Genomic DNA, 124639 nt, shown 5'->3' on the forward strand with positions numbered 1-124639 from the left:
TTTCACAGTAACCCTATATCTTACAAGATGGATAATTGTAATGGTTTCTTTTAAGCATCACCATTATATGTTTTAGAAGAACAACACCAGGCATAATGTCCAGCATCATCTCTACGGCCAGTGCAGACTGGTGATTGATCAATGATATCACTTTCATCCCATTCTCCACACCCCATGATTTTTCTCATTAGCTCCTATAATCTTGATTTCATTTAAGTGCTGGGTTTTCTATGTCTAAATCATATCTCATTCAGCGGGTGTCTTAAACTTTTGTCACAAAAATTGATACCTATTTCCTCCTTTGTGCTGCTAGCTGACTGGGAACAACCAACTTCTTTAGCCACACTCTGGGGGAGATTTATCGAAGGGTGTAAAATTTAGACTGGTGCAAACTACCCACAGCAACCAATCACAGCTCAGCTTTAGGCAGTGCTGAAAGGAAAGCTAAGATGTGATTGGTTGCTGTGGGCAGTTTGCACCAGTCTAAATTTTACACCCTTCGATAAATCCCCCCCTCTGTGTCTTATGTGTCAATATATCTTATGTGTCTATATTTTTTTATGATCTGTGTCTTATGTCTATGTTTCTTGACGATGTGATGAACTTACCCATCTTATCACATTTTCTCTCAGTTATCCAAAATCCACGGCTCAATGATCTGTAAGCATTTTCCATGTACCTGCAGACTTAAGGGAGGGGAGATGCTGAAAATAATATTAGTATACAGTGTGATTGTAATCTCTTTATCTTGTTTATTTCATATCTGCTGTTAATGGATTATTCTACAGATAAGCGGCTCCAGTGTTTGCTGTAATAAGAACACATATATAAGGTGAAGTAGATGTAGGACAAAAATATCAAAGTTACATTCGCACTCCTGACTGTGACTTATCCCCAAGCTGGTGTAGCAGCCATGGCAAACCTAGCATTGTGCTTTCTGGTCGCTTTTGCAGCGGTCGGACAAGCTGTAAGGATGCCATGGAGATTGGCAACGGTAAGAACAATTAGGGGGGGTCAGTATTGCACATATTACTTATGTCTATTATTGAATATGAGGACAGTAGAGGGTGGTCCTTCTCAATAGGCCAGAGAGGATGGCGCCCACTGTCGTATATCAAGTATACATGTTTATTACAGGGATTTCTATGAGTGAAATGAGTATGGGAATAAGCTTGTTCAGATGCCAGACGACTGGATGACGGATCTCTTTTTGCTTAATATCTGCTGAAAGACGCTACATAATTTAAACACTTCTTCGTCCGTGTTAAAAATTGAACATTCTCTTCTTCGTTTACACAGGAAGAGTGCCATACACACAGATGTGGCTGTGCCTGGTACTGCATGTCAATCCCAGGTCAGTCAGTCAATTGAATGGGACTGAGCTGCAGTAACAGGCACAGCTGCCCATATGGACAAGCCAGTTGCTTCGGGTCTGATCAACATTGAAGTCTACTGTACAAGTGCACCTATGTATTTCCCCCTTGTCTCACCTGCTGTTATTATGAAGATGTTTAATTTCTTCTGCAATCTTGTTAAATTTTTTTGTTGTTTTTCAGTTGGATATTGTGTCATATAAACAGGCAGTGTAGTGTATAACAGAGGAATACACATTAAGGCTATGTTCCCACACAGTATTTTTGGTCAGTATTTTGCAACCAAAATCAGGAGTGGACTGAAAACACAGAAAGGCTATGGTCACACACTTTTGAAATTGAGTGGATGGCCGTCAATTACCATTATTTTCAAACAACGGCCATTATTTGCCATTAAATGACGGGCATCCACTCAATTTCAACAGTGTGTGAACATAGCCTTTCTGTCTTCTCAATCCACTCCTGGTTTTGGTTGTAAAATACTGACCAAAATACTGAGTGACATCATAGTCATCACTTTCTTAAAAAAAAAAAAAAAAAGCGCCACCTCTGTCCTCAGCTTGTGTTTGGTATTGCAGCTGAGTTCCAGAGAAGTGAATGGAAGAGAGTTGTAATACCACAAACAACCCGAGGACAGGGTAGGTGCTATTTTTTTAAAAGAAAGCAGCCATGTTTTTTCTAATGTTCCAACTACTGGAACCCCCTGCAATCTTAAGAATGGGTTTTACACCCCCTACTGACGAGGGGAATGGCAACGCCCATTTGTCAACTGTTTTCATACATCACCAGAGGGAATAACAGAGGAATACAAGAATTTGCTAAAACTGCAACGCTGGAGGGTCTTGTATACTGTTACAGTACTAATAATTATACTATTAACCACTAGAGGGCAGTGTGCTCTTCCAAATGTAAATGCATTGCTTAGTGAAATGCAAGATAAATCTGGTAAAGGTGACATTTCTGGCTAGTCTTCGTGAAGAGGACGAGATGCTGACACCATACGATTGCACAATAGGGTTTTTTTCCCCTTTAGTTTCTATTGATTTGCCATCTGCCTTTATTGGTTGTATGTGATGCTGTGCAGCTGCAGTGTTTGCTGTACTGAGCCTTAGAGGGTTATAGGGAGAAGCAGATGTAGGATCTGACTGCAGAGCAGGTTCTAGCTGCATTTCTCTCATAGCCACCTCAGCGTATATCAGCTATGGCAAAGCTTGTATCCTGCGTCCTGGTTACCTTGGCAGCTTTAGGGCATCTATCCGAAGCCATCATAATAATTCCATGGTGGAAACTCGCTACGGTAAGATCTATTACTGAGGGTACAATTTCATTATTGCTTCCCCACTGACCATTCTCTTTTGTCCTATTGTCATTTATTTTACAACCAGATGTAGCAGAGTTAGATTTGTCTTGCGCTGATCTGTTTATACATAATGAGTGAAGATAATGCAGTAGGCTTATTTGCAGTCCTATGTAAGCTGGTCATTGATATAACATTTTGCTTATGTATACCAGAACATTTTGATGAATTCCTCTAAAAATCATAGGATGACTGAGATCCCACGATCTCAGCGCTATGAAATGCACTTGATAGTTCTTCTATGACTCGGTCCACATAATCATAATTTATAATGTTTAGTCTATTGTCGTACTGTGGTGTACATTGCATTACAATTTTTTGCTGGTATCCCATTGCATGCCAACCACAAAACTCAATGTGAATCGGCACATTTTATAAAAACTTAAAAATTAGATGTGACTTTAAGGCCTCCTGAACACGTACGTATTGGTTTTGCAGTCATCTGTAGTCAAAACAAATAACCGTTTACCTTCAGCTGTGCTCGACAAATGGGGGAGATTAAGGGTGCGTTTACACAGAAAAATTTATCTGACAGATTTTGGAAGCCAAAGCCAGGAATGGATTTGAAAAGAGGATAGATCCCAGTCTTTCCTTTATGACCTGATCCCTGTTTATAGGCTGTTCCTGGTTTTGGCTTCAAAGATCTGTCAGATAAATCTGTCTGTGTAAACGCACCATAAGGGCCCTATTTCACCGGACGATTATCGTTTGCATAATCGTTAACGATTAACGATCTCAAACGACCGCTATTGCGAAAGACCTGAAAACGTTCACTCATTTCCATGGAACGATAATCGTTACTTATGATCGTATTTGCGATCGTTTTTTCTTCGCTATTTCTTCGCTATTGCGTTCGTATCTACTGCGAACGACCGAACGACATGTTATTCAATGCGAACGATTTGTGAACGTTTTGCGAATGAGCAACGATAAAAATAGGTCCAGGTCTTATAAAGCAATCAATGATTTCTCGTTCGGTAGTTAATCGTTAACTGCATTTCAACCGAATGATTATTGTTTGGATTCGGACGATTCAACGATAATCTGAACAATAATCGTCCGGTGAAATAGGGCCCTAAGGCTGGGTTGACACTACGTATATTTCAGTCAGTATTGTGGTCCTCATTTTGCAACCAAAACCAGGAGTGGATTAAAAACACAGAAAGGCTCTGTTCACACAATGGTGAAATTGAGTGGATGGCCGCCATATAACAGTAAATAACGGCCATTATTTCAATATAACAGCCGTTGTTCTAAAATAACAGCAAATATTTGCCGTTAAATAGCGGCCATCCACTCAATTTCAACATTGTATGAACAGAGCCTTTCTGTGTTTTCAATCCACTCCTGGTTTTGGTTGCAATATAAGGACCACAATACTGACTGAAATATACGTAGTGTGAACCCAGCCTAAGATACCAAGAGGTGATGGTGCAGAAAGACAGTAATCATCCCAGAGTGTGACACCTAACACAGTTACCTACAGACAGGTGGTATAATACTTAGTGGCACACCCGTATCAGGACACTACATGCTCCCCCACTTAAAATAAGCCGTCCATGGTGTAACAAACGAGGAAATGATGCAGGCAATAGAAGTATAATAGGGGCCCTGGGAAAATGCATGGTGGGCAGCATGTGGACCGCTCTTCTGTCTTTAGGGATACTATTATTATCTATGCACCAGACAGTTCATACAGAATCCTTGTAATGATATAGTGAACTCTGAAAAGTAATTGTCATTTTTTTGTGTTTCTTACAGGAACTGAAGAGTATTACATGGGAAAACTGTGATTCAGGAGATCTGCCTGGAACAATCAAGAGTCTTTCTATTACCCCCGACCCTGTCACTATGCCTGGAGATGTGACCGTCTCCCTGGTCCTGAACACTGATGTGCCCTTAACTTCTCCCCTCCAGGTAAGTGTCCTGAACATTTCACTTCAAGTCCCCCACATTCCCAATTATCCTTTTTTCCTGAAAAGAATCAGGGCACCCTACACAAAGCCTGTCCAATTAGCTTTTTACAGTTGTCTAAGTCCAATACTCGAGACTGTGTGAAACAGAGAAGTGTCATACCATCCTCTCTATTCCAGATCAAAATCACTGCTGAGAAAGAATTGCTGGGCGAGTGGCTGACCGTCCCCTGTGTCGATAAATTTGGCAGCTGCACCTACACTGATGTCTGTGATTTGCTGGACTCTTTCTTCAAGCCAGGACAGCAGTGTCCAGGGCCCCTGGCTACCTATGGCCTACCCTGTCACTGTCCCTTCAAGGCTGTAAGCATACAATTCAAGTCCTTGCCAACTTGACTTTGTAAACTAATTCATCTTATTGTCTTCAATTTCAGTTTCATTCACATCTATGCTGGGGGTACGGCTGCTGAAAATGTACTGTACAGTGGTGCCTTGGATTACGAGCATAATTTGTCCTGGGACTGTGCTTGTAATCCAAATCCACTCTTAAACCAAAGCAAATTTTCCTATAGAAAATGATAGAAATGCAGACAATTGGTTCCGTACCCCAAAAATAATGATTTATTATTCTGAATAACGTGAAACAGATGAAACAAACATTTATAAGAAGCTGAATCTGTGATATTATAAGTTACTGTACAGTAATGGAGAGTATGGGAAACACAAGGGCGGACAGAGACTGCAGGGAGTATGAAGGAATGAGCAGGACAGATGTGGGCACATAATGCAGCGCTCTCTGTCTGGGGAGAGAGGTTACAACTATGAAGAGATTACCTCCACAGTCCTGTCCCTTGATGTAAGCCCCAGCTTAAAGTGGATCTGCTATGATTTGGAAGGCAAGGGAGACTTCCTGGGTCACAGTACAGGGCTGTAGACCAAGCTATGCAGACCATGACCCTCTTCCACTTGCGCTCCCATCCAGTACAGGGAGCTCTTACACCAAAGCAATGCTTTTAAACCAAGTCACAATTTAAAAAAACTGTGAGCTCTTAAACCAAAACGCTCTAAAACCAAGTTACTCTTAAACCAAGGTACCAATGTATTATTAAATAGTATGGCACTAACATTTATGCAGGGCGCCACTTCTATGTTGTTTTTAACCCCCCTAGGAGGTGTCTTGGTAAGACAACTCCTTTAAATGACCTCACCAGTCCACCCCCATCCATCCACCTTAGCATCATAGTCATACATGCCTGAGGTGTTGTCAGGCACATTCCCCATAACCAACCCCCTCTGTAAAGGTGGCCATACATTTCCAATAACTGTCAGCAAGTCATCATCTGTTCTGACCTCTCCAGACATATGCAAAGCCAAACGTTCATGATTCCTCTATGCCTCCTCTGGCTTATCCCTAACACAACAATAAAGATAGACAGTAAAAATCAAACACGCCAACCCTTCTCTCCACTCACATCATGTTGGTTATGAGTTGGGAGGATCCCGGCAGACAGACCCCCACGGTCTGATACTTACCCCTATCCTGTCTAATAACCTTGGGATAACCCCTGTAGAGTAGTAAGCTGTCACTTTTTCTAAATTAAAAGCATAATAATTCTAATATTCTACTTTTCAGGGTTCCTACGCTCTCCCAACCACCAATTTTAAGATCCCAAACCTGTCTCTCCCCTCCTGGATGGCTGATGGGAGCTACAGAGTAACCGGAGTTCTGACCCACAATGATAAGGAGATCGGATGTGCTAAGTTTACTTTCACTCTGTCATCTACCTCCTCCTGGTGGTGGTAAGAAGACTCTGCAACTACCTGCAACTCCAGAGAGATTCCATTTCCAAAACGATTTCCCTACACAGCATCGATGCTACCGTTGGATCATGGCATCTTATTGGATAAATATATGTACTGATATAAGTGTCTGTGTATGTACAGATGCAGCAGAGCTGAGTTTGTTGTGATGGATATAGTAAGGCACAGCAATGATGCAGCCAAAAAATTACAAATTCAGCTCTGCTACATCTGTGAGTAAGGCTAATGGTGAAAATGAATTGGAAGTAAAGTCCAGCTACTAGTAAATAAAGCTGCTTATCAGGTGTCAGAATTGACATAGAAAAGATTAGGATTTCACTTGTCTTCTCAGGATCTCTCTCCAGAGTTCCCTTTGTCCGCAATGGAGCCACACTCTAGAGAAAACAGGCTCCATTTATTACCAATCCATATAGATCTGATCCGTGATCACAACCAATAAACCTGTACCTACTTATACATGTCTGTCTGTGCGATTCATGTATATATGGTGATAGAAGTTCAAAGTAGAACATACAACAGGACAATAGGTGATGGAGACAGCTCCCTCCTCCCTACACAGTGACCTCTGCACATGACATAGAGCATGCCCACAACACTCTCCTACTGTACATGCGCACTATGATAAATTATATTATAAATGAGTATAACATGACATGTATAGGATAGGAAGGTAGAAGACAGGGTAAAGGAAATTTTAGGGAGGAAGTATCCACATCACTGCTGCACGTACCGCTATCTTATGGGGATGGCTGGGCAGCAGCCTAGTATGCTGGCAGGAAGCATCCAGAATCATGGGTGGAACGTACAGCAGTGGTATAGAAGCCAGTGGCGGATTAACTGTACCATAGGCCCTGGGCTATGCATACCTTAGGCACCATGTTTTTATAGTGTTTCGTACCCACCTATATACAGGCTCCCCATCCATAGCGCCAAAAATTATAATATTGCCCACTTCTGTAGTCCATGCTATATTAGTTCCCTTAATAGAACCCCATAATGCTGTCTCTTAAAATAGTTACCCATAATTCCCCCTAAACAGTAGGTAATCCCATAACAGTGCCCCATAAACAGTTAATTCCCCCAATAATCCACAATAGTGCCCCATATTGAGGTTACCTCAATAGTGTCACATAGTTTCACAAATCCACCACCATTACCACACAGTGACTTAATAATACCACTCTACTGGTACTGAATAAAACCCACTAAATATGTACAAATATTAGGCCCCCTCTGTGCCTCCATTTGGTATAAGCCCTCTCTGTTCCTCTATATAGTAAAGGTCTTCTCTGTGCCTCCCTATAATAATTAGACCTCTCAATGCCCCATATAGTACTTAGGTCCCTCTGCGTCCCCATATAATATTTAGGTTCCTCTGTGTCTCCAAACAGCTGTTAGGTAACCCCCCCCCTATTTAAACCCCCCTGTAGGAAAAAAAAAACAGACAAACCCCTGAAGGTAAACCTCCCCTGTAGAAGCCCCACTTTTAAAGCAGTCCCCTTGTTTGTACCCCCGCTCCACTTTCTCTGTAAGTAATCCCCCTCTAGATGATATATATAAAAAAAAAGCATACTTACCTGGAACTCAAGCAGTCGCCTCAGTATTCCCTCCACTCCCCCTCTGCAGTGCTAGGGGAGTGAGTAGGGCTAGGGCATAATACTGCCAGTGGCTACAAGAGCTCTTGGCAGTCCGGGGGGCTAGTGGCTCATCACTTTGTTTGTCAGAGCGCTGAGTCGTTTAGCTGCAAGTGTTTACAAACACTTACCAGATGCAACACCGAGTGGCCGAGTGTGCCCCATTGCCTGGTGCTGATGCAGGCTTTGAAACGCAGAGCACAGATCTATTAGAGCTAATAGCTCACTATCATTGTACAATTGTTAAGGCCCCTCCCTGCTGTACATCCCCCATATAGAATAGCCCCATTGCTGTACATGTACATCCCTCCCATATAGAATAGCCTCCCTGTGCATCCCCCCATATAGAATAGCCCCCCTGTGCATCCCCCCATATAGAATAGCCCCCCTGAACATCCCCCATATAGAATAGCCCCCCCTCCCATCCCCCCATATAGAATAGCCCCTCCTCACATCCTCCATATAGAATAGCCCCCTTGTGCATCCCCCCAATATAGAATAGCCCCCCGTGCATCCCCCCATATAGAATAGCCCCCTGTGCATCCCCCCATATAGAATAGCCCCCCTGTTCATCCCCCTTATAGAATAGCCCCCCTGTGCATCCCCATATAGACTAGCCCACCCTGCATCCACCCTGTGCATCCCCCATATAGAATAGCCCCCCTGCATCTCCCTATATAAATTAGCCCCCCTGTGCATCCCCCCATATAGACTAGCCCACACTGCATCCACCCTGTGCATCCCCCATATAGAATAGCCCCCCTGCATCTCCCTATATAAATTAGCCCCCCTGTGCATCCCCCCATATAGACTAGCCCACACTGCATCCACCCTGTGCATCCCCCATATAGAATAGCCCCCCTGCATCTCCCTATATAAATTAGCCCCCCTGTGCATCCCCCCATATAGACTAGCCCACACTGCATCCACCCTGTGCATCCCCCATATAGAATAGCCCGCCTGCAGCTCCCCATATAAATTAGCCCACCTGTGCATCCCCCCATATAAAATAGCCCCCCTGCATCCCCCCTTAAATAACCCCCCCCCGCATTCCCCCATATAGAATAGCCCCCCTGCATCCCCCCTTAAATAACCCCCCCCCCTGCATCTCCCCATATAGAATAGTCCCCCCTGCATCCCCCCAGTATAGAATAGCTCCCCCCTGCATCCCCCCCATATAAAATAGCCCCCCTGTAGAGCCTAGGCCAGCCAGCCAGCCCCACCATGGCCACATGTGAAAAAAAAAAAAAAAAGGAAAATTCTCACCTCCCACCAGCTTCTTCCTCCCGGATCTTCGGTCTACAGCTGCTTCTTCCTGCTGCATCGCGGCAGCGGCACCTCTCCTTGCTCTCCTCTTAGGTCCTGACAACTTTCAGCTTCGAAGACCGGCCCAGGGGAACATGCCACAAGACTGTCTGGAAGGGCCGGGGGCCAATGGCTCCCTGGCTCTGTCAGTCAGAGCGCGGCAGGCTGCGCTATTCTTGCAGCCACTGCTGAGGGCTGGTGCACATGGTGGCCAGGACTGGTGCCCCCGGATTAGAAGTCCTGGCAGCCCAGCAGGCATTTGCCCGGTTTGCCAGACTACCAATACGGGCCTGCACCACATACTAACACCACCGCTGCTGACTAACACCACCACATACTGACCAATACCACCACATACTAACACCACCGCTGCTACTGACTAATACCACCACATACTGACTAACACCACCGCTGCTACTGAATAACATCCGTTGTACACAGATCACTATGACCTCATCCAGTCATATAGAGGCTGACCCAGCCCTACACAGGCTCTGTACACCATATACATTACAGTGCAGTTATATCAGGTGACTCACAGGAAACGACTTCTCTGATCGGAGTTCTTCCTTTTTCATCTTCTTTTCCATCTGCCCTGGGCCATTAGAACTTCTCCGAGCCACAAATCCACAGAATCTGCCAGACAAACATATTAGGCTCCTCACTCCTCACCATTTTCATCTCACACACTGCACATCTGTATTGGCCCTTTTGTGTCCTCATTTAGTAGGTAGGCTGACTAAATGTGACCCCCCCCCCCCTTATAGTATATGCCCGCCACTATGTAGCCTCCTTATAGATGCCCCCTCTGTGTATCCCCTCTTATAGATGCCCCCCCATGTTGCCCCCCTTAGGCCCCGTTCCCACTGAGCAAAGCTAGCGGAATTCCGCGACGGAATTGTCCGCCGCGGAATGCCGTTAGCCTCCCGCTCATAATGGGAGTCTATGGGAGGCGCGCGCGGCTGCTCTGTACGCGCTGAAGAATGAACATGTTTATTCTTCAGCACGGACAGGGCAGGAGCGCGCGCCTCCCATAGACTCCCATTATGAGCGGGAGGCTAACGGCATTCCGCGGTGGACAATTCCGTCGCAGAATTCCGCTAGCTTTGCTCAGTGGGAACGGGGCCTTATAGATGGCCCCCCTCTCCCCCTATGTTGCCCCCTCCTTATAGATGGCCCCCCTTATAGATAGCCCCTTTCCCCCCTCCTATAGATGGCCCCCTCTCTCCCACCCTCTATAGATGGCCCTCTCTCCCCCTCCCTATAGATGGCCCTTTCTCCCCCTCCCTTCTATAGATGGCCCCCTCGCTTCCCCCCTCCTTATAGATGGCCCCCTCTCTTCCCCCCCTCCTTATAGATGGCCCCCTCTCTTCCCTCCTCCTTATAGATGGCCCCCTCTCCTCCACCCCTTAAAGATGCCCCCTCTCCCCCCCCCTATAAATGGCCCCCTCTCCCTCCTATAGAATGCCCCCTCTCCCCTTCCTCCTATAGATAGCCCCACAATGCACACAGCAATAGCCTCACACTACACACAGCTATAGACCCCCACACTGCACACAGCTATAGCCTCACACTACACACAGCTATAGAGCCCCACACTACACACAGCTACAGAGCCCCCACACTACACACAGCTACAGAGCCCCCACACTACACACAGCTATAGAGCCACACACTACACACAGCTATAGCCCCACACACTACACACAGCTATAGCCCCTCACACTGCACACAGCTATAGCCTCACACTACACACAGCTATAGACCCCCACACTACACACAGCTATAGCCTCACACTACACACAGCTATAGACCCCCACACTACACACAGCTATAGAGCCCCACACTACATACAGCTATAGACCCCCACACTACATACAGCTATAGACCCCCACACTACATACAGCTATAGCCCCCCCCCACTACACACAGCTATAGGCTCCCACACTACACACAGCTATAGACCCCCACACTACACACAGCTACAGACCCCCACACTGCACACAGCTATAGCCCCTCACACTACACACAGCTATAGCCCCTCACACTACACACAGCTATAGCCCTTCACACTACACACAGCTATATAGCCCCACACTACACACAGCTATAGAGCCCCACACTACACACAGCTATAGACCCCCCCACTACACACAGCTATAGAGCCCCACACTACACACAGCTATAGAGCCCCACACTACACACAGCTATAGAGCCCCACACTACACACAGCTATAGGCTCCCACACTACACACAGCTATAGAACCACACTACACACAGCTATAGAGCCCCACACTACACACAGTTATAGCCCCACACTACACACAGCTATAGCCCCCACACTACACACAGCTATAGCCCCTCACACTACACACAGCTATAGAGCCCCACACTACACACAGCTATAGAGCCCCACACTACACACAGCTATAGAGCCCCACACTACACACAGCTATAGAGCCCCACACTACACACAGCTATAGACCCCCTAATGTAATAGTACCACACACTGTGCCCTCCCAATGTAATATTACCACACACTGTGCCCTCCCAATGTAATATTACCACACACTGTGCCCTCCTAATGTAATAGCACCACACACTGTGCCCTCCCAATGTAATAGCACCACACACTGTACCTCAGTGTTGTACTGACATGTTGCAGACATATACCCCAGGAACCATGTCCAAATTACATGGATTTTTTTTTTATATTGTATATTTTTTTCACATTTAACAACACTGAACACATACAGGACAGGTGACATATGGGAGAATGACACATGGAGGGGGCACATATGGGTGTAGGGCAGGTCACATATGGGGGCAGAGAGGGGCAAATCCGGGCACATGAGGGGAAGGATAAGTTTGGGGTACAGCAGGTCACATACAGGAGAAAGATGTATGGAGGACAACAAGACACATATGGAGAGTAGAGAGGGGCAGACATGGTGGAAGAACAAGGAGGGAGTAGAGAGCACAGGCATACAGGACCACCTTATCCCTCCTTTTCTCCATCTTTATACACTCCCCGTCCTTGAGGAGCTCTCAGGCCGGAGCTGACTGGCTGCCGTGACAGGATTCCCGCCTTTTCCTGTCACACAGGCTCATCATGCAGGGGAGGAGCTGCTGCTGTACTGCCCACACAGGACGCCTCCCTGTCTTTCTAGGCTCAGCTGTCCGCCAGTATTCTCAGGTATCTTCTGGGTCCTGGTGTCCTCCCACTTGCTATATGAGCATATGTGAGCTGTGTAATAGAGAGGGAAAGGACTCCCAGTAGAGAGGAGAAGAGACTATTCACAGTTCGGGGCTTGTGCGCCAACCCCAGCCAGCCGACCAGGAGGTGCAGTGAATACATTATGTAAACTAGCATGGGCGGGGCAATTATTAGGGGGTGTGGCTGTTCCCTGCAGAGTACTGGATATGTAACACCCTTGTGCAGCCAGTAGAGGGAGCCTGCTGTGCAGAGGAAGACCTGGTGGGCAGAGGACCGCGGCCATAGTGGGGAACGGTCCATCTGGCATGGGCAGTCCGGCCCTGGCATGTGGCTGCTGAGTATAGAATGCCAGGGCTGCTTTATAGTTACAGTCCAGCCGTGGGATTGATAAATGGGTGGTCTGATGTGGAGCGCCCCTCCCCCTCCCCTCCATAGATATTAAGCTGGCAGCGCTGCATTACACGGAGTAATAAAAGCTCTTATGTCACCTCGGAAATGCTGGGTCTTTATTTCTGTAAATAAAAACAAATCCTCTCAGGATTGTGCCATGTCCTAGGTGCCCTGTGCCCGCAGCGCCTCTTCCCCTGTATAATGAGGTGGATGCTGGGAACTGCTAATGTCTCAGAGACCAAATCTTCCCCCAGCCCCAGGACATATAGTTGTGGTGCGGCCACAGGGAGTCCCTGGTACTCTCTATCTATCTATCTATCTATCTATCTATCTATCTATCTATCTATCTATCATGTATCTATCTATCTATCTATTATCTATCTCCTATCTATCTATCTATCTATCTATCTATCTATCTATCTATCTATCTATCTATCTATCTATCTATCATGTATCTATCTCCTATCTATCTATCTATCTATCATGTATCTATCTATCTATCTATCTATCTATCTATCTATCTATCTATCTATCTATCTATCTATCTATCTATCTCCTATCAATCTATCTATCTCCTATCTATTATCTATCTATCTATCTCCTATCTATCTATCTCCTATCTATCTATCTATCTATCTATCTATCTATCTATCTATCTATCTATCTATCTATCTATCTATCTCCTATCTATCTATATGCAAGTAATTTCAGCAGCACTGATGGTAATGTAAACGGGTGCCTCTTGTAGTCTTAACCACGGACTTACTTATATATTCAAAGTAGATTCAATGGCACTCCAAGATAAATTGCAAAATGCAGTGTTTATTCCAGTGTCCAAAAAGTAGTAACAGCACAGCAATAGGCAACGTTTCTGTGGCCTCACGCCACCATTTTCAAGCCAGTATAAGTGAGCACATCACACATTTAAATACAGGTGGGAAGCACCCTATTGGTGCAATCCACTGTCAATCACAGTGAAAAAAATGCATTCAGGTGTCCAGAGTGAAAGAGTGGAATTGTATGCAGAAAAAAACAAGTTCAAAAGTGACTACATTATGCATCTATATATAATATTCAATCCAAAAATAACTACATTGTGCATATGCTTGTGTATTAAAGTGTACCATATACATCTATTGAAATGCAAGTGAAAAAAATCATTAACAAAAATCCTTATAAACTTCTTGTATTGTCCAAATATTTCACAAAGAAAAGTCCATTTCCAATATGGCATATAGTCCATAAAAATCGCCTGAAAAGAAAGATAATATGTTGCATGATTGTATAGGAGCCACTTCGGAACTGCACTGGCCGCTAGAGCTTTCATGGTTACCAAAAGAGCGTCCCGGTCTCCAAGGGTCAGCTAACGTCAGAGGTTAACCCCTTCCATCCAGACAGGTATATGGTTAGCGTCCACAGTAATTAGCTACCATAGCAGATAGCATGATTTACAGGATTAAGTCGCCTCGCAACTGCTCTACAGCGGAATGGAACCCATCCCACCGGAGCATGCTGGTCAGCAACAAGGGCCTGACAGGCCGCTTCTAAAAGAGAAAAACGCAATCATCAATACCGCTATGTCTGGACTGTAGCTATCCAGGAGACAGGTAAGTGGCACCCTGCAGCTCATGTCATGCGGTCCAGGCAAAGTTCCATCTGTGTTCCAATGGAATCTATAAGAATACAGAATATGTGTTAATAATGTTACAAAATAAAACTTGATACTAATATAAACAAAGTGTGATTGCTTACTATTCACACGGATCACTGTTCAAAAACAGGGGAGGAAAGTTTATCTTGACATATGTTTGGTTGTTTTATATTCTAAATTTAAACCATGTGTCCCAAGAGCATTGGTTTTGAAAATCCATTCCAGTTCCCTGCGTTTCAGAAGTAGCTGTCTGTCTCCACCTCTGTATGGCATCTCAACTACAACCATATACCTTATGTCCCATTCAGTGTGCCCTTTCTCAGTGAAATGCTTGGATACGGGGAGATCCATTCTCTTTTTTCTGACGGTGTAACGATGTTGGTTCAATCTCGTTTTTAGATCCCAGGATGTCTCCCCCACATAAATTAGGCCACAAGGACACCAAAGTATGTATATGACCCAGTCTGATGAGCATGTAAGGTAATGCTTCCCCACCAGGCTCCAGGATCTCCACGTCACAAACCGGCTGATGGACTGGCCACTCAGCCAGTTAGTGACTGGGGCGGGACGCCATTCCAGTTACTGACTGGCTGATCGGCAAGATCAGCAGCCAGGGCAGGCCTTTTCTGTCGGGGTGTGACGTCCACACAACCCTGGGGGGCAAATGCCTTCCGACGGGGCCAAGCAGCCGCTGCTCGCCACGGACGATAGGTAAGTTCATAATTGTGATCAATTTCCCCCCTACCCTTTCAGGATGCCAGGTTTTAGAAAATGCCAGATTTATCCTTTAACCATGTTGAAATTATATGTCTAGTATTGACATGGGAGGGAGAGAGCAAACTGCCTAATATAGGAGGACATCTAGTGGAAAAGTTACCGCCCGACTGGATGATCTTTTTGATTTCTGCGGCCAGAATTCAGTGAATTTCGGCCACAGAAAGACCTGTCAGTTCACACAGTAAAGCGAGCGGCTCCGGCTGCTCGCTTTACTGTGTGCTATGGTAAGCTCTGATGCGGGCGCGCGCTGATGCGCCCACATCAGAGCTCCACGGCCGGGGTCACGGAACGGCCGGTCTCTTACGTAGTGTGAACATAGCCTTAAGCTGTATTATTTTCTCTTCGTATCCCTGTTGGGAAGAACAATTTATCTGTGTACATATAAATTCACCTGGTAAACTACTAATAGGATAAAGATGTGATGGTCCCATCCTATCCTGTTCCTTGGAGAATCAATGACTGGCTATGGCTGGACCCGTGCACTCTCGTGAATGAACTGTAACTGCTCAAATGAGCATGAGGTGAGCTGACAATCACTCTTTTTGAACGTTGTAAACTACGAATAGTATGCTGCGGATGGCAGGAATCTGCTCTAAGGACAGTGTTGCCTGCTGTCAGCTATAGTTATAGGTTTCAGTTGCATTACTCACTGTAGACAGCTGAATATCAAGAAAAGCAATCTCTTTTTTTATTCTATTCATAAGTAAATTTCAAAGAATTCTCCGGCTCCTGGCTCCAACACTGTTCTTTCTTCTGCACGGAAAGAGGAGGCACGCGAGCCTCCCATAGACTGTTATTATGACAGGGAGGCTGGCGGCATTACGCGGCGGAGAATTCTGCCACTTTTGCTCCGTTTGCATGGAGCCTTAGTCTACCTTCGACTTTTATCTAAAAAAAAAAAGTCTCAAGTCTCCCTCCCCAGGGGTGGGGAACCTTTTCCCTGTTTAGCCAATCAGGCATTAATAAATTCATTTGAGGGCCGCACTCAATGTTATGCTGTGCGGGGTAGGTTCCAATTTTAACATGGTTTTTCTTTTTCACCCGGGGCAAGGCAAAGTGATGCCCCTTGTAGTCTAGTTAAAGGGGTACTCCAGCGGGGGGGGGGAAGGGGGGACTTTTTTTTTTAATAAAATTTTTTTTATTTTTCCATAATAAGAAGTATATGACAGTGTTTAGGCACATTTACATCATGTGCCCAAAACCATAGGTATGTACATTGTCAGACATTGGAGACATAATATAAAATAACATAACCTTATAACTCCCCCCTCCCCCCTCCCTTTCCACAGATGCAGCAAGAGAAATCAGTCACCTGGGTGTTTAATGCTAGAGCAATTACACCCGATTGCCTGTTACCTTCAAGCGACCCAACGACCCCGCTAGCTCAGACGTGAGGTACCATTTTGTGCCAACAAAGGGCTGCATTACTTCCTTGATTTCCTGATCAGAAAGAAACCGCACAATAAAGGTCTTCCATTTTTTGAAAAACCCTTTGGCGGTCGCCTCTCGCACTCTCTCACATTCTATCCTGTCAAGGAAAAGGAAGTGCTTCATCTGGGTCATCACCTCCCGCATAGTGGGGAGGGTGGGTTGCAACCAATTTTGTAGTAAGCACCTCTTAGCGACCAATATGAAAGCGTGTAGTGTTAGCGACACCCGAATAGACTCAGGGGCGGAGTGAAACAAGAGTAGTTGCGGGGACAAAGGTATGTGCGTGTGCCATCTGGTTTGAATGAATGTCAGGACCTGAGCCCAAAATTTTTGGGTATATTGACAGGACCAAATGCCATGGGTAAGATCAGTAGAGAGCTGTTGGCATTTCGGACATGCCAATAATCTATCAGGCGCCAATGGATGAGGAGGAATATTAAACCCATATATGGCTCTATGCATGAGCTTAAATTGTGTTTCGCGCCAACGTTCACTGGGGACCGCCCTACGCACCACCGCCCACCCCTCCAATATTTTTTTGGGTAGGTCCTCGTCTCCTATGATGGATGACCATTTAGAGAACATTTTATTACTCGTGGTATCATTTGAACGGGATCCCAGTTTAAAATAAAGATATGATAGGGATGGATTAGTGGGGGGTTCGGTAACCATTGCATCCATCTCAGTAAGTTTGGTCAGTGAGGATACATCCCGAAGCCTTGAGGTTAAGAACCCCATGACTTGACCATATGCCAGAAAGTGAGATGGAGGCAACGAATAGCGGACACATAGCTCAGGGAAAGTGAGAAATCTGTTGTCTTGGTGGTGGAACAACTGTTGTAGGGAGACAATACCCGCCCTCCTCCAGAGTCCAAACATTGGGTTTAATCTGCCTTGGGGGAATTCTGGATGTTGCCACAGCACAAGGTGCCGAGACAGTAATTGTGGCAGGCCATACAGCCTTCGTATTATCTTCCAAGTCGCTATGGTATCTTTTAGGAGCAAAGAGTTCCGCCTCTAAGGCCACATTAGAATAGAAGTTAGTGTTCTGTATCCAGTCTATGCAATGTCGTAACAGGCAGGCAAGATTGTACTTCCGCAGGTCTGGAAAATTTATCCCCCCTCTAAGTCTAGAGAGCTGTAGCTTAGCCAGTGCAATCCGGGGCCGCTTACCTGACCAAATGTATCTCGTGAAGGCAGACTGGATCCGCACGACATCTTGATGTCGCAGCAATAAGGGGATGGTCTGAAGGTGGTATAGAAGCTTAGAAAAACTAAACATTCTAATTAAATGGCATTTGCCAAGAAAGGAGAGCGGAAGTCTTTCCCACGTTTTAAGTTCCGTGAGGATTTTTGTAAACAGCGGGGGATAGTTAAGGTGATAGAGCGACTCAGGGGTACGGCCTATGAAGATCCCTAAGTATTTGATTGGTTTAGAAGTGACTTTAATCGGGGTGTTATCAGGCAACTGGGAGCGAAGCGAGTGCGAGCTAGACAGGTCTAAGAGTTCACTTTTAGACAGGTTTATTTTAAACCCCGATATATTACCAAACGTCTCCAACATCTGATAAATGGTCGGTAGGTCTTGCTTTGGTGAGGACAAAAATAACATGATGTCATCAGCAAATGCCGTTACTTTTACTTCCCCTTGGCCCACTTGTATGCCTCTCACCTTACTAGTCACCAGCCATCTCAGGAAAGGCTCCAACGCAATATTAAACAGCAGGGGCGACAAAGGGCACCCCTGTCGGGTGCCTCTCCGGAGAGTGAAGGGAGCCGATAAGAACCCTGCAGAATGAATCCTTGCTTTGGGTTCAGCATAGAGTCCTGCAAGGAAAGACCGAAAAGATCCTGCAAATTCCATCTTATCCAGGACCGCACCCAGCCATCCCCAGCCCACACTGTCAAAAGCTTTCTCGGTATCCAGCGAAAGGAGGGCTGGGGACGGATGGGAGCCAGGGTCCCGCCTCACAGCATCCAGCACCGTCACAACCTTGCGCAGGTTGGCCACCGCCGACCTCCCTTGTATAAAACCAACCTGAAGGGGGGTTATCAGTTTGGGCAGGAAGGAGGACAACCGATCCGCCAGTAATTTAGATACTAATTTCAGATCTACATTGATTAGGGAGATCGGGCGGTATGCCGCCGGCGAGGTTGGATCCTTTCCCTGTTTGGGCAACACCTTAATATGAGCTGTGTTGACCTCAGATGGGATTACCCCTTCCCCCGTTAGATATTTGTTAAATAAAATTGTAAGATGAGGAGTAATTTGCTCTCGGAGAAGCTTAAAGAATTCCCCAGAGTAGCCATCGGGACCCGGTGCTTTCCCATTTGGCAATTTTTTAATGGCCGCCGCTAATTCTTGTTCCGTGAAGGGAGAGTTAAGCATGGTCCTATCCTCAGAGGACAGGCGGGGAAGTTTAATCAAATGCCAAGGGAACGAAGCAACTGGCTTCTCATCATCCCTTTTAGAGTACAACTGATTATAAAAGTCACGCAATATGCTATTTATCTGGGCGGGATGTGACGCCAGATACCCCTTGGAATCACGCAGATGGGTTATGTTAGAGATAGGATTGGTCCCCTTAGCCAAATTGGCTAATAGTTTGCCAGATTTATTTCCGAATCGAAACAATCTCGCGTCTTGTCTAGACATGAAGAGTTTCTCTCGGCTTTCTACCCAAAAGTCATATTCAGTCTTGGCCTGTCGCCATTCCTGCCTATGAATTTCGGAGGGCGTTGTTTGAAAGGTAGTATAGGTCCTTCTCAGAATCTGACCCCTCTTCTCCAATTGAGAGTTAATGTCCCTTTTCTTTTTTGCTAGGTAGGACATGATTTGTCCTCTCAGGACCACCTTTGCCGTACTCCAGAACAGCTGCGCACTGTCTATGTGCGTTTGGTTGTTGGTCTTGTATTCAAGCCACCAGCCTCTCACAAGTTCCTGGAAGGTTTCATCCAATGCCAGCTGTGCCGGAAAACGCCAAAGAAAGTCTGAACCCTTTGGCTGCCCTTCCATCACCTCCATCACCACCGGCGAGTGGTCCGATATGACCAAGTCGCCGATGGTAATAGAAGGTACACGAGACAACAGAGGCCGAGACACCAACATAAAGTCAATACGCGACCAGGACTGATGAGCCCAGGAAAAATGGGTGTACTCTCTACCTTCTGGGTTTCGTTCCCTCCACAAGTCGGAAAGGTCCAAAGCCGCCAGAAAAGTGGGAAGGGGCGAGGGTCTCCCCCCTGTGGTAGAAGGAGATCCCGATATGGATCTCCTGTCCTCCACAGGGTTCCCTACCACATTAAAGTCTCCTCCGACTATTTTCATTGGGGTGGTATCCAACAAGATATTATCCCTCACTGAGTCTAGGAACTCTGCTTGCCCACTATTTGGGGCATAGATGCTGTAGATGCTAAGTGGAGAGGGGTGGCTCTGCAGGGTTACGTGTGCCCACCTACCCTCGCCATCATGGGAGGCACTAGTTATTTGTGCGACCAGGCGCCTGTGGATTAATATGAGTGTACCAGCTTTACCTCTAATTGCTGGGGAGCCCACCACCTTGCCTACCCATAGACGCTGCATGCGGATGAAGTCTGCCTCCTCGAGATGAGTCTCCTGCAATAGAGCAATGTCAGTTTTCAGGCGTTTCAGGTGTCTCAAAATCATTAAGCGTTTTTGTGGGGATTTCAACCCCTTAACATTCCATGTTGTGACTCGCATATGTCAGTAATAAAACAAGAATACATTTCTAAGTTAAGCGACAGCTTGCATCTGTGGAAACCCACCCTCCCCTCCCACCCCCCTCCCAACTTTAACCAACCAACTAAGAAACTCGAACAATCTGTAAGTGACTTCCTTTTTTCCACCATGGTGAGCCCACGGCTCACAGCTAACCCATGGAGGTAGCTCCATATAAACACAAAATGCCACATCTGCTCTACCAGACGTGGGCACGTACAAACATAAAATTTAAAGGAAGAAAAACATACTTCACCCCAATGAAATCGGTCACTGAAAAGAAATAAAAGGTTATGACAGCATGATATCGAGACATAAGACCATGTAACCCTAGATTAAACAGGATCCTCCCCCTGCTACACCTGTAGAACACAGTGTGGCAATAGGAATATTCACTCTCCCGCATCGGCGGATAGTTCAGACGGTGATCCCACCCTCCTTGGCTCTCTTCTTCGTTGCTCCTTAGGGGCAGCCCCCCTGGAAGGGTCTGTTTGGAAGGGCAGGCCACGTTGCTCCTCAGGCGGTCCTTTGCGACGCTGGCCTGCACGAGTCGGGGATGTCGCTGGTGCCTGATCTAAGGAGGGAGGGCCAAAGCCTAAAGTTGTCGCAGCCACCTGAGGGTCTTGGAAGGCCATGGTGATACCATCAGAGTTGAAGACTTTTAACGTCGCCGGGTATACCAGGGCAAATTTCAGCTGCTTTTCATGTAACATAGAGCATAACGGGGAAAATGCTTTTCGCTTCCTGGAAACCTCCGCTGAGTAGTCTGCAAAGAGTAACAGCTTATGACCTTTGAGCTGGATTGGCTGGTTCTGCTGTTTAAAGGCACGTAAGATGGCAGCTTTGTCGGTATAGTCCAGGTATCGCACTATCACCTGTCGCGGGCGAAAAGTAGCATTTCCGCGGGCGGGAGAGGCTTCACCAGCAGGGCGTAGGTCAGGACCTAGCCTATGAGCTCTTTCAACTTTACACACCCTTGAGATACCCAGCAGTTCCGGGATTTCTGTTTCACATAAATCACGCAGGTCTTTTTGGGGCACAGTCTCCGGGACTCCCACAATACGCAAGTTATTTCTGCGTGATCTGTTCTCTAAGTCCTCCACTTTGTCCCATAGCCTTTTGTTTTCATGTTGTAGCTCCTGGAGCCCGGCAAAGGAGGAGTCTAAGTCGTTCTCCAAAGAGAGAAGTCTCTGATCCAGATCATCTATGCGCTCTCCCTGCTGGGCTACTGTGTGCTGTAGTTGCTGGAAAGAGCGTGCCACCGTGTTGGCTAGGGTTTCCTGTATATCCGGGGCAAGGCGTCTGGCTACCTCCTCCGCCAAACGTTTGTAATCCAAAGAAGCGTCGTCAGCTGGGGGTTCTGCGGGATGGGTAGAGCCCGAGAGGTCAGGAAGGCTAGAATTGGAAGCAGAGTCATCTCGCCCAGGATCTTGTAGTGGGGCTATTTGCTTGGACAGCTTGGCCAGTTTTCCTTTGGTTCTAGTGCCCATTTTGACCAGGTATTGGTCCATCAAGGTTAAGTCACGTACACAATAAAGCAGCTCCACTAGACTTTATGCAGTCTCCTTCACCACCTGATTAAAGCAGCCAAGTCTCTTTTTTTTTTTTTTTTTTTTTTTTTTTTTTCAGGAGTGTATGGGAATGTCTGAAGGCCAGTGTCCTGTGCTCAGGGTATCATGGCAGCAGTTACACATATGCGGTGAATGCGGTTGCCTCCCAGTCCAGCAGCAGTGGAGATGTTCCCCTTTTGGGTATGTTGCGGCTCACCTCTCTTGCTGCTCCGGTATGCCCACGCTGCGGGATAAGGGCGTCACGGTGCGAGGCCTGGTGACCGGAGAGTCCTGCTGAGCCGCGCGGCAAAATGGCGCCGCGACCGTGTGCGGCCTGACTTCCGGTGAGTGCGGTTGTCTCCCAGTCCAGCAGCAGTGGAGGTGTTATCCTTTAGGCTATACTGCGGCTCGCCTGTCTTGTTGCTCCGGTATGCCCACGCTGCGGAATAAGGGCGTCACGATGCGAGGCCTGGTGGCGGGAGAGTCCTGCTGAGCCGCGCGGCAAGATGGCGCCGCGACCATGTGCGGCCTGACTTCCGGGCGCCGGCTGCCCACCCGCTGATCTCCTCCGAGTCCGGCCCAGTGAGTCCCTCCGACGGGTCACCCCACCGCACAGTCCAACGGTCAGGAGCGCCTACCGGTCGGTCCCTGCAGGAGGGTAAGTGCGGACAGCGCCGGCAGCTGCAGCGTGTGGTGTCCGGGCAGGGCTGCGGGCAAGATGGCGTCTCGTTCCCAGCGCGGCACGGAGTATGGCTTACCGGCCGTCTCTGGAGACCTTCTTGTGCAATTTAAAAGCCAGGGAGATGCTCTTGTGTCCCAGGGCTAGGCTCCGGTATCAGCCCCTGCAAAGGTGAGCGGTGGAGGGGGAGATGCTGCCGGATTGTGGGGTGAAGATGCGGAGCTCCCTCTCCACACGTCTTTACATGGCGGCGCCGGAACCGGAAGTGTGGGGGGACTTTTTTACCTGGGACCGGGGAGGAGGTGGCTGAGGGAAACGACGTCCACTCACCTCCCCGGTTCCAACGGCGGGTCCCGCATCGTGGCGCTCGGGTCCCCGGGCGATTCCTGGTGTCTGACGCCGGCCCGAGACGTGACGTCCCAGGTCCGCTCAGCCAGTCAGTGATGGAGGTGGGATCTGTTTCAAGTCCGTATCGCCTCGGGCCCGCGTCAGACACCAGGAAGCAACCGGGGACCGGAGCGCTGTGATGCGGGACCCACCGCTGGAACCGGGGAGGTGAGTGGACATCGTTTTCCTCAGCCACCTCCTCCCCGGTCCCAGGAAAAAAATGCCCCCCCCCCCCCCCACTGGAGTACCCCTTTAACTCTCCAGTGATGCCCCTGGTAGTCATAGTTAACCCCCAGTGATGCCCCTGGTAGTCATAGTTAACCCGCCCCCCAGTGATGCCCCTAGTAGTCATAGTTAACCCCCCCAATGATGCCCCTGGTAGTCATAGTTAAACCCCCAGTGATGCCCCTGATAGTCATAGTTAACCCTCCCCCCAGTGATGCCCCTAGTAGTCATAGTTAACCCCCCCAATGATGCCCCTGGTAGTCATAGTTAAACCCCCAGTGATGCCCCTGATAGTCATAGTTAACCCTCCCCCCAGTGATGCCCCTAGTAGTCATAGTTAACCCCCCAGTGATGCCCCTGGTAGTCATAGTTAACCTCTTAAGGACATATGACGTACCGGTACGTCATATGTCCTCATCAGCACTTCAAAGCGGGGCCGCGCGGCGGCCCCGCTTTGAAGCGCTGCGGTCCCGGGGGCCGCGTGTAGCCCGGGACCGCCGCTATTAGCGGGCACGGTCTGATCGCCGTGCCCGCTAATTAGCTAATCGGAGGCAGCTGTCAAAGTTGACAGCTGCCTCCGATTACCGGAGGCAACCGTTCCCTGGTGTCCGTTACTGATGTCGGCCGGCGACTCGTCCAAGATGGCGCCGTCCCCGGCTCGGCACTCGTTTACTTCCGGCTGCAGCAGCCGGAAGTAAACGAGTGCCTATCTCATGGATCTCTGCAGCATATCTATGCTGCAGAGATCTCAATGAGAGATCAAAGTATATATACTAGAAGTCCCCCATGGGGGCTTCTAGTATAAGTGTAAAAAAAAAAAAAGTGTTGTTTATAGTAAAAAGCCCCCTCCCCCAATAAAAGTCTGAATCACCCCCCTTTTCCCAGGTTTTAAATAAAAGTAAACAAATAAATAAATAAACATGTTTGGTATCGCCGCGTGCGTAATCGCCCAAACTATTAATTAATCACATTCCTGATCTCGCACGGTTAACGGCGTCAGCGCAAAAAAATCCCAAAGTGCAAAATTGCGCATTTTTGGTCGCATCAAATCCAGAAAAAAATGCAATAAAAAGCGATCAAAAAGTCGTACTAGCGCCATCAAGGTACCGATAGAAAGAACATATCATGGCGCAAAAAATGACACCTGACACAGCCCCATAGACCAAAGGATAAAAGCGTTATAAGCCTGGGAATGGAGCGATTTTAAGGAACGTATATTTGTTAACAATGGTTTGAATTTTTTATAGGCCATCAGATACAATATAAGTTATACATGTTATATATCGTTGTAATCGTAACGACTTGAGGAACATGCATAACAAGTCAGTTTTACCCCAGGGTGAATGGCGTAAAAACACATTTCCCCCAAATAAAAGAAATGCGTTTTTTTTTTCAATTTCACCACACTTTGAATTTTTTTCTGGTTTCGTAGTGTACTTAATGCAAAAATTCAGTCGGCCATTGCAAAGTACAATTAGTGACGCAAAAAATAAGTGCTCATATGGGTTTCTAGGTGGAAAAATGCAAGTGCTATGGCCTTTTAAACACAAGGAGGAAAAACCGAAAACGCAAAAACGAAAATGGGCCCCGTCCTTAAGGGATTAAACCCCCAGTGATGCCCCTGATAGTCATAGTTAACTCCCCCCAGTGATGCCCCTAGTAGTCATAGTTAACCCCCCCAATGATGCCCCTCGTAGTCTTAGTTAAACCCCCAGTGATGCCCCTGAGTCATAGTTAACCCCCCCTGCCAGTGACGTCCCTGCCTGTCCCAAATAAAAAATATAAACATTCCACTCACCTTTCTTCCGCTCACACGCTGCCCAGGTCCTCCTCTCTCCTAGTCTGTGTCCGTCTTCTCCTACAGGCGGTGTGCGGTGCGCCGCTCTGCTGGGGAAGGATCCGGCCCAGACAGCATGACAGACACAGGAGGAAGCTATGTAAAGGAGAGCCGCGGGCCGCATCTGGAGATCTCGGGGGCCAGATGCGGGCTGGAGGTTCCCCACCCCTGCTTTCAGAGGAAGAAAAAAAAAAAAATAATAAATCAAAATAAAATAAATAAATACATTTTAAAACAAGGAAAAAAAAAGGAAAAGATATATGCAAAGTCTTTAAAATATTTAATTTAAATAAAGTTTTTTTTTTAAGTGAATGTACCACTTCCATTAGTAAAATAATATTTTTATACAACCTGGCCAGTACACATTTTGGTGCACTGGGGGCACTGAGCTCGCTTCCTCATTAGCATTTAGAGAAACTGGCCCAGATCACGGGAAGCAAGCAGCAGTTTAAAAAATGGTCAGTGCCACCAGGAACTATGTGCCTATGCTGACCAGGTTGTATTTTTTTTTTACTAATTAAAGTCAGTGGTGAAGTTACCATAGATGCAGACCACGCGACTGCTATGGGGCCCGGGCTCCCCCAAGTGAAGGGTAGTCTGCCTCTATGGTTGTTACAGCTCACGGCACACACTGGCAGGGCTCCCTGCCCTGCCAGTTCCCTGGTGGCGTTCGGGTAACATTACCGAATAGTTCTGATTGCTTATATAATGTATGTAAGGATGTAAGGGGTTAAACTGCCAGGATTGGAGGTTTCTTAGGTCCTGGCAGATAACGTGGGTGCCAGGCCATCATACTGGTAGCAAAGCTTCTCATGACTACCATGATAAACAGACTGCAGTCACGCTATCAGCACTTCACAAAACTGCAGTCACACTATCAGCACTAGGAATTGCAGTGCTCTTATATACCATGTATTACGGTAATAGCCAGGACTAGTTAGTTCCAGGCTTCAGAATGTGCCAGGAAGATCAGAGGGGAACATCTACATGTAAAGAATGTAAACTCTAAACCCCTTCAGGTCCATTCACCCACTGTTAACCCCTTCAGATCCACAACTGTTTAATTCCCCCACTGTTAACCCCTTCACATCTACTACAATCTAATTCATCCACTGTTAGCCCCTTTAGATCCACAACACTTTAATTCATCCAATTTTAACCCCTTCACATCCACCACAGTTTAATTCATATACTATTAACCCCTTCAGCTCTGGGATTATTTTATTTTTTCTATCTATATGTTGAACAATCCTAAAATTTTTATTTACATCCATAAGAAAATAAATGTGTTTTGCTTCATTCGTGCACTTATATCCACCTTAGGGACGCTTCACATGTACCGGATTCACAGCGGATTTCACGCTGAGAGTTTGCAGCAAAATTCACTGTGAATCCTTGTACTGTGAAGTTCAATGGGGTTACATACCTGCAGCGGAATTTTCATAAATTTAACACCCCCGCAGCCGGCCACCCGGAGCATACATTACCTGCTTGACACTGCGGCTGCATGTGAAGCTCCAGTCGGTCCCACTCAGCCGGTCAGTGCACGGCAGCAGTGATTGGCTGAGCGGGACCAACAGGAGCCAGACGCCTCTCATGCACGCGCAGTGCCGAGCAGGTGATGTATGCTCGGGGGGCCGGCTGCGGGGGTTAAAAGGGCCGGGTCATATACTCACAGCGGAATGAAAATTCTGCTGCAAGTATGTAACCCCATTGAACTTCACAGTACCAGGACTCGCAGCAAATTTCACTGCAGACTCAAATGCGTCATCGCGCACAGCAGACAATCACTGACGAAAGGGCGCTGTCCAACACCCTGTCAGTGATTGGCTGTCATGCATGGTGACACGAATGACGTTTTAACACAGTGCCAACAATGAAAAAGCCTTTGGTGGGATTCCCCCATGCTGTGGCGTGCTGGGAGCAATGGAAGGTAATAAAAGCATTGTTCTTTCGTTCTTATCTCCTTGCCGAGAGTATTCATTATTTTTAAGCTTGTCCTTTAATTCTTGCACTGTCAATATAAAAATCAAATTGTTATCCAATCACACTACCATATCCTAGAAGAGCGCTTACTCTCGTACAGTTTCTGTGATTTTCAGACATTTTTACTGTAGGAATTTGGAGAAATGTGATGGGTAAGTGTCTATTTGGGGCTATATGTCGCATTATTTATATCCCAATAAAATCACGAAATCAAATTGTTATCCAATCACACTACCATATCCTAGTAGAACGCTTACTCTCGTACAGTTTCTGTGATTTTCAGACATTTTTACTGTAGGAATTTGGAGAAATGTGATGGGAAAGTGTCTATTTGGGGCTATATGTCGCATTATTTATATCCCAATAAAATCACGAAATCAAATTGTTATCCAATCACACTACCATATCCTAGTAGAACGCTTACTCTCGTACAGATTCTGTGATTTTCAGACATTTTTACTGTAGGAATTTGGAATAATGTGATGGTAAAGTGTCTATATGGGGCTATATGTCGCACACTTTGAAGTCCAATAAAATCACGAAATCAAATTGTTATCCAATCTCGTTACCATATCCTAGAAGATAGCTTACTCTCGTACAGATTCTGTGATTTTCAGACATTTTTACTGTAGGGATTTGGAGTAATGTGATGGGAAAGTGTCTATATGGGGCTATATGTCGCACTATTGGAAGTCCAATAAAATCACGAAATCAAATTGTTATCCAATCACACTACCATATCCTAGAAGAACGCTTACTCTTGTACAGATTCTGTGATTTTCAGACATTTTTACTGTAGGAATTTGGAGTAATGTGATGGGAAAGTGTCTATTTGGGGCCATATGTCACACTATTTGAAGCCCAATAAAATAACGAAATCAAATTGTTATCCAATCACACTACCATATCCTAGAAGAGCGCTTACTCTCGTACACATTGTGTGATTTTCAGACATTTTTACTGTAGGAATTTGGAATAATGTGATGGGAAAGTGTCTATATGGGGCTATATGTCGCACACTTTGAAGTCCAATAAAATCACGAAATCAAATTGTTATCCAATCTCGTTACCATATCCTAGAAGAGCGCTTACTCTCGTACAGGTTCTGTGATTTTCAGACATTTTTACTGTAGGAATTTGGAATAATGTGATGGGAAAGTGTCTATTTGGGGCTATATGTCGCACACTTTGAAGTCCAATAAACTCACGAAATCAAATTGTTATCCAATCACACTACCATATCCTAGAAGAACGCTTACTCTCGTACAGATTCTGTGATTTTCAGACATTTTTACTGTAGGAATTTGGAGTAATGTGATGGGAAAGTGTCTATTTAAGGCTATATGTCGCACACTTTGAAGTCCAATAAAATCACAAAATCAAATTGTTATCCAATCACACTACCATATCCTAGTAGAACGCTTACTCTCGTACAGTTTCTGTGATTTTCAGACATTTTTACTGTAGGAATTTGGAGAAATGTGATGGGAAAGTGTCTATTTGGGGCTATATGTCGCATTATTTATATCCCAATAAAATCACGAAATCAAATTGTTATCCAATCACACTACCATATCCTAGTAGAACGCTTACTCTCGTACAGATTCTGTGATTTTCAGACATTTTTACTGTAGGAATTTGGAATAATGTGATGGTAAAATGTCTATATGGGGCTATATGTCGCACACTTTGAAGTCCAATAAAATCACGAAATCAAATTGTTATCCAATCTCGTTACCATATCCTAGAAGATAGCTTACTCTCGTACAGATTCTGTGATTTTCAGACATTTTTACTGTAGGGATTTGGAGTAATGTGATGGGAAAGTGTCTATATGGGGCTATATGTCGCACTATTGGAAGTCCAATAAAATCACGAAATCAAATTGTTATCCAATCACACTACCATATCCTAGAAGAACGCTTACTCTTGTACAGATTCTGTGATTTCAGACATTTTTACTGTAGGAATTTGGAGTAATGTGATGGGAAAGTGTCTATTTGGGGCCATATGTCACACTATTTGAAGCCCAATAAAATAACGAAATCAAATTGTTATCCAATCACACTACCATATCCTAGAAGAGCGCTTACTCTCGTACACATTGTGTGATTTTCAGACATTTTTACTGTAGGAATTTGGAATAATGTGATGGGAAAGTGTCTATATGGGGCTATATGTCGCACACTTTGAAGTCCAATAAAATCACGAAATCAAATTGTTATCCAATCTCGTTACCATATCCTAGAAGAACGCTTACTCTCGTACAGGTTCTGTGATTTTCAGACATTTTTACTGTAGGAATTTGGAATAATGTGATGGGAAAGTGTCTATTTGGGGCTATATGTCGCACACTTTGAAGTCCAATAAACTCACGAAATCAAATTGTTATCCAATCACACTACCATATCCTAGAAGAACGCTTACTCTCGTACAGATTCTGTGATTTTCAGACATTTTTACTGTAGGAATTTGGAGTAATGTGATGGGAAAGTGTCTATTTAAGGCTATATGTCGCACACTTTGAAGTCCAATAAAATCACAAAATCAAATTGTTATCCAATCACACTACCATATCCTAGAAGAACGCTTACTCTCGTACAGTTTCTGTGATTTTCAGACATTTTTACTGTAGGAATTTGGAGAAATGTGATGGGAAAGTGTCTATTTGGGGCTATATGTCGCATTATTTATATCCCAATAAAATCACGAAATCAAATTGTTATCCAATCACACTACCATATCCTAGTAGAACGCTTACTCTCGTACAGTTTCTGTGATTTTCAGACATTTTTACTGTAGGAATTTGGAGAAATGTGATGGGAAAGTGTCTATTTGGGGCTATATGTCGCATTATTTATATCCCAATAAAATCACGAAATCAAATTGTTATCCAATCACACTACCATATCCTAGAAGAACGCTTACTCTCGTACAGATTCTGTGATTTTCAGACATTTTTACTGTAGGAATTTGGAGTAATGTGATGGGAAAGTGTCTATTTAAGGCTATATGTCGCACACTTTGAAGTCCAATAAAATCACAAAATCAAATTGTTATCCAATCACACTACCATATCCTAGAAGAACGCTTACTCTTGTACAGATTCTGTGATTTTCAGACATTTTTACTGTAGGAATTTGGAGTAATGCGATTGTAAAGTGTCTATTTGGGGCTATATGTCGCACACTTTGAAGTCCCATAAAATCACGAAATCAAATTGTTATCCAATCACACTACCATATCCTAGTAGAACGCTTACTCTCGTACAGATTCTGTGATTTTCAGACATTTTTACTGTAGGAATTTGGAGTAATGTGATGGGAAAGTGTCTATTTGGGGCTATATGATGCACACTTTGAAGTCCAATAAAATCACGAAATCAAATTGTTATCCAATCACACTACCATATCCTAGAAGAACGCTTACTCTCGTACAGATTCTGTGATTTTCAGACATTTTTACTGTAGGGATTTGGAGTAATGTGATGGTAAAGTGTCTATATGTCTATAAGTGTCTATAAGTGTCTATATATAGTGTCTATACTTTCCCATCACATTACTCCAAATTCCTACAGTAAAAATGTCTGAAAATCACAGAATCTGTACGAGAGTAAGCGTTCTTCTAGGATATGGTAGTGTGATTGGATAACAATTTGATTTCTTGATTTTATTGGGATACAAATAGTGCGACATATAGCCCCAAATAGACATTTCACCATCACATTACTCCAAATTCCTACAGTAAAAATGTCTGAAAATCACAGAATCTGTACGAGAGTAAGCGTTCTTCTAGGATATGGTAGTGTGATTGGATAACAATTTGATTTCGTGATTTTATTGGGATACAAATAGTGCGACATATAGCCCCAAATAGACATTTCACCATCACATTACTCCAAATTCCTACAGTAAAAATGTCTGAAAATCACAGAATCTGTACGAGAGTAAGCGCTCTACTAGGATATGGTAACGAGATTGGATAACAATTTGATTTCGTGATTTTATTGGACTTCAAAGTGTGCGACATATAGCCCCATATAGACATTTTCCCATCACATTACTCCAAATTCCTACAGTAAAAATGTCTGAAAATCACAGAATCTGTACAAGAGTAAGCGTTCTTCTAGGATATGGTAGTGTGATTGGATAACAATTTGATTTCGTGATTTTATTGGACTACCAATAGTGCGACATATAGCCCCATATAGACACTTTCCCATCACATTATTCCAAATTCCTACAGTAAAAATGTCTGAAAATCACAGAATCTGTACGAGAGTAAGCGCTCTACTAGGATATAGTAGTGTGATTGGATAACAATTTGATTTCGTGATTTTATTGGACTTCAAAGTGTGCGACATATAGCCCCATATAGACACTTTCCAATCACATTATTCCAAATTCCTACAGTAAAAATGTCTGAAAATCACACAATGTGTACGAGAGTAAGCGTTCTACTAGGATATGGTAGTGTGATTGGATAACAATTTGATTTTGTGATTTTATTGGGATATAAATAATGCGACATATAGCCCCATATAGACACTTTCCCATCACATTACTCCAAATTCCTACAGTAAAAATGTCTGAAAATCACAGAATCTGTACGAGAGTAAGCGTTCTACTAGGATATGGTAGTGTGATTGGATAACAATTTGATTTCGTGATTTTATTGGACTTCAAAGTGTGCAACATATAGCTCCAAATAGACACTTTCCCATCACATTATTCCAAATTCCTACAGTAAAAATGTCTGAAAATCACAGAATCTGTACGAGAGTAAGCGCTCTACTAGGATATGGTAACGAGATTGGATAACAATTTGATTTCGTGATTTTATTGGACTTCAAAGTGTGCGACATATAGCCCCATATAGACATTTTCCCATCACATTACTCCAAATTCCTACAGTAAAAATGTCTGAAAATCACAGAATCTGTACAAGAGTAAGCGTTCTTCTAGGATATGGTAGTGTGATTGGATAACAATTTGATTTCGTGATTTTATTGGACTACCAATAGTGCGACATATAGCCCCATATAGACATTTTCCCATCACATTATTCCAAATTCCTACAGTAAAAATGTCTGAAAATCACAGAATCTGTACGAGAGTAAGCGCTCTACTAGGATATAGTAGTGTGATTGGATAACAATTTGATTTCGTGATTTTATTGGACTTCAAAGTGTGCGACATATAGCCCCATATAGACATTTTCCCATCACATTACTCCAAATTCCTACAGTAAAAATGTCTGAAAATCACAGAATCTGTACAAGAGTAAGCGTTCTTCTAGGATATGGTAGTGTGATTGGATAACAATTTGATTTCGTGATTTTATTGGACTACCAATAGTGCGACATATAGCCCCATATAGACATTTTCCCATCACATTATTCCAAATTCCTACAGTAAAAATGTCTGAAAATCACAGAATCTGTACGAGAGTAAGCGTTCTACTAGGATATGGTAGTGTGATTGGATAACAATTTGATTTTGTGATTTTATTGGGATATAAATAATGCGACATATAGCCCCATATAGACACTTTCCCATCACATTACTCCAAATTCCTACAGTAAAAATGTCTGAAAATCACAGAATCTGTACGAGAGTAAGCGTTCTACTAGGATATGGTAGTGTGATTGGATAACAATTTGATTTCGTGATTTTATTGGACTTCAAAGTGTGCAACATATAGCCCCAAATAGACACTTTCCCATCACATTATTCCAAATTCCTACAGTAAAAATGTCTGAAAATCACAGAATCTGTACGAGAGTAAGCGTTCTACTAGGATATGGTAACGAGATTGGATAACAATTTGATTTCGTGATTTTATTGGACTTCAAAGTGTGCGACATATAGCCCCATATAGACACTTTCCCATCACATTATTCCAAATTCCTACAGTAAAAATGTCTGAAAATCACAGAATCTGTACGAGAGTAAGCGTTCTACTAGGATATGGTAGTGTGATTGGATAACAATTTGATTTCGTGATTTTATTGGACTTCAAAGTGTACGACATATAGCCCCATATAGACACTTTCCCATCACATTATTCCAAATTCCTACAGTAAAAATGTCTGAAAATCACAGAATCTGTACGAGAGTAAGCGCTCTACTAGGATATGGTAACGAGATTGGATAACAATTTGATTTCGTGATTTTATTGGGCTTCAAATAGTGCGACATATAGCCCCAAATAGACACTTTCCCGTCACATTACTCCAAATTCCTACAGTAAAAATGTCTGAAAATCACACAATCTGTACGAGAGTAAGCGTTCTACTAGGATATGGTAACGAGATTGGATAACAATTTGATTTCGTGATTTTATTGGGCTTCAAATAGTGTGACATATAGCCCCATATAGACACTTTCCCATCACATTACTCCAAATTCCTACAGTAAAAATGTCTGAAAATCACAGACCCTGTACGAGAGTAAGCGTTCTTCTAGGATATGGTAGTGTGATTGGATAACAATTTGATTTCGTGATTTTATTGGATTTCAAAGTGTGCGACATAGAGCCCCAAATAGACACTTTCCCATCACATTACTCCAAATTCCTACAGTAAAAATGTCTGAAAATCACAGAATCTGTACAAGAGTAAGCGTTCTTCTAGGATATGGTAGTGTGATTGGATAACAATTTGATTTCGGGATTTTATTGGACTTCAAAGTGTGCGACATATAGCCCCAAATAGACACTTTACCATCACATTACTCCAAATTCCTACAGTAAAAATGTCTGAAAATCACAGAATCTGTACAAGAGTAAGCGTTCTTCTAGGATATGGTAGTGTGATTGGATAACAATTTGATTTCGGGATTTTATTGGACTTCAAAGTGTGCGACATATAGCCCCAAATAGACACTTTACCATCACATTACTCCAAATTCCTACAGTAAAAATGTCTGAAAATCACAGAATCTGTACAAGAGTAAGCGTTCTTCTAGGATATGGTAACGAGATTGGATAACAATTTGATTTCGTGATTTTATTGGATTTCAAAGTGTGCGACATATAGCCCCAAATAGACACTTTCCCATCACATTACTCCAAATTCCTACAGTAAAAATGTCTGAAAATCACAGAAACTGTAATTTGATTTTTTTATTTTATTGGACTTCAAAAAATGCGACATATAGCCCCATATAGACACTTTCCTATCACATTACTCCAAATTCCTACAGTAACAATGATTCTTATATAAGACAAATGAGAGAAATAAATGACAATGAGCCGGGTTTTCAGGTGGTAAATATTATGTGGCGAAATTTATTGCATCACAAGAAGCAGAACCCCATTCACCTTCTCAGTACAAGGATTCACAGCAAATCTCACTGCAAACTGGCAGCGTGAAATCCGCTGCGAATCGGGTAATGTAAAGTTACCCTTAAGCGGTTATACGTGCAGGAATGAAGCAAAATACATTTATGTTCTTATAGGTGTTAATTAAAATAATAATAATAATAATAATAATAATAATAATAATAATAATAATAATCTTTTATTTATATAGCACCAACAGATTCCGCAGCACTTTAAAATTTTAAGATTGTTTTACATATAGTTAGAAAAAAATAAAATATTCCCGGAGCTGAAGGGGTTAACAGTATATGAATTAGATTGTAGTGGATGTGAAGGGGTTAACAGTGGGTGAATGGATCTGAAGGGGTTAAGAGTTGCCATTCTTTAGTCTTACATGTAGATGTTCCCCTCTGATCTTCCTGGCACATTCTGAAGCCTGGAACTAACTAGTCCTGGCTATTACCGTAATACATGGTATATAAGAGCACTGTAATTTCTAGTGCTGATAGCGTGACTCCATTTTTGTGAAGTGCTGATAGCGTGACTGCAGTATAAACAGGGGACAAACGTGTCTGGGGGTTTTCTCCACAGTAACCAATCACAGTTCTGCTTTTAAATCTTCGCAAGCGCTGGTTGAATGAAAGCTGAGCTGTGATTGGTCATGTTGAGAACCTATAAGGCAAAGGATAACTGAATGCATATATAATCGGTGTATATCCTATGTGGGAGATATATTATATATCCTATTGCTATATTGATGTTGCGACATGCCTTAGCAGTCTGTGGCTTCTTACCACATATCACTATCACAGCCGAGCAGCTTCGGCCAAGCCATCAATGAACATATTCAATCCGCTTCGCCATCCACTACCTCAGGACACACGTGGCTAAAAGGCCGCCGCTGATTGGCTTTTCGCCTATCATTCCACGCTCCCATTGGTCGCTCCGCCCTGGCAACCTGTCCGCCATCTTGGAGAGGGCATGGAGGAGCAGTGAAGCCTTAAACATCGGCGCTTGTTGTAGCACACAGGTAAGCAGCTGCGAACGAGGTCCTGGTGTGTCCCGTAGCGTTCTGGGTGTACAAGGGGTCCTAATGGCGAATGTAATGAGCTCCCGGGGGCGCCGAGAGGTGAAGTCCGGTAGAGAGTTAATAAGGCGGACGCTCATTGGACGTTGGGGAGTGCCCGAGTCAGTATGAAGACACATGAATAGGCAGAGGGGGAGGGGGGAGAAGGGGAGACAGAGAATATAGGAGACATGATAGAGCTCAGGCTGGGGGTGTGTGGTGTATAGTGAGGTTAGAGGGGAGCTCCACCTGAGCTTATCCCTGACATATCTCCATAGAGGGGGCACTATACAGGGTCTGCCACCATATTAGGCCACAGCTGCAGGGATTGTCACCATTACACCATCCACATCACATCCACCTGGGTTTAGGCCTAGGGTGCTGTTCACACTGCTTTTTGGGGTTAGATGCCTCCCTATCTGACACATATAACATACTTATTCCCTATAGTTGGATGGGGATACATTTTTAGGGGCTGAAATATCTGTATAAGAGGTATTCCCATCTACATTATTATGGTATATAAACACAGTATATACCATAAATGTCTGGTAGATGCAGCTTACACTTTTTGGACTCATACGTGCCTCAAAATTAAAGGTTTTCTGCTGTTTACGCTAATCCCATTAAAGGGGTTGACCAGCAAAAATCTTTTTCTTTCAAATCAACTGGTTTCAGAAAGTTATACAGATTTGTAATTTACTTCTATTTAAAAATCTCAAGTCTTCCAGTACTTATCAGCTGCTGTATGTCCTGCATGAAATTTTTTCCTTTCAGTCTGACATGGTGCGCTTTGCTGACATCTCTGTCCCAGACAGAAACTGTCCAAAGCAGGAGAGGTTTGTTATGGGGATTTGCTCCTGGACAGTTCCTGACATAAACAGAGATGGCAGTAGAGAGCACTGTGTCAGACTGGAAAGAAAATAACATTTCCTGCAGGACATACAGCAGCTGATACATACTAGAAGACTTGCGATTTTTAAATAGAAGTAAATAACAAAACTATATAACTGTCTGAAACCAGTTGATGTGAAAGAAAACGATTTTCACTGAATAACCCCTTTGTCAGTAAGGGTTAAATGGGCACTGTCACTTTAAGAAATAAAAAAAACTTTTATCATAGAGCATTGTCAAAAGTTGTCCTAGTCCTCAATCAATCACTAGATCGAGCCAGAATAAATGTGTTCTAGAGCACATTCTCTCCCAGCTGTGTGTAATGTCACAAGACAGACTCCAAATGTAAGACAATGGGACTGTCTTGGTCACATTTAGGGTGGGTTCATACTGAGGAATTCTTGCGGATAATGTCTGCGGAATTCCGCTGTCCGGCCGCGCGCCTTTCCGCCGGCTCCATAGACACCATTCTATGGGCCGGCGTATTCCACTATCCGCCAAAAGAAGTGACATGTCACTTCTTTCGTCGGATAGCGGAATACGCTGGCACATAGAATGGTGTCTATGGAGCTGGCAGAAAGGCGCACGGACAGCCGACGGAATTCCCCGGAGTTGATCCGCGAGAATTCCGTAGTGTGAACCCACCCTTACAGAGAGTGGGGAAGAGTGGGTGCTGGTTCTACCGGACAGGGAATACTCAACCTCTGAGTGATCAAAACCCTTGACTCGGTGTGTGAAAAGTACACAATAATAAAGCTTCTGCAAGAAGGCTGGGGACCCTTGATCTCAAGGTAGGTATGGGTCTGTGAGGGAGGGGGTATCCCTATCTGTTGGGAGGGTAACCCAGGCTGAGCACAAAGGCTGACAGGTCTTCTCCATATTTTTGACACATCTGAATGTGTCCGAATTTGGCATTAGTACGTCAATATTTTCCACAAATCTAAAAAGTGACAGAAAACAATAGCAAGCCCCATTCCTTAATATGTCCGTATTATTTGTCTGTAATTGTGGATCTGCAGTTATGAACAAAGTACCGTCCCATTCAATGGCCCTATTCACACATCTGTAGTTTTATGGATGTTTCATTTGGCCATGATCCATGCCGCAGACATGCCCTAGTGCAGACAAAAATTGTGTTAGGAACACACACATATAGAAGTCCGTGGGATCGCTCGTAACCATTCCACCTTTATTTAAAATATTTTTAAAAATAACTTCCCACTTTTATTGATCTTCACCAAAAAACAAATGGTGTATTATTGATGCAATTTCTGTGGGTCGTGGACTAAAAATTACAGACCTATTATTCCATTTGCAAAAAAAAAAAAAAAAAAGAACGTGTAAATGTTGCCTTAGGCTGTGTTTCCACATGTTCTTAAAGAAGCAGTTCACAAAAAATTATTATTGGCCCCCCCGGTAGGCGCTGGCACATATACTCACCGCAGCTGATTGGTGTCCCACGGCGCGGCTTCCTTCCAGTCCCGCTGCGCTGTTCAAATCCGGCGCGCTCACGTCTGCCTCTGCGGTGCCTCCTCTTCTGTGTCCTGTGATTGAACGGCTGAAGTCACGCACTTCCGTAGAGAATGCATGGAAGCGTGTGAGTTGAAGACCCGGCTATAGGAAATACAGAACACTCCAAAATCTGCTTCGCAGCCATACTTTGAGGCTCTTGCTAGGTATATACTGTACTTTTCTGGAATCGGGACTATTTTTAAAACTCTTTCTGGTCTGGTTGTGTCAGACTATGAGAACAGCCCAGCAGGCGGTCCTATGCTATGTTAATAAACTTGACAAGTATATGGGAGTTCCAGAGTTGACATGAATCGCACAGTGTTGCAGGACCTGGCACCGCTGCTACATATTCAAAGACAGAAGAGCGGAAGTAAACATTGAAGAGGTTGCAGCATTCACACTAGTGCCTTTTGCCTCTTCAAACAGATCATTGGAATGGTGAAAGGTGTTCATCCTCTGCTTATCTAATATAACTTTATCAACATGGATAGCCCCTTTGTCATTAAAGTGTCCCTGTCGTTTAAAAAAAAAATAAAATGTTTTTTGTTGTTGTTGCTGCAGAAATCAATAGTACAGGCGATTTTAAGAAACTTTGTAATTGGGTTTATTAGCCGAAAAATGCATTTTTATCATGGAAAAGCAGTTTGAAGCTCTCCCCCCTGGCTTCATTGTTCTTTATGGAGAGGGGAGGGGTGGAGGGAGATGAGGCACCAAAACAGGACAACAAAGAGTAAATTTACAGCTACATCACTGGGCTATCTCCTCTAAAGTCAGCGCTGACCTCTCTGACCTCTGAATACCGGCTTTCATACAGCTTCCACTGTGTAATCCTTTGCTCTCTGTCGCCGACTAATCTCCCTCCTCCCTCCTCTCCAAAGATTACACAGGGATCGACTGATGTAAAAGAGTCAAGATTTCCTGATAATGAGCTGTGAATGAGAGAGAGGAGGGAGGGGGGGGGGGGGGGACTTGGGGAAAGGCTTTTTGAATGCAGATAATGGCATATTTGCCTAATAAACCCAATTACAAAGTTTCTTAAAATAGTCTGGACTATTGATTTCTGCAAAAGAAATGAAACGACAGTGACACTTTAAGAAAAAATTTTGGTTGGGTTCTCAATGGTGTACCCACAATCTGTTCCCCCCAAACCACTTGTACCTTCGGATAGCTGCTTTTAATCGAAGATCTGTCCTGGGTAGGGATGCACGATGCGCCGAAATATCGATACTACTATCGATATTCTGGGCATAAAAATGGTTCGGTACCAGGATTTCCTGGTATTCGATACTTTATGTTAAACTGCCTGATACAGAAGCTTAATATAAAGTATAGTGCAGAGAACATGGCCGGCAGCTAGCTGAGTGCCGGCCATGTTCTCAGTGCGCCCCCTGCCCCCTAGAGTCACCTCAGTTGCCTGCCCACCCTCCGGTCCCGACGGCGCCAAATTCAAATAGCCGGCACTTAGCGATAGCTTGTGCCGGCTATTTTACTGTGTACATGCCGCTGTCACACTGACAGCGGCATATAACCCCTCCAGAAATGATCCTGTGGGCAGCAGTCGTTTAAGCAGGGAATGTCCATATGCCGCCCGATCAACCCCCCCCCCCCCCCCCCCCCCCCGGTGCCACAGGTGCAGCGGCGGGTCGCGCAATGCAGCTAGTTGATCCAGAGTGCTCAGTTTAGAAGCGGCCGGGCTGTGGAGACCCTGGACTGTACAGAGTATAGGCCGCACAGTATGCCTGTCAGTGTCTCCTCACTGGGGGATGAGCCACTGCACGTCCAAGTCTAGGGGCTGAGTCCTAACGAGCCGGTGACGCTGAGGGCTGTGGTGGTGCATGAGCAGGGCTGCCTTTTTGACTCCTGTGCTCACTTCAAGGCTGACAGGTGCGGCACTGTAGACTTGCAGAGGGTTGTGGCCGGGGGGGGGGGGAACACTACATGGGAGTGCTGCCCACAGGGCTGCAATGGAGCTCGGCTCCCTCCTTGCATTGTGGTGGGTTTGGGGCACTCTTGAAGACAAACGGGCTAGGGACCTGGCAAATTAATGTTTCTGGTACGTCCCGCAAGCTCCGCCCCCATCGACAAGCCCCGCCCCCGGAGCCCACCGCGGGTGGGATACTGACTCTCTCCATGCCAAGTTGCCACAATGCAGCCTTCTATCTATCTATCTATCTATCTATCTATCAATCATCTATCTATTTATCTATCTATCTCCTATCTATCTATCTATCTATCTATCTATCTATCTATCTATCTCCTATCTCCTATCTATCTTATTTTTCTTTCTGTCTCCCTCTCAGTCTGTATACACTGTGGCAATCTACTTCATGTACACTGTTCTGACCCTGGTGCTGTGTATACCCTGTGTATATTGTTTTGTAAAATGAAAGGATTTCAAAAGAGAATTGTCCTTAATGTTATGTAAAAACATTGCAAAACTACTGCCCCCAGCATACCCCAACAGCTGAAACAGTGCAAAACTACTGCCCCCAGCATACCCCAACAGCTGAAACAGTGCAAAACTACTGCCCCCAGCATACCCCAACAGCTGAAACAGTGCAAAACTACTGCCCTCAGCATACCCCAACAGCTGAAACAGTGCATAACTACTGCCCCCAGCATACCCTGATAGCTGAAGTGTTATTGCCTCAACTATAAAATGATTACATTCCTGATATTGCATAGTAAACAGTGTAATTGCAAAAAAGGCCAAGTCCAAATTTTCTGATTTTTAGTGAAATCCCATCCCAGAAAAAAAATTCTGTGATGAAAAGGTCACATATCTAACAGTCGAGGGGGGCAGGCATGCATTATATTTCTATAGTTGTGTTTTTCTTGTTTTTTAATTCTTTATTAAGTATCGAATTGGTATTGAAATAAAAAAGTTGGTATCGGTATCGAACTCAAAATTCTGGTATCGTGACATCACTAGTCCTGGGGCAGGTAATGCAGTTATTGTTCTAAAAACAACTTTTAAACTTGCAGCCCGTGCCAAATGGCCGTGGCTTGGAGTATCTGTGCCCTAACTTTGCACCACCCCTCCATCCCTCCTCCCCACCTTCTTGATCATTAGGAATGCCCCTAGATTATTTTCTCCTGTCTGAACATTGCACAGGTGCCTTAACAATCCAGCCCATGTGCCGTGCTAACACAGGTGATGAATAGTAGAAAATCTGCCTGGAGCATTCCTAATGATGAGGAGGGCAGGGAGGAGGGACAGAGAGGTTGTGCCAGCCTAATGCATACACAATCTAGGCCACGCCCGTTGGCCACGGGGCTGCCAGTTTAAAACTAGTTTTTTTAGGACAATAACTGCATCACCTGCCGAACAGACCCCAGGACAGATCTTTGATTAAAAGCAGCTATCTGAGGGTACAAGCGGTTTGGGGGGGACAGATTGTGGGTACAGAGTCACTTTAAGCTCATAGATAGCAGGATCATTACTTATCATGGCATCTAGGTCTCTGTCACCCATCATTGTTCCTATGACAGGACTGTGGGATGCTGTTGAGTTTCTATACAAAGTGTTTCTTATCGAACACATACTTTTATGGAAGAGAATTGAAAATAACTAAATAAATTACACATTTTTGGGGGGGATCACTGCACAACCCAAACTATAAAATTGTGTTTTTATTCTGCGAGATTAACACAGTAAAAAAAAAAAAAACGGTTTATGCCGGCTCCCTAAAAATAACAAAGTGCCAAACTATTAGGATATGATTCCTAATCCTAGGTTGATTTACTTACTACTTCAAATAAATACGGTAACATTAAACGTAACTAAAAATAAAGAACTCTATGCTGGAGGTTTGGCTTAGAGTTTTATTAAATTTGTTTATTTCTTAGAAATGGACGATCCTTTTGATGGCACTGAGGTAACAGTGGTGTCTGAGGAGATGGAGGAAAGCTATGTGCCAGCAAAGCCTCCAGTAAAGAAGAAGAAATACAGGGGCTGCTCCGAACAAGGAGAGGCTGTGAAGAAACCAAGGTAAGAGTGTTTACAGCTGCACCTTTACACCTGTCTGACCAGTAATGGACTGGTATTTAGGCCCACTAAACATAATCCTGAGGGTCCCCTCCATCTATAAAAAAGAAGTCACATACGTTTTTATTTGCATATCAAATGATTAAGTTTTTATGGATTTTCAGTGAATTACCCCATAAGCAATAGACCCTGGTGGCAATTGAGTCTACAGTCACCTCAAAATGGGGTCATCCTGTTATTGAGACCCATTACTGTTTCAAAATTAGGACCCATCAGTAGCCTGGCAGACCAGTCCGACACTGTGTCTGACATTGTGGTAGTCCAGCTTGGACAATACTTTGTTAGAAAGGCATAGGGTGTCCACTCACTAGGGTGTAAGTGTTTAAAGGAGAAATCCAGTGAAAAAGTATTGTGTTGCCCTCCAAAAGTTATACGAATTCCCATTATACACTTATTATGGGAAATGCTTATAAAGTGTTTTTCCCTGCACTTATTACTGCATCAAGGCTTTACTTTCTGGATAAAATGGTGATGTCATTTCCTGGATAACATGGTGATGTCACTTCCTGGATAACATGGTGATGTCACTTCCTGGATAACATGGTGATGTCACTTGCTGGATAAAATGGTGATGTCACGCCCCGACCCCCAGAGCTGTGCGGGCTGTGGCTGCTGGAGAGGATGATGGCAGAGGGACACTGAGGGACACAGGGCACTGGAGGGACACTGAACATCTCTCTGCCATCATCCTCTCCAGCAGCCACAGTCCGCACAGCTCTGGGAGTCTGGTTGTGACATCACCATGTTATCCAGGAAGTGACATCACCATGTTATCCAGGAAGTGACATCACCATGTTATCCAGGAAGTGAAGACTTGATGCAGTAGTAACTGCAGGGAAAAAAGCACTTTATAAGCATTTCCCGTAATAAGTGTATGTTGGTGATTTGTATAACTTTTAGGGGGAAATATAATACTTTAATAAAAATTTTTGCCGGACTTCTCCTTTGACTTCTCTGCTGCACCAGCTCGGAGTAAATTAAAGGGGGACTCCGGGCAGGAGTACCTCCCCTCCACTTTTTTGGCTCCAGCGCTAGGGCCTGATCCGGAGCAGCATGATATGGGCCCGAGCGCTGGAGCTGGGGAGGTAAGTGGACATCATTGTTTTCATCCACCCCCTCCCTGGCAATACAAGAAAAGGCCTCTGGTACACCCGGAGTACCTGTTTAAGTGTTGCATGGTGTCCTTTTGGGTCTCCAGATTATCAGGTTCCCGTTAAAATTAATCTGAAAATCCCCAATACACAGGCAGACCCAGTTTTTAAAGTACCAAGCAATTTATATTAACGCGATCCAGAAAATCTATTAAAGTGACACTGTCACCCCCTTTGTGCATTCTGACATCTCTACAAAGGTGTAAAGGGTAAATCTACCGTGTTTTTTTTTTTTAAACAATATTTTATTAGTGGCTTATGTAATATTTGAACATACATATTGAAAATTCATTACATATTCAAAAAGAAAGTCGCTCACAGGCAACAAAGGATTGTATGTTTACAATATCATACAGATACTATGAGCCTTTGTAATAACCTTAAAAGATATATTATCATATACAATACAATGTAGTCTTACCAAAAACATAAGTAGAAAAACAGTAATTTATAATATCACCTTAAAACATGGTATAGATGTCAGATATTCAAATATGCTACCAATAGAATGGAGAGAATTGTATTTAACAGAGAAAGGGAAAAGCTTAAGATATTTGGAGTGCTCCCAGAGTTCCCTTTTGGGCGGCCATGCAATACCAATCAGTGTCCTTAAATTGATTAATGACAGAGTCTCTCTCTTCTATAGTAAAATCATGAATTAGAAATTGTGTCCATTTGGACATAAATGTTTTTGTTGATTTTTCTTTGGTGCGCAATACATCCAAAAGTTCCCAATGAAAGATCTCCTTCAGAGCGGAGATTACCTCAGAAATGTCTGGTAGAGTATCCAGTATCCAGTGTCTTAATAAACATTTCAGGGGAACTAATAGAGTTAAATGAATTCCTTTAGAAGTAAGTAATTTAGGAGAGGGAGTAGTAGAGTCTATATCAATAAAATGAAAAAGATAACTAAGAGGGAGAAGTGGCATGGCTTGTGTATAAAGCGGAAATGTATTTCACATAGAACCACATTGGGAGTGGCAGAATGCACTAGTTGAGATCCTCTCAATATTTGTTGGGTCAGATCCTCTGAAAAAATTACGGAGGACCATTTTAAAAAAAAAATTTGTCTAGATAAATTCTTTTGAGAGCGTGATCTAAGTTCTCCATATGTATGTGATAAAAAAATTATGAACTGGTGGTGTTGGGAATAGATTATCAAATTCTATATCACTTTCTGCTTCTGCTATGTCCCGTACTCTGGAATTAAGAAATTCAATTATAGAATCGTATTGAGGTAAATTAAATGAGGACAATTTAAATCGTGTTCTGACGATATCCCATGATAAGAAAGTGTTGGAATTAGTATCCAGCAGATCCCCAACAGAAGAAACATGTGCACTCTGCCACTCTGAGTAGTCCAATTTGTCTGAGTCAGGTGGGTAAAGTGGTGAATGCCACAGAGGAAATCTTTTCGATAGGCAAAAGGGTAAACCATATAATTTTCGTATCGCCTTCCATGTGGCAATGGTGTCTTTAAAGATAACACTTCTCTTAATTTCTGGGGGTAGTTCTGGTAATTTAGCATGTAGCAGGGTGGGTAAAGGCCAAGGTGCTGCTAAAGCTTTCTCAATTAAAATATTGGAGAAATATGACGTGTCCATAATCCAATCTTTAGCATGGCGAAAGAGAGCGGCTAAATTATATAATCTAATATCTGGGCATTGAGCGCCAAATCTACCATTTTTCATACCTTATTTCATATCATACGTCATGGTGCTTGTTCAAGTAAAAAGTGTCCTTTTATCAACTGCAGATTGTATGAAGTGGGCGTGGCATCGTGACATTAGCACCACTTAGCTCCGCCCCCTTGACACCCATTGGTTGGCCAACGTAGAGGGGGTGGGGTCTAGACATTTTGTCCAGCCTGTACTAATGGCCAGTGAGGGGGCGGGGCCAACTGTGGCACTATGGGTGGGCTAAGTGGCGCTAATGCCATGAGGCACTGCCCACTTTACACAATCTGCAGTTGATAAAAGATGACTTTTTACTTGAACAAGCACCATGACGTATGATATAAAATAAGGTATGAAAACCACTAAATTTACTCTTTACACCTGTGTAGAGATGTAAGAATGCAAAAAGGAGGTGACAGTGTCACTTTAAGCTGTACTAGCTCACCCAAGTCAAGTCTTTGTATTACAGGTCTGCCTATCTCCTCTATTACTATGATATCTATTTGAAAGTCCAACAAGAGGTCCCGCACCTCCCACAGTCTGAGATTAACAAGAAGATAAGTGAGAGCTGGAAACTTCTCAGTGTGGCCGAGAAGAGCTATTACCTGGAGCGAGCAAAGCTGGAGAAGGAAGGGCTGGATTCTGTAAGTGCTTATTGGGTTACAGGACTGTCATTACAGGAATTGTAAAGTGCTGCGGAATCTGTTGGTGCTATATAAATAAAAATTATTATAATTATTATTTTGGTACTTCTAAAGGTGCCGATATTTCTGTCTCAACCATCTTCCCCATACATATAAACGTTTGCACAATGTAATGCGTTAACAGAGGTAATTTTCTATGTAGATTTTTTCTATACCTAAGGCCACGTTCACACTACGTAAATTTTCTATTAATCACGGCCGTTATTAATAGAACATTTACATTGTGCTGCAGTTTATGGAATCAAGGTCGGAGTACATACACATACTATACACTCCAGCCGGGATCGCTAGCGGCTGCAACAAAAACTGACATGTCAGTTTTGTGCAGCCGCTATTCATTGAATAGCGGCCACACAACCCTGACAGTGCACAGAATGGAGAGTGCAGCTACGGCCGCACTTTCCATTGTGTGCAATGGTGTATTGGGATGCGGGCGCACACGGATGCCAGTTCAAGAGAAATGCAGTACTGGCCAGGATAAATTTCACTGACACCGGGCGTTCTGTTATACGGCCGGGTCTCAGAACGACCGGTACATTGTGCGAACGTGGCCTAAAAATGTGAAATGGATTTAGGTTGTGAACAGGAAAAGTATTGATCGTCTACATTCCCAGCCTGCTGTAAGTTTTTCTTGTTTTAACAGAATATTAAATCCAGTACATCCACCATGATATCAGATGTCCCGGGCTTCAGAAAGATCCTTCCTCGTTCAGAATACATCCTGATCCCCAAGAGGTTCCATGAGGAGGAGCGGCAGCATGTAGATATCTGTGTCACTCAGCCCAGAGAGGCAGCGCCCCTGGCTCCCTCTGCTGCTTTATCCCATAATGGAGGTCAAAGCATCATTACTTTGGATCCAGGACAAATGAACCTTTCTGAGCATTTGTCTGAGGTGGAAGGTCTGACTGAGGAAGGGGCAAGCTTCACCCCAGCAAACACCGTACAAGAAGTTGTTCCTAGCAGTCTATATACCCAATTGCCTGAGAAACTGACGGGGGAGATTATCCTTAATGATGCTACTTTAGAGATCGGGCAGACAAGCACTTACCCGGCAGCCAATGTGGTCATTGAAGAAGATGGAGGCATTGCCCTTGCACAGTCAGAAATGTCCGTTCTCACAGTAATGGCAATCCAGGTAATACAAAAAAAGATGGAGCTGGTATTTGGGCAGCTACTTGACTCGCTATAGAAATTATATACCTATTTGAGTCGGTCCTACATGTCCTGTTTTGTAAAGATAGCAATAGACGAAATAATTGTTTGGCCTACAGCTGTCTTCTGTTATATCTTATGGCGGAGCTATTTATTCTTGGCGCAATTACCTTGTTAAAGAGGTTGTTCAGCATCTTTCAAGATCTTTCAACTGGTGCCAGAAAGTGCCAGAGATTTGTAATTTACTTCTATTAAAAAAAAACCTCAAATCTTCCAGTACTTATCAGCTGCTGTATGTCCTGTATGAAGTGGTGTATTCTTTCTGGTCTGGAGTCGCCAACTCCTCTATATCATAAAGTCACAATAGTAAACAATTGACACGACTGGATGCTTGCAAACATTAATTCCACAACTGTATTCAAAAATTTTCAACAAACAATTTAATAGTGATTCAAACCTTAACATATAACCGTTCATTGAAACCCACGAGTGCGGACACAATCAGGGTATTGCGTTTTCACATCCTGCTCTGATGCTCCTGAGAGCCGTGTGCCCAAACAGCAGAGACCTCCGTAGCAGAGGGGAGGCCGGTAGCTGGCGTAGTCATGCTACGTTTTGGGGGATCACACCCTCCCTTCTCAAGCATATTTGACAGGTGAGACCCACCACCAATATATAACAATTTGTGATGTCATGAGATTCTAGACTGAACAAAAGACATCCATGTTACATATTACATTAATTACATTGGTTAAAAGCAGATTTCACTGGGATATGCAATTTTTAGATTTATATGTATCACTTCTAACTTTACACCCAATAAACATATTTAAATAGTTTCAATTGCAATATCACCAAACTGCCACTAGGTGGCCAACCTAATACTTTACACATTACTCACAGAAAAGACTAAAAACTACAGATCTCATTTAGCCCCCATGGCTACTACAAAGATCCAGTAAGTCTCTTTCTGTGATAATCTCTTCTACACCATACCTCCTTCAAGACTGTCCATCTTAAATTGCTTACTCTATGTTTCTTTTTAAAAAAGTGTTTGGCTAATGTAATATACCTTTTAATGTGTCTATGTGGAGATGCGTATGTGGGACAAACCAGCAGAGCAGTAAAAATTAGGCTTAATGAACATAGATCGGCAATCAGGTTATTTGGACAAAGGTTAGGAGAACAAAAGGAGGAAGAAATAGGAAAGAAGAAATTCAGTGAGACACTTTTTTGAAAAGAAACGTAGAGTAAGCGATTTAAGATGGACAGTCTTGAAGGAGGTATGGTGTAAAGATAGAAGTGAGATGAAAAGGAAATTATTACAGAAAGAGACTTACTGGGTCTTTGTAGTAGAATCTCAGCAGCCATGGGGGCTGAATGAGATCTGTAGTTTTCAGTCTTTTTTGTGAGTAATGTGAAGTGTATTAGGTAGGCCACCTAGTGGCAGTTTGGTGATATTGCAATTGGAAATATTTAAATAGTTAAAGGACAAGTGCCATGAAAAACTTTTTCCCACTAATTGAAGCACATTACAAAGTTATATAAGTGTGTAATATGCTTCAATCACCTATCTGCCCCCTTTCCCTGTCTTTTCCCCCCCTCATGGCACTTGTCCTTTAACTATTTACAAAGTGATAAATATAAATCTAAAAATTGCATTTTAACCAATGTAGTTAATGTAATATGTAACATGGATGTCTTTTGTTCAGTCTAGAATCTGATGACTTCACAAATTGTTATATATCGGTGGTGGGTCTCACCTGTCAAGTATGCTTGAGAAGGGAGGGGTGATCCCCCCCGAAACGTAGCATGACTATACTATAATCCTCCCCTCTGCTACAGAGGTCTCTGCTGTTTGGACAGGATGTGAAGACGGAATCCCCTGAATGTGTCCACACTCGTGGGTGTCAATGAATGTATATGTTAAGGTTTGAATCACTATGAAATTGTCACAAGTTTGTTAAAAATTTCTGAATACAGTTGTGGTTAATTCCACAACTGTATTCAGAAATTTTTAACAAACTTGTGACAATTTCATAGTGATTCAAACCTTAACATATACATTCATTGACACCCACGAGTGTGGACACATTCAGGGGATTCCGTCTTCACATCCTGTCCAAACAGCAGAGACCTCTGTAGCAGAGGTACTTGCACGCATCTAGTCGTGTCAGACAGTTCCTGACATGGACAGAGGGGGCATCAGAGAGCACTCTGTCAGACTGGAAGGAAAACTCCACATCTCGCAGGGCATAAAGCAGCTGAAAAGTACTGGAAAACTGGAGATTTTTAAATAGAAAGAAATTACAAATCTCTGGCACTTTCTCGCACCAGTTGATTGGAAATATTTATTCTTAGTAGTAGATATAAGTGAACCTCCAAAATCTAATTTCAAGAGGTTAAATCGGCTGCTGAATTTGATTCCGATTCAATGGCCAATTCGGTTTTATACAGAAGCAAGGACTCCTGTACTCCTGAGAGTGGCTGCTCCTGTATACTGAGCAGAGATGCATACATTATATGCCTCTAGTTATGTTTGCTGGGCTAGGTGCAGGGAGCACTGCATCACCACCTACCTACTACCTGGGGCTCTAACACATTTGCTGGACTTGGTGCAGAAAGAAACTATGTACAGGAAAGAGATTGGAGCCTCTGTCCTGTACTTACTGCTTCGTGAACATTCACTGGAATGGGCTCAGAGTCCCTTGCCAGTATATTTGTGAGTAACATTGTCACTTACCTTGTGTGATATGCTGGAAACATCTGAAGTGAGGGGTAATTAGACCCCAATAAAGATGAATTATAAAATGATGGAAGTGAAACTTATAGTCATTGTCTTTTTTTAGTCCAAAATCTATTTAACACACAGCCCAGATGGTGTATGTGACATTGTATTCATTACTTTTCCTCCATGACTGTCACAGGAAGCTGATGAACACTGCCCTGCACCTCCTGCCTCCCAATACATTATGATGCCTGTGGCGAGTCGCTCCCTCACAGAACCATCCCGGACTATTAAATTGGTGACTATTGCTGCACGATCTGATTTATTATTTTTTTTAGTAGGGGTTTTAAGAAAAGTGTGATCTGCATCTCTGGCATAGTAGAAGGGTCAAGATAGAAATACCTCTTTAAATAAAGCCACGTTTAGGCATTGACATTGAACTAAATTTAATTTCTGTACTGCAGGCAACTACATACACCAGAAGAGGACACGGGAGCTGCACCAACCCCAGCTGCACTTTTACTTATGTGACAAGACACAAACCTCCTAAATGTCCTCTCTGCAATCAGTTACTTGGGGGAAAATGGGTTCCAAAGGTGAGTATACATCAATTGTTGTACTGTATACATTCTGTGTGTTAACAGCAGCAGGCCATTACTGATTTACCTAAACAGTCATGTGTGTGCTGTACCCTACAGGATGTACATTTGGCTCCAATGGCCACATGGTATTGCTGAACGTCCCAGCATCATTGTGTGGTTATTGGAGAATGCAAGTGGAAGCGGGTTTCAAGTCCATTTGTTTGCATGAATGTGGAAACATGCACATGGAAGTCCAGGAAGATGAGATCTATGTTGCTTACTGCCGAATCCTCACACTGGAAAAATGAAGGAATAGGGAAAATTTCTTAATCTAGGTAACACTATAGTGGCTCCGCAGAATTATAGCAGAGTCAACAATTCAAGTCTTTGAATATGGGGATAGTTAAAGCTGCTCTTAACCTTGAAGATAAGTACCAACCCCTTGGACCCCTGTGAGCACGATTTATTAAGTAGTTGGGAGACTGAGATTAATGCATAATAGAAGTAGTTTCAGAACGATGCTCCGTTCTTTGCTCAGTAATATGTTGCAAAGAGTTTGCAACATATTACTGAGGAAAGAACGGAGCATCGTTCTGAAACGCATTTAATAAGAGTTGCAACGTTATATATAGCAGAAAGACGCATTGTGCACAATATATCACCAGTCTGCACCTCAGATCTGAGCACCCAGCCAGGGGTGAACACCCAGCCACATTGGGAGAGGCAATCAGACATGAAACATACCTCCTGAAGCTCCACAAATGTAAGGGGCAAGATCTATGTGGAATACTCTGGGGAGAACCTCCCGAATGAAGGATCTCTGAGCAGGAGAAGTTCCATATCCTTCTACATGCTCCTCACTAACTGCGGCCGCAGATCCTGCAAACACAGAGACTTGGGACTGGTGAGAGGTGTACTTTCACCACTTTTATTCTATTTTAACTGTATTACCTCTGCATATACGAGAATAAGTGATATAATATATCTCAAATCAACTAACAGAGGAACAGTTCTATATTTACCATAAGCACAGTGACTACAAACCACTGCGACCTGCAAGGGCCCTGCAGAGTCGCATATGGACAAGATTGTACTGCTATAATAGTTTATGAAAAATAGTCGTTTATGAAATATACTACACAAAGATACTTTTTTTTTTTTTTTAAATGAAACATCCTTCAAACTTTGCTATGTTTTTTATATGTGTTTTACACTAAGAATTTTAATATATATATACTCCTATGATTATCATACTATGAAGATATATACTGATATATATGCCTATAGAGCCTTATGAATCTTGATATAGGTGTGTTTTTTAATTTTGCTTGTATTCTTCACTGGTTAATTTTATTTTTTTATTTGTTTCATCTTATGAATATAAAAATTATTTATCTCTATACACAATTCTGACTTATTATAATCACTCATTTATGATATAACCAGAAACTATATATATCTAAGACTATAAATATTAACTTGGATAATTTAAGGGGAGTTACGCTAGAGAGCCTACTACTTCTATTACTCATATTTGCTGGTTCTTGGTGCCAACCAAGTAGTGCACTCGCTGTACACCCCTCTTCCTAACTACTGTTAGGTTGAGTTCTTACACTAGAATATTTGAGATTAATGCATGGTGAGTTTTCTGACTCTCTATTAGCATTAGACTCTAAGGGTATGTTCACACTGAATAGTATAGGCGGAATTCCGCGGCAGAGAGCCCGTCTGCTTCAGTGTCACACAGTGTCTCTATGGGAGGGCCTGCGCGCCTCCGCTTCTGTCGCGCTCTGCTCAAAGAATTGACATGTCAATTCTTTGAGCGGAGAGCAGCGGGAGTGGAGGCGCTTGAGCCATCCCATAGAGACTTTATGTGACATTGAGGCAGGCGGGATTTTGGGAATTTTGCCTCTATTACTCATTGTGAACATACCCTAAGGAGATATTCCCTTTAGTGTCCCAGTGATATGTCATGACATTATTTTGTAGGGGTCTGATTACTATGGTAGAATTATGATTTAAAGGGGTACTCTGGGCTGGGGGGGCTTTTTTGCATATGGCCACCGGAGTGGCGCGATGCGGGACAGGACGCTGGAATCGGGGAAGTAAGGGGAACGTCATTGCCCTCATCCACCTCCTTCACCTCCTCCCCAGCCATACGCAAAAAAGCCCCCCAGCCCAGAGTACCTCTTTAAAGCATCCCTGTGTTTACTTTCTCCCACTTGATCTGATATCAGATGTGGAAATACACTTGGCTTTTCTCAGCGGGTCTTCTACCCGCATGCACCCTGCATCTCTTCATGTCCTATGTCTCATTGTCCAGAGGTAGGAACACTGACTTACTCTCTTGGATGACCATGCATTACTACCTATTTGCTCATCCACATATGTTTTACAAATTATTTCTTTTATATTTTTACTTTCCAGGGGAAACTAGCAAAAGAAAAGCACCCAGTCTCATCAAATGCCACAACGCTGCCCTCTGACAATCCAGATGCCCAGGAGCAGTCTGCCATCACTGCAAGTGAGTCAAAAGCAACGGAGAAAGAGAACACAGAGGCCGTCAGTCACCTTCTTCAAGCTACTCCAGCAACTCCGAGTGAAGAGTGGGAAGAAGTGATCATTTCAGACTCTCATTTTATAGCAGAGGATAATGGTCAGGCCCAGGGGTCTACACAGGCTACACCACTAGAGAAGAGTGCGCAGGTAGCAGGGTGTGATGCCAGCAAAACCGAGAAACCAGTTGGACGTTCTAAAGGGTCATCTCAAGCCTCTTCTTCAAAGTGAGCTCACATTTTCAATATTATTGGACACAAAATCATATCCTATCTATTGTGCATAGTGGTTATTCCATCACAGTTCATAGGACTAATCCATAGCCATCTTTACTAACTACAGTGGTGCCTTGGATTACGAGCAGAATTTGTTCCGGCACCGCGCTTGTAATCCAAATCCACTCTTAAACCAAAGCAAATTTTCCCATAAGAAATCATTGAAATGCAGACAATTGGTTCCACATCCCAAAAAATAATAATGATTTTTTTATTCTTAATAACATGTGAACAAACAAATGAAACAAAGATTTAGAAACAGCTGGATATGTGATATTATAAGTTACTGTACAGTATAGTAATCAGCATGTGGTGTATAATGTATAGTAACTGCATAAACCTGAAAAAACATCAGCTGTTTGTAGATACAGGATGGAGCTGCAGATTCCCATATTGGCAGGGATGGGAAACACAAGGGCTGACAGAGACTGCAGAGAGTATGATGGACTGAGCAGGGAATATGTGGGCACAGTATAGCAGCACTCTGTCCGGTGAGAGAGGAACTATTAGGAGATTACCTCCACAGTCCTGTCCCCTAATGTAAGCCCCAGCCTGAAGTGGATCTGCTTTGATTTGGAAGGTGAGGGAGACTTCCTGGGTCAGAGTACAGTGCTGTAGACCCCCACTATGCAGACCATGCCCCTCCCCCAGTTCCCCTCCCACCCAGTAGAGGGAGCTCTTAAACCAAAGCAATGCTCTTAAACCAAGTTATAATTTTGAAAAACTGTGAGCTCTTAAACCACTGTATTATTATTATTACTTCCTTACTTCTATCTAGAGGTGTTCAGAAAAATGTATTCATATTTCCTATGAGCCTGTACACCATTAACACTGCATTCAGCTTTAGCACCTCTTTTTCAGTGATCAGAGGGGCCTCCGCAACCTGGACTCTATCAAAACCTCTCACTTTGACCTATCAGAAGTATTCTAAAACGTCCTTATTTCCACGTCCCGTAACGGACGGATGCTACAGGGCGTGGGGGGGGGGGAGCTCTCTAGTACGGACGGGGAAACCCTGTACAGAGAGATTCAAACAATTTCCCTACTCCCGGTATGACATTGATGCATCATGCCGGGCGGGGAAACTCTCCACTGCAGGGCTTCCCTGTCTGTAGCATCCATTAAATACAGGATGTGGGAATAAGCCCTTAATGTTAGAATGTTGTATTTGCCATTGCATCTGTTATACTGATTGGAAATTGTGTTAGCATGTTACATTAGAGAATTATTTTTTTATTCTTACATATAGGACCCATCCATCGTCTACTTCTTCAGCCCACAAAGCAGAGACCAAGAATGCGGCTAAACCACTTGCAGCTGCTTCCCGGCCCATAAGAGCGATACTCCCAGCCCCAGCCAGTGCAAACCGAGGGACCAGAGTGGAGTGCGCTGGCAGCACATTGACCATTTTAAAACCTGGTAATAAGCAGCAATTTGGGTGCCAGCATAAGTAGATTTTTTTTTCTTTCTTCCTTTATTTTTCTTTTACCCCATGAGCCATGCAAAAGAATGTGTTATGTTTCTGTTACCACTTGGTGCAGTTGCGTCACAACTATATCTGTATTTTTTGTCCCTCTAGGGGACTAGAAGCTTATACTAATACTAAAAATACTTACGATATAATGCTTTAGTATACTATAAGCATTACTTGTGTGCAGCGAACCAGTCAAAATGTTCAGGTTCGGCAATGTTATCCAAACTCAAAGGCTCGATGCTTGATTCCCCCGGCTTTAGAATTCCCCCGGAGGGGAATTTTAATCCTGAATGAATGGTCATACAACAATTGTATGGCCCATGCTCCATTCTGCATATTGCTGAGCTGAGTTCAGACATGTTTTGTGGCCACTTTCCTTCAGAAGACCATCACCATAGCAGACCACTTTTTAATGCATTTTTTGGTGGTCATCTAATGGAGGTTTCCCTTTATGTTTAGTATGCGCTTCAAAGGGGTTATCCAGCGCGAAAATCTTTTTCTTTCAAATCAACTTGTTTCAGAAAGATATATAGGTTTGTAATTTCCTTCTATCTAAAAATCTGAAGTCTTCCCATACTTATCAGCTGCTGTATGTCCTGCAGGAAGTGATGTATTCTTTCCAGTCTGACACAGTGCTCTCTGCTGACATCTCTGTCAGAGACAGGAACTGTCCAGAGCAGGAAAGGTATTCTATGGGGATTTGCTGCTGCTCTGGACAGTTCCTGTCTCGGACAGAGATGTCAGCAGAGAGCACTGTGTCATACTGAAAAAAAAACAACATTTTCGCTGGACAACCCCTTTTAACAGCGCATTTCACATTTACATTGGTCTCTAATTAATAATAACAATACTTTTGTATCTCTTACAGATGCACATAACCTTATAACCTCCTCCGGGCTAAAGGCTAGTACACTGAAGCAGCTTGGTCAAGTGGTTTTACAGCAACCTGGAACTCCAGATATTACGGTAAAAAGGAATATACAAATAGTTGTTCAGTAAGGATATTGATTTTCTTTATATCAAATTCTATAAGGGTTTGTCACTTACTAGCTGATGACACTTTGGCTTACAACAAATCTGATAGAATAGTCTCCAGCTGACCATTCACATGCTGGGATATTGGTGCAGGTAATTTTCATATAAAAAATCTAGTCTTACGACCCTATAACACGGAGCGATAATCTGCCAAAAGACAACGATCAGCAGATGAAACGGTCATTGGTTCATCTTTGCCTCTCAGAAGTTTTAGCGGTGGCTGCGGGTAGAGGGAAGAAGCGAGAATGACACTGTGGAGCGTGGAGGGATATGTGTAAGGTTTACATTGATCTGCTAGATCGGCGCTCGTTTACTGGGCCTATTACACGGCTCGATAATCGTTTAGCAAGGGCTGCGGGGACATTGTTGCCGATGTCCTTGCAGCCCTTGTTTAAACACCAAACATTACCTACACATGTTGCAGGTCGTCTTCTGCGCTCCTTCTGCCTCCCAGTCCCGCGTGCAGCATCAGCTTCGGTGCGGTCTGTCTGAGCTGACAGACCGCACAGCCAATTACTGGTCGCAGTGGTCCTGGCCAGTGATTGGCTGAGCGGTCTGTCAGCTAAGACAGGCCGCATTGAAGCTGCTGCTGCGCGCGGGACCGGGAGGAAGTATTGTATTGCCCTCCAAAAGGTATACAAATCACCAATATACACTTATTATGGAATATGCTTATAAAGTGCTTTTTTCACTGCACTTACTACTGCATCAAAGCTTCACTTCCTGGATAACATGGTGATGTCACTTCCTGGATAAAATGGTGATGTCACAACCCAACTCCCAGGGGTGTGCGGGCTGTGGCTGCTGGAGAGGATGATGGCAGAGGGATGCTCAGTGTCCCTCCAGTGCCCTGTGTCCGTCAGTGTCCCCCTGCCATCATCCTCTCCAGCAGCCACAGCCCACCCAGCTCTGGGAGTCGGGTCGTGACATCACCATGTTATCCAGGAAGTGAAGCCTTGATGCAGTTGTAAGCACTTAATGTACATTTCCCGTAATAAGTCTATATTGGTAATTTGTATAACTTTTAGGGGAAAATACAATATATTAATAAAAAATTTCACCCGACTTCTCCTTTAATATGCAGAACTGTATTGTTCGCTTACCACAGTTTCCTTGGATCCAATTAAGGGGAGCTGCTTCGGGGGCTATCTGCTGAAGGAGGAACAATCTACACAGGGGGCCATCTACTATAGGGGGACCTAAACTGGGGGCCATGTACTATATAGGGGAACCTTTACAGGGGGCCATCTACTATAGGGGTATAGGGGAATTACACGGGGCATCTACTAAAGGTTGTCTACACCGGGGGCCATCTACTATAGGGGGACCTACAGAGGGAACTGGGGAGAACTCTGTCCCAGAGTACATTTATTCCGCCACGGGACAGCCGATACTTGAAAGCACCCATCCTCCCTTCGATTGGCAGTGGTATAAAAACAGCAGCCCAGCCGACACTTGACATTGGTGGGAAAGGGGGATGTAGAGCTTATTTTTTGTTTATCAGAAGCATTTTCAGATGTATTTCCTTCCTTGTGTATTAATGTATTATCCTGCATGTTTCCCTATTCATATCATAATCATGGTCTAAGTCTTTTTTTTTTTCTTCCTCTAAACAGTTAAGAGCAGATGTCCAAGCACCTGTATCACAGCCACAGCTTAAAGTAGTAACTGATGCCTTTCCATCCTATAAATATAGCTGCCCTGTGGCACTGGTAGGTATATATTACATTATATATAATATCTTACCTAAAGTATTCTACAAAGAGATTAAACCATACAGGTTGTTTCTCTTAGGACTTAGTATTTACGTCACATACTTGTTTCGTGTTGTGGGGGATGCCCGGGTGATCGCTAGATCGTCCGAGCAGCCCATAGAAGATAGCGGCAGTCTGCTGCTGCCGCTCTTACTTCATGGAACGATGGCAGCATATCGCTGATGTTGTGATCATTGACATTTCAACATGTCGTCTTATTGTTGTATTCTATCACACCAAGCAATTATTGTCCGTAATGTATCGCTTTGTGTAATAGGGCCTTTAGTAATAGTCACGGCACCTCGACTGCAGTTTTTTTTTTAGTAAGTGAGACACTTAGTGGCTGAATTTATAGTTTTGTATTTCATATAGAGAACAGGCAATACATTTAAAAAATAAATTGCAGAGATGTAGTATATGAGCTCCCCTAACAGTATTTATTGGTAATGACAGCGCTTATTTAAAGGACATTTTCATGTAAAATAAAGGGGAAAAAAGTAACCTGGCCATAGAGAGAGAATGCGTAACTGTTCTTTTTCCTTTCAACAGGACCTGGGCTTAGCTACACAGCGGGGAAAAGGAAAGTGTAAAAATCCTTTCTGCAATTTTATGTATACCAACAGACACAAGCCGAAAACCTGTCCCAATTGTGGATTCAGTCTAACAAAGGACAACGCTGAAAAAGAATCCAAACCTGTGAGTCCAGTCTCAGATATATTGCATATCTCCCTAAGTCTCCTTTATAGGGTTATACCCATTTTGAGACATTATCCCCTGTTTCCACAGGATAACTAGCTCATCTTGGGGGTCTGACTTTCCTGGTGTTGTGTGCATGCACCCCTCCTTTCATTTTCTATGGAAGCCAAGGAAACAGTCAAGTATGGTGTTTGGCTGTTTTTGGCAGCTCCCATAGAGAATGGGGTCCCTGTTCTTGAGATTGTTAGGGGCCCTAGTGATCAGAAGCCCTGCAATCAGCCACAGGATAGAGGATAACTTCTCAAGATGGGAATACCCCTTTAACTTTTGTGATGTGAATCACACCTATTATAAAACTAGCTACAACCCTTTCTAATTCCAGACTGGGACCGCTATGACCAGGTAGATAATATTGATGGACAACCCCATTGTTGTGTATGAAAATAATTTTAAAGGAGAAGCCCGGTGACATTTTTTTTATTAAAGTACTGTATTGCTCCCCAAAAGTTATACAAATTTCCAATATATATTTATTACGGGAAATGTTTATAAAGTGCTTTTTTCTCTGCACTTACTACTGCATCAAGGCTTCACTTCCTGGATAAAATCGTGATGTCACTTCCTGATGATGGCAGAGGACACTGGGGGACACAGGGCACTGGAGGACACTGAGCATCCTTCTGCCATCATCCTCTCCAGCAGCCACAGCCCGCACAGCTCTGGGAGTCGGGTTGTGACATCACCATTTTATCCAGGAAGTGAAGCTTTGATGCAGTAGTAAGTGCAGGGAAAAAAGCACTTTATAAGCATTTCCCATAATAAGTGTATATTGGTGATTTGCATAACTTTTGGGGGGCAATACAATACTTATAAAAATTTTCGCTGCACTTCTCCTTTAATACCTCATTTTGGGCCACAGTTTGATCTTACAGGTAGTCATATCTTCCACGGAATTTGCAGTGGATAGCGGGAGATGTGGCATCATGTACGGCCATCTGTTGCCTTGACAGCTGTGGGACATTTGGACCTAATGCATTTTCTTGTTGTCTGCATTTCGCTGACTATCACTTTGATACAGTTCCAGCTAAACTATTCATTATTACAGGAAGCCCCGGTATGTATTACCACCGACCTGACTGTACGCGAGTCTCTTACACAAGCACAAAAGGAACTCCAGCGACATTCCACAATCCAGCTGATCCGTAAAACTGTTCAGATCCCTGAAAATGAGTCTGAATTATCAGAAACTTTTAATTTGATCCAAGAGCTAAATAGTTCCCGTCTAGTACTGTCTGATGTGAGTGATGGCACCGTCACCATAGAGCAAACCTCCTGGGCCAATGTCTATGAGTCACCATCTGACTGCTGTCTGCTTTGTGGAACCCAGTTATTTAAGGCCGATAAGAAGTAAGTTGATTTCTTTATTTAGTGCTGTAGTAACCCCTTACCCCCCCCCCCCCAGTGAACTAAACCCCATAATAAACAGATTAGTAAAATGCAGGTTTGCACAAAAACTGCACTCAGGGTGAAGGTAAGAAAATGACCTTCATCCTCAGTGTCTCCTGCCCTATGGGAATGTAAGTGCAGGTTGGATGGTTATATTATCCAAACCTGTTTTTGGATAACCTCTTTAAGGGAAGCTTCACACCTACTGGATCCTCAGTGGATTTCACGCTGCGAGTTTGCAGCGAAATCCACTGCGGAACCTGGTAGTGTGAAGTGAGGGGTGGGCTAAAGGGGCCGGGTCACATCTCTACAGCGGAGTGAAAATTCCACTGTGGGTATGTGACCCCATAGGACTTCACTATACCAGTATCCGCAGCGGATTTCGCTGTAGACTTGCAGTGTGAAATCCACTGTGCATCCGGTAGGTGTGAAGCTATCCTAAAGATAAACCAAGGTTTGGAAAAACACAGCTACTTTTTTGCACAAAGACCACCACCCCTGTCCCCCTGGTTGTGTGTGAAATTACAACTCGGTTCCATTCACTACAAGTACAAGAGGGGTGCTGTTTCTGGTGGAAAGCGATCATGCCTGAATTATCCTTTTAAGGCCAATTTCAAACATGGCAAAACATCGGCCGCAATTTCGGCTGAGTGAACATCACTTCAACTTAATTGGAAAGCGAGCACATCCCGATGTGCCTGCACTCCAATTAGCCATAGCACAGAATGTAAAGTACGTCTGGGAGCTGTACTTTACATTGTGTGCACAGTCTGTTTCATGTTGCTGTTGTTCACTGAATAGTGGCCACACAAAATAGACATGGCAGTTTTCTTTGCAGCTGCATGGAATCCCGGCCGCAGTGTATACAGTGTTTATACACTGTGGCCAGGATTCTGTAGGGGTTAAAGCAAATTTCAGATACATTTGCTGTAAGTGTTACACATAAATAGAATGGCACCGGGAAGCTGAACTTGGTAATAGACCGCCGCAGTCCGCGGGAACTGGTCTGCGGTTCAAAAAAAGGACCACGGCACCAGCTTTCTCTTGCAGGCGCCGGTCTGTTTATGTGCAACACTTAAAGGGGTTGTTCAACAACTGGTTTCACAAAGTTATGTAGATTTGTAATTTACTCCTATTAAAAAATCTGAAGTCTTCCAGTACTTATCTGCTGCAGGAAGTGGTGTATTTTCTCCAGTCTGACACGGTGCTCTTGGCGACCACCTCTGTCCATGTCAGGAACTGTATAGATCAATAGCAAATCCTCATAGGAAACCTCTCCTGCTCTCCAGACAGGAAAGAACACGACTTCCTGCAGGACAAACAGCAGCTAATAAGTACTGGAAGACTTGAGAATTTTTTTTAATAGAAGTAAATTACAAATCTCTGGCGCTTTCTGGCACCAGTTGATCTGAAAGAAAAAAAAAATTGGTGAACAACCCCTTTAAAGCAAATGTTTCTGATGGCCGCAACGGCCATTGTTGCAAACCTGTCTAAGGGTATATGATCAATATTATCATTATGGAGTTACTATCCCAAACTGCAGCAAGATGTGTGATGTCAACTACTGTACTGCAATTGAAGGTGTCACACTCTATATAGGCATTGTGTGGATCTAAATCACCGCTCATGCTTATAAATATGTGACAGCCACTGTTGCAGGAAGGTAATGGCTAAGCATTCATATGAATGGTGATTTGCTCTGTTGAGCCTGAGAACAGGCCCTGTCTCTTTGGGGAGATTTCTCCAGGATTCAGGACTAGAATTAACTTGGATTTGACTTTATCTAAATGAAATGAAATTTCACCATTTTCTATTTCTATCCAACAGCTTAGTGGCAGAAGCTCAGGACTGCTGGTTACTAACAGCCACCCGCCTGCATTTGGTGACCGCGCAGGTGAAGGTTTGTCTAAACCCCCAGTGTCTGGCACTACACAGCTTTAATGACATCTATACCGGTACGTATGATCAAGATGTCCTTGTTTGTCTGTAGGTTGTTTGTAGTATTGCTGTCCAGCACTGTTCATTTCATTCAAACTAACTTGCAATAACAGACACAACCCAAGGACAGATGTGGCACTTTTCCTAGAAGAAGGTTAAATCTCTTTTTAGTGTGCGTTCACACGTACAGGATCTGCAGCAGATTTGATGGCGCAGATTCAAAGCAAATCAAATTTAGGCCATGAAATCGGCTGCAGATCCTGTACGTTTGTGAACACCCTTAGGGTGGGTTCAGACTACGGAATCCGCCAAAATTCATCTGTGCGGATTCCGTAGTCTGAACCCACTCTAGGGGTGTGTTCACGCGTACAGGATCTGCAACAGATTTCACTAGTACACGCTCACGGCCACGCGCCTTTCCGCCGGCTCCATAGACACCATTCTAGGGGCGGGCCAATCTTTTGGCGGAATGCACACATTTAAAACATTTAAAGTGCACCTCTGTAGCCTAAACCCAGTTACACTAATAACTGTTCTTGCCGTCCACCATGCCGAAGTTCATTGTAAGACTGTTGGATCCATTGGCCACTCTTGGCATCTATCATCATGGATTCTATTCAGTTGTGAAGGGGCCTTCGATTTTCCTATATAATGCAATAATTTTACTATTTAACTATATTTTCTAGTTTTTCAGCAAATGCAGATAGAAAAGAGGAAAAAGAAATTTTAGTGGCCCTGTTCACGCATCCGTACACATGTGGGTCCATGATCCGTAGCACAAAAAAAAAAAGAAAAAGAAAAAAAAAAAAGACAGGTCCTAGTGCAGACCCGCAGTTGTGGAACAGATCACTGTCTTCTATGCAGTGTTCTGTGAATTGCAGAGCACCACAGATGAACATCCATAGTGCGGTCCGCAATTACAGGCTGCGTTGCAGATTAGTGAATTAGGCCTTAACCAAACTTGTGCTCTGATGCTTCCGAATTTACATATGAATTAATTCTGTTTACATAATATGTCTAGTTATGTTACACATACACAAACAGATTCATTGTTTGGCTGATTCATACAACTGCCTAACAATTTATAGAGATGGACATTTTTTTTTTCATATCATATATGTACATATTAGTCTGTCTTTAGTCTCTATTATATTATAGTCTCATATGTATTAGTATGTTCAAGATTCAACCAACCCCTAAGTGAAATGTCCTTATAGAGAATATTGTTATATGGTTAGAAAGACCATGTACTACATATCAGGATCACCAGTGTTACTTACTTTGATAACCAAACTGGCTGTAAGCTTCTCTTTCTGATCCCATTGTTTCCTCTTTGACCATCAGGACTCTTCAACGTGGGAAACAAACTTCTGGTTAGTGTAGATCTTCTTTTTTCTATTCGGAACCAAATAAGAATAGGAGAAGACCCAAAAGTGTCCATCAACAACATCTTGGAGTCAGTGCAGAGACAAGCTGGTAAGACTGAATAAATGTTAGCGTAGTGACTTCATTTCATGGTGATCCGTCTTTAAAGGGTCTTTCTGGATTATTGTTATTAACCCCTTGTTCTCCGAATAGGCCATCAATATCTGATTGGTGGAGATCTGACACCCAGTACCCCTGATGATTAACTCTTTGCCAAAACCATGACGCCCACATACATAGTAAAGTGATGGAAGCAAACAGACCCTTACATTGTGTAGTGGCTTGTCTGAGTTAGCTGGATAGTCACAGCTACATTTATAGATTTTATGCTAAAGACAATCCAGACATGTCCTTAAAAACGCTAGCTAATTTAGGTAAAATGCTCAACATTTCACTTCTCTCTCATCCCTGTAGAAAAGGTCCTGAATGCAGAAGAGCTGCTGACAGTACAGGAGCTGCTGAGTTGCGGTTACTGGGCTTTTGAGTGCCTAACTATCCGGGATTACAATGATATGATCTGTGGAGTATGTGGAGTGGCTCCAAAGGTGGAAATAGCCCAGAGAAATGTAGAGAATACTCTGACACTGACCAACATTGAGGTAATATATCTCTTACTAGCAGTTTTTTTCTTGGACAACCTCCTTAAAGGAGAACTCCGGGTGAAATCTATTTTTAATATTATTATAATAAAATATTATTATTATTATTATTAATTATTTTATATTATTATTATATAATATTATTGTTATTATTATTATTATATAATATTATTGTTATTATTATTATATAAGCAGGGTGAACTCTTTAGTTACCATTTATCCTGTTCACATCTGCCTTCCTCTGTCGGTCCCTGCCGCCACTCTCCAACTGCAGTAATTGATCAGTGGGAGAGAGGCGTCAGAGACCGATACAGGAAGGCAGGTAAGGAGCGCTCACTCTGCTGTACAGCACCATAGTCACATTTTTTTTTTTAGAGAAATGGAAGCCTGTCTGAACTCTATGTACATTTCCCATTATTAGTGTACATTAGGAATTTGTTTAACTTTGCTTGTCTAATAACATATCAAAAAATAGATTTTGCCCTGTAAGTATAAATGATTAGCCTCTATAAGGTTTTATTGGTGCAAACACAAGTTGGTCGCCCTTCTAAAAATACAGTAGTAAACTGGTAACATTCAGTCACCAATTGCTCTTGTTCCTTTGTCACCAGTTCACCTGGCCAGAGTTTCTTACAACTAATGAAGTGAGTATGGACGATTTCTGGTCCACAATGGAAAACGAAGTCTTGGAACAAGCTGCCTTTCCCTCTAGTATTCCGATCACAAAGTTTGATGCCTCCATCATCTCTCCATTCTTCCCCCCACTTATGAGAGGATCTGTGGTAGTGAACAGTGAGAGCTACAAGAATCTGGAAATACAGAAAGTTGTAGGTGAGTATACATCTGAGCCTCTGGTCGATCACTAGTGCATCAGAAGAGACTGAAAAACACTTTTTGTAAGGTTTGTACTACTGTCCTAAAACATTGGCTGGGTCGTTCCCGTTCCTATCAGCACTTATAGGCCAATAATTGCCTATATATATATATATATATATATATATATATATATATATATATATATATATTAGATTAAAATAAGTCTTCTTTTTGGTTTTCCAGGCAATGGCAGCGCTCTTGCCAGACTTCTTCATGATGGGACCCTGAAGCTGGATGATTTAAACAAGCTCAGTCCTGAAGAGCTGCAAAAGATGTTGACGCTATGTGGGATCCCTTGGGAGGCCACAGATTCTAAGGTAAATCCCAGTGGTTGGTTCTACATTCTGGGTTTAAAAAAAAAAGAAACCTGTGCTTGCCCATAATTTTGCTGCAACTCTTAAATACGCAGTGCTGCGGCCAATCAAAGGCATCTGCAGTTTCTTCTTGAATTGAATTTGGCAAGCAGTGCCGACTTTTTAACACTAGATGGCAGTATAGATTGTCACATATAGTGTATTGTAGATGTGTAGCAGCCATAAATAAGTTGTACATCTGTAGTGAATTCTAATATAAAATGGGAATAAACCCCAAATACCTTTGTCCAGTGCACAGATGAGATTTACATTAATAAAAAAAAACAGAAAAGATTTACTATTGCAAGTGTCCCACAATGGTTTATATCACCACATTTATTATATATTGTAGACACTTTTTAGACAATGTTGTACCTCGTTTGACGAGGGACATAGCTTATTAGAAAAGGGATTAAATTTGGTTGCATAGCAGGAAGGAAGTGAGAATCACAGAGCTGTGCAGGAGGAGAGTGACAGATACTTCTCTATACCGCAGTGTGAATGGCTGAGTGTGAGTGCAGGCACATTATAGCAGCAGTGTGTATAGCTGAGTGTGAATGCAGGCACATTATAGCAGGAATGGAGAGGATGAGAAACACAATGGCTGACAGAGACAGCAGGGAGCATGAAGAAATGAGCAGGGCAGATGTGGTTACATATATGCAGCACTCTCTGACCGAGAGAGAGGTTGTTACAGGTGAAGAGATTACCTCCACAGTCCTGTCCTCTGATGCAAGCCCCAGCCTGAAGTGGATCTGCTAGGATTTGGAAGGTGGGAGAGACTTCCTGGGTCAGAGTACAGTGCTGTAGACCCCGCTATGCAGACCATGCGCTTCTCCCACTAACCCTCCCACCCAGTACAGGGAGCTTAAACCAATTTACAATTTTGAAAAACTGCAAGCTCTTCTTGCAAAACGCTCTTAGTTACTCCTAAACCAAGGTACCACTGTATTTATATTACATTAACGAGTTTTCTTTTTCTCTTCTCTCTTCTATAGGATAATATGTGTTATTCTATACTGGCTCTTTCTGAATTTGTGCAGAACGGCACACAGACTAAACAACCTCCGGCTCATTTAACGGGAGGGAAACTCTATAAGGTCTGCCCACATCAGGTAAGAGATGGGAATGAGGTTGTCCAGGGAAAAAAACTTTGCCTACAGCATCCCCATGGCTTAGATAAATAAACCGGCCACACTTACCCAGCATTGCTCTCCCTGCTGCTCCCACTGTGGGATCTTCTAGTCCCAGCTTGTGTTCCTGTTTTGCCGGCTTCCACTGACATTCTATAGAAAATTTTTAAAAATTTTAGGAGAGCCAGGTACACGTTAAAGCTTTGTTCACACAACGGTTGTGTTTTTTTGTTTTTTTTATCCTAAACGGAAACTACAATGCAGTGCTCACCTTAGTGGGATGGTATCTTCTACATCAAAGGGCCCCCTAACTATTAGCTGATATATCAATACTCAAGTCTTACCCCTTTTTTCTACTCTTTCTTTCTGACAGAGATGTGTTTTTGTTAACATTTCCAGTCTGTTAAGTAAAAAACACATTTCTAGGTCCCTGCTGCGAACCAAGGTGGCTGCTGCCATGATACATATATTATTATTGTCTCTCTCATTTCTTTAGGTGGTTTGTGGATCCAAATACATTGTGCGTGGAGAGAGCCCCCGGGATCATGTAGATCTTCTGGCTTCATCCCGGCATTGGCCTCCCGTCTATGTGGTGGATATGGCAACACAAGTGGCTCTCTGTGCCGATCTCTGTTATCCAGATTTGGCGCAGCAGATGTGGGGGAAGAATCAAGGATGTTTCTCAGACCCTTCAGAATCACCAAAGGTAAGCAGATGTATTTCAACAGCTTTAAGGGGTTAGCCAGGCTTAGAAAAACATGACCGCTTTATTCCATTCCATTGCATGTGGGACGGGGGCGGGGGTTGCTGTTTTTAAAGAAAGTAGCTGTGTTTTTTTCAAATCCTAGATCCTATTTGGTTTCATCCTCTATTTAGCATATATTTAGCATAAGGAAAAGCTATATATATATTTATATATGTATATATAATTATGACAAAAAGCCAATTGTATTGGCTGTGAAATACGCCTCCAACTGGATTCCATAGACATATTTTTTACTGTAGTCCTATGAAATAGCATTTTTTATTTTGTTATTCAGTGCAGTGATAAAAAGGTATACTGACTTATATTGGCAGAAAGGAGGCCAAAAGGACATATTGGTTAAAAGGAAATGCTTTGTGTGTACTCAGTCCTACGTATGTCGAGCATAATGTTCTATTCATTATAAATATATGACTTCTCATGTATGAGTTCTTAAGTAATATAATGTTTCTTTGTCTTAGTATGTGTCTTGCCCAGAACTCCTAGACAGACATTACAGCGTGGACATAATGGGCAATGAACCTTCAATTGTACATCCTGTTACCAAGTCTGAGTCTCGGAGAATTGTCCATGCGGTGGCAGAGCAGAACGGAGCCTGTGACCCAACAGCTCGCCACCATTCACTTTCACTGTGCCGGGAGATGGAGCCCTACAGTGCAATCATCACAGCCATTGGAGATAGCAAAACCAGCAACATCCGCCACCACCCCATTAACTTTGACAACGCCACGCACTATTACCTCTACAATAGGCTGATCGACTTTCTGACAAGTCGAGAGATTGTCAACCGACAGATTCATGACATTGTCCAAAGCTGTCAGCCTGGAGAAGTGGTCATCAGAGACACTCTATACCGACTCGGTGTTGCACAAATAAAGACTGAAATAGGAGACAGTGTTTTAGAGGAAGATGTATTGTTGGATCAGCCAAGTTCTGTGTGATCCTGCATGAAGAACAGTATTGAGCACTACAGGTTCCGTTCACTTCTCTACAAACTACGGAGACAATCAGCTGTCTGTCAAGTGACCGGGAAATCTTCACCTCTAAAGATAAGGTGTAACCTGCAAACTGCAGTAAGTAGAGGGGAAATGAGAAAAGAGCACTTTGTTATGTCTCCATCTGGTAGCATTTTAGGTTCTTTAATGTGGTGAAGGCCTCAGGCTTGTCTGGCTGGCTGGCAGGTGGCATCTATGGGTCACTTTGCTTTCTTTGATATTTAAAGGGGTTGTAAGAGATTATAAGTAAGCAGTAAAAGGGCGCCACTGTATAACTCAATTTTAAAGTAAAACAATAGCCTTAATCCCCAAATAGTAGAGTAAAGGAATGAGGACATGACCGAGGTATAATTATGGCCAAACAATAGGTTTTGTTAGAAAATGACACCGCCACATTGAAAACCTGTATTCTAGACCCCCCTTTAAGGATGCAGAGTGAGCTCATATAAAGCACTGAGGGTCATGAAAAACTCCACGCATGTCTCCACTTCTGTATGCAGCATCTTTGCATTTGCAGGATCCCTATGGCTGTTAGGGTCCTATTACACGGGCTGGCCAGATCAATACTGTAAAGGAGCGCCAATCTGATAGATTGGTGCTTGTTTATTGGGCTTATTACACAGGCCGATAATCGTTCAGCAAGGGCGGCACGGACATCACTAGAGATGTCCGTGCAGCTGTTGCCCAAACAGTTTACATTACCTGCCCACGTTGCAATTCTCCTCCTGCGCTTTGCTTCTTCCCTGGTCCTGCTCACTGCATCTTCAGAGCGGCCTGTCTGAGCTTACAGGCCACTCAGCCAATCACTGGCCAGGACCGCCGCGGCCAATGATTCAATGATTGGCTGAGTGGCCTGTCAGCTTAGACAGAGCGCACTGAAGCTTCGTCGCGCAGGACCGGGGAAGAAGTAGAGCGCAGGAGGAAACCAGGAACGTGGATAGGTAATGTATACTGTTTGTAGAATCGTCAGCCGTCGGCCGTGCATCACTATTACACGTTGTGATGCGTGGTCAGCAGCCAATGATTTTAGGCCAGGGCCTAAAGAAAGGATCAGATGATGATCGTTTTATTGGCTGATTGTTCTCTCTATCGCTTAGGATTATCGCTCTGTGTAATTGGTGCCTTAGGGGGTTGAACTCCTTTTTGGAGTGCTCTTTTATAATAGGTCTAGTTTTGAAAGGGGTTTTCCAAGATGTTATTGATGGCTGATCCTTAGTATAGGGCATCAGTATCTGACTGGTAGAGTACAAACACCCGTCACCCCTGCCATTTCACTGTTCTGCACAACCATGGTGCCAGAAATAAGTACGGTGTGCAAATCTGAAAGCCTTAGCTCTGTATATTGTGTAGTAGCGCTGCATGATTATTGCATTATAGCTACCATGCAGTAACCTGGTGCAACCACTACACTGTGTAGGGAGCTGAGGCTTCCGGCTTACACGTGATTGCAGCCGCTGTGCACAACAGCTGATTGCCGGGGTTCCAGGTGTTGACTCTCTACCGTGGATAGGCCATCAATGGGTTTTCCCTGAAAAAAGTTTCTCAATGTGGCAGTGTTGTTTTCCTTTAGAGTTGCCACAGTAATGTCCCTGTTCTGTGTCTATTCTGAATAGTATGGGATTAGTAAAATATGGAAGGCATATTCTTTTTTTTCTCTTTTTTTCAAGAGATTGAGCCAAACTTGACTGGGTCTGCAACCTCCTTTGGACAAGGTTGGCCCTGTTTGTAGAATAAAGCAGATATGTTTTTCAGTCTCATCCACCCCCTTTATAGTGGTATTTTGCATTGCACCGTATAGCTTAAAAGTTTACTCCAGCAAATTTCTCTTTATTTCAGATCAACTGGTGCCAGAAAGTGCCAGAGATTTGTAATTTACTTCTTTAAAGAAAATCTCCAGTCTTCCAGTACTTATGTATGTCATAGATATGTAGGACATACAGCAGCTGATAAGTACTGGAAGACTGGAGATTTTTTAATAGATAAATTACAAATCTCTGGCACTTTCTGACACCAGTTGGTTTGAAAGGAAAATAATTAGCTGGAGTTGCCCTTTATAGGGAACCAATCAGCCCAATTGGTTCCCAGGAGCGCTGTATAAAGCTTCGGCAGCAGCCGCAGCACATACCGGGCACGGCTGCAGCAGGAGGTTTATAACAGAGAAAAAACAGTTTTCTTCTCCGGGCGCATGACAGACACAGGCAGGGAAGTAGTCAACCAGGGCGGGTCCCCTCCCGTATCTAGTCACCGCGATCTGCCTGTCAGCGCACTCGGAGGGGATGATTGACAGACAGAGAGGTCCATTACTGGCCTCTCTGCCTGTCAATCATCCTGCTGAGCGTGCTGACGGGCTGAGCGCGGTGACTAGATACGAGCGGGGAGCTGTCCCGGTTGACTACTTCCCCACCCGTGTCTGTCACACACCCTGAAAATAAAACTCTTTTTTTTCTCCGGGTTGAAGCTCCTGCTGCAGCCACGGCCGGTACGTGCCGCGGCTGCTGAAGGAGCTTTATACAGCGCTCCTGGAAACCATATCAGCCCAATTGGGCTGATTCGTTCCCTTTAATACTTTTTCTCATATAATATAAAGGCGCCTCAATTGGAGCAGATGAGAAATCTGTATAGTTGTCTTATGAGCCATGATTTTGTTGTCTGTTATGTTGGCAGCAGTCAGATCACTTGTTCCTTTATTCTACTGATAGGATTTTACTTAAATGATATTTTCTCTTAAACAATAGACATGTCAGAAGTTGTGATCGGTAGGGGTCATGCTGCTGAGACGCCCAATGATTACTAGAACAAGGGGACAGGAGCGCTTGCCTCCCCGAGTGCTGTGTCCGTGGGTCTCTTCTCAGCTTGCAGTCTATGAGACTTTTATTTAGTCTGTGCTCTGTGCACTTAACTATCCTAGGGAAGTTGAACAGTGATCAGTGGAGGTCTTAGTAGTAAAACGTTTGACATGGTGGCTGTGTCAGCTGTTGCTCTGCCTTGTCAAGACAGAAAGGGAACCTGTCATTAGTCATGATGTCCCTAAACCACTATATAGGGAGCAAGAGAGACCTTAACCACATCCACATATAGCAGCCTTATTAAAGTATACCTAAGAAAAAGGAATATTTAGCATCCCTCACATTGTATGCAAATGTGGGTACTTTCACCTGCACCAAATCATCCCTTTTTTTTTTTTTTTTACTGTGGATTTAATAAAAGAAAACAAAATTAAAGTGTCCTTGTCATTTAAAAAAAAAAACTTGTTACATCAAAAGTTTTGATCGGTCCGGTTTTGAGTGTTCAGACCTGTACCGATAGGGAGAGCGAGCGGGCAAAAGACTATGCTACAGCTCCTCCGCTCCCCGGTCTGTGTAAGGAAAATAAAGAGTCAGGCTCCGTAGCTTACATTATTTTTTTTATTTATTTATTTATTTTTTTTTTAAACTCAGAGCAGGAGTGGATCATGCTGCAGCGATCCCCTCCCGGCTCTTTCTGACTGAACACTGAACACTCAGACCCAGACTATTCAAAACTTTTGACATGACATCAAAAGTTTTTTTTAAAAGATTGTGACACTTTAACTAAAGGGGTTGTCCTGGCTTAGAAAAACATGGACACTTTCCTCCAGAAACAGCACCAGTCTTGTCCCCAGTTTGGGTTTTATTATAATTCCACACCCAACCAGAGGACAGGGGTGGTTCTTTTATCTTTTTGCAAGAAAGTAGCTGTATTTTTTCTAACTTTTTTCAGAATAACCCCATTATATTCCATGGTTACAGATTGTGCTGGGAGCAGGGTTTTAGGATTTTATTGCATATTTATTGCATATTTTGATTTCCCTCTAGGCGACAACCTTCTTACACCTAGGCCCAATAGACATCTCTGAAGCCTCCTGCACTGGTCTCATGAGAGCCAATTGTATAGTTAGATAATTAGAGCAGTTTAAAATTGTCAAAAACTAATAACAGGATCCCTTTAAATTTTCTAGGCTTATTATTATAGGTGAGCAAAACTACAGTAAGTTGTTGTTCACAAAACCCTGATCATTCGGCATTTGACCTCCAGTTGCTGGGGAAGATGGATGCAGGCCTAGGGCTGCCCAGAAAACATGGATACAGTCATAGGCTGTATATATGGTTTCATGACTGTATTCAAGGTTTCCAGACAGCCTTAGTGCTACACCCATCTTCTCCAGCCACCAGGCCTCAAATGCCGACCGCTAAGGGTCCAACTTACTGTAGTTTTGCTCATCTCTACTTTTTACGTTAGTGTGACGTACTCTTAGGCTGGGTTCACACTACGTATATTTCAGTCAGTATTGTGGTCCTCATATTGCAACCAAAACCAGGAGTGGATTAAAAACACAGAAAGGCTCTGTTCACACAATGGTGTAATTGAGTGGATGGCCGCCATTTAATGGCAAATATTTGCTGTTATTTTAAAACAACAGCTGTTATATTGAAATAATGGCCGTTATTTACTGTTATATGACGGCCATCCACTCAATTTCAACATTGTGTGAACAGAGCCTTTCTGTGTTTTTAATCCACTCCTGGTTTTGGTTGCAATATGAGGACCACAATACTGACTGAAATATACGTAGTGTGAACCCAGCCTAAAAATGAGTATTTTGATGATTGAGACTTTTTGCCTTTGTATTAGACATGGCAGCTCTTACAAATCTGTCAAAGCCACTTTCATGTTTTTAAAACTATTGGTCCACTGTCATTGGCTTAGGCCTTATTCCCACGTTTCGTGCACAGTTCTTGTATACAGAAGGTATGCAACGGAACGCATTATCGGAATGGTACATGATACCGGCAGCTCCCAAACAGTTTAAATATTCTCAGCCCTGATGGAGTTCTGATAATCCTTTCCATTGCATATGGATATATATATATTTATTTATTTATGGACTGTCTATAAAACATGGGACTATAAGGCCTCATTGTGTAGAATATTTTTGGCACCCAACGTCTGTTGTTGTTTCTAATTTTATTGTGCTTGTCAGCTAAAAATATGTTGTGTCTGCTTCCTTTTGGCTGTAGTAAGTGTAAATGTTGTTACTTTGGTAACTCAATGACCTTTTCTCACAGTTGCTTCTCGATCTTTGTATTTCCCCCTCTAAAACAGCAGCACTCTCCTGGTATTTCAGCTTCTCTAGAAAGAAGGAGGGAGCCACAATATTAATCAAAGATCATAGATTACAGTGTCAGAAAACTAAAAATTTTAAATATTTGCAGGTTTTGCTGCTAACCTGTGCATATGTGCTACACATTTACGTTATGGTCACTTAAGATGGACGATTCTGGATATACGTGACCTCGTCTGTGGTAATTGACAGAACAACTTAAAGGGAATCGGTTAGCTTTATATCATGCTCAGAGCAGCAGAAATAGGCAGATAGCTGATGGTGACCTAAACAAATGATATCTGTCTCGTAGCTGATTGCTGTTTTCAAAGTTATAAAATCATGTTTTACTTCTAAGATCAAGTGTTGTAGAGGCGGTGCAGATGCAGCATACACACTTCTCCTCCCTCTCTGCCCTGGATGATTAATGTACAGGGCTCAGTGTTAGAAGTCAAGCAGGGAGGGGTGGAGGAGGGAGGAGGTGTGTATGCTGCAGCTCAGCCCAGCCTCTGTGACTCTTAAATTTGGAAAGTAAACGTTATTTTATCACTCTCACAGCAACCAGCTAAGAGACAGGTATCATTTGTTTTACCTTCCTACCATTTGTCTGCTTATGCTTGCAGCTCTGAGCTTGATATAGAACTGACAGATTCCCATTAAAGGGATTATCAAGGCTTAAGAAACCATAGCCGATTTCTTCCAGACACAACAGCACTCAGTGGGGTTTGCAGCTGAACTGCAATACCGCATGCAACCTGAAAATGGAGGGCGCTGTTTTTGCTAGAAAGTGTTTTTTTTTTTTAAATCCAGGATAACCCCTTTTAATTCCTATAATAGTTGGTTTATTTTATATCACCCTCCCCCAACATGAATGCAGCAACGGTGTTGGATGTTTTAAACACCATGCAGTGGGATCAGCACTCCAACCAGTTCACAGTCATAGTCATAGGTTACCAAAAAATCACAAAACCAGAACATGTGAATATACCCTCATCCAACAGCACTTTAAGGCCTCTGGTCTCCTCTCTTTCTTAGGGCCAGGTCTCTGACGTTTTTATCAAAATATATGTGAGTATTGCGCTTCCTTGCTATTTATGTTAACCCATAGGAAGTTAAGCCCAGTAGTAAGATTTTTAACTTATATCTATGCCATGAGAATGTACTTTCATTGGTTAAAGGTCACGTCTGCCTTTGCAACCGCTTTTTATTTTTGTTCCAATGTGTCTCAAATAGGAAACTGAAGGCACTTCTGCACAGCTCACACTTTTGTGTGGAATTATGTGTCTCCATGGTAACAGACTACAAACAAGTCCTATGTAGTCTGATTCTCCAGACATATCCCCTACATCTTGCTTGCTAATATTTGTTAGGAAGAGGAATGGGGACTGATGGAAGGAACAAAGAAAGTTTCCTTTGTTACTGTGAAGACACATAAGCCTGCATTAGGGCTAAATACAGAAAACGGTAGGAGGTGGGTGATTACTTTTTTATTTTAGGAATGTGCATTGCTGTTGTTGTGCATCCTTGAGATGAATATGAAAAGGAACAATGAATGTAAAGCATTTTTATTGAGGAAGTAATTATACAAAATAATAAAAAAGAATTGTTCACAGTGCTTTCCATCTGTGTCCAGAAGCATATGGGGCTTTATCATACTTTTCTATCTGCCTTAAGTGTAAAGTGTTATCCAGGTGCAAAATGCGTTGAATTGTAACTTAAATTCATCTAAATTGTATCGTCCTTGCACATTTATTTATATGGTGTTTGTTTTTTTATTAGTTATGTGATAATAAATTTTATTTATTGCCGACCATCTTTCTCGTCTAATTTTATTGTTGTGTTTTTGGTTTCTTTTTGGTCCCGCAATATTTTCTGTACATTTTGTATATTAGACTTTTGGTATAATATAAGAAAAGTGTGCATTTTTGTAAAAATAAAAAAATCTATAGTTACAGCAGTGTTCCATAAGCGGGGTGCTGCGAGAGTCCTTCATGGGTTCCTTGAGTTTCCGGTTACCTAAATGAATTGTTTAGTTAAAAAAAAAAACAGTTTACTGTTACTGTGCTTCATGCAGAAAGTACTGCCCAAGGCACTGCATGCTTCCTACAGTGGTGGAGGAGGCATACCAGGCCACAGGAATGCCCTCCACGTAGAACACCTGTACATACATTTTGGGTGCAGTGACGTGGACACTTTCCACCGAATAGGAGCCCTTTGTGTCCAGCGCGACTGATTCAGGTAAAAAAGAGGTTAATTGCATGTTGGGGGGAGGGGGCTAATTGCTGGCAGTGTGTGTATGGGGGGTGGTTAACTGCAGGCAGTGAGGGGGTTAATTGCAATCAGGGTGGCAGATGGACTTAATTGCAGGTGATGGGGCAGGGAAGTTAACTGCAGTCAGAGGGGTCTAATTGCAGGCAGTGGGGTGGTTGGAGGGGGCTAACTGCAGGCAGCAAGTTGGAGGGGGTTAACTGCAGGCGGTGGAGGGAGTCAGAAGAGGTTAAATATGAAGGCACAGCAGGGGGACATTTTACTACATGGAGGTGCACAGCAGAGAGCATTATTACTATGAGGGCCCAGCAGGCGGGCATTTTTGTGTAGTCCCTTACGCAAAAAGGGCCATTTACTACATGGAGGGGCACAGCATATTACATTATTACCATGGAGGGCATTTTACTATTTGGGGTGCACTGCAGGGGTCATTAATACTATAGGGTGCACAGCAGGGGGCATTATTACAATATGAAGAGTGCAGCAGTTGTCAATTTTGTGCATTTACTACATGGGGGTGCTCAGCATATTACATTATTACTATGGGGGGCATTTTACTATGTTGGGTTCACTGCAGGGGACATTATTACTATATGGGAGGGCACTGCAGAGGCGTTATTTCTATGTAGAGGGTCGCTTGAGGGGGGGTCATCATTACTGTGGGATGCACAGCAGGAGGTGCACAAAACATTGTACTACTTGGGGTTGCACAGCAGAGAGCAGGGGGGGGGGGCGCATTTTACTATATGGGGGTGCACTGCAGGGGTCATTATACTATGTGGAGGTGCACAGCGGGGACATTACTATGGGGGACAGTAGGGGCATTATTACTTTGGAGGGCACAGCCAGGGCATTATTATTATATGGGGATCCTACATATAGGGGGAAACCCACATACCTACTTGCTTTACTGCACATGAAACCAAAGAGATGAAGAGATGTAGCTGGAAGAAATCGTCATGGCAGTCTGAGCCAGATGGAGAATGAACCGGAAAATGAACGCCTTAAATCAAAGAAGACGTCACCAGTCACTGATTGGTGTTTTTTGTGTTTTGTAGAATGTTATTTGGTAATGGTGCCTCTAGGCAATTTTTTTTTGTCCGAGGGGTGTCCTATTGTGGAAAAGGTTGGGAAACACTGAGTTACAGGATCATCATGACAATTCCTTAAAGGGGATATCGAGGCTTAGAAATACATGTCCTCTTTCTTACAAAAATAGCACCTCCCCTGTCCTCAGTTTCGGTATGGGTTTTGCAGCTCTGTTCCATCAAAGGGAATGGAGCCGAATTGCAATACCACACACAACCTGAGAACTGCGGTGGTGCTATTTGCTAAATAAAGTAGCTGTTTTGTTTCTAATCATGGATAACCCCTTTAAAGTGTACTTATTTTTTCAAAACATTTTTAAAAAACATGCATGGTTTAACCAGATTAACCCTTCCAAGTGGCCTAACAATAATGATGCCAAATACACTGGCAACATTACTGCCCATGTATAAGGTAATAAGAGACACTATAGTTCAACCACACCCCACCCTTCAAGCCACAAAATGTTCAGGTTTAGTATCCAAAGAATTTATTTAAAATAAAACAAAAACTCCTTAGACATAATTCCAGATGTTAAAAAAAAATCACGTTCAGATTATATAATGGTTATAAAAAAAGAGCATGTTAATAATATACTTTAGATGAATATATAAAAGATCTTACTAGGTATAGATTGAAAACAAAATCTAACACATTATAGCAGGGGTAGGGAACCTAAGCTCTCCGGGCTGTTGCAAAACTACAACTCCCATCATGCTTGGACAGCCAAAGCTAAAGCTTTGGCTGTCCAAGCATGATGGGAGTTGTAGTTTTGCAACAGCCGGAGAGCCAAGGTTCCCTACCCCTGCATTATAGCCATTATATAGTTATTAGTTATCCCATGAATCATCTTTATATCAAAAGTAGTGAAAGACTTTTATTAGCTGTTGAAAAGTAATCTGCAGGGAAAGATAATCTGACAGATTATCTGCCAAAGATTGGAAGCCAAAGCCAGGAACATACCATAAACAGAGATCAGGTCATAAAGGAAAGCCTGAGATTTTATCTCTTATCAAATCCATTCCTGGCTTTGGCTTCAAACCCTTGGCAGATAATCTTTCTGTGTAAATGGACCCTTAGTGCTTCTGATAATCTGTATTGCTAGGGATGAGCTCTGGGCAGAATCGGTCTTCTACCCCCTCTGGCAGCTGAAAGTATTGTCCCTTTCTACTTTACGTGTGCTACTGCAGATTCTCTGCACCTTTCCTGAAAACTGATTCTATTAGCGACTCTACAGTGATCAAGAGACTCCAAAGGAGCATGTGTCCTTAAAGAGTCACTGTCATTTTTTGTTGTTTCCCCCCCCCCCCCCAGAAAGCAATAGTCCAGGCGATTTTAAGAAACTTTGTAATTGGGTTTATTAGCCAAATATGCCATTATCTGCATTTAAAAAGCCTTTTTCCAGGTCCCCCCCCTCCCTCCTCTTTTCCATCCACTGCAAAAAATCAGGAAATTGTGACTTGTTGCATCAGACGTACCCAGTCTGTTCTAGGGAGGGGGGAGGAGGGAGGAGGGAGTTAGCCGACAGCAAAAAGCTGATAACAGAGGATTACAGGCACAGAGCTGGGTGACAGCTGTAATCAGAGCTCAGAGAGGTCAGTGGTGACTGTCAGAGGAGATAGAGGGTGATGTATTTGTAGATTAACTCTTTTTTGTCCTGTTTTGGTATTTTATTTAGCTCTCTCCATAGGAGAACAATGAAGACAGGGGGGAGAGCTTCAAACTGCTTTTTCATGATAAAAAATGCATTTTTCGGCTAATAAACCCAATTACAAAGTTTCTTAAAATCGCCTGTACTATTGATTTCTGCAAAAAGAAAATTCACGACAGTGACACTTTAAGCACTCGGCTCAGTAGGAGGACATAAACATTGTTGTACACTTGACACTTGATGGTTTGGAACCGAGGGAAAACATTTTAAAGATCTTGTCATCCTCATTGTCACAACCTTCTGCAATCCCTGGGTGCAATGAAAAAGGTTTATGCACCCTTTAGGCCCAAGCTTAAATTTCACTAATGTGAAGGTAGTAGGCCACAAGTGTGCACGTTATTACTTATTGAATGGACTCTGGTTGTCAACAAGTTGCAGATGCCTTTTTTTTAGTTTACATGGACCCTTAAAGGGGTTGTCCAGCGAAAATCTTTATTTTTTTTTCAAATCAACTAGTGTCAGAAAGTTATATAGATTTGTAATTTACTTCTATTAAAAAATCTCAAGTCTTCCCATACTTATCAGCGTCTGTATGTCCTGCAGGAAATGTTTTATTTTCAGTCTGACACAGTGCTTTCTGCTGACATCTCTGGCAAAGACGGGAACTGTCCAGAGCAGGAGAGGTTTTCTATAAGGATTCCTATAGAAAACCTCTCCTACTCTGGAAAGTTCATATATTGGCCAGAGATGTCAGCAGAGAGCACAGTGTCAGACTGAAAACAAAACATTTCCTGCAGGACATACAGAAGCTGATAAGTATGGGAAGAATTGAGATTTTTGAATGGAAGTAAATTACAAATCTATATAACTTTCTGACATCAGTTGATTTGAAAGAAAAAGATTTTTGCTGGACAACCCCTTTAACAGCAAGACTGCCATTATTGGCCAAAAATATCGGTGTTTATTGTGTATTGCCTGTTTTCTCCTGTGGTGGTGCTGCAGCAGATTTAAACAACTCCACAAACTATGGAGCTGTGACCCTTCTAGCAAAAAAAAAATAAAAAAAGATAGCAAACTATCCCTTTAAATTCTTAGAAAGGCAAACAAATTAGAAACCCTGCCCATCATGCAACGTTTTATCAATAAACATTTGGAACGTTTTCTACATGATTTATTTCATAATGATTTTTCTCCTTTATAATGTCTGTGTTAGTATCTATATATGAATACACATAGGCTATTTCTCTTAATGCTGTAAGTGCTATATGAGGAATATATGATCACTTAGCTTTTTACTGATAGCTCTGCAGCCTTAGACATCACAAATAGAATATATATCAAATAGCTTATAATGTACGGTTTACGCTATTAACAAACTATAGTTATATCAATGCATTTTCTTTTTTTTTTTTAATTAATAATAAGTCAATCATGTATACTGATGTGACCTAGCTCTATTTATTTTTTGTCTCAGCCAATTACGAGAGACAAAAGTTTTCTAAGTCCAGAGAAACCTTACAACCTTACTGTAAAGTTGACCGTTAAGGGTATAGCTATATGGGATGAAGAGGTACACCCTGGTGCATGGCCGCAATATTCTAAATGATCCCTCTTCCCAATACCACCCTATGTCTAATATACATGTATAACCTATCTTGTATAACATGTTTTTTTCTCATATTTACCTGCTCTGGATGTCTAAATTAATCTTCTCTGTGTCCACTCTGACCACGCTGAGCTCCCTCTTTCCCTCTCCCTTTGTAGACAGGACATGTGATCTCCTCTCTGGGGGCCAGGTTATTTGTCTATTGACTATCCCGACCCCCACGAGACATCTTCTGCATCATCTCCATGCACCTGTTCACTAGTGAAGGTGCTGCTTTCCATATGCAGCACACAGCTACACCATGCGCGCATCAGTTCTGCTACATCATCAGCTAGTATGGAATACATACTGAGGTGATGTGAAGCAAAATCAGTGGGGAAAAAAAAACAGTCCTGTGTTTGCCATGCAATACTAATGACAGCAGTAGGCAGAAAAGAAAGCTAAGGGGATGAGTACGCAAACGGCCAATCAGGGAAATGCATGATGGGAAATGTAGTTTCCTGGCTGGCGCCATTTTGGTTATAATCGGCTTTTAGAAAAACTTGTAATTCAGTAACGGCAGCCGCTAGAAAGACACAAGATGGCTCAAAATACTCAGGTGGACTTTAATTTAATAAGACCCTTACACCTCTCTGTGTTCATATCTTTGTGGAAAACCTATCCAGGTCCCAGTGTGCTACACTTAGCTGACTGCAAGCTAGTATGACCATGTGTAAGGAAAGGCGCACACTGCCACAATGTAGAAACCATACTATAACCACAAATGCAGATAACACAAAACTATCATAATTCAGCAACACATACAATACTGTAAATATCCGTTTTTCAAATTTTTCCATTTTACAAAATTCTAAATAAAAAATATATTTAAAAGTTGTGCCCTCTATTCTCTGTTGGCCATATTTCTGTTTCTGAACCCCACAGGTCAGTTAATGGTTGTCAGTAATTCATTGAGTATCTGGTGATCATTTTTAGCAGAACATGACAGTATCAGCTTTTCCAGTGCTACGACATAAATGCTACATTTTACTCGTCCTCTGATTCTGATAACAGAGAGACCCATGTGTCGTTTGTTAGCTTAATATGTATGATATTAATGCCCAAATCAGAATTTTAGATTATTATTGCCAGTGTCCTTCCCTTCTTTGCATTATATTGTCTTTGGAAATGCCAGTGTGGAAGTCTCTGACTAGCAAAACTGGTAGTTGTTTCCTTTAATGAGAGGCTGCTGGGAATCTACACATTTTGTATCGGCACAGTCTTCGTCTTGTTGCTCCTGAATGATGTTGGTATAATCCTTGAAGATAAAAGCAGAGATCAAAATGTGAATAATGAAAAGATGACGTGACATGGCGCCGGTCAGATGGTTTAGTTAAAATATATGTTACCATCCTATAGGTATGTTGACTCGGGACAAATATGCTGTGGATTTTCCACTAAAATCTGCAGAAAATCCACAACTACAAATTTTAATACTTTTTAATTTTGCTTTTTTACTTTTAGGCTATGTTCACACTACGTAAAAGTATGGCAACAACGGCCATACTTTTTGCGGAGCGCAACATAACCTTATCTGATATGGGATCCCGGCCGGAGCGTATCCAATACGGGGCTGCAAATAACTGACATGTCAGTTTTCTGCGGCCGGAATTCAGTGAATTCCGGCCGCAGCAAGCTCTGTCAGTTCACACAGTGAAGCGAGCGGCTCCAGCCGCTCGCTTCACTGTGTGCTATGGGAGGTTCTGATGCGGGCGCGCGCTGATGCGCCCGCATCAGAGCTCTGCGGCTGGACGCATCACCCGGCCGGTACTTAAGTACCGGCCACGATGATCCGGGCAGAGACCGGCCGTTCCGTGACCCGGCCGGGGTCACGGAATGGCCGGTCTCTCACGCCGTGTGAACATAGCCTTACACTTTGTTTTGGTACAGAAATGCGGTAGGTTAGTGCTGTTGACAGTCCATAAACTTATCACCATGAGGCTATGTTCACACAACGTCAAAAATTGAGAAAAGGCAGCCGATTTCGCTATTTACAAAAACGTCCGTATTTGCTGCGATTTAACTGACTGCAATGGCAATGCATTGAAGTTAATGGATAAAAGGACGTCCAATGCACACAGTATATTGAATAATGGACGTTTTTACTGTGGACGTCAAAATAGTGAACATGATCATTAGTTTTGAATGTCTTTTGCAAACAGCGGACGTTTTTAATTAGTTGTTCACACAGTTTTTCTTTTGTCACCGTTCTTTCTCCGTTTTTACTATTAAATTCAATGGACTTTTCAATTCAGCTGCATCCAACAGCCAATTAGTAACCAAACTAGTATAATGTACAAACACCAGTCATTGCACTAAGGGGAGGCCAGGGTGCTAAATGACGTCCGTTATTTTAGCCTCAAAATAACGGACGTCATTTTAAATGGAGCTAAAAAAACGTTGTGTGAACATAGCCAGACTGTGGGATTTTGAACTCAGGCATCACAGATGCAGAGTTGTTTTCGGTGGCTCAGTGATTAACACTATATCCTTGCAGCACTGGGGTCCTGGGTTTAAATCCCACCAAGGGCAACATCTGCAAAGAGTTTGTATGTTCTCTCCGTGTTCGCGTGGGTTTCCACCCACACCCAAAACATACAGATAGGTGAATTTAGATTGTGAGCCTAATGGGGACAGGGACCAAAATTGGCAAAAACTATGTAAAGTGCTGCGGAATCAGTTAGCGATATACAAATAAAAGCATTATTATTATTTATTATTATTATTATTATTATTATTATTATTATTATTATTATTATTATTATTATTTCAAAATGGAGATGGTCCTATAGCTACCATCTCAATTTGGAGCTTGATCACATTGTATGCACCATATATAAAGAATGATGATGCACCCAGTCCTTTTAAATGTTGACTGTTTTTTTATCCACTAATGGCAATCCCCATAGAAGGTAGAATCTCTATCATCTTTTTGGAACATGGATGAACCAACAAGGCTGGTAATGATACTTTTTTAAAAATTGGCCCATAGTAGTAGCCTTGTGCAGAAGGCACAATAATCCTACAAGCTAAAACAGGCCTTTCCCAATATGTGTAATCCATTAGTGAACCCAACCCTTGTATATCAGCAGTATACATGGAACAGAACATGTGGCCCTCGTGTGGGAACGACGGAAAGTGCCAGCAGTACATTTGAACTCTTTGGGGGAGATTTATCAAACATGGTGTAAAGTGAAACTGGCTCAGTTGCCCCTAGCAACCAATCAGATTCCACCTTTCATTTCCCAGAGTCTGTGAGGAAGGAAAAGTGGAATCTGGTTGGTTGCTAGGGGCAACTGAGCCAGTTTCACTTTACACCATGTTTGATAAATCTCCCCCTTTATCTTTATCTTGATAAAGGAGAAGCATAACCAACGTTCCCTGGTTATGTGATAAAAAATATTGCATTAAAGAATAATAGATTAGTAGTGTACACTGTCTTACCTGCCCTGTGATTAGGCTCATTTGTCTGTTGATGAGATCGCTGATCTGGCTAAAGGTCGGCCGATGAGTAGGCTCCAAATCCCAGCACGCTTTCATGATGCGATAGCTAAGATTGTTAAAAGAATGTAGCATCAGAAATAACACATATGGACTAACCCTTTCTGCTTTATATTACAATAGCCTTGAAGGCTTCTATTGTTAAAAGATATCTGTCAAACATGGGCAGAGAGGTGATAGGGATATCAAACTAATGATACCTGTCTCTGTTTGCAAAGTTCTAAAATCATGTTTTCCTCCCAAGTGCAAGTGTTATAGAAGTCTGGCTCAGCTGCATTATGCTCACTTCTTTCCTGGAAGCCAAATCCTGTACATCAATCATGCAAACAAAAAGGGATGGGGAAGGAGGTGTGCATGCTGCAGCTGAGCCAGGACTTTACAATACGACTCCTGAGCCTAAAAGGAAACCTGACTTTATAACTTTTGCAAACAGTTATCTTCTAAGAGGCAAGAATTATTGGTTTTATATCCCTTTTAGATATCTGGCCATGTCTGCAGCTCTGGTCGAGAGATATAGCAGTCCACTAAATATTTGGCCAAAAGCTATCCCATCTGTATGGGTCCCTTTACTTACACGTCCAGTGGAGCATAATCTGGGCAGTCCATTTTGTATCCATCTTTTATCATCTTGTAAAACTTTCGGTTGACAATAACTCCGGGATATGGGCTCCTACCTGTGATAAAGAAGAAGTAGCTTATACAATAGACCTTGATTGCAGTTTTCAGCTAGTGCTTGTTGACATGGCAAATTGCAGATTACGGCCTCGCGCATTCATCTGTGTTATCAAAAGTAGAAAGTAGTAATAATTTAACTTGACTGTGTGTGTGGCCAGACCTAGGATCTGGTATACTATGTGCCGTCGACCAGTCATTGGGAGAAGCAGTGAGAAGTGTGCTAAGCGCACTTAGGGCTCCATGTAATAGAGAGAATGATCAGCCAATGACACGACGGAAGTCTTCAGTAGAAAGTCTATTGTCTAAAATCTGAATACCCAGATCCTAACCAATCAAGTTTTACATGACCGTATTTTATATGATATACTGGAAAGGTATGTACCCAGTGTAGCCAATGAGCAGATTTCACTATTGAAGAGTGTTATTTGGTCAGTGTACTGAAATCTTTAGGCACCATATAGCACATGTCAACGTAGGACATCCGTTGAAGGTACTGGCCAGGACACCGACCAATCTAAGGTTAAACCGGTATATACTCTATGTATAAGGCCTTAGGATAGATTACTGAGATACTTCTCCAGCAAACTGGCTCCAAACTGGCTCCAGCAACCAATCACAGCTCCTCTTATTTTTTACCGGAGATGAAAGCTGAGCTGTAATTGGTTGCTGTGGGCAGTTTGCACCAGTCTAAATTTTACACCCTTTGATAAATCTCCCCCTAAATGTTTAGCTGCTCTTCAATTATTTTGACCTACCAAGAGAAAAGATCTCCCATAGTAGGATTCCATAGGACCAGACATCACTTTGTACTGTGTAGATACAATCAAAGATGCTTTCCGGGGCCATCCACTTAACTGGTAGTCGAGCCTTAAAAAAACAAACAAAAATACTTTTTTGTACTATATATTAAACAGCATTAAATTGGACCATTGACATTTTCTATTTTTCCCTGACTTTTCTTTTCTTTTTTTCCCAAATATGCCTCCAGTCCAGCTTTTTCCCAGTAATTGAAGCACATTACAAAGTTATATAACTTTGTAATATGCTCCAATCACCTATCTGCCTCCCTTCCCTGTCTTTCCCCCCCTCGATCGCCCACCAGGAAGTAAAGTAAACTCATTCTTACCTAATGAGTGTTGACCCCAGGCTGCTCTGTGGCAGCCATTTTGGGACAATAACATCATCAAGAGGGAGGCGGGTCTAAGCCCTGTTAGGCCAGCCTCCCTTTGTCAGATGACTCAGGTTGGCTGAGCAAACTGTAAGCCATCTAACAGTTCTACAGAATCAGTTAGACATCACAGGAGACAAAGCGCATGATGGGAAACCCCAAACCAGGAAGTAAAGAAAAAATGAAGACACCAACTGGAGCTTCAGGGACCTGCAAACAGCAGGAAATTCAAAAGGAGACAGACTCAGGAGGGATGGTAAGTATGAAAACTATGTTTATGATTGATTGTTTTCTTTCAGTGCCGGAGTACCCCTTTAATGGCAGCATATGGAGGCTGGGGAGATTTCAGCCTCTATTCTCTACCGTTCAGAGTTCACGTGCTATGATGTTTGTTTACGTTCTTTATACTCTGTGGAAATTTGCAAAAATCTGCATTTAGTTACATTCAATGTGAAGTGAAACTGTTGACACTAATGTACTGGTTTATTTAAAGTAAGGTTGTCCCAGCAAAGCTGCTCCGACTATAGGACTCAGATCCACGTATGTTTTCAGTATTACTGGCACAAGAACCTTGTTCCTCTCTCTGTCCGCAGTTTTATCATGTCAGCAGATTTTGCATACAAGTTTTTCTGCACCAAGCAGAAGTGTAAGATTATGCTGATTATTATTATTATTATTATTATTATTATTATTATTATTATTATTATTATTATAGCAGCACTATACATATAGTAGTAGTGAATGAAATTATCACGTAGGAAGCAGAGCAATATTACGTAGATAGCATTTTTATGGTTTGGCAGTATATATATAGTAGTATATGTGGGACAAACTATGAAAATATTGCATAAAAGCCCTGTACAATTCATTCTGCAATATTATTACCTTCACTTAACATCATATAGGCAAGACGTCATAATTATTTATGAGAACTATATGGGACACTTACATTGCCTTTGACAACATAGTTGCTGTCATTCTCAATGTCCCTGGCCAGGCCAAAGTCACAGATCTTAGCAACACGTCCATGGGTTACCAACACGTTTCTGGCAGCGACATCTCTGTGAATGCACTACAAGGTGTATAAGAAATATTAGTATATAGCCAATATAAATTGAGTTATATATTAGTTGTATATAAAAATCCCAAAAAATGATTGATGAGCGATCATTTTGCAGATGCAACCATACATGCTTTAGTCCATATTAGCCGTTACAATTGTTCAGACTGGCCAAACATCAGTGAACTAGCCAGACCTTCCTCCGGCAAGGAAAAACCAAGCCAAGGAATGTCTCCAATCAAGGAAACCACCCAAGCAAGGTATCCATCCACAGACATCTGTTTCGGGGTATTTGCCCCTCATCAGTGTGGAGTAGGTTTCTGGCTAGTGGGAGAAATGCCTAGTAAGTGCATGCAAAAGGACGCTGGTTGACCTTAGGGAGATAAACCAAAACACCGCAGAGATACCATCACGTGTCTTGACGTCAGTGTATTCTAGAACATTGCCCCCTGAAATCAAATTTGCTCCCACTAGCCAAAATCCTACTCCACACTGATGAGGGGCAAATACCCCAAAACAGCTGTCTGTGGATGGATACCTTGCTTGGGTGGTTTCCTTGATTGGAGACATTCCTTGGCTTGGTTGTTCCTTCCCGGAGGAAAGGCTGGCTAGTTCACTGACGTCGAAAAAAGTGATGGTGTCTCTGCAGTGTTCTTTTGCAAATTTGATTTCCCAGGGGGCAATGTTCTAAAATACACTGATGTCGAGACACGCGATGTCTGTCAATGGTTGGCTAAAATCATCACTCATTGTTAAATTTCACAAATGAAGCAACGTTTTGATTGAAATCATCCACTTTCATCAACTTTAAAGGGGTATTCTGGTTCTAGGTTCAAAAGTAATATTAATATTTTGCCAGGTCCCTTACAAAATAGAAAAACATACTTACCATGCTCCAGTCTCTAGTTGCCCATCTTCATCTCTTCGGAAGAAGAAAGAAGATCGGGCACTGGATATAACTGAATGGGAGCAGCAGGTAAACCAAGGCTAGGTTTTTTTTTGTTTTTTTTTTTAAAGGAGCTTGGCATAATATTATTATTATTTTCTTTTTTAGCAGAGTGGTGGTCAGTAACTTAAATAATCAGCTGTCAACAAGGGGAGGGAACAAGTGGACAAGTTTGCCACATGATTGTATTAGCAAACATATTTAACTTGACGAGCCCTAAAAGTTTAACTATGTTAGTTTAGATAGAAATACCCTTTAGGTGACTTACATTCTTAGCGGCCAAGAATGACATTCCCTGTGCGACTTGAAGAGAAAAGTTTAGAAGGTCATGCAGGTCCAGTGGTAAATGATCATCCATGTCTTCTTCTTCTTCTTCTTCCAAAGAATTATCTGAAACACAAGTGAATTCCATAGTCATAAGGCTTGAAATACTAAAAAAAATCACGATCTTACTGGCTGGTAATAAGGAGAATATATACCAGGTGTCCTAAGGATGAAGGGGGCTGTAGAAAAGGTGTTGGGCTATGTACACATTGCATTTGAAACCTACTGTTTACTCTGGAAAGCTCTAAATACATGCACCAAATGTGCAATTGAGTAAATTAAGGAGGCTCCCTGGTTTACGCAATTTATTAAACATCGAATAATATAGATGCATATGTATAATATAGATGCATATGTATAGAACATATCACCCCTCCCCCTTCCCTGTATCCATCCCCTCCTTGGTTGAACTTGATGGACATGTGTCTTTTTTCAACCGTATTAACTATGTAACTATGAATTACAGAGCTAGAGTATATCTTAGAACCCGGCTCATCCTTGCATTACACACTCTATAGATTTTAATGGGAACTATGTAAAACTCCATTTCCCCCTAGTTGTCAGGTTTACAGATAACCTGTCTTCAGCTCATCATCAGGGGTCTCTTCAAGGGTCATCTTCAGGGGTTCGATTATCAATTACATTATCGTACTTTGTCTCCATTGATACTGAAAATGTTACTTATCTAGCCATAATGTAAAAAATAAGTCTAAATAACATACCTGGTGTGGAGCCCTGGGTAGAGATTGGTTTCATATCAATGTAGCTGTCTTTGCCGTCACTTCCCAGTCCACTGTCACTGGAAAAATGTCAATCAATATTTGTAAATCTTTTTAACTAGTCATCACCCACACTCCATCAGATACTAAGGCTAATATATTGGAGTTCGAGAAACAGGAGGTTTCATGGAAACTTTAGGCAATCCAGTGCTAACTAATGCACAGATTTGGACTATGGGGAATGTCAGCGTATTCCCGATGGAACTCTGTCAACCACAAAAGTTCAGTAGTAGACCACCCCATTTAGAGATAATGTTAAAGGGAAGCTGTCTCTAGGTTTATCTCGCCTTAAATGAGGGCAGCATAAACTAGTGACAGAAATGCTGAACTGATCAGTGTATTACTCGCATCATTCTGTTTAGGCGTTCTCCTAATGTGCAGGAGAATAGGATTCTTGCCACACCCCTCCCTCCACCCTCCAGCTGCTGATTGACAGTTGACTGTCTATACACAGCATGAATAGATAACTGCCAATCAGCAGCTGGGGTGGAGTTTTCTGCTTCTCATGAATATTGAGGACTACTGGGCTCATGCACATAATGGAGAGAACTACTTATTGTCCATGTTATTCAGGAGGATATCTCTGGATCAGCTAGAGAGAACAATGTAAGTGACTCATCATTCTGTTAAGCTTCTCTGTCACTAGTTTATGCTACCCTGAGATAGGACACCTCAAACCTACTGAGTAGGTCTCTTTAAAGAGAATTACTTATCCATGAGGATTACTTTTTATGGAATGACTCACAAATACCTTATTAGACCTCATTGATGATATGTTCTTTGTAATATTTAGGATGAAATAATAAATGGACGTGGACATGCTCTGTATACAGATATGGTGGGCATTTCTTCTAGTGGACCTAAGGAGCACCAGTTTGATGCTGCACATGCACTGTTTGTACATTCACTTATAGATGCATTAAAAGTAAAAGGTTGTTTTCTAAACCCAATGAAGGCAAAATCTTTGAACTTGGCCAAGTTGTGATAGTGAATTTACCTTCCCATATACTTTTGTTCCACAGCCATATTTTTGTAGTCTCCATTAGAATCTGTGAGAACCGCTGTAAACATATTGTTCATAATTTCGGCTTTTCTCCTTAAGAAGTTCAACAGGTCTCCATGCTGACAAAATTCAGTAATCACCAAAATTGGGCCTAGCAAAAAAGGAAACCATAAGAGCCATAGTCATACAGGTAACATAGCTTTGCTTTACTGGTAGGTAAGGGAGGCATTTGCTAAGACTAGCTGTCAGATGCTGTCCATCAAACTCGGCTCCCGTCACTGCAGGAGCGTATGGACGGCCTCCCACAGGTGCCGACGGCGTCCCTGAAGACTGGCCCAATGGTTCTCTATGGTCGACCTTCGTCGCGCTTACAGTTTGATCCGAATCAGAGAGGGTGACGAATGGAAGACGGTGTTCAATACCCCCGAAGGGCACTTCGAGTATTTGGTGATGCCCTTCGGGCTAAGTAACGGGGCGCTTTGATGGTGAAATTTTTTGTGACTTATTTGGTTGTTATGTGGTTATCTATATGGATGACATACTCATCTTCTCTCCAGATTGGGAGTCACACCAGGAGCATGGAATCCGGGTTACGTAAAAGTTATTTATTTGCAAAATTATCTAAGTGTTTATTTGGTGTACAAGAGTTTGTATTTCTCGGCTACATCCTAACCCCTGATTTTATTCAGATAGACCTCTATAGAGTTTGTATGTTTTGTGGTACTGATGAAACTACTGTATATTATTTGCTTTCTTAGGAAATAGATGGGCCTGATAATGTAAAGTAATTGTATATTATACAGAGCAGATTTGCTCTTCCAATTTTAACATGGTTTTTCTTTTTCTCTTGGTAGGCAGTTTATTGGCTATTCCATGGTCTTGATATCAGTAGGTATAGAACAGGGATGAGGCACCCGATGGGAATTGTAGTTTTGCAACAGCTGGAGGACAGCAGGTCCCCCATCCCTGTTACAGAAGATCTCAATTAATTCCACCTCAAAAATTTTTTGCCATACTTTTTGCATTATAGCTCGGAAACAAAGACCACCTGTCCACCACCACTACATGACTGCAACAATGGAAAGATTATGTAAACATTGCCTCAATGTGTACAGTGGCTCTTGACAGTGACTCCAGTGGACATCGAGTGGACAATAGGATACCCAACATGTCCAATCCATTGATCTAAAGGGGAATCCCCCCCCCCCCGAGGTATCTAACAGTGAACAATTTCCCTCCCTTATCGAAATGCTTATACATGCTTAGCCAAAAATCAAAGTAAAAAATTTTGATACTCATGGTAAAGTCGGGAAGCTCTTAGATGGTCAACCATTTGGCTGATGACCGTCCTGAGCTAGGATTCAATTTGTAACATTGAAGGTAAGACCCAAGAAATAAAGTAAAAAGCTACATACCTCCACTTGTACAAGCACCCAAGAGGTTCACAATGTTCTCATGGTGACCCAAGTGGCTGAGAATTTTAAGCTCTGACATCAACGCTTCCTTTTCATCTGTATGGGCACTGGCTAAATATATAGAAACGGAGGCTCAGTTTTCATGGCAGACTTTTTATATTGTACTATGTCTATTTGGACATCTCACACGGATCATGTTTATTGAGTCCTTATATATGAATGACATACTACAGAAAAAGAGCACACTCAACTGGAGCATTCGATATTCAATCCAATCCCAAGACTACAGTTTTGTATATTTCATGCGCTTTTACCAGCGGTCCCATAGGAGGTTACTTACGTTTTAACATTTTCACAGCAACTCTAAGGGCTGAGTCGTCTTTCCCCATCCCGAAGGCCGTCGCTTCCATCACCTTTCCGAATGCACCGGCTCCTATCGTCTTTCCTGTATACAAGAGGACACATTTTAACTTTCCTCCTCTTTTATGGCTGCACAGTTCACTTTTATGAAAACCACAGGAAATTAGCAGACAAGGCACAAAGTTGTGGACTTGCAATATTTTACTGTTGAGCGGGTGAAGGGAAAGCTAATGTAGATGTCTTACTGGACAGTGCCTAAACGTCTTGAAGGACAACGTTGTAGGTGGAAATCTATCAAGTAGATAGGATTTTATACGGTTATCTACAGGAACAGATATAGGCTACAGGAGGAGAAAGTAAAGGTGCATTCACACTATGCTGTCCGATACATGTATACTTCAGCAGCCTATCAAAATCGGATGCCGCTGTATCTGTGCATAGACTGGCAAGGGCCCAGTTTACTTCTATGGCCTGAACGTAGTCAGCTAGTGACTATGTTCAGGTTATCTCCTGCACTTACTTAGAGTTTTTACTCTGACTGTGGCTTGCTGAAAATTAGCTGACTACATTTGGACCATAGGAGTAAATTGGGTCCATGCCGGTGTGTGCACAGATACGTCAAGGCCTGATACTGGGAGGGTACTGACAAATCCATGCATTGGATGGCAGGATCGTAGTATGAACTCTGCCTAAGCGACATCGGATAGGCTTCTCATAGGTAACTCACTCTAGTTGAAGAAGACATAGGAAGGGTAACATGGAACACGTGGAAGCGGATGACACTGGTATGGTATATATTCACCTTGGGTAATATAATTTGCTCTTTTTAAATGTTTAAGTGTACGAATGACATAGGACTATCAGTTAGGACCTGTATATGCAGTATTATTTGCACATTGTCAGCACTATATTATATTAATATATAGGCATGGTATGGCGGTAAACACCTCATGGCAACACTAACTTTATTTACATGTGTATTTCTGTGGTTTAGGTGAATGCTCAATGGGTAACAGCATCAGAAATATTACTTTATAGCCTATGGGTAGGAGCTGCAAAATTCTGCACACTAAGCAAGCACCAATCTCTTTTCCAGTGAAAATATTTCTCAAGTCTTACAGTGCTAATTAGCTGCTGTATGTCCTGCAGGAAATGTTTTCTTTTCAGTCTGACACAGTGCTCGCTGCTGACATCTTTGTCTGCAACAGGAACTGTCCAGAGCAGGAAAGGTTTTTTATGGAGATTTGCTGCTGCTCTGGACAGTTCCTGTCTCAGACAGAGGTGGCAGCAGAGAGCGCTGTGTCAGACTGAAAGGAAAACACCACTTCCTGCAGGACATACAGCAGCTGGTAAGGATGGGAAAACTTAAGATTTTTAAATAGAAGTAAATTACAAATCTATATAACTTTTTGAAACCAGTTGATTTGAAAGAAAAAGATTTTCACTGAATAACCCCTTTAAACAGCTCAAACTATCGACTGCATATTAGACATGAAGATGTAAGGCTCATGGTTTTTGCCAGATCAGCCAATCATTGTAACCATGTTACACAGGGTGATATAGTCCTCTCCGGACGATGATAACCCATGTAATAAGACCCATACTGTTAAATCCAAGCAACCTAAAACAATATCAGACAATTTAATGGTTTGCTGTTTCCCAAACAACATTGCGAGACATTGGTTGTTTATGACGCTTATGATGCAGTGGGACCAATGTATCCCTATCATGACCCCTGGGTTCGTACCAAACTGCAGATTAGTTCTCGGGAACTCCCATCTCTCATTGTATGGCAGCTGTGTGGGGTCAATACATATGTACTGATTGCCTTCAGACACTTGGACCATCTGCCAGCGGATTTCATATTTTGGTTTCTGTAATACAAAGTAAGAAGAATGTGAAGATGAAGCTAAATGTAACATTTCAACGTACTTTAATTTCCACTTTTTAGTTTTAGTACCAAGAAGTAAAACATGACCTGATGACATGCCATGGTTGTATCATCTTTTAGGCTATGCTCAAACAACACACTTTTTCGGGGGGCCATCTTGATAATTACGGCCGCATATAGTGATCATGATGATAACGTTGTGTGAACGTAGCCCTAAAGTGGTCTTCACCTCTTCTTCCTTACTCTCTATAGAAGTCAGAGCTGTAGAGGGAGGCGGCCACAAGTAAAGGGAGCTAATGAGCTTACTATTGAATTCAATGAATTCATTGAATGAATTACTATTGAAATCAATGAATTGAATTCAATAACTATAGGCTGTATTCATTGCAGATGTTTTTGCCTATTTAGATAAAAACTGTTATCTAAAGGGAAATAATCACTGCGAAATTGCCCCTGCAGCTATAAATACTATATTGTACGCTATGTAGGTGCTACTATACACAGCTGTAATTGAGCCTCAGCTTAATTTCATTGAATTCTGAGAAAAACTTTCTTTGATTGTGATTGTTAAGCGGATTCTTCTGGATCAGAAATACATGGCTGTATTCTTCCAGAAACAGCGCCACATGTGTCCATTGGTTGTGGCTGGTATTGCAATTCAGATCCATTAAAGTGAACGGGGTTAAGTGAAAAGCTGTTATACAACACACAACCTGCAGACGCAGGGGCGTATCTAGAAACGGTTGGGCCCCATAGCAAACTTTTGATTGGGCCCCCCTCCTCTCCCCCATCCCACTGTATGTAATCTCCCTGTTTGATGGCCTTCCGTCCAGTAGATAGCATATGTTAGGCATCTTCCCTAGTATCCCCCCCCAGTAGATATTGCCCCCATGGTAGACATCTCCCCTAGTGTGCCCAATAGTAGGAATCGCGCCTACTGTCCCCTTGTATCCCCCACATACATAGTGTCTCCCAAAATAGACATCTCTCTTATTATCCTACCCTCACCTCACCCCACCCCAGTACTCCCTTGGTAGTATGATGACAGCTTACAGGGCCCATCCCTGCAATACACTAGGCCTCCTGAGCTGTCATCATACTCCCAAGGGAGATGCCCTGTGGTGGGCCCTGTAGCGGCCGCTATTGCTGCTTGACTGGTAGCTATGCCCCTGTTTGTTGGCCCTCCGTCCAGTTGATAGCATATGTTAGGCATCTCCCCTGGTATCCCCCCCCCAAGTAGATAGTACCCTCCCATGGTAAGCATCTACCCTAATAGATCTTGCCTAGTGTCCCTTGTGGTAGGCATCTCACCTCGTATTCCCCTGTACATAATGTCCCCAAAAGAGACATTTCCCCTATTATCCTACCCCACCAGTACATAGTGTCTCTCAACGTAGGCATTTCCCTTGGTAGTATGATGACAGCTCAGGAGGCCCAGTGTACTGCAGGGATGGGCCCCCTGATATGGTGGGCCCCATAGCGGCTGCTATGGCTGCTACCGTGGTAGTTACGCCTCTGTGCAGACGTATGTGACTTACACAAAACATTCTTTTTCCCTTTACGCTATGTGTTTCTGATTTTCGAGCACTGACGTTTTCCTTTGTTTCTGTTCCTAATTTTGTAACCAGTATTTTGATTTTTTTCTGTATCTGCAGAACAAAGACTTGGCTAAGATTTCACAAGAGCTATGACAGTATTCTTCCTGTTTGGTTTCTAACCACCACTTTATAACTGTATCATGCAATAGTGAAATAAAGTTAGCCGATACATCGAGATAACAGTTAACATCTCAATATTTTTTAAAAGTATAAGGGAATAGGTTCTGGACACTCCAGATACCACTGCTACCCAATGGTTTTCAGTGAGTTGGTTAGCTTGCCTGAACTCCATTGCAAACTGTGCAGTGGCTCCATCTTCAGGAGATGAACAGGCCTCCCCCAATCCTGAATACACATTGTTATTCAGAATCTATAGCTGCATGTCCTGTTCCATTCTACAGTATGTTTTAAAGCTGTACACAAATTTTTGAATTTATTCTTTTAAATAAAATATTTCTTTATAAAAAATATCAGACAGTCCAGGTATATGTAATTTTTTTTAAGAGATTGCAAATCGCTCATCTAAATGAATCGTAGAGCTTTGTTTGATCAGTGCTCCGCTCATCAAGCCTGCGCCTCTTCGCTCCCTGCCACTCCTCCCAAGATGCCGGGAAAAGCTGGATCCAATCCTTGGAAACTTCTCTCAGTTTCCCCGGATTGGACGCAGCTTTTCCCCAGCACCCAGGGTGGAGCGGCAGGGAGCGGAGCAGCACTAAAAGGCCGGTGGCTTGATGAGCGGATCGCTGATCAAACTAAGTGCTTTGCTTTGTTTAGCTTAGAAATACAATTGTTTCTCCCTATAACTGTACAACGTGATATAAGTGTATATTATCTAATCCAGCTATCCAAATTTAAGGGTAGCTTCACCCAGCGGAAATCTCGCTTCGAATTTTGCAGCGAAATCCGCTATAATTCAAGGTCCTGGCAGCTCCTTATGAATACATACTTTCAGACCGCTGTGAGTATGTAAATCATCCGCACCTTAACCGGCTGCCGCTGTATACATTACCTGTCTTCAATCTGACTTGCTGTACGGGGTCCCGGCTTCCTGCTCTTCCACCCAGCCAATCAGTACAATGCCCAGCTGCAGCCTGATTGGCTGGGGGGGGGGGAGCAGGAAGGCGGGACCCCATGCAGCAAGTCAGATTGAAGACAGGTAATGTATACAGCGGCAGCTGGTTAAGGGGGCGCGTCATTTACTTACTCGCAGCGGATGTTTCAGAACATTTCACAAGGAGCTGCCAGGTCTTTAGATCATAGCAGCGAGATTTCCATTGCTTATGGAAGGGTGGAGAGTGATGAGGCATCAAAACAGGACAACAAAGAGTTAATCTACAGTTAATCACTCTGTGTTTTGTCATCCTTTATTCTCTGCTCTCTGCTGCCGACTAACTCCCTCCTCCCTTCTCCCTCCTCCCCTCTCTATAGAACAGACAGGGTTGTGTCTGATGCAACAAGTCACAATTTCCTGATATTTTGCAGTGAATGGAAAAGAGGAAGGAGGGGGGGACCTGGGAAAAGTCTTTTTGAATGCAGATATTGGCATATTTGCCTAATAAACCCAATTACAAAGTTTCTTAAAATCGCCTGGACTATTGATTTCTGCAAAATAAATAAATAAATAAAAATACGACCGTGACTCTTTAAAGATCTTGGAAAAGTGAGAAGACCCAGACCAGTAAGAGGAGGTAGTGGCTACCGGCAACTATCAGCAGGTTCATATTCACTGCTGATAGTTTTCCTTTAATGGAAGTTTCCTAATAGGAGTATCTTTTAACCTGGTTATACCGTACCCCAAGGTTGTCATAATGCCTAAGGCTCTGTGCACACTGAGCAAAAGTGGCGGAATTCAGCGGCGGAGAATGCTGCCAGCCTCCCTGTCATAATGATCATTCATGTTCATTCTTCAGCACGGAGAGAGGAGGCGCGCGAGCCTCCTATAGACTGTCATTATGACAGGGAGGCTGGCAGCATTCCACCGCGGAGAATTCCGCCACTTTTGCTCCATGTGCACGGAGCCTTAAAAGCTGACCCTGGAATATTTTTAGGCTCCACAGCTTACCAGAAAAAAAAAGACATACCTGCTTGTATTTGTAAAAGAAGTACACCGACAGCAAAAGGAAGAAGACTCCTGCTCCCGTCACCCCTATCAACATAGAGCTGAATTGTTGGGGCTCTGCCCTGCTCTCCAGTGGACCTGGTAATGAGGGAAAAATGAGCAGAAAATATATATTGTCTATGACCTTATACAATAAATTGCATCATTACATCAAGCCTAAAACATATAACTCCTATATACTGATGAGGCCACCGGGACGTGATACTCTCCTTACTTGGAATATTCCATTTCCCCTTAATATGACAATGACACGTGTTTATATGCTTCATAATGTGCTTTACATAGTTGATGTTGAAGCTGATAGTTGAAGTTTTATTATGTATAATGTAGCAGGTCTTAGGGCCCTATTCCACCGGACGATTATCGTTCGCATAATCGTTAACGATTAACGATCTCAAACGACCGCTATTGCGAAAGACCTGAAAACGTTCATTCATTTCCATGGAACTATAATCGTTACTTATGATCGTATTTGCGATCTCTCTTTTTCGCTATTTCTTCGCTATTGCGTTCGTATCTACTGCGAACGACCGAACAACGTCTTATTTAATGAGAACGATTTGTGAACGTTTTTCGAATGAGCAACGATAAAAATAGGACCAGGTCTTATAAAGCGATCAACGATTTCTCGTTCGGTCGTTAATCGTTAACTGCATTTAATTTAACGATAATCTGAACAATAACTCTCCATCTATGAGGAGTTTTGCCAGTGCATGGGGGCATTTTTAGCAGGGATAACTGTCAGTCACTACTCGCTCTGCTACAGCATTCTGCAGCGCTACTGACACAGACAGCTTCCCCGTATGTAATTTCTGTTCTAATGCTACATGCATGCTCGAGTCGATCCGAACCCGAACTTTCGGTATTTGATTAGCGGTGGCTGCTGAAGTTGGATAAAGCCCTAAGGCTATGTGGAAACCATGGATATAGTCATTGGCTGTATCCATGTTTTCCAGACAATCTTAGAGCTTTATCCAAGTTCTGCAGCCACTGCTAATCAAATACCGAACGTTCGGGTTCAGATCGACTCGAACCCGAACCCGATTCGCTCATCTCTACTGTTTACCAATTCAGAGCATTTGATTCATAGATCGTATGATTGAATCTATAGAATCATTTTTCAACCTTCCGATGAAAGTGTATCTAATGATAATGTCAGTTATTGTAAATTTGATGGAAAGATGTGTGACTATAGGTAACTACTTACTGGGATAACTGGTGCTAGTAAATAATATCCTTTCAGATTTAGTCCCGGCGATGTTTGAAGCTGTACAAAAAACGGTGATGTTGCTGAGAATGTCACTTGGACTTATGACGCTTATCACCCGATCCTCCAGTTCATCCAAGGCCTCCTCGCCACTTAAAGGGACTTTATCTTCATCTGAGCAGCTACAAATATAAGAAAATCTTAGCTAAAGGATCTAAAGAAAGTGACCATATAGGCCACGACCACAAAACCTCTTTTTATACCCATTTGATGGCAATTTTTTTTTGTACATCCATCAGTTTGCGGCAAACGATTGTCCATTATGTCAAAATGGCCGTTATTTGTGAAATATTTAGGTGCAAAATGACGGCCGTCCAAAAAAAGACATTGTGTGGTTGTAGCTATAGGCCGGGTTCACACGCTGTATGGCGCTGGCCGTTCTGTGACCCTGTCGTGCCACAGAACGGCCGTGTCAGTAAACTTAATTTCTGTTGAATTGGGATGCGGGCGCATCAGTGTGTGCCACATCCCAATTCACCATAGCACACAATGGAAAGTGCAGCCGGAGCCACACTTTGCATTGTGTCAACTGACAGTTCTGTGTGTCCGCTTTCAATGAATAATGGCTGCAAAAAAACTGACATGTCATTTTTTTGTGCCGCCGCTAGGACTCCCGACCGGAGTGTCTACTAGGTGTAGACACTCCAGACGGGATTCCCTCCGACTTCTATGCAATGTATCTTTTCTATTAATCACGGCCGTTGGTGCAATTTGCAACAACGGCCGTGACTAATAGAAAAGATACGTTGTGTGAACTTAGCTGTATTCTCTATTATGCACACATGTCCAGGGGCATGTTTCTATCAAATAAGAAGACGTCAGAATGATAGGTAGCATATGGTCGGCAGGCAAAGGGGTCCCGATTGTGCTACTGTGACTACCGCTCCACTTATTGTCTATTGTTTTTGAAAATGAATAGACCAATGACTAAGAAGGTGAGTTCTGCAATATCCATTCAGGAGGCAATTTTGTCCCCGTTCTCAGGAGCAGTGGGGGTCACAGCAGTTGGATCCCCAATAATCTACTTGTTATACAATCTCCTGTTGATATAACTTAATGAGATGGGATTACCCCTTTCAGACCAGAACATGGCGCAATCTGGGCACTATGATTACTATCCGGCATTATGTGTACTATCTAACTATCTAGAGTTTTACCCTATGACATGTAAGGAAGGGGCAAAATAAAAAAATAAAAAACATACACTACAGTATACTAAGCTTACAGGGCAACTCCAAAAATCTTTCCAATCAACTGGTATCAAAAAGTGCAAAAGATTTGTAATTTACTTCTATTAAAAAAATCTCAAGTGCTTATCAGCTGCTGCATGTCATAGACATAGATATGTAGGACATACAGCAGCTGATAAGTACTGGAAGACTTGAGATTTTTTAATAGAAGTTAACTGCAAATCTCTGGCACTTTCTGATACCAGTTCATTCGAAAGAAAAAAAAAATTGCCCTTTAATACGAACTGCTACCTCCCTTTACTTTTATAACTTTTTTGGTTTTTATTGTATTCACGTAACATTTTCAAGATGTTTTTCAGTTCTTACCTTCTATTACTGCATTGATGCCATTGAATAGTTGGTAATGTGTACCCTTGTGAGACACAACGTATGACCTGGGTATCATTTACAGTATAAGAACTCATTTGTACCGTGGGGATACCTGAAATATACACATAACATAACAATCTCATTGAAAATATAACAGAGGGAAAACCATATGTGAGTATAGGTCTGATTTTATGTCACTTTAGGTTGTTACTTGCTGAATCCCAGTTGGCATCATTAAAGGTGTATTCCGCTCAAACATAACTTTTCATATTTTGGTGCCCATGGTGAGACTCATTCATTCCATACTTGTTATTATCTATTCAGTCTCCTTCCCCCAGTTCTGAGCTGCTGCTTTCTGTGTGTGCCTCCTAGTGAATCCTGCCGGGGAAAAGGGGGCAGGGCCTAATTTATGACCGACGTACTTGTACGCCGGTCTTCATAAATCCCCCCCAGTGAGTTCATCAGCAACTTGATAAGTATGGAAGGAAATGTTAGTGCCTCCATTGGCAGCAACATATCAAAAGTTATGTTTGAGTGGAATACCCCTTTAAATATAAAATAAATATTGCTTAAAGCTATGAAGAACTTACTGTATAACTTTATTTCAAAAGAAAGGAAAGCACTGGTTCCGGAATTATTTACAAAGAGAGTGTACGTCCCATTCTCATTTTCATTGAGACGTTTCAAAGTCAGGATGCTCTTGCGCCTACATAAAAAAAAAAACTAAAATAAAAACATATAATCGCATCTGATTATATCCTGTATAATGTCACCTTGGAATTTTGTACAAGAACACAGCCTTCACAGCAGCATGTGGTACCTCATATTGTGACTAGAGCGTGGTGCGTCTAGTTATTTCAAAACAGCAGACGTTATTTGTGGACTAACAGTGGTCTAAAAATAGCGTCTGTCAAACGGCCAAAAAAAAACAAAACGGTGTGGGATCAGGGTCTAAGAGTGTTTTTAAGTTCTTTGGAGATATTGTTTTTAACTAACTTTTATATGGCACTGGAGAGACATGTAGGGCATATGGCTACTGTTGAATCTGATGCACTGGTGATGAGATGAGACTCAGCTGCCTGCTGGTATAAAGTAGTCACTTACAGTGGTTAAGCAGCACTGCAGACTTCCTACATAAAATCCTTATCTCTCCCTGCCTGTTTAGTTCTGTCCCCTGCCGTTGCTGCTGAATCTGATGCACTGGTGATAAGACAATGAGATGAGACTCAGCTGCCTGCTGGTATAAAGTATTCTCTTACAGTGGTTGAGCAACACTGCAGAGTTACTGCATAAAATCCTTATCTCTCCCTGCCTGTTTAGTTCTGTCCCTTGCTGTTGCTGCTGAATCTGATGCACTGGTGATAAGACAATGAGATGAGACTCAGCTGCCTGCTGGTATAAAGTATTCTCTTACAGTGGTTGAGCAACACTGTAGAGTTACTGCATAAAATCCTTATCTCTCCCTGCCTGTTTAGTTCTGTCCCTTGCTCTTGCTGCTGAGTCTGATGCACTGGTGATGAGACAATGAGATGAGACTCAGCTGCCTGCTGGTATAAAGTAGTCACTTACACTGGTTGAGCAGCACTGCAGACGTACTGCATAAAATCTTTATCTCTCCCTGCCTGTTTAGTTCTGTCCCTTGCTGTTTGCTGCTGAAACTGATGCACTGGTGATGAGACTCAGCTTCCTGCTGGTATAAAGTAGTCACTTAGAGCGATTGAGCAGCACTACAGACCTACTGCATAGAATCCTTATCTCTCCCTGCCTGTTTAGTTCTGTCCCTTGCTGTTGCTGCTGAATCTGATGCACTGGTGATGAGACATTGAGATGAGACTCAGCTGCTTGCTGGTGTAAAGTAGTCACTTACAGTGATTGAGCAGCACTGCAGACTTACTGCATAGAATCCTTATCTCTCCCTGCCTGTTTAGTTCTGTCCCTTGCTGTTGCTGCTGAATCTGATGCACTTGTGATGAGACAATGAGATGACACTCAGCTGCCTGCTGATATAAAGTAGTCACTTACACTGGTTGAGCAGCACTGCAGACTTACTGCATAGAATCCTTATCTCTCCCTGCCTGTTTAGTTCTGTCCCTTGCCGTTGCTGCTGAATCTGATGCACTGGTGATGAGACATTGAGATGAGACTCAGCTGCTTGCTGGTGTAAAGTAGTCACTTACAGTGATTGAGCAGCACTGCAGGCTTACTGCATAGAATCCTTATCTCTCCCTGCCTGTTCAGTTCTGTCCCTTGCCGTTTGCTGATCAGATGCTAAATGAGGAGATCTAGATACCTGCTGCTGGTGTAAAGTAGTCAGTTGTACTGCACCCTCTGATGCTGTGCACACCGTAATCTTCCAAGCTGAAAATGGCCATTGCCAAGATGGCCTCCAGCTTGTATACAACCTGTGACATCACCTCCCTATGTGCCCCCTAATTGACTAAATTGCATCAAATAGAGCATGCCACGTACTATGCAACAAGGATGATATTCCTGTACATGATCCACCCACTGTCTGTACGTAAAAAATCAGTGATACGGAAAACTTGTTATACTTGTCAACTCTCGGGGAACTTCTGCTCAACATTAGGCAAGTATGATATAACTATCCTGTCCGGATTTACTGTACATTAAAGTCAAACCTGTAGGGTCCCGTCTCCTCCCATTTTGATAGAGAACGGACATTCTTTATATTGCCGGTATTGTTGTGTAACCATATCCAGGACAGGTCGATTGGGTAAGCTGTTATATCCACCGGCAGATCCACATCATCACCCCTGAATAAGGACAGGCTTCTGCTCTGCGACGTTGAAACATCCACAAAGGATTTTTCTGGGAAATAAAACAATGCAGTTGTTTTTAATCACTACTTGAATCCCAAGAATTGGATAACTTCATTTAAAGGGGTTATCCAGGCCTCCAAAACATGGCCACTTTCTTTTAGAAACAGCACCACGCTTGTCCTTAGTTTGAGTGTACTTTTGTAGCTGAATTCTATTGACATGAATAGAGGTAAATTTTAATACCACACACAAATCCTTGAAATCCCCTTTAAAGGAGTAGTTCACAAAAAAAAACGTTTTCTTTCAAATCAACTAGTGCCAGAGATTTGTAATTTACTTCTATTAAAAAAAATCTCATCTTCCAGTACTTATCTGCTGCTGTATGTCCTGCAGGAAGTTGTATTCTTTCAAGTCTATAAAGCAGTAAATGTTTTTTTTTGTTTTTTTTTTGGGGGGGGGGGGGGTGCTACTGCTCTGGACAGTTCCTGACATGGACAGAGGTGGCAGCAGAGAGCACTGTTTCAGACTGGAAAGAATACACCCCTTCCTGCAGGACATACAGCAGCTGATAAGCACTTGAAGACTTGTGATTTTGTAATAGAAGTAAATTAAAAATCTCTGGCACTTGCCAGAACTAGTTGATTTGAAAGAAAAAAACTGTGTGTGAACTACCCCCTTTAACTCTATTATGTGTGCTTTTATTATTTAGCTATTGTCTCACTATGCAGGTGAAAAGACCCATAAAGTCCCCATATGTAGGGACAGGGTAAAGCTGTACATGACTTATTGTGTGGCCAACTGAATTCAAGGAGTCTAAGGTCTCTATGGCTTTTTAGTTTGTAAACTTGTTTTATTAGTAAATTTTCAGGCTACGATCATACACTTTTCTCGCCTGTTTGTTGGGTCATAAAACATCTGTTTTACAGGATAAAACAATGGCCTTTGAACTTTTTAGTAAAAAATGCCCTTTGTAAATAAACACTTTGGGTGAAAGTTATCAAACATGGTGTAAAGTGAAACTGGCTCAGTTGCCCCTAGCAACCAATCACATTCCATCTTTCATTTATCAAAGAGCCTGTGAGGAATGAAAGGTGGAATCTGATTGGTTGCTAGGGGCAACTGGGCCAGTTTCACTTTACACCATGTTTGACAAATCTCCCCCTTTAACTTTACAGCAATGAATTAAGCGACGTATCTGGTATTCTGCCTATTTACGCCAAAAAACAGCCACTTTTCCAGCCATTGTTCAGCTGGATTTTGGGCAGTAAATGGCTCAAATATGTACCAGGTTAAAATGGCCTTTTTTTTGAATTATAGCTTTTTCTGTAGACCTAAAAATAATAATATGTTAGGGGTAAAAAAGGCCCTGAAAAAATCCGGAAATGCTTTAAAATGTCTGAAGATTTAAAGGGGTAGTGCGGCGCTAAACAATTATTCACAAAATAACACACATTACAAAGTTATACAACTTTGTAATGTATGTTATGTAAGTTACGGCCTCCCGAAGACGACGTCATTGTCCCAAGATGGCGGACGGGGGTCGACACGAGATGTGGTGAGTATAATGCACCACACTTCCGGGTCTAGCGTGGGTGGGGGGGAACATGGGGAAGGGGGCCATTCACTTACATAACACACATTACAAAGTTGTATAACTTTGTAATGTGTGTTATTTTGTGAATAATTGTTTAATGCCGCACTCCCCCTTTAAGCTGAAGATTCCTAAACATGATTCTAGGCTACATTCATATGCCGCTTAATTCATTGCTGATAAGTTAAACAATTTTTCACACCTGCTGCAATGGGTCCCCTATGTGAGAGTACTCCTATCGCAGTCATTGGTATCCATGGTACTCTTGTACAATGGTATACGTATATCCTGACACTTATATAGGCTTAGCCTTAGTCCCATTACCTATGACTCGGAGGTTTGCTGAGGTCCTGTTGAATCCCCCTTGGGTTCTGGCAATGCAGGTGTAGTTCCCACTGTCTTCAAATGTCACATTCCGAATAGTGAGGATGGAAGTTGTAGTCCAGACCTTACTTTTATATTCGGGGACTGGAGCACCCGTTGCGATCTTCTACAGAATGATATTACAGCAATGTTACTCACAATCAACATATTTGTCTGTGTTCTCTGCCCTCCCCCACTTTCTTTATTGGCCCCTATAATCTTCTCACAGAATAAAGGAAGTCTATGAGCTGTAATGGGGATAATACACAATGTACAGTGCTTCTGTGTATAGACATGTGAAAGACTCGTTTTTTACTTTTTGGCTGAATTACAAGTCCCGTAACTCTGCATAGTGTCTAAAAATCCCCATAATGTAAAAATAGTAGAATACTGTAACGTTGCATGGTGGGTACTTACATTTTTTGCATTGTCTTTCCATTCAATTGAAGACTGTACGTTACTCTTTGCAATGCAGGTACACGTGAACTCTTCACCTTGAATTCTCATATATTCATAGGATGCCAGAGAAACTGAAGGAATCAGGTCCACTAAACCGAAAGAAAAAAAAGGGAATAAATTAATAGTCCTTTGAATTAAAAGAGCATTAAACAATTGTCCAACAATTTTTTTTTCTTTCAGATCAACTGGTTTTAAAAAGTTATATAGATTTGTAATTTATTTCTAATTAAAAAATCTTCCCATACTTATCAGCTGCTGTATGTCCTGCAGGAAGTGTTGTTTTATTTCCAGTCTGACACAGTGTTCTCTGCTGCCACCTCTGGCCAAGACAGGAAGTGTCCAGAGCAGGGTGCGGCTGTTTGGTTTATAACCTGGCTGGTTATGGAAAGGGGGGGATCCTATGTAGCCGGTACAGGGGGTGGGGCTTACTGGCACCAGGGGGCAGGTCTTACCGGGACTGCTAGCAAGGAAGCAACAGGTAACCCCCAGCCCCTACCATCACCCCCCCCCTAATGGAGAGCTCACTGCATCTGCCCCAGCAAGGAAGGGGGCACTTAACCCCCTTCCTTGCTGGTGCAGGTGCACTGCCAGAACAGTCTGGTTCCCAGAGGCTTAAGCTTTACTTCTGTGCAGTGATTTCAAATTTCCTGCTCAGAAGCAGACTGCTTTCTGCTTCTGGGTGGGAAACCCCGTAGGGCAGGGAATCCCGGCTTAATGAGGGGATTCCCTGCTCCTGTACTGTAAGGAGGGGTGCGCTATGCACTCCTCCTTACTGTGAAGCCCCAGAGGGTTAGTAGTGATGTTACTGCATCAGTACATAACCCCTTACACTCCGTTGACCAGGTGCACTGCACCCGACCCACGAAGCATGCCGGCTCCACATTAGATGGTGAAATACACCACCTCTAGTGTGGAGTCAGTCAGCGACCCATGTGTGACTATTTTAGTTGCATAAGCTAAAGTAGGTATGATTTGTGTATGTGCCAGAAAAGTCACAAAGTTTTGCACAGCTATGCGGTTGCGCAAAATTTTGTGACTTTTCAACTAAAAAAAAGTGGCGTGTATTTTTAATAAATCTCCCCCATAGTGGATATTTGTATGTGACTTCACTCTTAGGTTGCCAGTGCCAGTTTGTGCAGTGCATCCAAAAATTATATGGAAAGCCACCCTAGAGACAGATGACTTATTCCACACAGAACACACCTCAGAAATAGACATAGATTGGCCATGTGCTGATCAGGGTAAGGCTATGTTCACACAATGTATTTTTTAAATTAATCATGCAATTTGCAACAACGGCCGTGATTATTACAAAAAATACTTTCAATGGAAAATTAATGGGATCCCAGACGGAGTGTATACACATAGGGGGAGATTTATCGAACTGCTGGCCACTTACCATTGTGTTCAATGGTGAATTGGGATGCGGACACACACGGATGTGCCCGCATCCCAATTCCCCAGAAATAAAGATCATCCGGCCGGATGGGAGAACGGCTGGTGTCTTACGTAGTGTGAACCCAGCCCACATCTACATCCAAAACCACAACAAAATATATGGTTAAAAGAATTATAATATAAAAGGCTACACAAAGAACTTACAACACATAATTCCTCACTTCTGTGGCTATCCAGGAATGGGTATATGTTAAGAAGTGTGCTCATGATTTACCGTGTTTACTTTAGTGCTATATCGATTTTTGAAGTAATTGGTTCCCTTTAAAGGGGTTTCCAGGAATTAAAAAAAATAAAATAAATTAGCTGCTTCTAGAACAGTGCCACTCTTGTCCTCAGTCTGTGTGTGGTATTGCAGCTCAATTCTACTGAAGTAAATGGAGCCGAGTTGTAATACCACAACATACCATTTTTATTTCCTTACCTTTGTACATCTTAATCTTTACATCACGGGTCCTTATGTTTTCGCCGTTCACTCTGGCATTACACCGGAAAATTTTCTCATTAATTTCCATCGGCGCCTCCTGGATTGTAAAACCTTTCTTAGCATCAAATGATGTGTTTAGTTTTTTCCCCAGATTATCTGGTTGCTCAAGGAAAACTGCAGAGTCTGGGATTGTAGGATCTGTTAGCAGGCATGGAACTACGACATCTTGGCCTTCATAACCCCGGACATAGACATTTAGAAGGTTCCAGTAGTTCGACGCCTCTGTAAAAGGAAGCAAGAGAAGTCACAGTGATAAATGATATATAGCGAGTGTACAGCCCCTGACTGATCAGTAGACACCTGCTGCCGCTCGCTTCTCTCCCCTCTCTATGTCTTAAACCTGGAGGGTTCCATAAACTTACATTATCCAGGTCATGTGACACAGAGTTCAGAGAGAACACAATAAAAGCACTATTCCGGAGACTGAAGAATTTTTTTTTTTTTTTTTGCTAACACATTGCTTTAATAGAGTTATAAAGTTATATATATATATATATATATATATATATATATATATATATATATATATACAGTGGTACCTTGGTTTAAGAGTAACTTGGATTAACAGCGTTTTGCAAGAAGAGCTCACAGTTTTTCAAAATTGTAACTTAGCTGAAGAGCATTGTTTTGGTTAAAGAGCTCCCTGTACTGGGTGGGAGGGGGAGTGGGGGAGGGGCATGGTCTGCATAGTGGGGTCTACAGCACTGTACTCTGACCCAGGAAGTCTCCCTCTCCTTCCAAATCATAGCAGATCCACTTCAGGCTGGGGCTTACATCAGGGGACAGGACTGTGGAGGTAATCTCTCCATAGCTGTAACCCCTAATTGATCTGCGGGCACAGCTGCTGGTGCCTGCAAATCAATTGTGAATAAAGAACGTTCCTGCAGCCGATACGGAGTGCAGCCCGACGGCCGGATGTTAAACGGTGTGTGAACATAGCCTTACTTAGAGAAAATGGTCTTTTCTTGTCCTAGCTTAGGCTATTTTCACACACCGTTTAACAGCCGGCCGTTGGGCTGCACTCAGTCCGTTCCTGCAGCCGATACCTCCGTATTGGCTGCAAGAACATTCTTTATTCATAATCAATTAGCCATTCACTCCGATGCAATGTGCAACCGCGCTGCAGTGTGAACATCTGATGTTTCCGGCCGCTGTTCAGTGAACAGCGTCCGGAAATAATGGACAAGCACATTATTCTAATGCCCGTTCTTAAGATCGGGCGTTAGAATAACGATGTGACTTCAATGCAATGCCGCCCCTGCAGTAAAGAACGGACGCTGAGGCAATTGCAATCAGCATCCGTTCTTTACTAAAAAATATCGTTGTGTGAACATAGCCTTACTTTGATCTTTAAAGGGGTACTCCAGCGGGGTGGGGGGCATTTTTTTGCTGGGACCGGGGAGGAGGTGGCTGAGGGAAACGACATCCACTCACCTCCCCGGTTCCAGCGGCGGGTCCCGCATCGCGGCGCTTCGGTCTCCGGCCACTACCTGGTGTCTGACGCGGGCCCGAGACGATACATCTCAGGTCCGCTCAGCCAGTCAGTGACAGAGGCTCTGAACGGACTTGAAACGTATCCCGCCTCTGTCACTGACTGGCTGAGCGAACCTCAGACGTCACGTCTCGGGCCCGCGTCAGACACCAGGAAGCGGCCGTGAACTGGGGACCGGAGTGCTGCGATGCGGGACCCGCCGCTGGAACTGGGGAGGTGAGTGAACGTCGTTTCCCTCAGCCACCGACTCCCCGGTCCCAGGAAAAAATGCCCCCCCCCCCGCCGGAGTACACCTTAAGGCTATGTTCACACTACGTAAGATTCCGGCCGTAGTTCGTACGCAGCCATACATGTGCGGCTGAAAGTACGGCCGTGGGAAAAATAGACATGCAGTCGGATTGCGAACATGCGGGCAAACCGCGAACATACGCCCGTAGTAGAGTTATGCTTCCCTAGCTTGTTTCGAAGCGATCTGAAACAGGTCATTTACTTGGAAATCTTCGCCCAGCCCAATAAAACTCACAGAACCTTTTGGATCAAAAAATCACGTTCAATTTGGCTGAAATAAGTACTTCGTACGGGGCCGCATGGAAATCCACGGCCGTGAGTGCGAACATTTCCGTCCTCAAACAATGGTCTTGTTCATTTTTCACGGCGCCGTATACGATCCGGCCGTAAGCTCATACGTAGTGTGCATTGTGCGGGCGTATATCGTATACTTTCAAGCGAACGCATCAACCTCAAAACTACGTGCGTATATTCGCGGTTCGCACTACGGACGGAAAGATACGTAGTGTGAACATAGCCTTAAGATTGAATTTGCTTTGATCTGCCCTGTAAACTGCCTTTTATGTACTTTCTTATACTTGTTTGTATACTTTCTCTGTCTTTCCCTACTGTTTAACCCTTTTGTATTGTTTACTTCTAAAAATCAATAAAAACTATTGAAAAATAAAATATCTTTCTTGGGCAGATTCCCTTGTACTTAAACCTTCATGCTGCCCAAAACACAGCATAATACAACTGGTTAAAAGTTACTCACATATTTCAACACATACAGGGATAACAATAATGACACTTCAGAAAATTATTATTTTTTGTACAAATATCAAACATAATTAACCCCTTTAAGACAGCAATTAATGCAATGTTCCTCCCCCCCTTCTAAGAGCCATAGCACTTTTATTTTTCCACCTACAGGGCTGGGGTGTCATTATTTGCGCCGTGATCTCCAGTTTTTATTAATATGATATTGGTGTAGCAGAAAAATTTTGATTGCTCTTTATTATTTTTTTTTATATAATTTAATAAAATCAGCAATCCTGGTGCTATATTTTAATAGATCGGACAATTCCGCACGCTACGATATGTAATATGTTTATTTTTTTATATAATGAGCAAGGGGGCATTTTAAACTTTTATTGGGAAGGGGTTTATAAGGTTTTTTTTTAATACTTTAAAAACCTTTTGTATTACACTTTTTTTTAACACTTTTATTTACTGTAAAATATGCAATCATTAGATTGCATGTACTGATCTATGCCATAGCATAGCATATATCAGTGTGATCGGCGATCTATGTATATAGCCTGCCTGAGAGCAGGCTCTACACATAGATCGCGGATCCGACAGGACGGAGGTAAGGATGGCTGCGGGGGTCCTGATGACTAAGTGACAGATGCTTGATCTGTCACTGAGCACCTTAAACACTGCGATCGCTGTAGATTGCAGCGTTTAAGGGGTTAATGAGGCTCAGCTGCGGGATCGCAGCTGACTCTCATTACCTGCGGCCCCCGGAGACTGATGTGAGCGGGATCGCTTTCTCTGCAGTGCTCCGCTCACATCAATAACCCCGTCAGTACAGGGAACGTATATATATATATATATATGTATATATATATATACATTCCTACTGCACAGGGTATGTGCAGTAGGAACGTATATATACATATTACTGACGCGATGGGGTTAACAGGGCGGTGTGAATCGGAGCACTCAGGGTGGTAGCCCCGCCCCCAGTGCACCAAACCACCTTATTTACATATCTTATAAACCGCAAAGTTTCTGAAAACTGAGGCCAGGATCTAGGTAAGAAAATTAAAGTCTTAGTTCAGTACTTTTACCTTTCACAAAGAGATGCACGGATGCACTTTCTGTAGAGTTCAGGGAATGGTATACACACGTGTAGGTTTTTGTGTGCTTATAGGCCGCGGGTTGTATTTGATACGTTTCATTGTTAGTAGGTGTCTCTTTTAGTCCTTGCACAATCCATCTCACAGTTCCAGTACCATTGCATTTTAAGGTGACAGAGCTCTCAGCTGGTATAACTTCTTCACTCTTAGCAGGCACGAAGTCTTGATTTTTCAAATCTGACAGAAATAGAGAAAATAGAAAAAGTAAACAGTTACGATACTGATTTATTGAATAAAATGTTCATGTTAAAAATGCTTTGCAGGGCTATTAATATGGAGATTGTAAAAGGATGTATGAGACTCCAAAAGGCAGGGACTGATCCAGGATTGAAAACTTAGAAGAAAGACACAGGCCGCTTCATACTTCAGGAAAATCTATCTGGATTTCCAATCAAAATGCCTGGACAGATTTTCCGACACATAGGGTTCCACTGGGCACAGACACCCTAACCCAGGTGCGTTTACACGTAACGATTATCGTGCGAATTTGCGCGATAACGATCGAATTCGAACGATAATCGTACGTGTAAACGCAGCGAACGATCAAACGACGAACGAGAAATCGTTCATTTTGATCTTTCAAAATGTTATCAAATCGTCATTCGTAAAAAATTCACAGATCGTTCCATGTGAACAGTCGTTCGCCAATTTAACCAATGTGTGAGATAGGTTAAAGCGATCGCAAAATGATCGCAAAACGATTTTCTGTACGATATATCGTACCGTCTAAATGCTGATCGTTATGAAAAAAAAATCAATACTTCAACATCGCTAATCGTACGATCGGGCCAATTATCGTTTCGTGTAAACGCACCATTAAAGGGTAATTTTCAGCAAGTTAGACTAATTTAACCTGCTGATAGCCCCCTTATGTGCACGAGGCGCTGAGGAGGAGGGTATGTGTTTTACCTTCCTCCTCGGCTACAATCCTGAGCAATTAATAGTTGAATGCACGGCCCGGAGCACCGTTAAGAGCACTGCCTGCCCCCATCACGATGATCTGTTGATTATCATAAGGAGCGGGCTGGCTCTGTGCAATGGGAGCGGGGCAATGCTCCTAACAGCTCCTAACGGCCTAGTGCATTCAACCACTAATTCACCCGAGGAAGAAGGTAAACCCAAAAAGAGAATGTGGGCACCACCAATATAAGCCTGAGTGCTATACCAAAGCATATTAATAGTTCATGATGTATAGAGTAGATAAATCAGCACTCACCCGATAACAAAGAGCTCAGTTTATTCCAGGAATCCACGGGTAGCGGAGAGGGGAAGGATGCAGGTACACCTGCATCCTTCACCTCCCCGCTACCCATGGATCCTGTAATAAACTGAGATGTCTTTGTTATTGGGTGAGTGCTGATTTATCTACTCTATACATCACGTATTGCTTTCATCCAGTCCTGCAAACCCGACTTACAGTCGTCATGCCATGGCTTGTTCACTATGTGCGGTCCAGCAATGAGAGGGGTCAGGTTGGAGCAGAGGGCCCCCCATGTATTCCGCCGTTCAACAGGTTCCTCAGGGATGACATATTTTACTCCTCAGAGCTCCCTGATGATAGTTCCCCTTAAAGGACTTTTCCTGAAGCGTGTCTGTGCCGGAAAATAGGTCAGGAACTTATAGAACATGTCCTATTTTCATCCGGACGTGTGAAGGGGAAAATAGCCCACAGTGGGCAGTGGTTTTGTATATGTGGTAATCCCAATGATAAGGGTCTGCGTAAGGGTTGGTCAGCATGACAGCGTGGGGTTTACAAAAACATGGCCACTTTCTTCCAGAGACAGCCCCACTCTTGTCTCCAGCTTGGGCGGGGTTTTGCTGCTCAGTTCCATTGAAGTGAACGGAGCTTAATTGCAAACCGCACCTGAACTGGAGATAAGAAATTGAATCTGAAAGAAATTGGCCATGTTTTTGTAGCTCTTATGACGTCCATCATAACGCGTTTCAAGGTATGCTCCTTCCTCAGTTACAGAAGTGTTTGTCCTGTAGCTGAAAAAGGGGGAAACCCCCGAAACGCGTTATTGTGGACTTCAATGAAAATTTCTATCAAGTCTATTGTGGACAAAGGAGCGCACCCTCCAGATTTTCTTCTTTATTTTTGTATACCTGCCTGTGTCATGACTAAATCAATCTTGAATCTTGGACCTTTGACCTGTTGAGATTGCAGCAAATGTGAATGTCCTTGAATGATCAAGTTCCATTGAGTACTGGGCTTGTTTAGGGTTTTTCTTGCTCAGAATCCACGAACCCAGAGGGTGAGCCCTGAATTAGGCTAAATGCCCTTGGAAATATTTTTGTCAGCTGTACTGGTCCCACTTTTGATCAAAAGAGAAGTATAGGAAAGTAGATGTCCCAAACATGACTTGTCAGGAATCTTAGTTGTCCCTGCTTTTGTGACCCAAAACCTAAGATTTAAAGTTCATGATGACATCAGAGTCTTCTGCATTGTACAGTTTTCTGACCTACTTAGGTCTCTTAGCTACGCGCGTCAGGACAATTTTGCAACGTTTACAAGAAATGAAAAAACCCACAACTTCTGGGGAGAAGCAATCTTGATAGTTCAGCAGAAAAAAAATTCTACCAATAGAGATAAGGAAGTGAGACTTATGGCCATGTCAAAGTGGAGAGATATTGTGTGTGTACTGTAAGGACTCTGTAAGACTCAGGAAACATGTTGCTTAAGGAAATTGGTTTTCTTCCCTCTTGCATTAATGCCCTTATCCTTTCTTGTTGACTTCTGCTTTCGCATGGTTGATATCAATGTTCTAGTCAAGGTGTTCAATCTTAACACATATAGACCATGAAGTATCTCTGCCACTTCATATTGATTTGTTGTATACATTTTGAGAATAGTTGGTGGGTATTGGAAAAATCGGCGTATTCCTTTCCAGTGGGATCAGGAACGATGAACTGGTGAGTCAAGTGTAGAAATAGTGAAATTATTACATAGTCACCCATGAGTGGTTTGCTTGGGGTAGTAGATAAAGTTGGGAACCTTAGGATCTTCTGGATGGAGGTCACTGAAGAGTACACATGGAATATCGATGGCAAATAGATAATTTTTGAGCCAGGGCAGGATTATCTGGTGGCAGCTCATCGGGGCTAATGGTTTGGTGGAGATCATGCCTCGAAAGATGGAAAGTAGGTCTTCTTCTTGGCCTGTGGTTGGTTGTTATGAATGGAGCAAACCTCAAAGAAAAGGTCCATCTCTATTCAATGTTGTTTGAAATCTAAAGCTGAGATTATAAAGCTAAACTGTCTTGAATATTGACTAGATATCAAGAACGATTTTCTAGGTGTTGCCAATTGGCATCATCTCCTGATTCCCTATGTGATGTGATCTTTCATGAAGAAGCAGTGAAGCTTAACGCCATTGACAGCAATCCCTGCGAGGCACGATCAAGGCCTAGTGGACTCTATTTTCATGTGAAGTTTATTGATGTAAAAAATGAGGGTGCTAAATCTTCGACTGTATTGTCATTATAGGGCATTTGTTTAGGCATGTGTGACTTGAGAAATTCTCTAAGTCTTCAATTTTATGGAGAGAAGATTTGATGGTATAATACCTCAACAATCCAGTCATTTTTTTTGCCTATGAGGGCAGCTGTGTCCAATTGTGTTTCCAAAGACTCCAAGCGTTGCCTTAATCATTTTACAGTTAAGGGTATGTTCCCACTACGGAACATTCACCGAAATTTCAAGTGGAGTCCACGTGACCAGAAAGAAGCATCTTTTCAGTACAAAACACTATAAAGCTGCCTGGATTTTGTAAAAAAAAAAAAATATCTAAAGGATTCTCAGACTGTGAAACAAAATTTACTGGTCTGGTGAAACCAAAATTTTATCTACTGGCTTCAATTCTAAGAGTCACATCTGGAGGAAACCAGACACTACTCATCACCTACCCAGTACAATCCCTACAGTGAAGCATGGTGGTGACCGAATTGCAGCGTTAGCCTACGTTCACACAACATAACTTTTCTATTAATCATGGCCGTTGTTGCCGATTTGAAACAACTGATTAATGGAAAACTTACGTTGCACTGCAGTCTATGTATACACTCTAGCTGGGATCTCTAGCGACCACAGTAAAAACTGACATGTCAGTTTTGTGCGGCCGCTATTCAGTGAGTATGTCAAGTATATCATGTCAACTTTTTTTTTATAATGGAAGTCAATGGAAAAAGGGATCAAAACGAATGCATACAAATACAACTGTTTTTCCATCTGTTTTTTGAAAACAACGTAGTGTGAACCCAGTCTTAAATATTTCCTTTCCGTTGGCTGTCCGCGCGCTTCTCCGCCGGCTCCATAGACACCATTCTATGGGCCGGCGGATAGCAGAATACGCCGGCCCATAGAATGGTGTCTATGGAGCCGGCGAAAAGGCGTGTGGCCGTGCGCGCGGACAGCCGACGGAATTCCGCGGATATTATCCGCGAGAATTCTTCAGTATGAACCCACCCTTCTTCTGCAATCACTTACATGTATCATCATTACATTTACACACTTACTTCTGTAGTATAATCATCTGTGTGGTTGGCCATATATCTGTCTAGCTATATAACCTCATTGCACATATCAATATTCTTCATAACTATACTAATGTCATTAGTGGTATTATTGCTTCATATTTAGCAATTTTTGTTGCAAAAAAAAATCCTGATTCATAAGTTTTTGTGTCGTAGAAAGGGTATTGTGCAAAGCGGAAAGCCTCTTTAAAATTTACCTCCTATATTAACCCTTTATTTTAACAACCGCAGTATTGTCTGGTTAATTTTTTTTATAGTTGCCTTATAAGAACCAAAACTTGTTTATTTTATTTTATTTTTTTAACAACACATATGAGGGCTTGTTCTTTTTGTGGGACCGGTTGTACTTTTAATTGGCACCATTTTAGAGTTCATAAAATGGATTTGATAAATTTTATAATTTTTTTGTGGAGGGGGATAATGACAAAAAATTGATTTTGTCTTTATTTTTTACTTTTTAAATTTAGACCATTTATCATGTGGTAAAAATACCATTAAAATTTACCATCTAAAAATTCTTTGGATCCGTACTATTACAGTGATACCAAATTTAAATAGTTTTTTCTTTTAGTTTTTGTAGAAGTTTGGCACAATAGAAACAATAGAAACAGTTTTTTTTAACAGGTGGATTAACAAAAAGTTGCCATTTTTGCTATTTGTGGTTTTTAAGAGAATTAAAGAAGACATATGGGTAGACAGGGTATGGCTATAATCACACACTGTCAAAATAACACCTGTTTTTATAGGAAGGGACGTTATTTAACAACAAATAATGGCTGTGATTAATATAATTTTGGCATAATATAAAATATTAAGTATGATATAAATATTAAATGACAGCCATCCAATATTCTATAAGAATGGCTGTTGTTATTCAAATTGTGGCCATTCTTTTTGGTTAAATGATGGCTGTCCAATAAAAACAGTCGTCGTTTTGTCTATGGTCTCAGAGTTGTGTCCATGGTCTACCAGTTGTGTCTATGGTCTACCAGTTGTGTCTATGGTCTCCCAGTTGTGTCCATGGTCTACCAGTTGTGTCTATGGTCTCCCAGTTGTGTCTATGGTCTCCCAGTTGTGTCCATGGTCTACCAGTTGTGTCTATGGTCTACCAGTTGTGTCTATGGTCTCCCAGTTGTGTCTATGGTCTCCCAGTTGTGTCCATGGTCTACCAGTTGTGTCTATGGTCTCCCAGTTGTGTCCATGGTCTACCAGTTGTGTCTATGGTCTCCCAGTTGTGTCTATGGTCTCCCACAGCCTGACATTCCGAACACACATGACAGCTAGAGTCAGAGGTATTGAATGGAGGCGGGCCAGTACATAGTCGGTCCTATGCCAGATTAAAAAGGGGTTTTCTGGACAAGATAAACTAATTAGTGGGGTGCCGATACCTGATACCCGACACAGTGAACGAGACCGAAAGCAATTGGCTTAATTAATTATGTAGCAGCCAGGCCTTGTTACACAATGAACAAAGCCAACTGCTTCTGGCCACATTTACTGTACAGTGTGATGGTGCGTTTACACAGAGAGATTTATCTGACAGATTTTGGAAGCCAAAGCCAGGAATGGATTTGGAAAGAGGAGAAATCTCAATCTTTCCTTTATGACCTCTTCCCTGTTCATAGTCTGTTCCTGGCTTTGGCTTCAAAAATCTGTCAGATAAATCTCTCTATGTAAACTCACCATTAGCGTTAAACATCTGATCATCAGTAGTACAGACTGATTACCACCTTGCTGATCAGTCTGTTTTGACCTGAAAACCCCTTTAGGAACAGTTTAAAGGGGTTATCCAGCACTACAAAAACATGGCCACTTCCCCCCCTCTCTTGTCTCCAGGTCAGGTGTAGTTTGCAATTAAGCTCCATTTACTTCAATGGAACTGAGTTTGAAACCCCACCCAATCTGGAGACAAGAGAGCGGGAAAAGTGGCCATTTTTTTTATAGAACTGGATAACCCCTTTAAGTGAAGGAAATATAGAAACCTACTTCTAGAGACCATTTCCAAGCACTGACTCCATAGTTCCCGGATAGAGTCATATGCAGATTACCAAGCAGAAATGCACAGCCGTACAGTATCAGGAGAATAGGAGTTAAATATGGAGGACACTATAGAAATAAGTCCCTGCCTGGTGCGGTCATAGCTGCAAATGTTTTTGTTGGTTGAAAAAAAAGCTCAGGCCAGAGGAGGGAAATATGATGGATGGGAAGTGATAGATGTCTTGGCCTGTTATTAGTTTTAAGATTTTTATGTTTAAAAAAAAAAAGAAACATTTTTAAGAAAAATGTATGTATTATTATTTGTAGGGATTTTTTTTTGCCTTGGGTTAGTTTATAAAACTTTTTTATTTGTTTTAAACTAGTTACATAATTAGACTTTCAGCAGCTATCTTCTTCTCATATAATAAACTGAACTGCCATTATGGTGCATTATGCTAGCAGGCAATGTATACAGCCATGCTATTCCGCCACATACAAGACAGACTTGGGGGGGGGGGGGGTAGAAGGCCCCCAGCTAAGGCTGGATTCACACTGCATTTTTGCAATCCGTTTTTTTTTTTTCTTCAAAAAACTGATGGAAAAAACGGATGCATCCGTTTTTCCATTGAATTCCATTATAAAAAAAAATGGATCAAAACGGATTTGGGTTTTTTTACACAAAAATTAGGTCGACTACGTTTTTGTGCACGTTAAAAAATAAACGGATCCATTTTGATCCGTTTTTTTAATAATGGAATCCAATGGAAAAACGGTTCAAAACGGATGCACACACATGCATCCGTTTTTCCCATCCATTTTTTTTTTTTATTTTTGCAAAAAATGTAGTGTAAACCCAGCCTAACATGGAAATCTGCTGCAAACCCATCTTGGATTCCTTGAAATCTATCTATCTATCTATCTATCTATCTATCTATCTATCTATCTATCTATCTATCTATCTCCTAATCTATCTATCTATCTATCTATCTATCTATCTCCTATCTATCTATCTATCTATCTATCTATCTATCTATCTATCTATCTATCTTTCTATCAATCATCTATCTATCTAAATTTGTCTATCTGCCACATCAGTGCATGTTCATAAGAGGAATTTTCTAAATTTTTCTAGCTTTTTTGTTGACATTTAATTAATTCCGTATGTCTTATCTCCTTCATATCCGTACTGAGGTTATATATGATATTTTCATCACTGCATTACATTTTGCAATTATTGTAAAAAAAAAACAACAACCCTGATTTATTACGTCTTTGTGATCATCCATTACATACCAGTAGAATGTGGAATTCTATATAGAACTATAAGAACATACACTGGAGCCATCAATGCATATTATCATCTAAACCCAAGCTCCTGCCTATAGTCAGTTGGTCTTGGAGTTAGCACAACCTTCTTTTCCATGCACGTAATAAGAACTAATAAAATATACAACTCACCATTTCTGACACTTATTAAGATCATCAGGGTCACCGCTGCTGCGGCCATATTGTCCTCCCCAGCAAAGGGTCAGCTGCGGGCACCCTGGACACTGAAGATAGTAGGACTCACATGCAGACAGTCCCAGCTTGGAAGAATGACTGCTGTGTCTATTCTAAAAAGTTCTATTACCATAAGTTTGGGAACTTCTGTTTTCTATATTGCTCACCACAGATGTGGAAATTGTGTCTCCAAACACTAAGGCAACTTCTAGAAACTATGAAGAAGAAGAAGGAGGAAGAAGAGGAGAGCGAATTGTACGTTCCTTACAAACATTGCACGTTACTAATAAAAAACAAACTGTATTTAGCCCTTTTACTTGACAGAGTTTAGAAGCATGGCCAACCCATGAGGTTGAAAACATAGAGCATGTATAGGCCATTACAGATATAGTGGCCACCACCTCGATTGACAGTGTGCTATTCTGTTTGTAGCGCACCACATTAAGGCCGTCATTCACATGTTCAGTAATTTTTCTAGGTCACAAAACCTCCCGCTATTTTTTGTTGATCTGTGGAAAATCATCCGTATTTGCATCCGTTTTTGTAAAATGTGAATAGTTCTAGCTTGCATAGATTTGATCTGTGTTTTTTTTTTGTTACATCCGTGCCGTTCATAATAAATACAGATCCCATATACTTGGTAATATATTGGTAATCCGTACCGCAATCACAATCCAGGACTCTTGTTAGACGCCAGTTATCAGTGAACGATACATAATCCAGAAGGGGTTGAGAGCAAATGGGCCAGTAAAGTAAAGTGGGCAGCCACGCATAGGCTATGTTCACACAACTTTTTTCCCTCTCCGTTTGAAATGACGTCTTACATTTTGAGGTTAAAATGATGTCCGTCATTTCGCCGGTTGGCCGCCCATCAGTGCAGTGACGGCTATTGGTACATTATTCTAAATTAGGTGGACTAATTGGCCTTTGGGGGTGTCTTTCATTGAAAAGCCATTGAATTTAATAGCAAAAATGGTGAAAGGACGGTGAAAAAAGAAAAACTGTGTAAGAACAACTAAAAAAAATAACCCGCTATTTGCAATAGACGTCCAAAAATAATTGTCATGATCATTACTTTGACGTCAGCACAGACAACGTCCGCCATTTTATACACTGTGCGCATTGGACGTCCGTCATTCCATTGACTTCAGTGCATTGTATTGAAGTCAATTACATCGCAGCAATAACGGAAGTCTTTTTAAATAGAAAAGGCGGCCGCCTTTTCTCTTTTTTTGATGTTGTCTGAACATAGCCATATAGTGTATGCATGGCCGATCACATATACATTTGCCTTCCTTGCGGTAGGCGACAACGAGTGGGTTGGTAGGGGTTGGTAGGATTTTTTCAAATGCCCTGACCATAGTAGTGCAAAATATACATATTTAAGAAAAAAATATTTTTGTGTACAAACCCAAATTTTAAATCATATGTGTGATAATGGCAGAAATATTTATTTAATAATTATTATAGTCATATTCATTCAATATGAAAGCAATATTTACTCTATAAAAAGAGATTTTTATCATGAGGAAATTTGGTGGAATTCCGTGGCGGAGCTCTCAGCGACGGAATCTCGCCTGCCTCAGTGTTAAACAGTGCGTCTATGGGAGGGCTTGCATGCCTCTGTCCTCCACTCAAAGAATTGACATGTCAATTCTTTGAGCGGAGACTGGAGGCACTCAAGCCCTCCCATAGACACACTGTTTAACACTGAGGCAGGCGGGATTCCGTTGCGGAGTGCTCCGCCACGGAATTCCACCAAATTTGCTCAGTGTGAACAGGCCCTAAAAAGGAATGTATCATCTAGATTTTTTTACTAATTAAAACTAGACACTCTTTTAGCATTTTTTATGGTTGTAGTTTTATATTCCTTTTACTGTACATAATTATGTGGCTGAGCTTATGTGATGACTACAGAAGAGTGATTTTTACAAGGCATTAAGTGTCAGATTAGTAAATAATCTTTGATCTTATTATTATTGTAAGGCTAGGTTTACACTTATCCGGCCATCCGATGGCATTTCCCTCTGGTGCAGTAGAAAAGCGCCGGAGGGAAATGGATCTTTGAACTGATTTAATTAATTTCAATGGTCCAGTTAGAATCATCCATAGTGGTGCCGGGCCGCTGGACCTGCCGGAGGCCAGAATGCTGCTTGCTGCGTTCTGCCGTACGTCACTCATGTTTAATGTAAAAAAAAAGGATAGGACAACAGATACATTTCTTTCATCAGTTGTCAAAAAAGCCGGACCGCTGGATATATGGAAACCCAACCTAAGATCTGTGATAATATACATAATGACACAATTAAAAAAAAATATATATATATGTTTTTTGTCAACATTTTCTCTTCTCTAAATTGATGGATCTAGATCAAGTGATCGAGGTGATAGAAAATCAAAACACTTGAATTTAGGGGTTAACACCAATATGATTCTAGATGTCACAATTTTAATTGAGTAGGTGAAAAAAAAAAAAGTAAAAAAATTAAAGTACAAGTATATTCTCCAGACATTGCGGGTTATTTATTGCACAATGTTTTGGCCTCTTTAACAGTTGAGCAATCATCACTCTCTGCTAAAATAAAAAATTATTGACACACACGTTTTTTTCTTCCCATTTTTACTCCAATCGTACTCTTTTTGCATGAAGACCATTTATAGTGTGAACTAGAAATTGTAGTATTTTGCATTCTTATTATGTTGTTTTTTGCTACTATTGTAAATGATGATATAGTATGGTTCAGGGAAGAAAAAGAGTGCTGCACCTCACACCTATGGCTGATACTAGTGCCGCTTGGCTAAATAAAAAACACATCAGAATTTTGTGTATGAATTGATCAAGCCATACTGCCCCATGTACCTCGTGCCGGTATCTGATACACATGGGTCCCTACACTAAGTCCACACCGTGCCAGTCAGTGGCCACCAACCCCGCAGGCACGCATAGTCAGGGAACGGGGGCCATGGGACGGCCCTGCGACCCCCATGCCACAGGACCAGACCCAACAACACCACACCAGAACCCGGCCAGCACCGCCGGCGGAGAAGGGCGCCCCCAAACAGCACAAGTCTGGATGAGGTGTTGCACTCACCATAGCTGTGGCAAACAGAATGGGAAAAAAACAGGAGGGATTAAAACCATGTGCACTCAGGTGTCTCCTGCTAATTGTGGTCATGTGGGTCTCACCAGGAGGGATGTGCAGCGGTTCCATTCTCTCCAGTTCGTGTTTTACAGTTCTCCCTCTCTGAACAGCTCGCACTCCTTTATAAGACCCACATGACCAAAATTAGCAGGATATGTCTGTGCTCACATGTCTGGACTTTATGTCTTCCCCATTCTGTGAGAGCAGCAATGGTAAGTGTGATACCATATCCATACTTGTGTCGTTTGGGGGCAGCCTTCCCCGCCGGTGGTGCTGGCTGGGTTTTGGTGGGGCTTTTTGGGTCTGGTCCTCTGACATTGGGGTTGCAGGGCCGTTCTATGGCCTCCCTTCCCTGCATGTGCACGCTTTGCGGGGTTGGCGGTCGCTGACCGACACGGTGTGGAGTTAGCGTAGGGACCCGTGTGGACCAGAGGACCTGCGCGGTGGTACACGGGGCAATATGGCTTGATCAATTCATATACAGACACTCTGGTGTTGATTTTTAATATAGGCCTAGCGGCATTAGTATCAGCCATAGATGGGATGTGCAGCGGTTCCATTCTCTCCAGTTCGTGATGATATAGTATGACAAAATGCTATAGAGTGAATACATCTTTAAAATATAATATAGTCATTTCCCCCCCCCCAAAAAAAATGTAAACAAAAATTTATAGTTCATAATAGTTAACAAAATATATAAACTTTACACTTTTGCCATAGTACCAATAAAATAGTAGATAAGCACGAGTCTATAAAAAAGGCCCCAACAAATAAAATTAAAAAAGGGCAAAAAGTAACCAATCATATCACTGTTTACTTTTTTTTTTTTTTTGCTAAGGGCTTAGGCATACAGGTTTGTTCTGGTCCTATTCAACCCCCCTCTCCAGTTGTATGGAGTTACAGTTTGGTACCTATAGGCTTCAATAGGGACCTAGTGCTCTACTGTATGCATCCAGTCAACTGGAAGGATTTAGTATAAATTGTAGCATTTTTCATTAAATCCTTCATTATAGAGGTATTATTCCCTAAAAGCAGTGCTTCCAGGAAAGCATAGCCCATTACAGTCGTGAGAAAAATTAAATTCTGTGATTTTACATAAAATTCTGGTCCTTTGAAATGAATACAACCTCTGATAAACAACACATGAGAAGTTACAATGTGTAAGGATTTAATAAAAAAGTAGGCCAAAATACAGAATGTGTGTGAAAATTAAAGGGGTAGTTCAATCTCCATAACTATATCTAAAATATTAGGTAATTAAAAGTGCAGAAACTTTGCATTTGGTTTTTATTAGCTTTTTAGCTCTGTTGTCTAAGTTCCTGACCACTGTTATCAGCATTGGCCAGGTCGGGCTGATGACTCGCTCCCTGGCTGGAGCATACAGGCTCCCTGCCCCCTTATCTGCAGTAATCCATCACACTGACAGCTCCCAGATCTCTGGAGCTGTCACAGTTGGTGTAGCTGAGCTAAGCACAGAACAGCAGAGCACAGGCCAGCAGCCATGAAGGGGACCAAGAAGAGCACCAGTCACAGTGAATTATACCACTTCTAAAATGTCCATCAATCTACGGAGAAACATTACCACAAGGGGAAAACATTCAAGACAGTTGACAATCTTCCCAGAAGTGAACATTACAGCAAATACACCCCAATATGCGGAATGCTCAGATCAATTGTAGACAAAACAGTTACTATATCTCTATTGGCCTCATCATGGTAAATGTTAAAATTTACAAAGTACAATTTGAAAAAAGACTGAACTAGCATGGAATGTTTGGAAGGGCTTCCAGGAGAAAGCTTTTTCTCTAAAATGAAGATGACAACACAACTTAAAGCGTAACTGTCAGTTAAATGTCTTTTTTAGAAATCAATAAATATGAATAGTACAAGTGATTTAAAGAAACTCTGTAATAGGTTTTATTAAGCAAAAAAGTTTCCTTCTGTACTCAAAAGCTGTTTCCCTACCTCCCCCCTCACTTTCTATGTCCATTATGGTCTATGGAGAGGGGAGGGTCAAGGGGGATGAGTAAGCAGAGAGAGGAGAAAAGCAGGGCTGTACAAAACGACAACCTGAAATCTTTTCTCACCAAGCTCTCAGATAAGCACTGACCTTTCTGACCCCTGAATACAGCGGTTTACGTGCCAAAACAGTCTGCAAACGACTGAGCTGCTTATCTATTCTCTCTGCTCACTCATCCCCCTCAACCCCTCCTGGCTCCATAGAATATAATGGGACTCAGCAAACCCGTCTTCACTTTGCTCCTCTGTAATGAAAACAGCTTTGCCTGAGAATGAACAGGTAAGGAGTAAGGGGGGGGGGCGGCTGGAAAACAGCTTTTTGAGTACAGAAAGAGGCTTTTTTGCATAATAAAACCTAATACAGAGTTTCTTAACATCGCTTGTACTATTGATTTCTGAAAAAATAAATGAAGAAAATAAAATGACATTTACACTTTAGGGCCATGTTCACATGGCATAAGAGACCGGTTGTTCCATGACTGAGCAGCCGATCTCTCAAAAGATCATCTTTATGGCCATAGAGTTTTGATGCGGGCGCGTGCTGATGCGAGAACTTCCCACTGCATGCTATGGAACGAGCGGCCAGAGCCCCTCGCTTCTTAGTCTGCACTGACATGGTTTCTGGAGAAAACTGACAAGTCAGTTGTTTGCGGCACCTCGAGGGATCCCGACCGGAGCGTATACTATGCTCCGGCCAAAATCCCATAGATAAATAGACAATGTATTTTTTTCCTATAAAGCCAAAATCCCTCCAGAACAATGTGAGGGTCATGCTGAAAACCATTAATGGCCGAAGGTTCCCCCATGCCTGTTCTAGAAGCTAATAAATCATGGGATGTACTTAGTTTTTCACATTTCACCTTTCTTTTTGGCTTCATTTGACATAGTGGAATGTGCTGGGTGTTGATCATCTGAGGTCGTAGTTACCTACATACAATATGTAAAACTATAGTATCATAACTGTAATATGATGTTATAGGAATAAAAATACAAAGTTTGGTAATGTGCACATTAGGGTAAAATAAGGAACTTTGATTTCCTTCAGCAGTAGCTGCTGGGTGCAAAGAAATGCATACATAAACGTACTCTTCATATAGGAGACTACACAAACTATTCTATAAGTCGTCAGGTTATTTTCCACAGTTTACAATGTATTTTAACAGGAAGTCTGGGTATAAAAAAAATCTGACTCAGTGGAGTAACTTAGAAATCTTGACCAAAACGAGACATGATTCACATGTATGTATTATTGTATAAAACTCTAAATTCGTATATATGAGACATAATAAAGTAAAATCCGATTACAAAATGTTTGATATTTGATGTATTTCAAAGGCATGCCTCTTAAAGGGACATCACATAAGAACAGGCACAACATTTTGTTAAATTGTTAACACTAAGGACCCTATTACAGGCAGCGATAATTGGCTAATTTGGCGATTATCGTTCCATGTAATAGAGAGAGCGATCAGTTGATGAAAAGATCATCGACTGATCATTTCTGTAGGACAGGGATGGGTAATCTTGGGCTCTCCAGCTGTTGCAAAACTACAATTCCCATCATGCCTGGACAGCCAAAACGCATTAGGTCCAGTAAACGAGTGCAGAACTAGTAGATCAGCGCTCGTTCACAGTATTGATTGGGCAGCTATTGGCCCGTGTAATAGGTCCTAAGTAGGGATGGTCCGAACCGAGTTCGTACGGAGTTCGTACGAACCCGAACCATCCGCAATGATTACCGCTGTCTGCCCGCTCCGTGCAGCGGACGGATCCAGCGGGAGGAACGCCTG

At 42.5% G+C, this 124639-nt stretch overlaps 3 protein-coding genes and 1 long non-coding RNA gene across 5 annotated transcripts; 2 read left to right on the top strand and 2 right to left on the bottom strand.

The window, feature by feature from the left end:
* Nucleotides 1–845: 845 nt before the first annotated feature.
* On the top strand, nucleotides 846–6920 carry LOC138790635 (ganglioside GM2 activator-like). The gene is made up of 4 exons (XM_069969126.1): nucleotides 846–994; nucleotides 4492–4647; nucleotides 4824–5006; nucleotides 6277–6920. Exons 1-4 carry the CDS (start codon nucleotides 914–916, stop codon nucleotides 6445–6447), a joined length of 591 nt encoding a protein of 196 aa, XP_069825227.1. The 5' UTR covers nucleotides 846–913; the 3' UTR covers nucleotides 6448–6920.
* A 6898-nt stretch (nucleotides 6921–13818) lies between these two features.
* LOC138790677 (uncharacterized) lies at nucleotides 13819–35664 on the bottom strand. Its single transcript, XR_011363102.1, has 3 exons — nucleotides 35390–35664; nucleotides 25248–25457; nucleotides 13819–14683 (listed from the first exon to the last, which is right to left on the bottom strand). It is a non-coding gene; the product is annotated as an uncharacterized lncRNA (long non-coding RNA).
* Nucleotides 35396–69513, top strand: HMGXB3 (HMG-box containing 3). Of its 2 annotated transcripts, none has more exons than XM_069969127.1 (20): nucleotides 35396–35625; nucleotides 41917–42058; nucleotides 45412–45586; nucleotides 46290–46781; nucleotides 49726–49824; nucleotides 49991–50122; nucleotides 52535–52890; nucleotides 54188–54357; nucleotides 55281–55378; nucleotides 57064–57159; nucleotides 57751–57897; nucleotides 59003–59304; nucleotides 61171–61298; nucleotides 62626–62757; nucleotides 63121–63305; nucleotides 63917–64136; nucleotides 64365–64498; nucleotides 65533–65649; nucleotides 66164–66373; nucleotides 66892–69513. In XM_069969127.1, exons 2-20 carry the CDS (start codon nucleotides 41919–41921, stop codon nucleotides 67369–67371), a joined length of 3813 nt encoding a protein of 1270 aa, XP_069825228.1. In that variant the 5' UTR covers nucleotides 35396–35625; nucleotides 41917–41918; the 3' UTR covers nucleotides 67372–69513. The 2 variants fall into 2 exon arrangements, with proteins under 2 accessions (XP_069825228.1, XP_069825229.1); XM_069969128.1 differs by lacking the exon at nucleotides 35396–35625 and adding an exon at nucleotides 38065–38152.
* A 9185-nt stretch (nucleotides 69514–78698) lies between these two features.
* CSF1R (colony stimulating factor 1 receptor) lies at nucleotides 78699–118057 on the bottom strand. The gene is made up of 21 exons (XM_069969129.1): nucleotides 117646–118057; nucleotides 109610–109855; nucleotides 105932–106216; nucleotides 104011–104141; nucleotides 103555–103720; nucleotides 101499–101688; nucleotides 99450–99565; nucleotides 98857–98971; nucleotides 97241–97422; nucleotides 95996–96111; nucleotides 92173–92299; nucleotides 90406–90510; nucleotides 90066–90176; nucleotides 88645–88801; nucleotides 87591–87667; nucleotides 86813–86934; nucleotides 85488–85610; nucleotides 84122–84237; nucleotides 83270–83365; nucleotides 82639–82744; nucleotides 78699–80452 (listed from the first exon to the last, which is right to left on the bottom strand). Exons 1-21 carry the CDS (start codon nucleotides 117692–117694, stop codon nucleotides 80345–80347), a joined length of 2844 nt encoding a protein of 947 aa, XP_069825230.1. The 5' UTR covers nucleotides 117695–118057; the 3' UTR covers nucleotides 78699–80344.
* Between the last annotated feature and the right edge of the window lie 6582 nt (nucleotides 118058–124639).

Source organism: Dendropsophus ebraccatus, chromosome 1, assembly GCF_027789765.1.
Source record: "Dendropsophus ebraccatus isolate aDenEbr1 chromosome 1, aDenEbr1.pat, whole genome shotgun sequence".
Lineage (NCBI taxonomy): Eukaryota > Metazoa > Chordata > Amphibia > Anura > Hylidae > Dendropsophus > Dendropsophus ebraccatus.

Excerpts from the sequence above, each read along its gene's own strand:
- LOC138790635 (XM_069969126.1), top strand. The coding sequence starts at position 914 with ATGGCAAACCTAGCATTGTGCTTTCTGGTCGCTTTTGCAGCGGTCGGA. Across the intron at positions 995-4,491 it reads TGCCATGGAGATTGGCAACG|GAACTGAAGAGTATTACATG; the intron begins GTAAGAACAATT and ends TGTTTCTTACAG. Across the intron at positions 4,648-4,823 it reads CCTTAACTTCTCCCCTCCAG|ATCAAAATCACTGCTGAGAA; the intron begins GTAAGTGTCCTG and ends TCTCTATTCCAG.
- HMGXB3 (XM_069969127.1), top strand. The coding sequence starts at position 41,919 with ATGGACGATCCTTTTGATGGCACTGAGGTAACAGTGGTGTCTGAGGAG. Across the intron at positions 54,358-55,280 it reads ATTGACCATTTTAAAACCTG|ATGCACATAACCTTATAACC; the intron begins GTAATAAGCAGC and ends TATCTCTTACAG. Across the intron at positions 55,379-57,063 it reads CTGGAACTCCAGATATTACG|TTAAGAGCAGATGTCCAAGC; the intron begins GTAAAAAGGAAT and ends TCCTCTAAACAG.
- CSF1R (XM_069969129.1), bottom strand. The coding sequence starts at position 117,694 with ATGGCCGCAGCAGCGGTGACCCTGATGATCTTAATAAGTGTCAGAAAT. Across the intron at positions 109,856-117,645 it reads CTTAATAAGTGTCAGAAATG|ATTTGAAAAATCAAGACTTC; the intron begins GTGAGTTGTATA and ends TATTTCTGTCAG. Across the intron at positions 88,802-90,065 it reads GGGTGCTTGTACAAGTGGAG|GCCCAATTTTGGTGATTACT; the intron begins GTATGTAGCTTT and ends CTTTTTTGCTAG.